The following is a 144,179-nucleotide window of genomic DNA, read 5'->3' on the forward strand; positions in this document are numbered from 1 at the left end:
TACCCATTGTGATTCATGTGACATTTAGGACAGATTAACTACATAATATCAAAGAATCGGGTGGTACTCAGCTTCTGTAAGTTATATATATATATCGGTATTCTATGCTAATTTATATGGATTATTCACATACAATGCGTATTTGTTTTTCTGTTCATGGAAACGAAAGTTAGTTTACATCTAGTCTTGAGTTAACACGGGAGTTTAGAAACGAAACCAAAAGCTCTGATCGGCCTGCGAGCATAGCGACATCGCGAACTTTCAGTTTTAGCTAGTTTAAGTAGATGCACTGTCTACCGGAAGCGGTAGACGGTACGTCTACTGCTGTTGTAGAAACGACACGATCCCGTCTGTCGATGGCAAAAATCGATTAAACACAATCTGTGGTGAACAAACAGTAGCGGACCAAGGGAGATAACCAGGGAGGGACAATCAGCACCCGTTTTTCCAGTTCGAGAAACCGGGTCAGCGAAGTACAACGGTGTTTTACGACTAACGCGATATTTACGAGCACTGACATCTGTTATCGCGGAGTAGGTTTGTGTGCAGGGTGATATCACCAGGACTCGATATATGCAAAAGGGCGTTACGTGTTATCTGATGAGCTGTAGGTGATTATGAATACATGCGTATTGTTGACCCACATCATAAACTCATCGGCATTGTTGGAGTTTACGATTGACTGGCTGAGTATGGGTTTACGCCACTTTTAGTAGCAATATTCCATCAATATCACAGCTTGTCTTTAGTCTGTCTATCCTGCCACTGCGTGTCCAGATTAAATATCTGCTCCAAACAATTTCCTTTCAATTTCTGCTTGATAATAAACATATAACTTATTTGATATGTCAGTCTGTTCTTCCAAACCGCAATCAGCGACTGTCAAGCTATCTGAAAACCTTGTTTCTAAATAATTGAGTCTGAACTAGAACTTCTAGTGGCCAATATCAATGAGTTGTATTTTACACAGACATGTACTTCACACATTATACCCATGTGGGGAATCGAACCCGGGTCTTCGGCGTGACGAGCTAACGCCTTAACCACTGGACTACCCAACCGGCCCCCGGAGTTTACGAGATTAAGTTTAAGGAAAGATTATTATATTAATTTTCTATCTCATTCTACAGTAATATTTTTCTGAACTTTGGGGTTTTTTTGTTTTTTTTTTGTTTGTTTGTGTTGTTGTTGTTGTTTTTTTGTTTTATTTTGGGTGGGGGTTTTTGGGGTATATATTGGGGGTTTGTTTTTAAAGTTGTTTTGTTTTGAGGGTTGTTTGTTTTGGGGGTGTTTGGAGTTTCTTGGTTTGTTGTTGTTTTTGGTTGGGGGTTGTTCTTTTTGTGGGGTGTGGGTGGGTGGTGGTGATCTTTGTTTCTTTTTGTTTGTTTGATTAAATTCTTTTTTTTATTAATGTTTAAACGTCAATAGTATATATGTGCCAGCTCACAAGTATGACAACGTAAAGTGCAAATATGCACAACACTAGAGAAAGCTATCACTATGTCCACGAGTCAAGATCTCAGGGAATTTTCCCTCTTCAGAGCAGGACATAGAATTTGAGTTTTTGTATCTATTCAGTAAATGTATTGCATGAACACATTGCTCTCACATAACCTGTCCAATAACAACAGTAATGTCAACCTACTCCCTCTTTATTGTATAACGATCCGTGAACATCCGGGTTAGAACTGGTCTTCAGCAAATGCATGCGTGCGTGACTTCCCAATCTTGTTTCTAACGAATGTTAGGGGCATGAAGCCTTTGGTATGTAAAAAAACATATCAGTTATTATCCATAATACTACACAATGCCATATTACATAACAGCGACTGGATCTGTTTAAAAACACCAAAACAGAACCGTTTTGTTTGCTAATCAATCAGGACATCTTCAGTATAAAGTGCATATTCCTAGGTGACGTTCTTGAAAACCCTCAAAACTGGCTTAGTATATGTTGGTTGGTAGTTTAACGCCCCACTCAGCAATATTCCAGCTATATAGCGGCAGTCTGTAAATAATCGAGTCTGGACCAGACCATCCAGTGATCAACAGCATGGGCATCGATCTACGCCATTAGGGAACGATGACATGTATCAACCCTATCAGCGAGCCTAACCACCCGATCCCGTTAGTCGCCTCTTACGACAACATGATTTGCTGAAGATCAATTCTAACCCGGACCTTCACGGGCTAGTATTTGTTGTTGCTGTGGCGGGAAGTTACCGACTAGATGCTCGAACACGTTCCTCTGTGAAGATAGATCAGTAATATATCTATTATATTGCTCGATGCTCATGTTGTTGATCACTGGATTGTCTGGTTACAGACCACCCCCATATAGCTGGAATATTGCTGGGTGCAGCGTCAAACAAACAACCATTTTATTTTCTGTGAGTGAGTATATTTTTACGCTGTTAGAAATATTCCATCCAACAATACCGCAGCAGGGAGCTCAGAAACTGACTTCACAAATTGTTCCCATGTGTGGAATCAGACCCAAGTCTTCGTCGGGACGAACTATCTCGTTAACCACTAGGCCACCCCACCATATAGTAATTTGAGGCACGGATGTCACGTGCACATGGGTTTGAACATCAGGCTCAAACACTGTGTTCACTTGAAATGTCGAAGTAGACCTTGCAATTTGCACCTACTATGAAACTGTTTTTATCACATAATTTCCGGATATCATTATTTTGTTTTATCGAATCGAACTCGGATCTTCGGCGTGACGAGCGACCGCTTGAACCACAAGGCTACCCCACCGCCCCTTTTTTGAATAGACGGGTGTATACACAACGGAGCTCACTCTCGGATAAGCTGATACATAATATTATTGTCCTTGCGATATATACTGAGTGGCCTTATTGTTCGTACCAGATGGGGCTGTGGGTGGCCTAATGGTTACAGCGGTCGCTCGTCACGCCGAAGGCCGGGTTCGTTTCCCCGTAAAATGTGTGAAGCCCATTTCTAGTATCTCCCGTCATGATATTGCTGGAATATTGCTAAAAGCGGGGTAGAAATAAACTCACTCACTCACTACCTTTTTATCTAGATCATTAAGGTGATTTGTTGCTTGAATTATATATATGTACATTTAATCAGATCAGGGCCGCCGTGATATTGCTGGAATATTGCTAAAAGCGGTAAAAAACATTACTCACTTAGCAGACCAGGGGCGTCCCATGAACCAACGCAGCCTACCTGTCTTAATAACACCACCACTTGCCGATTCAGCAATTTTCCTTCGGGAAACCTGTTTCATGGAAATAGAATCAGTCTGCGTGAGCGTGTATGCTTTTATGCCGTTTTCAGGAATATTCGGGAATTGGCTTCACACTGCGCCCATGTGGGGAATCGAAACCAGGTGTTTGGCGTCGCGAGCGAATGTATAGACAGACAGACAGACAGACATGCCAGTTTATCGACCTTGCTTGAGTCTAACGGGCCATAACTGCCGCCACATCAAGTGAAGACATCGCATGTACCCATTGAATTATCTAAAATATGTATGACAGTGAGTGGGATGGTAGGCCCTATCGACGCTGCCCGTGACGGGTGTATCAGGATGTATAGATAACGTACGTAGAACGCCGTGACTACACCGACCTCAAGACGCCCAAACAGGAAGTCTAGCTACGTATGTGTAGAAGAACACAACACGAGAATGTGCATGCACTAATTTTATTAAACGCGCGTTTGAAATGAGAGCAATGGTGATACACCCATTTTTACACAATCGGTGTGACAAAGAGATCCCTTTCGAGAAAAAAGTTGTTCATGACGTTTCGAATGACGTCGTTTTTTAGTGTGACGTCATTTCAAACTTACGTCACAAAAAGATTCGTATGGCGTCAACGATGCTGTCTTCAAGCACGTATAACTGCATACACTGACATAAACTAGTGCATAAACGATGTTTATGATGGAGTCGTTATCAAACTATGGGTTATACGCGAAGAGTGAGTGAGTGAGTTACGTTTTACGCCGCTTTTAGCAATATTCCAGCAATATCACGGCGGGGGACACCAGAAATGGGCTTCACACATTGTGCCCATGTGGGAAATAGAACCCGGGTCTTCGGCGTGACGAGCGAACGCATTAACAACTAGGCTAACACACACGCACGCACGCACGTACGCACGCGCGCGCTTTTAGCGATATTCCAGCAACATATCCCAATTGAGGCAATGTGTGGTGCCAGTCTCTCATGTCCCCCGGCAATAAATATAAAATAGTCGGTCTTTCATTCCGAAGCCGACCCACACTCTACGTGGATTTTTGTTGTTGTTGCTGTTGTTGTTTTTTTATCTTGTTTAACAGCGCACTCTGCCATGTTCCAGCTATGTAGCGTCGGTTGGAAAATAATCTGGACCAAACAATCCAGTGATCAACAGCATGAGCATCGATGACATGCGTCAACCAAGTCAGCGAATCTGTACTAACTATAGAGTAAATAGATAGTTCTTATAAAGCATATAAATGTACCCGCCAGGACAAAAATAACTGCCATGGACGCAGATTTGGTCTTTTAAATTACTGGATCCGTCAACACAAAAACAAACAACAACCAACAACAACAAAAACAACATAAAAATGTCTAACCTCTTGATGCCTCAACATAACTTGCTGATGAGCTATTCTAATCTAGGTATTTTGGGGTTTTTTTTTCACCGTGTTTTAAGTAGTAAATCTGCGTCTCATCAACAATACTGCAAAATTAATATCATATATAATCAAAATATTAAATAGCGTTTATGTCATCAAGATTTTAAAATAATGTTGATAATGTTTCCATCTCTTACATAAGCCGAGGCATTATAGGCACTTAATATATGCTTAAATATCCTACGTCTGTATGAATACATGAGAAACAGGATACGCTGTGTAATGGTGCTGTTCTGGTACATAATAGCGTATTAAGTATATGTGGGACCCAAGGTTGTTCCCGTTCGTTGTCATGGAATGTGAGGTAAACCGGCAACTGGTAACCCCAGACTGGGCTGCTACCACGCACCTGGGAGAATCATGTCCGAGCGTGCCTCCAAAATATATCCTCTACGAAAATAAATCTGTAATAGTACGTCATAAACCTAGTTCTGTGCATACTGGACGTTTAAGCGACCAGGATCGGTTCATTCGAAAATCTGAGCTCTGTTTTGCTTACTTGACAGGTGGATACACAAGTTAATCACATAGCTTGAATGAGTTTCATCGCTAACGCGTAGTAATACTTTCACCTCCGGTCTCGAGAACTATTTTCAGCATAGGCGGGCGCAGCCATTTTGTTTGTTCTACAGGGATATTATTGCTGTCAATCCTGTGTAATCAACGCTTTTAAAATGTCATCCAATGCCACAGAATCGTCCACCGAAAGGGAAGATTATGTTTATGAGGCTAAGCTAGCCGAACAAGCCGAAAGATATGATGGTTTGTATTACTGAATGAAATATATTTCACGAATAATGTGTAGACCTGTGTAATGGTTGATGCATATATGCTACATACATTCAAGGCCAAGATTCAGGGCCTGTGCATGGTTTGATTTGAGGTCATGTGTTGTGGATAGACATGGGAAATGTATAATGTATATTTCGCTATAATTTTGCCATGCATTCCTGTATCAGTAACCAGTGTAAATATAACTGAATCGACACATGCATGTTTGGTGCAGTGACCATGGTTATGAGGCTTGAGAGACGCCATTTTGTTATGACTCAGATATACAAGGATGGTATTGCATGTCGTGTACTCCTCCCTCTAGTGTTTCATATCTCCAATAAAGTCTTTCTTTCTGTCGCGTTATTCTTGGTAGATTGAATTTGCTTTGTTAGCGATGTGACATGTGTCTATATATGTAGTTATAACTGTCCCTTCTCGGCAGTTCCGGTTGGGGACACTCCTAAAACATCGAACCACGATAGGCTCTACATCTTAAGAATACTACACAAGATATTAGTTAATGCATTCTTTTATTTCCCCGATATCTTGTTATATTCAAAACCAAGCTTTTACGGATGTATTATCGTTTTTTGCGCTTTCGTTCTCCAAAACATTATGCACTCAACCTACCAGTTTAGACTTGACAGATCATAAATTAGAACCTGAGCTGAAGGTTCTCTCACAATTTTGCAATTTCTTGTTTAGCCTTCCTAGTTTGTGTTTCTTGTATTGCTTTTGCTATATTAATGGGGATTTTTCTTGTGAATTCTGCTTCTGAATTAAACAGTGCTCGACAAAAAATCTGGTTGTAATCCCTGCTTGAAATTTTAGACACGAAATGTAACCCCACACAGATGATTATTAAGACCTCTAGCTAGAAGTTATGATGTTTAAAAGTTATTGCGGAAGTAACCACTTGAGATCACTGCTTGACTATCCAAGACAGTAGGTTTTTGTATTTATTATATCAATCCTATTATCATGGATATTATCAACTGGTTAATCTGTACCGACACATAAGAAAACATGATTTTATGCTCAAATTGTGTACCTTTGCTCAAACGTTTTCTATGCTCTTAAATGTACCAACCACCCTTGGTCTTTGGATAGACCAAGTTTGATTCTGGATGTTTGAATGTTGAGACCATGGTTTGAAATGCCTTATCAAGTTTGGATCAGAAATTGTTATCACAGTAAATATCAAGTCTTCAGTGGATCAATGTCTGTTTTACTCAAAATATCATGAAGATGTTACTAGCTTATGTGATGTTGTGTATTTCAGTGAAGGGAGCACCATAGTACTGATATAAATATGCTAAAGCACTGTAAAACAAAGTGGTCAATTTGAACTAAATATTTCAGTCTGTGGCAAGTGTGGTACTAATTTCAAAGTTTAAGTTGCACATTATATTATTATGCTTGTCACAATACGTCCTTGTGCATTACAGAATACTGTCATGCTTCACACCAACTATGCCCAACACATAACAAACAATAGTGAAGAATGTGCTGATAAACCATAAAGTATTCTTAAAAAAAATAAGTCAAGGGCTATTTTGACAATATTATTAAGTTTTCTTTCCCAAACAGTGTCTTGGAAATGACATTTGAAGCCTTTATAGTAGAAAGAAAACTTGGAAAGGATTATTGGTGGAGGTGGTTAAATATTGTCTAAATTCCTCAAGTTTTGATGGCACTGTGATGGCAATGGTCGAAGCTCAGCACCATTTTTGAAGCTTTGCACGATAGTCTTAATTCCATCGGTCCTCGGGTTGGGGGTATCTTCCAGAATCTGCTGCACAGGAATTCAACTAGACATACTTAGAGACTGATACTAGTATTTGGCCCTTGGTTATAAGCAGATGTCCCTAAAATCCCAATTGGCATTGGTATTTTGCCAGTTCATACTGTTTTTGTTACTTGTAACAATTGATATTGCTTTGTAGAGACTTAATGTGACAGGGTGGTCAGGCTGTGCTAATCGATGCTCTAAATCTTATTGCTGGAATATTTTGTTCAGTTTCATTATCGACATGTTCAGCATGACCACACATTTCAAATGCTTTATGATACTCCAATCATGTTGACCATTGTAAAAAGTGATCTGGTCTGCAGCTATCCAGAGATGTGTATAATGCAAAGAGGTCTTGCTGCCCTATAATCTCTCGGATAGGTAGGATTTTGATGACCACCATGTTTAGCAACCCGTCTTTGGTCATCAGAATACAAGACCAATGTATTGTACCTGTACCTATCACAGTCAACCATTCATACAGTAACCTCTATACTGAACATTGCCATCGTGGTGTTTGTGCATTAGATATATGTATCGATGCAGTCTTCTCAAGAAGGTATGGGCGAGACATTGTCAAAACTCATGGCACAGTCTTAGTGCTCAGAATCATAGCATGTGACGGAATGGAGTCCATTTGAGTGTAAATATTGGGTGCAAATCAGTAAGCATTGCGAGAATCACTCGAACATTGCCTCATCAGCACACAGGAAAATACACGTGTTGGCCAATTAACCAGTTAAAGCTCAAGTCATATTTGCATTTTCTGACCACCATGAATATTTAATCTATAATTTTATCAACTGTATTTGCTAATTTTAGTCTAATATCGCCAATGAAACGGTGTGATAAATGTTCTCTGTATTCCATTATGTCCATATGAATAAATATTTTGCTAGTGCGGTTGCATAGATAAGTGCCATGATTTTGAATATCTGACTGATCGGGTCTTCACAATCTTCAATTGGTTATAGAATTCCTGACCTCGTATGCTTGGTACTTCTGTATTATTTAAAGAAGTATAATTGTCAGTTGCAGCAAAAGATTAGATTTGTTTTTCCACATACTCCAATTCTTCAAAAACTCTGTGAAAGAGCATTGTAATATCAAAGCAGTTGTACACATCAAGACATGGTTTGTTATTTAACTCTGATACTATTATAATGTTTACAACCTTTAATTGATCAGATGTATAACTGTCTTGTTTATTAAAGGGCCCATGTACTATTGTCTGATCAATGTATTTTCTTGGCAGAGATGGTGCTCTCCATGAAGAAGGTGGCCAAGATGAATTGTGAGCTGACAGTTGAAGAACGGAACCTTCTGTCAGTTGCCTACAAAAACGTCATTGGAGCTCGACGAGCATCATGGAGGATAATCAGCAGCATGGAGCAAAAGGAGAATCCTGATGGACAAAAGTCTGAAGACAAGAAAGTATTAATTACTGAATATAGGTCTGGGGTAAGTGCAAAATGAAGAGTATTTGATACGTTTATATGCATCTGTTATTTTGCATGCAATATATTTTGCATAGTATTCATGCACTGAAGTCTCCAACCCTGTAACAACTTGGGTTAGAATTGATCTTCAGTTGGCTGCATTGATCAATGTTCATGATATTGGCAGGCTGTGGGGTAGTCTCATGGTTGAAGCATTTCGCTCGTCATGCCGAAGACCATACTGCTGATTTAGGGTGAGGACAATCTTTGAAGGCACTTGTCCACCAATCATCTTCAATTTTTGTGACTAAAAGCATTAAAATCAAATATTGCCTAGTTTGCCACTTTAAATGAAAAATCTTGCACTTGTCTTTGCACTTCATCTGACTTAAAGCAGCATGTCTTTTGTGATTGAATGGCCATTCTTTGTATCATTCATCATAGTTTGTTTCCTGATATTTCTGATCAGACCGGATTGAAAATATTCCAAGACATTGCATGGAATTCCTCCTCATTCTATCATTTCAGTGGCATATTCCAATGCTGTTCTTACTGACTGAGCATGCTGATGTCATCATTTTTGAAGTTTCACCTTTTCATAACGTTTCAGATTGAGAAGGAGTTGAAAGACATTTGTAATGAAGTACTTCATGTATTGGAGAGTTTCCTGATACCATCAGCAAGTTCAGGAGAGTCAAAAGTTTTCTACTATAAAATGTAAGTGTTTTCTATAGAGCTTTACCATGCAGTTAAGTGTATAGCACCCTGGTGGCATGGGTGCTCCAGTTGTCGAACACACTAGTGTTTGCTGTTCCTGTCCTGGGAGTGACGTCCCTTGTTTTGCTAGAAACTTGTGAACGTAGGTTTGAATCCTGGTTCAACCTGATTGTTTGTCAGGAACATACCTGTGTTTGTGGATTTCACTGAAAGGGTGTATGTCTAGTGCATTACTTTCCATTACTCACTTTCCTCCCACACGAAGCTCGACTCGCGAAGGTCCGGGTTAGAACATTGATCTTCAGTAACCCATGCTTATCGTAAGAGACAACTAACGGGATCGGGTGGTCAGGCTCACTGACGGGTTGACACATGTCATCGGTTTCCAATTGCTCAGATCAATGCTCATGCTGTTGATCACTGGATTGTCTGGCCCAGACTCAATTATTTACAGACCACCGCCATATAGCTGGAATATTGCTGAGTGCGGCGTAAAACTAAACTCACTCACTCACGCTAAGCTTACGATATGATAACTGAAATAATATTCCAAGTGGATATATAACTACCTGAATCACTTTGGAGATTCCTGTCAATAATATCAAATGATTATATTTTTTCAAAAGTTTAAACAGAATCAATATTATCTCTGTTTATCCACTTTCATAGCGATACATGTAAACAAATAATTTGTACCATTTATGATATGGATGTAAACACACTGTATCAATAAGGATTGAACTCAACTCTCACAACACTGATTGGTATTGAGATCACTTAGTGTCTGATTTATGATCACCATGTTCACAAAATATTGTTGCATTTGCAGGAAGGGTGACTATTATAGGTACTTAGCAGAATTTGCCACAGGAAACGACAGGAAAGAAGCTGCTGAGAACAGTTTGGTGGCATACAAAGCTGCAAGTGATATTGCCATGACGGAGCTGGCACCAACACATCCCATACGACTTGGTCTGGCCCTTAACTTCTCAGTATTTTACTATGAGATCCTCAACTCACCTGATCGAGCATGTAGACTTGCAAAGGCTGCATTTGATGATGCCATTGCAGAGCTGGATACTTTGTCAGAAGAGAGCTATAAAGATTCAACATTGATAATGCAGTTACTGAGGGACAACCTTACTCTGTGGACATCGGATATGCAGACTGAAGGTACGTCTGAAGCTTTAAGTCATAGGGCAACTAATTGTGACAAATAGCTGATTCCCACTGGAACATGGAGGCTTTGGGAATTTGCTAGGATAACTTGTCATGGCTTTATGAAATTTGCTTGTCATTGCAATATATACTGTTGGACATGGGAATAATTTTACATGTGTCTTACACACAGATCAAATGTAAGCTTTTGTTATTTTTGGCCTTATATTAGGCTATTTTGCATGTGTGCTTATGAAATTCAATTTCCAGTACATCTGTACCTTAACTTTAAATCGTCTAACCGATCATATTTGGCATGTTATTTGCTCAAATCTTAAGACAAGTGGATCAAAATGCAGGTTTGATTGTAAAATATTTGTATTATATTTGTGCATCATACAGTATATTGGTATGGGGACTGTCTTAGAACAAGCCCTGGCCATTTCAGGCATTACATACTTTTTGGAATTCATGTGATCTAATCTTTAACTGCATTTTTGTGTGTTTTATTTGTAATGTTATATTTGTGCTTCAGGTGAAGAATCGCAGAAAGATCAGCTCCAGGATGTGGAGGGAGAGGATGGATCGTAAAGGCTGGTTGTACTTAGCACTCTGAAATTGACATTATTTGTAATTTTCCTATCGAAATGCTAAATGTTATGACCTGGCCCTTGAAATACAGTCTGCAGCATCCTCTTGTCACAGCCATTGGCCATGGCAAGCTGTTCTTGAGACTTCATCTACATTCAAGACAAACTACTTCACCCAGTTGACAGCCGTAGTCATTGTGTGCACAGTTGCACATAATTTATTTGTCTAGTTGCATGTAACATCAACTTTGATAAGTTGTATATTCCATCATCAGTAAGGTACTCAGCATTTCAGCTAACTCAGAAATGTAGATAGAAACTCTCATGTGATATGACATAGCTTATGCTAATCTGTTACCACCATTACCTTTATTTATCAGTACTGGACCTTATACCAAACATCAGTAATTGACAGGGTCCTGTGATATGTCAATGATCCTGTCGCCTTTTCGAAAACTTAAATGTGGAAAACAAACAAAAACCAAATTTCTTATTGACAGTGTGCCCACACTTTGTCTCCAAAGAGTTGTTCGGTATTATTTTTGTAAAGGTATATTATCAGGTGATGGATACTACCTAAGCTTTAAAGTTGAACCCTTGCCATTTCTCTCCTGCGTAATAGGTGTCATGGCCACTGAAGGTGACAAGGGGGGTGGAACATTCTACCCAATAAACATGTCTGCCTAAATCTGTGTTAAGTATCATGGATTTATTTGACTGAGTGTGGACTGACTCTTTGCCAGTGTGACATCCTGGACTTTCTCTGTGGACCAAGGTATGAGTCTTTCATTGGGAGTCGATAGAGTCAACTTACTCAAGTGTGGAATACTGCGATCAACCTGACCTTACAATTCCAGTGTTCTTGGATCTGATGGAAGATTTCCTATTGAATGTGATTTTAGCCAAAACAAAAAAAAACATAAACGGTAGAGCTGCAGAACTATTGTCATCTTTCTGATGGAGCACCACTTTTCAGTGATATAACAAGTTTTAATGCTGTTGTACAATGTGAGGATTTTCAGACATAATTGTGTAATCATGTTTTGTCTGTAATGTCCAACAATATGATGTAAGTATGGTACAGGTTGGATCCAATCTGTCAAGATTGTTTTGTAGTCATCAACTTGTGTAGTAAATGTTTGTTTTTCCTTTTTTTTATAATGTTAAGTTATGATTGAAGCAGTTATTTTGCACTCTTTAATGTAACTAGCAGTGTGAGCATCAAACTGTGTCTTTTTTTTTTTTTTTACTTAGAACGAAAATGATTCCTTTTTCTCGACTTAGCTTTTGCCTTCTGGCCGCCACGGCCGATGTGTCTGTATCTTTGTCCCCTTCTGTATGTTACTGAACACAACCACAGTTCAACTTTATATATGACTTAGGTAGCCGCCGCCTGTTGCTGCCGCAGCCAGCCCGTCTTGTGTTGTGATCACAGTTAGTTCTTGCTGTCACAATGATATCCATGTCTAGTGGGCAAGAAATATTCTAGGAAAAATGTAACAACTTTATAAACTGATGTCATGCTTTTATCATTAATTAAAGTATATTCAAGTGTAGATAATTGTTGTTGTTTATTGAGTGTAGAGCATACAGGCTCCTCAAATTGATGATCTTCGTTACACAAAGCTCTGGAACCATTCCAATACAGGTAATGTCAGAATCACCCTTTCACCCTTTAATTGACCAGTGAAATGCCCAACAGCCAACCTTAGCCAGTCAGAAAGCCGCTTTCTCTGGCTATGACGGCACAAATTTAGAATGTGCAAATTCCCATTCCAGACTGCTTTTGAAAATTGACGAACTTCTCAATTCCAAATTTGAAAATTGAACAATGACGATTCTGAAATATCTCGGGCGCCGAGATTATTGGAATTCTTTTGCTTCAAGTATTGTTCCCATTGGAGGGACACATTTGTGGTCCAACTTTTCCAAATCTGTCATACAGCCTGTCATTAAGCAACACTGGCTGGAGGAAAGGTAATTCTGACATGGAATGGGATCGAAGATCTTTGTGAGGCAATAGTGAGTACTAGAAAGGTGCATTTAAATAGATATTCTGAAAAATGTTAGGATTTCCTCTGACAATTGTGTGAAAACAGTCCGGAAATGAAAGCATATCTTTAGATTTCATCTGTGCGAAATGCATCCTAAGGCTAGCATTCAAGTGCCATCGTCATAGTACATAGTTTGAATAAGTCTGGTTTTCATGTCATTAACAGCCTTGCCTTTGGAGCTGACTGAGTTTTTTTGTTTGGACTTGAGTTGTAAACAATGGCTGAAACTAAGGTACTGAAACTATTAACAGTGGTAACTGTAATGAGATTTCCTGTTGGCTGTGACACTGTTTACTAGAAGAAAAAGTGCTTGTATGATTAGTTGACATTAAACACTTAAATGAAATTTCCAAACATTAAATAATTGGTACCTAGGGTGTGTCTTTTTCTTTCTTTTTAACTACCATAATAATGGAAGAAGTCATCAATTACAACATGCTGCAGCTATATTTATGAATAACCACAATCAACAACATTACAGCTTTACAGGAGTGTGGAAATAATGGGCTGGAACATGACTATTAGCATCAATCTGTGCAAATGGAGTTGATGGTCCAGACTTGATTGTATACAGACTGTCGGCATATAGCTGGAATAATGTTGAGTACAGCATTTAACAACAAACAAAACACAAATGGAATATGATGACGTGCTTCAAGCAAGTTATGGAGCCTGGTCTGATCCTGTAGGTCTCCTCTAATGACAAGTAGGTTGCTGAACCAACCAAGAGCCTTTTAACAAGCCTTGTCAAGTTGACCTTCAGGCATTTTCTCATAATTTTAATGTTTGTTTTGTAAGTTATTATTGTCAGTTTCTAGTGCAGGGTATGGGCAGACCAGTGGTTAAAGCGATAGCTTGCCACGCTGAAGACCAGGGTTCAATTCCCCACATGGGTACAATGTGTGAAGCCCATTTGTGGTGTGTCTCTTCTCTTCCCAACATAACGGGAACATTGGATGCTGCATTGCTGTGTGGAGATGTCACGAAACTCAGGTTTAGGTCTCTGTTCCTTTTCTTCCTATAAGTGGCAAATCAATATATTAATTAGGTCTTAAGATTGTATGTTCATATGTTATCTGTGAAATCCCAATCCAGTTTACTTGTATCATCTTTGTACACTGATAATGCTCAAGCATTCATCCTTTTGGTGCCAAGACAAATTAAGTCATTGACTGGATATCTTGAGGTTGGGGGTTGGCATCTCTACAAATTGCAATAAATAGGCTATTAATAAAAATATATGTGTAAAATTATGCAAGTATTGTGACAAAATGTCTGTTTTGTCAAACGCCAAAGTCATCACAAAAGTTTTGGTAATGTAGTAACTTCACTGTGTGATCCTGAGTTTGACTGTTGCATATTATAAGTTTGTGATTTAGATCAAGGTTACATCTCACGGAAGTGTTAAGTTTAATAAATCATACGTGTCTGTAGACAAGTTTCATGTGTGAGCTAATGAACTCGATTTACAGACACTGATGACCAACTGGTCATACGAATACTGGGTCAAATTATGAGTCACGCGTGTAATTATTGATGTCTTCTAAAACAGGAAATGACGTCACCAAATCTGCGTTCATTTTACTTCCCTATAAGGTGAGATGGAGCCATATGGGCCAATCTGAGTTGAAGATACAATTCAGTGAATATACATACCGGAAGTGCATTTATCTTCCTTCCTCATCTAGACAGACCCTTGCGACTTAATCGCCTACTACAACATGCATACGCACTCTAAAGTCAGAATTTTTTCAACATTGTTTTCAAATGGTGGTGAGGTATGATAGCTGACAAAAGTAAATGAAACGGACATAAAATACTCACACAAACGTTCCGTCAGACGTAGCAAGTTTCTAAAGTCGGTTACCTCCCATCGGGAAGAGGAACATTAGAGAGTTTGTTATTCAAGGCGAAATTCTGTTGATGTTTTGAATTATTAGAAAAAGGGAAGTTATTACTTTCAACTTAAAAGAAAAGAATGTGAGAAAAAAGTAAACGTAAGCGAAAATGAGGCTTGAGTCTATCAATCGGTCCATATCTGGTCAAACAAAATTTAGCATGGCAAAGGCACCGAATGTGGGGCACTGATCCAGACCGATTTGTTTTTCGCGTCAACAATAATTATTGCCCAGATGCCAGGCGGTCAGTCCCTGGTGCCTTGGCCGTGATGGACACGGGGACTGGGCAACTGTCCACCTTTGCAGACAGGGGCGGAGCTACCATTATAAATAAAAAGCCCAAGCTTACACATGATTGTTGCTAGATAGGATGGGCAAGTCCTCAATACCATCTAAATATATAGCTTTGTAACCTATCGGGCTTACACGAAATAATTGTCTTGCTACGCGCCTGGCAGAATTTCTTCAACCTAACAATGGGACAATATGAACGGTGGATCAATCGGACATCAGATGCCGTTATTAGAAAATGTCTTATCTGGGAACCGATGACATGTGTCAACCAAGCCAGCGAGCCTGACCACCCGATCCCGTTTAATAGTCGCCTCTTACGACAAGCATGGGTTACTAAAGATGAATACTAGTATTCTAACCCGGACCTTCACGGGTAGAGTGGTGTTTAGAAGCTGGTGCTGGTGGTGTTTAGAACAGAAACGAGTTTTTATAGATGCTAATCTACATCGAAACGTCGCATCGATTGCTATAAAAAAGTTGTCATCCATTAAAACTCGTGCGACTTGTAAATCAGCATCTACACCGAAACGTCGCATCGATTCCAATAAAGAAGTTGTCTATCCATAAAAAAGCGTTCCTGTGCATCACTAATTACAACGAGTTATACATTTTGCATATTAGACTGATAAAAGACACATGACATGGAACAGGTTTCTTTGTCAGCTGAAGATGAATGGCATATCGTTCCTCTATGTGGATATTGATGGATGCATTCCTCGAACAAGGTTATGGACTGATATTATTGCTCTAACTTGAGTCGGTTTTAATTTGATATTTGTATATCTTCGTAACATTCTTGAGGTCCTTCCTGGATTGCATCTAACGAGTTCAATTAATTGTTCATTAAGAAGTATCGATCCTTGGCATTTTGCAACTTGTGTGTGCAATGGAAACCACGTGACATTGGGAATCCCTATTTCCGGGACCGCCTCCGTGGTGTAGTGGTTAGAGCGTCCGCCCGGAGTGCGGAAGGTCGCGGGTTCGATCCCCGACTGTATCATACCAAAAGACGTTAAAATATGGTACTTGTTGGTCCCTGCCTGGCGCTCGGCATTAATGGGTACAACAAGGACTGGTCGGCTCGGAATCAGTATAATGTGTCTGAGTGGGGTATTCATGCTTCACTGCGGCATAGTATCTCAGTGGGCTAGCACTATAAAACCAGCTTCAGTCTGGGCTAGTACAAGCAGCCGCACATACACATACACACGCATGCACGTCGTCATATGAGCGAAATATTCTCAAGCACGACGTTAAACCCAATTCCACCACCACCACCCTATTTCCGGCCTCAGTATGGAGGCGTGAGGCGTATTCAGACACCTTTTGAGCGTATGCAAAATCACACACTACGCATCACGCGTGCATGGAAGCGGCTTTTACTATTTTAGTATAAAGTGTTGTTTACGCACTACGCGCACATGGAAACTCGGCTTAAGACAAAAATATAAAGACGTACATTGACTTCTTTTTTTTCAAAATTTTACCACTGACATTTGTTACCATAATAATGAGGAGGAGTGAAAAAGAATTCATCTTTGATGATCAATGTCAGGTTATACATATAATACTGATATTTACTACCGATTGCGCTTGCGGGTGGCGCAGCAGAGATCGCAATCCAGTCAATAATTCTGGGATATCATCCGGGTGCTCGCGGTTGGAAAACAATAACAAAAGCAACAACCAGTCCCTTTAATTCTTGCTCTATTCAAAACAGTAGGTGCTCACAGTAGCGAAAGACGCCGCACTTAGCTTTGTAGGGTTGTGTCCCTTAGGAGCTCCAGCGAGTGAGTGAGTTTTACGCCGCTTTTAGCAATATTCCAGCTAATTTCACGGCGGGGTACACCAGAAATGGGCTTCACACATTGTACCCATGTGGGGAATCGAACCCGGGTCTTCTGCGAGACGAGCAAACGCTTTAACAGATAGGCTACCCCACCGCCCTTGGGAGCCTCAGATACCAATGGTCGTGAGATCGAATTCCAGATAAGCCATCACGCTGACAGCCCCAGTCCGAGGATTTCACCAAAGAAGTGTAAACACTTTAGACCTCCATAAGGGGCGGTGGGGCAGCCTAGTGGTTAAAGCGTTTGCACGTCACGCCGAAGAACCGGGTTCGATTCCCCACATGGGTGCAATGTGTGAAGCCCATTTCAGATGTCCCCCTCCGTGATATCGGTGGAATGTTGTTAAAAACGGCATAAAATAATTTCACCCATCACTCATTAGACCTCCATAATTTTGGTCTTTGAGTGCAAATTAAGCTGACCTGGAGTGTTAAAACTGAAACACTGTTTGAAGCAGCATTATAGCCCAAAGGACACACGATGTGTATTCCGTGAAGAATTATGAGACCCGTAAAGGTCCAGGTTAAAATTTGAAACAGAAAAATAGCTATTGTTGACGCCGAACACGATTGTCTCCATATTTTGGGCGCAGAAGCAGTTCATACAGTCTTATAGCTAAAATACATGGAATTATCATGAAACGGCTCTCCCATTATCAGAAATTTGCGGGCCGCTGCAAATGATATTGCACCGCTCAACCTTAACGACGGGCCACTATCAGTTCTGTTGTCTAGTGACGTCATAGTGGGTGCGTGGGCTTACGGTTCATTCGACATTAATTGGCTTTCGACTGGCAGATATTCTGGGTCAAACAAGTCAAAGCAACCCGAATTCCCGCTTTTAATAGCGGTAATATTGGCTTTCTTGTTGGTGCTAACCTTAACAATTGCACTATTAAGGCTGTTGATGGACCAAAACCGAACACTGACATAGTTTGACATGTTGCAGGCTATGGTCTTGTCAAAGGCCAAGGTCGAATATCGTCACTTTCTGTTGTGACGTCACTTGAATTGTTCGATGACGTAATTGCATTCGGGCAGTCAACCCCGTCAGTAAGCTGGGCCCCGTCTCGCATATCGCAATATATATATATAGCTTTGGCGAACGTTAGCGCGCGCAAAGGGAGCCGGGGACCAGCTTCCCCCGTCAGAAGTTGACGGTAAACTTACAGTCATATTCCTTCATTGTTTCCTTTTTCCTTTCAACACAATTTCCATGTATTTTAGCAATAATAACGGTAATGCATTATCATTTGCAGAAGCCCTCGGTCTTTTTCTACTGCCCTCCGTCGGGCAGTTAATGGAAGACCTCGGGATTCTGCAAATGATAATGCCCTCAAAAATAGCATTACCCATATAATACCCAGTTCTTTTATACCTCGGGGCGGGCGCTCGTAACGCCCAACCCATGCTTATCGTAAGAGGCGACTATCGGGAACGCGTGGCCAGGCTCGCTGCCTTGGTTGACACACGTCATCGTATCCCAATTGCGTAGATCGATGCTCATGTTGTTGATCACTGGATTGTCTGGTCCAGACTCGATTATTTACAGACCAATGCCATATAGCTGGAATATTGCTGAGTGCGGCGTTAAACAACAAACCCAAACCAAACCGCCCAAGATGTTGTAGTGCTATTTGTAAACGGTTGCTATTAAATAAGATAATTTACCTTACAAATGAATGTCGGATTCTGATTGACTGAGACCGATTCCCAAGGCATTAAGTACGTTTATGTTTTGCCGAACCGTTGGAATTACATTTGCAACATACCAACCGCAATTTTGTGTCTCGACTTAATTATGCAAGATGCCGAATAAGATCACCGAATATGTACAATATATTCCGAATGTCGCCTGCTATTTTCGATGAACTTCACAAAATAACGAGGAAGTTAAATGCCTAACATTTGTATTCTTATCGACGCCCCTCTCCCACTTATGTCGGTAAGGACATAACATCTCTGGGACAGTTGGGTGTAAGTTGATAAGCGCTCTTAAAATCACCAGCCTATTGCAGAAACAAACAACATGCGGATTCTATACTAACGAGGCGTGTTCGCTCAGAGTGAGCAAGTGAGTTTAGTTTTACGCCGCACTCAGCAACAGCACGAGCATCGATCTATGCAACTGGGATAAGATGACACGTGTCAACCAAGTCAGTGAGCCTGACCACCTGATCCCGTTAGTCGCCTCTCACGTCCCAGTGGGATGGAAGATGGAGAACTGAGGAAATCTACACTTGCTGACATACTGACAGGTACCTATCGTCACATTCACTAAGACAGCTCTATAGGTGGATCATCTGGGGAGGCTCTGTTGCTGATCACGTCATGACTGAAATAATAACCTAATTTTTCACTCAGGATCACCCTTTTGTCAGGGATTTTCAGTTTTCTCATACACTACATGCAGACTGGTATGAAAGTGAGCTTTTCGTTTCTATATGAAAATATTTGAGAAATATTGATGCGAAATAATTAAAAGTGCGTACGGACCTCCAGACCCGGCGCTTATTAGAGGCCCGGCGCTTATTAAAATACCCTGTATTTTTATAAACGGGGATGAGTACATGAAGTTATGATTTAAGGGACCATTCCTTAATATATTTATTTTTAGACCAAAGGAGAATAAATTTGCGAAAAAATGCAAAGGTCTATACCCGGTGCTTATTAGAGACCCGGCGCTTATTTCTTAAAGCACAGCTTTATCCCCGGCGGTTATTAGAGGCCCGGCGCTTAATAGAGGAAATACGGTAACTTCTCTTCCCATAGGTGAGGTGAGGTGAAATTGGGTTTAACGCGTCGTGCTTGAGAATATTTCGCTCATATGACGACGTGCATGCGTGTGTATGTGTATGTGCGGCTGCTTGTACTAGCCCAGACTGAAGCTGGTTTTATAGTGCTAGCCCACTGAGATACCATGCCGCAGTGAAGCACGAATACCCCACTCAGACACATTATACTGACTCAGAGCCGACCAGTCCTTGTTGTACCCATTAATGCCGAGCGCCTGGCAGGGACCAACAAGTACCATATTTTAACGTCTTTTGGTATGACGCGGTCGGGGATCGAACCCGCGACCTTCCGCACTCCGGGCGGACGCTCTAACCACTACACCACGGAGGCGGTCCTCTTCCCATAGTAACTTATGAGGTGGTAGCCTGCTGAGTTTTGATAATTGAATTGTAACAATTACATTGTAACTTTTATAAACCTCACGTCATAATAAGCACTTAACCCAGTTTTCCCACAAAGCCGTATGGTATAATAGTCGAGAGTGATATGACTGACGAAAGGGGATCTGTCATATCATGACCTTTTCATCATATACCACATGTAAATATTGAAACAGTCAAATACGCCATGATTCTGTCGGCAAGAGCAGCCAAAACATCGTCGCCAAGATTAGAACTCAGACTTCCACCATTTCTTGGACAGCAACTCGAGCAGACGACGCAAGGGACGTAACTCTAAAATAGACTAGGCTCAGTCTATTGAAGGTTTCGAGCGTTTGCGTGTATTCATTCCGTACCAGTTTAGCAGTCGCGCTCTGCGGACGATATGGATTTTCGGCCCGTGTGGTCAATATGGACATATGCCGACAGCCAGTATTGCATGTGCAGAATGGTCCATATTATTGTTAGGTATATAAAGTGCGTTAGTATTTTATGTCATGGCTTCTGTGTGTATGCTTCACATCTTTTCTCTTCATTTCTCACACACTTTTATTAAATTCCTATTGCGACACATTACATTTTTCCTCCCAGTTTTTATTCTTTCGGATATGTTTTTCATTTAGACAGTTCATTCCTCAGATAAAGGGTTCATCCCAAGGTTTCGGTTGCAAATTCACAACATCAAGATCAGGAAAAGCCCTCATGGTTTCCCATCTGTTGGTTTTGCATTTTTAACATAACTCTGAGCACCAAGTTTTATCCTTCAGATAGTGCCCAGAAACCTTTTCAGTGTTTACACTTTCCATTACTAAATGCTACATAAACATTGATAATTTATTACATATCTCTTTATCTAATGGTTTAGCCCCTCCAAAGAATGCTAGTGTGTTTCGTGTTGTTAATCAGGCAGACAGGTTGGTTGTTGGTTTGTTGTTAAACGCCTCATTCAGCAATATTCCAGCTTATGTCGGCGGCCTGCGAGTAATTGAATCTGGACAAAGCAATCCAGTGATCAACATCATGAGCATCAATCTACGCAATTGGGATACCATGACATGAGTCAGCGAAGCTGACCACCTGATCCCGTTAGTCACCTTTTATGACAAGAATGGGTTGCTGGAGACCACCTTCATGGGATGCAAGCATGAGTTGCTCTGGACCAATTCGAACATGGATTATCATGGAGGACAGGACACTTGTAAGAAGGCACACATTTATTTACATCACTTGACAGCACATTCAGCATGAATATTTACAAACTCCAGTATACAGGGAACGAGAAGACATTTGATCAAATCTTCTTAATATGAATGACAATGAATTTGAGTATGTTAACAAAATGATCTTGTTTGTATCATTTACAAGAAATCCGGCACGTAGTCTCACAGGAACGACATGCAGCACTAAAACAACATTTGATAGCATGAACTAGATTTTGGCTGTCGCAGGTCCTGGTGATGGATTCACAATGTGTTGTTATATACAGATGCTTGGGTACGTGGAACATGTAGCCTCTTGTCAAGGCTGCAAGAGTTAACATTCACAGCTCATGATCAGAACACAGAGGCCTCAGTCTGAGTCGAACTCGGAACCTGAAGCTTGTTGAAAGAAGCATTGCTCAGACACAGGGTTAATATGATAGTCTTGGGCAGGTGCGTTCAGTCTGTCCTTGTCTCAGTCGGAGTCGGACTCGGAACCTGAAGCTTCAGATGCTGTGGGCGAACTGAGGATCTCCTCGTCTTCCGGCAGCTGAAACAATCAAACACTCATGAGCATACATAATTAACAAGTCTTGAATCAACAGTCGGTGAGAGTGGGCGAGGGAGTGAGTTTGGTTAACTCCACCTTGTTTTGTTTTTTTATGTTGTTTGTTGTTTAATGCCTCACTCAGCAATATTCCACCCATATTGCTATACAGTGGAAGCTGTCAAAACCGGCAGCTGTCCAATCCGGCAAGATGTCAACATCGGCATAAAATCTCAGTCCCATCCATGGCTAGTACATTTATCATCATTTAAAAGCTCTGCAATCCGGCAGCTGTCAATTCTGGATCTCGGCATGAAATGAGCCGCCCGAATATGTGTTTATACAGTAACCAGCGCTGTCTAATCCGGCGCATGGCAAGGAGTCAGTAATCTTGTGTTGAAACTACATGGTTGTCGACAAAGATAATTTAATCTTAGTTCAGTATGGGTGTACATGTAATTAGTGAGTTGAGAGAACCACCTTATACAACAATGCATATGAGAGTGATAAAACTGGTTTAGTTCTAGTCGTAGGTAACCATGTCAGCTCTACATTCCGGCACGCTGTCAAAACCGGATTATTTATTCAGTCCCGTCGTGTGCTGGTTTAGACAGCTTCCACTGTATACGGTGTGGACCAGACAATCCAGTCATCAACATCATGAGCATCTACACAACTGGGATACGATGACATGTGTCACCAAGTCAGCGGCGCTGACCACCAGATCCCGTTAGACGCCTCTTACGACAAGCTGAAGACCAATTCTACCTAGATCTTCACCGGTAAACTCCACCTTAACTCTTTCAACACCAGTCAACCAGAGGCATTTACTGCCATGACACCGAAGTTCCCAGAGACTCTGAGGTCATAGATGAAGCCTATGTTTATGAAGGAAATTATAAGCTTGTAAAACGTTATTGCTACTACATCCCATACACCATTTAAAAGATCTAATCCTACTGTTGATAAATATGAAGTTTATTTTTATAATATTATTCAAATAATACAACTACAACTTAAATAAAATTATTTTTGAATGAAAATGCAAGCTTACATTTATAACGTCCAGATAAATCACGAAAGAAGCAAAAACTATGGCGATTTTTTTCCATTTGTGACATGTCATAACAAGCCCGTGCCTTTTTCTTTTATATTTTCATTTTACGTCATCAGAAAATTATTATAAAAGATTTCTTAAATAATATGTATGGTCGCCTATTTCCCGATATCTGTGGCTTTCCGCCGGTAACATGACATAACAACGGAAAATACCTCCGTTTTCGAAGCTTCTTATGAATAACATGGGAGGCTTAATCGTTTGATGCTGGGTATCGCTTAAAGCTCTGAACATCAACAACATCACTGAACCCTTGCCGAGTATTTTCACAGTTGTAAGAAGCGATTTTATTGGATAAAATTGGTTTCTAATGGCGCTTTTTCGCTACAATCTGCTATAAGGGTCGTGATTGGTCAAAATCAGACACGCGTGACCTAAGGTAGCCAATCATATTACGGCAATGGATACCGTCCTCGTAAACGAAAACTTTTTAGATTTAGACGAAAGTTTTGGGTAAAATAATGCTATTCTGAACATATTAAGCAAGAAATCGCTGCATATCGTAAATTATGGGACTTATTGGATGTTCGTGCTAGGTTATGACCTGTGACAAAATGCTTCATGCATATATTTTCACATTAAACATCGTGGTCCGGAAAGCTGAAGATTGAGGCGAGAGCGAGAGATGTCACTTGTCAGTGACTTGACTTGCATTACATGATCTCACAAAAAGATGGAAATAGTAATTTTATATGTACAACTTTTATGAATGCTGTTGTTGATTTTATTCATTAGTTTATTCAATTTATTTAATAATTTCCTCGAAACATCGTTACTTTGCTCTTTGACAATGTTATTGTGGACCCGCTGCCGAAGCATGTGTACGAGAATCGTTGTTTTCAATTACATTGCGAAAAATAGTTTATAATTTTAATTCTGCCGATAATATATGATCAGTTGAAATTTAATAAGTGTTTCCAGACATTGTGAAATGTGATGGATTTAATATATGAATCATAAGTCAGGTAAGTTCCTAAAATTATGTCTCATTTTGACGTGACTACTGTCTGGCCGCTTAAGCGGCCTCCGGTGTCTGGGGACTCATAACGTTGTGGCCGCTTAAGCGGCCTGCGGGGTTGAATGGGTTAAGCAGTGTTCCAGTTATGTGACAGTATCAGTATATGTGAACAAAGCATGAAGTGATGCATGTCTCAGACATTTACCACTCGGTGAAACCCAAGAGCACAGGGTAACAAATAGGTTACACATTGGGTTGCAGAGATCGGATTAGGTTTATGTCGTACCAAAGAGAGACAACTCTGCACAGCTTATTGTATCTGCACAGCTTATTGTGGCATGTCATATAACTGGGACACCCATAACCTCTTTCCCCACGCCCAAAACAATCTTAGAAACTGAAGAGCAAATAATGCACAATGCAACAGTAGCTTATGTTTTTCACATAAAATTAGGCAGTATTTTTTTTTCATTTGGTAGACAGAATGTTCTTTTGTTCTTGAATTGTCAAGAAGAAATCAAATATAATTGGGACGAGGCAGAAGGCAAGGTCACCCTTTTCCATCAGATCTGAGGATGAGTGAGTGAGTGAGTGAGTATGGATTTACATCACTTTTAGCAATATTCCAGCAATATCACAGCAGGAGACACCAGAGTGAATGAGTGAGTGAGGTTTTATGCAACTTTTAGCAATAATCCAGCAATATCACGATGGGGCACACCAGAAATGGGCTTCACACATTGGGGAATCGAACCCAGGTCTTTAACCACTAGGCTACCCATGTGAGGATGAGCTTAAACCACTCAGCTGCATGGTCGCCCCATTACGACAATGAGGATGACAAAGTCAATCTGTCTCTCTCACCTCTGCTTCCTCGCTCTCACTCCCTGAGTTCCTCTTTGCTCCTCGCTTGCTTTTCCTCCCCTTGGGGGAGCTCACCGCTCGCTTCTCCTTGCGGCCCTCCTTCTTGGCCTTCTTCTTGAGAGGCTTGTCCTCGTCGGAACTGGAGGAGCTAGAGATGAACTCCTTGCTCTTGTAGTCACTTCCTGCACCGGCTCGAGACTCAGTCTGCTTCTTCGGGCTGGGGCTCACCTTTTCCTTTTTCTCCCTGAAAGATGAATATCGATCTCTACAAGTGAACACTCCAAGTTGATATGTATTGGATGCGGTTATGTATTCAGTCAGAATAATAGTCAAAACTCTCATATATTTAATTTTGACACCAATGTGGTCCTGTACATTGTCATGATAAATTACTGCTGTCAACATGGTAAACACATGTCCAACCAGAAGACATGGTCATCAACATCCCCTGCCACAGTGTTCTGTTCCTATGGTTACTGGTTTTCATCCTCATCATCACATTCATGTCCTGAAAACTAGTGGTGGTCCGATTAATTGAAATAATCAAAGACTGGTCGCAAGACTAAATGACCAAGCAATCGATCATAATTTCTCATAATCGAACACAAACAATTCTGGAACACTTGTTTTCATTAACATTATTTTTCACATGGTTGGTTTTGTTTGTTACATTTTGTAAGCACTGCAAGCTCATTTCAAGTCATGATTGAATTTATCTTAAAGATTCCAAGAAATGTATGTTCCTAACACACTAGTCATCCTTTAAAGATTTGAAATTTTGCCAAAAAACCCAAAAGAACTAAAAACTTTTCCCTTATATTTATATGATCAACAAATTTCATAAATGACGCTAACCAATTATTTTCAATGATAGATCGGTAGTAATGAACCAATCATCAATTATGAGATTTTAACCAAATCCCAACACTACTGAAAACACATGCCACATTTGGTTTCACTATCAATAACAGTTACTGAGAAAATCTGTTCCGATTGGGGATACTGTGCATAAAGTCAAGAAACGCATGACAAGGGCCATAACTCTGTAAAGAAGTATAACACGTTTTCCATTTTCAAACTCCACCACAACATTCATGTCCTAGAAACACATACCACATTTGGTTTCCCTATCTATAACGGTCTCTGAGAAAATCTGTCCCCATTGGAGATACCGTGCACTAAGTCAAGACATGCATGACAAGAACCATAAATCTGTAAAGAATCGTAACACGGTTTCTGTTTTGAACTCCATCAAGGCATTCATATCCTGAAAACACATATCAAATTTGGTTTCCCTATCTATAACAGTTTTTGAGAAAATCTGTCCCCATCATCTCAGACTGAAGGACAGACAGACGGTGCTCAAACCTCAAACTTCGTGGAAGGGTATAATAATTCTAAGTTGATGAGTATAGGAGACAGTTATGATGTTCTGCTGAAATTGCATGTAATGGGTAGTTTGTTTGGTTGTTAAAGTTTTATCCAACAATTGTAAATCATAACAGTTACCTAAAAATTACAAATGATAAAGTCTAACAATACAGAATGTGCTATGATGAATGTCCAAAGGTGTGTTGACATGAAATTAACCAAATCACCAAGACTGACAGTCTGATCCCTAAAGTCTTATGACTATCGTATATTGCTGCACAACGATAATCCCCAATCCCCATGGAGGTCTGTAGGTCATCACCCACGAAGATCCGGGTTAGAATTGGCCTTCAGTAACCCATGATTGTCGTCAGAGGCGACTAACAGGATCGGGTGGTCAGGCTCAGTGACTTGCTTGACATGTCATCGTATCCCAATTGAGTAGATCGATGCTCATGCTGTCGATCACTGGATTGTGTGGTCCAGACTTGATTATTTACACACTGTCGCCATATAGCTGGAATATTGCCGAGTGTGGCGGAAAACTAAACTCACTCACACAGGTCACAATCCCATTCAATTTGATGGATTGGCTAAAATTTCTTACTTCTTTGGACTTCCTCTACCTCCCTCTTCGTCATCGTCATCATCGTCACCACTGGGTTCTTCTTCCTTCTGTTTCTTGTACTCTTCCATGGCAGCCTGGTACTCCTTCTTCGCCTCCTCCGCCAACGCCTCCCACTTCTACAGCACACAAACACACTCTCTGAGGGGTCAGTGTTGAGATATTTTAACAGGCTTGGTTTGGATCTATGAGGGTTCAACACACATCTATTCCATCAGACTATTAAGACGTATATTATCAGACGTGTCGGGGACTAGGAGGCGTCAGTATGTAAAAGTATTCTATCAGACTTGTGTCGGGGACTAGGAGGCGTCAGTATGTAAAGGTATTCTATCAGACTTGTGTCGGGGACTAGGACGGGCCAGTATGTAAAGGTATTCTATCAGACTTGTGTCAGGGGTGTCACTATCAGACTTGTGTCAAGGACTAAAAAGGTTCAATATACACCAATTCTTGCACTAGGAGGCGTCAGTATGTAAAGGTATTCTATCAGACTTGTGTCGGGGACTAGGAGGCGTCAGTATGTAAAGGTATTCTATCAGACTTGTGTCGGGGACTAGGAGGTGTCAGTATGTAAAGGTATTCTATCAGACTTGTGTCGGGGACTAGGAAGCGTCAGTATGTAAAGGTATTCTATCAGACTTGTGTCGGGGACTAGGAGGCGTCAGTATGTAAAGGTATTCTATCAGACTTGTGTCGGGGACTAGGAGGTGTCAGTATGTAAAGGTATTCTATCAGACTTGTGTCAAGGACTAAAAAGGTTCAATATACACCAATTCTTGCACTAGGAGGCGTCAGTATGTAAAGGTATTCTATCAGACTTGTGTCGGGGACTAGGAGGTGTCAGTATGTAAAAGTATTCTATCAGACTTGTGTCGGGGACTAGGAGGCGTCAGTATGTAAAGGTATTCTATCAGACTTGTGTCGGGGACTAGGAGGCGTCAGTATGTAAAGGTATTCTATCAGACTTGTGTCGGGGACTAGGAGGCGTCAGTATGTAAAGGTATTCTATCAGGACTTGTGTCGGGTACTAGGAGGCCAGTATGTAAAGGTATTCTATCAGACTTGTGTCGGGGACTAGGAGGCGTCAGTATGTAAAGGTATTCTATCAGACTTGTGTCGGGGACTAGGAGGCGTCAGTATGTAAAGGTATTCTATCAGACTTGTGTCGGGGACTAGGAGGCGTCAGTATGTAAAGGTATTCTATCAGACTGTGTCGGGGACTAGGAGGCGTCAGTATGTAAAAGGTATTCTATCAGACTTGTGTCGGGGACTAGGAGTCAGTATGTAAAGGTATTCTATCAGACTTGTGTCGGGGACTAGGAGGCGTCAGTATGTAAAGGTATTCTATCAGACTTGTGTCAGGGACTAAGAAGGTTCAATATACACCAATTCTTGCACTAGGATGGGCCAGTATGTAAAGGTATTCTATCAGACTTGTGTCGGGGACTAGGAGGCGTCAGTATGTAAAGGTATTCTATCAGACTTGTGTCGGGGACTAGGAGGCGTCAGTATGTAAAGGTATTCTCATCAGACGTTATGTAAAAGGTATTCTATCAGACTTGTCGGGACTAGGATTCTATCGCTTGTCAGTATGTAAAGGTATTCTATCAGACTTGTCGGGGACTAGGACTCAGTATGTAAAGGTATTCTATCAGACTTGTGTCGGGGACTAGACTAGGTAAAGGCGACGTGTCGGGGACCAGTATGTAAAGGTATTCTATCAGACTTGTGTCGGGGACTAGGAGGCGTCAGTATGTAAAGGTATTCTATCAGACTTGTGTCAGGGACTAAGAAGGTTCAATATACACCAATTCTTGCACTAGGATGGGCCAGTATGTAAAGGTATTCTATCGGATTTGTGACAAGGGACTAGGAGGGATCAGTACAAAAACAGGCTAACTTACAGATTTGTCTGTCATGTCCCTCCACATCTCACCAGCCTTCTTTGACAATTCTGTGATGGACAGTCCTGGGAATTCTGTTTTGATGCTTTCTCTGCTTTCGTTGAGCCACAAGAAATATGCTGACTGAGCCCGTTTAGGCCTGTTGGGGTCCCTGTCCTTCTTGCTCCTTCTCTTCCTTCTTCCTTCCTTCTGCAGACAGAAAGATAAATGTTGAGTCTGAGTGCTCACATCAGGTCTACCTAAGAGTGACCTCCCTTTAAGCTTCAACATAACATATAGTTCCCTACATGAGGAAGGATGGTTATCCTCAGCTTGCAAGTTAAATGTTGGGGTGACTGTGTGAGTATGGTTTTATGCCGCTTTCAGCAATATTCCAGCAATACCATGGCAGTGGACACCAGAAATGGGCTTCACACATTGTACCCATGTAGGGAATCTAATCCAAGCCTTTGGCATGATGAGCGATGCTTAAACCACTAGGCAACCAAACCGCCCTTAATTTGGGAAGGAAGCCTGAAATTATAAGGTCTAACATCTTCACTCCTTTGGTGGAAATAGTCAGTACAGATATGGTGCTGACCAACTTAGATTTGGTTGGTTGTTGTGTAATGCCCGACTCAGTGAGTGAGTGAGTGAGTTTAGTTTTACGCCACACTCCGCAATATCCCAGCTATATGGCGGCGGTCTGTAAATAATCGAGTCTGGACCAGACAATCCAGTGATCAACAGCATGAGCATCGATCTGCGCATTTGGGAACCGATGACATGTGTCAACCAAGTCAGCGAAACTGACCACCCGATCCCGTTAGTCGCCTCTTACAACAAGCATAGTCGCCTTTTATGGCAAGCACATGGGTTGCTGAAGACCTATTCTATCCCTGATCTTCACGGGTCAATGCCCGACTCAGAAATATTCAAGTTATACGGCGTCAGCCTTTAAATAATCGAGTCTGAACCAGACAATCCAGCGACCAACAGCGTGAGTATCGATCTACACAATTGGGATGTACGATATGTGTCAACCTGATCCTGTTAGTCGCCTCTTACGACAAGCATGAGTTGCTGAAGATCAATTCTAACCCGGATCTTCAACTTAGAAAGATAACTGGAGCAAACTGGGAATGAAAGCCACAAACTGCACGGAATAAATTGCAACATAGTGACAATCAACCTGAAGCAAAAGCGCATACTTACAACTGTCTTAGCAGACTTGGACTTCTTCTTCTCCTTCTTTTCTCTCTTCTCCTTCTTCTTCTCCCTCCTTGCTTCAGCTTCTGAGTCTCCTCCACTCCCTGCGGAGCCGGCTGAATAGTCCGAGTCTGACGTCGACGACGTCGGCGGGTTGCTGTCATACCTACAGACACAAATGAGCCAAGTGCATTCTCCACAAACAAAACATATACATCTTCTAGAAACTTTCTACGATCAGTGACTAGTAGGGCGCGCTAAAAGATTATTCAGAAACATTGTCATTTGCAAGAATTGCTAGCCATAATTAAAATGAAAATTGCACTAACAATAATAGCTTACATAAATTATTCTGATGAACAAGTTTCAATTTACACACACCATACACATTATTCTTGGGTCACTTTGAGATTATTATCAGAAAGCATTTTGCGTGTGTGTGAGTGAGTGGAAATTTAAAATTCTATGCCACTTTCAGTGGCAATATTCCAGCAATACTTGCCCTGATAATTTTTCCACTATACCGCCATTTTCTTGTTGAGAAATCGACTTCATACATTGTACCTGTGTGGGGAATCAAACTTGTATCTTTGGCATGACAAGAAAACTCGCTTTTAACCACTTTCCACCCTGCTTCTCCCTTCACCTTCCCCATTCTAGCTATATCATACCTGTATCAGAGCTGACTGAAACCACAAGTACAAAATGTCAGCTAAGAGTATGACTCAAGTTTCCCAAGGCAACTAGATCAAAATGGCGGCACTAAGTCCCATATTTTATCACAGTCTTATAACAGTGTTGTCATTGCTTTGTGAAACCTGACCCTGGTTAGTTGTGAGATACTCACTCTTCAGCCACCTCACTTCCACTTCCTCCAGGATTGTAGGACTCATCTGAAGAAAAACAATCACAAAGTCAAATATCTCCTTATCACCATTTCAAACAGTATTGTCAGTTTTATGCCGCTTCTTGCAATATCACGGCAGGAGACACCAGGAAAGGGTTTTACACATTGTACCCATGTGGGGATTCGAACCCAGGTCTTCGGCGTGATAAGCAAACGCTTTAATCAGTAGGATACCCCCTGCCACCCAACATGTAGGAGTATGTTGCTGAAAATCTAGAAACATTCTCTACACAACCAGGAATTCAGCCAATGATGAAAGGTTTCTGGCATACCAAAGGGACACAACTCTGTGAATGTTGTTATCGTAACCACTGGACCACCTGTTCCCATAAATCTATACAAGAAAACTTCATGTGAAACATTTACCATCTTAATAAAAGACTTGCTTAAAACTTGTTATGGCATTAACCTGTGCAATGCAATCTGTTTAAAAGGTTGGTCCCTGACTCTCTCACCTGAGCTGTCACTGTCGTCATCCTCGTCGTCCACCTGGCGATTCTTGCCTTCCTCCTTCATACGCTCCAGGTAGGCATCGTGTTCGCCACCCTCATCACCACTGCCCCAGTCATCATCGTCCTGGGTCTGGAAACACGAACAATAAGTCTCACACACGAAGGTTGGGTTCGTAGGATCTTTCCCAATTAAGATTTGCTCATTACAACTCCTGACTAAAGATGACTAAAGATGGATATACTGGTCCTAAGAATATGCTGAGTAGAGAAGAAAAAGTTCTTTAGCCCTACTTATCTTTGGAATACTTAAAAAGAATTGAAAACTTAATTTGATCTCAACTTACTCGTTTTTTCCCCTTTCCACCGATGTTCTTGACTCTCAGTTTCTTCTGAGCAACAAAGTCATAGAGCTTCCCGTACTCATCTCTATAAAAACATGGAGTCATGAGGAACAATCCACAACACTGCAGACACACAAGATGAAAGAGGGTTTAATGTTCTGCTCCACAAAATTTCACTTACATAACGCATTTGCACATGTAAGGCTTCTTGTTCTAGTCAGGACTTGTTTAACAGCTTAGAGCCAAGCACTGACTGACTGAGTTTAGTTTTATGCCGCTTTCGGGAGACTTCATGGGCTTCAAACATTGTACCCACGTGGGGAATTGAACCCTGGTCTTCGGCGTGACAAGCAAACGCTTTAACCACTAGGCTACCCCATTTCCCCAAGAGCTAAGCACACAACAACAATGATCGTTATCAATAGTGCTGGAGCAATCGATCAATCGAAAATGTAATTTTCTGACTAAAATTGATATTTTATACTTATCCTGACTCATGCTAATTATGCTTGTCTCCTTCCTCTTGCGAATGATAGTGGAACACTTGAAATCCCTTGAAGTTCCCTTTAAAAAAGCGGACATAAAATCACTCACCCAAGAGTAGCGTCCCTTTCCTCCCTTTGGTGCCCAAATGGTCACATGATCGGCCATATTTGTCACTCTCTCCATATGTAAGCCCGACACCTGGATTAACAGGGAAATCCAGAGTGCTATAAGAAGGGAGGTTGGGAGGGCTAACCTCATGAGTCAGGATAAGTATAAAATCACAATTTTAGTCAGATAAGTATAAAATATCATGTTTTAGTCAGAATCCGTCAAAATTACATATTTTCACCTTATCCTGACTCATGCTAATTATGCTTTTTACAGAATCAATATTCGCAACATCGGTGGTGGGTCAAGCCACTTCTGGATTCACTGGTTGTCGTCTTTACGCCCTGTACTACCCCCCTTGGGAACTTATGACGGCACTGGTGAAGGTTCTTTCAACTTATCTCTGGTGAGTCTGGGGGGACCACAACTTGTCAGATTTCTTCCTGACATCTTCGTGTGGATTTTAGATATACTAATATTCCATTAGTTATCTATTGCAACTCCATCTCTTGATGCGCGCATCAAGTGGAGATGCGACCCTTCTTCATGTACGAGTATGTCCTATACAAGTACAGGGTCTATCACTCATGCTAGTCTGTCCTAGATGTGTGCATGGACTTATAGCCATTGCCATTCACAAGTCACGTGATAAAAGGGGTGAGATTTACTCAGCGCCCTTGTGGAACCGTTAGTTGTTGTGCAACAACAAGTGGCCCAAACTGGTGAATGCCTGAGACGTCTTCAGTGACAATGTCTCTGAGGTAGTGGTTGGCAAACACCAAAAGCAGCCCTCCATTATTGTTGTAATCGAGCAGTTTCCATGCAGAGCAAGTGTAGACGCCAAGGCTCTGACTTCATGTGGATTGGAGGCTTGTGGAGGCTCAAGTCCCGCTGCTTTATAGGCCCTTAGTATAACGGCTCTCATCCAGATCGATATCGTTGTCCGAGAGACTTCCGTGGGCGTCTCAGTGGATAAGGGGATGAATAGGTGCTTGAATTTTCGTCTCCTTGTTTTAGTTCTTTGTAAGTAGACTTTAAGTGCTCTGACTGGGCATAATGATAGATCCTGCGTATCCTGTGGCCCACGGACTGTAGATAGTGCTGGGATGTGGAACTGTCTGTCAGGCTGACCAGGCAGTTGGTTCTTGGCGATAAAATCCCATCTCAGTCCAAGATGTACGATGTCACGATGTCCTGATTCAAATAGTGTTCGTTCAAAGTCCAGAGCATGTATTTCTGACATCCTTGCAGCTGTTGCTAGGGCGATCAGGAACAGCATTTTCTGAGTTAGTAGTTCAAAGGATGTCCGTTCTAGAGGCTCGTAAGCATCTGTGGGGAGATGTTGTAAAACATGTTGAGATCCCAGGCAGGAGCCTTAAATTTCTTTTGTTGGTCTTCCAACTTAAACGAGCGTAGTAGTGCCAGAATCTCTGGTACTTTGGTCAGCTTGACATGGTGAAAACTGTACTGAGGGCAGCTAAGTAAGTGGAGAGTGTTGAACCTTTTAAGTGTCTCGTTTGTCGTAGATGACATAAGTATTCCGCCACTTGAAGATGTGTTGCTTTCACCGCTGTAAAGCCTTTCCTCTTTGCATATTGTTCAAATCTCTGCCACTTGTACAAGTTGCGAGTTGATCTGCATAGAGCTAGTGTTACTGCTTTCGCTGCTCTGGCGGAGTACCCTCTAGTCTTCAGGCAAGCTCTTCTGCATAAGTAGAGCGGAGTATATCATCCGGTCTTCTTCGGACGAGGAATTCTTGAACTTCGAGATGAGTGTTTTGTTGACAGCCCTCGATCTGGCTAATCCGAAGAAAGTACGTCTGGTGGTTGTATCCAGCTGCGCTAACTTCTTATCCTCAATCTTGTAAGTTCTTTGACGGGAGTCGGTGATAATCTTGTAGTCATCATCAACCTCTGAAGCCTTCAGGAAGGGTTCCACCCTATGTAGAGGGAATTCCTGGCGTTGAATGTCGGGATGTGCTGACTCTGCGACTTGGTGGCTTTATCAAAAGGTGTCTTGAGGTTGTCTGGTACTTGAGAGATCGGGTTGGTCGGTGGAAAGGTCAGTGTGTCGAAATCATCTTTGGACATCTTGTAGGTAAACACCTCATCTGTGTCCTTAGAAAGTGATGACAAGTCCAAGCCATTGGCGATCCAGGAGTTAATTTCCGTATCGGAGAATATGCCTTCACCTTCATCCTCTGATTTAGACATCTCTCGCTCTAAGGATGCACGATGACTTCAGTCTCTATAGGATGATCTATAAGATGAGCTTTGCGCAGGCGATCGATCCCGATGTGATCTTGAATACTTCCTGGAGGTTTGAGGTAATTCTCTAGGCCTTCGCGAAGGTGGATTCCTGGACGTAGCTTCCAGCGTCAGAGTCCGATGGAGATGACGACTCATATCTACGATGTCTGTACGACGAACGCCTTGATTCCTTCCTGCGTGAACACTTCTTAGCAGCACTCTCTGGGGTGTCTACTTCAGATTGGGAAGACCGTCGTGTCCAAGAGCCTTTGCGCAGGCTTCCCTCTTCATCCAGATGTGGTGGGGAGACTGTAGAGCCTTCACGCAGGCTAGTAGACGTTGTAGCGGTCTTCATAGCAGCCTTCTCTTGAGCGAAGCAACGTTCCATCATCGACATCATCTGGTCTGCAAACTGTTGCATGAACAGTCCCGGGTTGAAGTTCTGCGTTGTCTGAAGAGACTGCTGCAGGGATGATGCATCTGATACTGAAGAGACGTCATCAAAGGCTCGCTACACTTGTGAAGAGTTGACGCTGCTGCTATCTCTGGTACCCGATGTCTGCGTTGATAGTAGGTCTACTGTCAAAGTCTGCGCTGATACCAATGCCGATGTAGCTGTAGAAGCAGGCTTCGTCTTCTTACTGGCGATGGTGACTTCAGGTATGAGGATGGGTGGATCATCATAAACATCTGCTTCTTTGAAACATTCAGCAATTCACTAGAATTATGAATATCCGCAGCTGTGGTTAACACATGGTTATCAGCGCAATCACTCGATTTAGACATGGCTTGTGAATACCTACGTACCCAGTCCTTAGCACGTTTATGGATGGGAAAAAAGGTAATTATTAAATTCAACCGAATTTAAATTAACACAATACTTACAGCGAGAGCTGAAAGAACATGAAACAGTGCAATTAGGACATAATAAATGAGGGTCAGCCGCAAACACTCGGTACCTACAACGAATACAAGTTTTCATCAAATGTAAACATGAAGAAAACACATGTCAAACAATGGAAAATTTAGATCAAATTTCAAACCGTAATGTAGAATATAATCCTAAAAACTGTATACAGCAATAATTTTGATGTAAGGTCCGAAAATTTAAAAGGATATGTGCCGTATAGGGACTCAGGTGCTCTCACAACCATCCTCAAGGGCGAAGAAGGGGAGAGTGACAAATATTACCGTTCATGTGATTTTACGTCGGCTTTTTTAAAGGGAACTTCAAGGGATTTCAAGTGTTCCACTATCATTCTCGCAAGAGGAAGGAGACAAGCATAATTAGCATGAGTCAGGATAAGGAAAAATAATCACACTTCTGTCAGCGATTATTGATCAACTCGGACGAATAATCGATATTCACAAAAAGCGTAAGATCCAATTTAAATTTAGAAAGTGTTTGTTATAGTAATGTTTGTTAACTCAAGACATAAAACTGCACTGTAAACAACATACTCGCGTGCGTCTAAACAGGAAGTATCCTCTGTCATCTTGATCATGGTATTAATCAGTGCCTGTTTCATTTGCACAATGTTATGATTGTGTCCTGCTATTGCCCACATCAGTTTTGAGGAGGGGTTTATGATTATAATCGACTATAGACTAGTGGTGGTCCGATTTATTGAAATAATCGAAGATTGGTCGCAGTGACTAAACGACCAAGCAATCGATCATGTTTTCTCATAATCGAACACAAACAATTCTGGAACATTTGTTTTCATTAACAAAATATTTCACAAATCTGGTTTTGTCTGTTACATTTCATAAGCACTACAAACTCGTTCCAAGTCGTGATTGAATTTATCTTCAAGACTCCAACAAATTTATGACATACTTGTCATCCTTTAAAGATTTGAAATTTTGCCAACCCCCCAAAGAACTACATGTTTGTTCCTTATTTTTTGTGTGCATTAACAAATTTCATAAATAACACTAACCAATTATTTTCGATGATTCATCGGTTGTAATGAAGCAATCATCAATTATGAGACTTTAACCAATTCCCAAAACTACTATAGACAGATTACTCACCTCCAATAATGGATCTGCATATTGTGGACAACAACCAGAACTATTAAATATGGTATGAAGCAATCAGGAATCAAACACCAGTCACCCAGTACCGAAAAACTTAGCAATACAAGCAAGGAGACATACGTCTCATAAATAAGTTAATTATCAATGCAAGTTAGAACTACTCACTTTTCAAGACCGACAAAGTTGTAGACTGTTCCGGACTTGGACTCCACATCAAAGTCAAATGACCTTGTATTGCCGGAACTTCGAGCAAAATTGACCGCAGCAATCTCATCGAACCTGATGTGAATGGGAGGTTTGTGGACGAAGATGAAGCCCCTCTCCAGCGGGTACAACAGCCCTGTGGCTGCCTTGTAGGAGCAGCCGATTGCTTGAGTTCCAGAATGGCTGCAAATACAAACAGGTTTTAGTGTTAATTAGAGATAAGATGGAAGATCAAATTTCTTTAAGCCATCTGCTCCAAATCAAAACAAAAATGCACACATTTCAAAACAGATGCCAGTAATCGCAGAAGTAGGATATTCAAGTTGAAACTGGTTATATCTGAGTGGTTGGATGGCTGTTTAATGTAGCACTCAGCAATATTCCATCTACAGTCCGTTTGGCTCAAAAGCGGACCGATGAATTGCAATCTAACTCGAAAACTAATAAACATAACATACTCAATGAAACACTGATCATAATCAAAACAGGTGTTCGAGAACGGATGGAGACGGCACAGCACAGGTTAATGAATAAATAACTTTGTCTGTGAACGTGCTTCTCGAACACCTGGCTGTCCCTTTCTCTGCACTCCTCCCTCGTAACAAACAGTGAACTGTGTCAATATTTTAATGATAGTTTGTTAAACAACTTTATTATTTTTAGGACATAAATTCTGCAAAAACCTCACAGAGTTGGTATGATGTTTTGATTATGATCAGCGTTTCATTGAGTATGTTATGTTTATTAGTTTTCGAGTTAGATTGCAATTCATCGGTCCGCTTTTGAGCCAAACAAACTGTAAATAGTAGCGGTCTGTAAATAGTCAAGTCTGGGCCAGACAATCTTGGGATCAACAGCATAAGCATTGATCTACGCAGTTGGGTTACGATGACATGTGTCAACCAAGTCAGTGAGCCTGACCACCCGATCTCTTCTGATTAGTATGGGTTGTTGAAGACCAATTCTAACACAGATCTTCATGGGTTATATCTGACGGAGACTTTGTGTGCTCCAACTGGTTCATGGTTATTTTGACATGCCGTAATTTCGTACCCAACAAAGCCTCCTGGTACAGTGATCTTGCTTGTTGTGATGGCCTTGAATATTTTGCTGACCACTTCATAATCTGGTCCAGACATCTCCCTTGTCAGTTTGCCATCATACTTCTTCTCAATGTCCTCACTGGAAGTAAATTAATCAATAATAAAATAGTGAGTGAGTGAGTTTAGTTTAAAGCCGCACTCAGCAATATTCCAGCTATATGGCGGCGGTCCGTAAATAATCGAGTCTGGACCAGACAATCCAGTGATCAACAGCATGAGCACATGTGTCAACCAAGTCAGCGAACTGGCATTAAGAAAATTCAGTAAACAGTTCTTGAGATAGCTTAACATGCAGGTTTACATGCTGAAATCTTCAAAGTGTCCCCATGACCTTGAAAATTACGTGAAGGTCACCAAAATCGAAAGGGCCCTGCACCTTCTCTAGATAGTTTGGTATTGAATATGAAGAAAATCCAGTGAACGGTTCTTCGGATAGATTAACATGCAGGTAAAACGTTAAAGTTCCCTTGTGACCTTGAAATGAAGGTCAAGGTCACCATACCTAACTTGGACCTTCCTTATACTGTGATGAACCTAGGTACCAAATATGAAAAGAGTCTAGTGAATGGTTCTTAAGATATTCCAATTCATACGTACGGACGGAGCCAAATACTATATCCCCCGCTTCACACGCGGCGGGGGATAATGAAACAGCAGACATTAAACCAGTAACACCTACTCTGTTAGGTTCAGTTCGGCCGTCATTTCATCATCCTTGTTGAAGAGAAGAATAAGGAAGTGGTAACGTGTCTGTCCCTGTTTGATGGGCGGGTCGAGGCTCACCTGTAACATACAACCATATACACACAATCTCAATCAACTATAATATTTATCACATGCACATACACAATACACATGAGGGATATAATAAGTGCCTTGGATAGTAACGGTGTTTGGAAAATAGCATACCTTCTTTAAAGTAATGAATCTTTTCTTCTTGAAGGCAAATCTTTCATCAGTGGCAAGTTGAAATTCATCATGAAATTTAGAATTTAGCAACTGATACATGTGGTTAAAGAAACTGAATCTCTTCGCTACAAGCTGCCTGTACATAACACGTCTGTGAAACATACATTGTGAGTGAGTGACTTAAGTTTTATGCCACATCCAGCAATATTCAAGCTATATGGCCGCAGTCTGTAAATAATCGAGTCTTAACAAGACAATCCAGTGATCAACACCACAAGCATCGATCTATGCAGTTGGGATATGATGACATGTGTCAACCAAGTCAGCGAGCCTGACCACCCGTTCCCGTAAGTCGCCTCTAACGACACGCATGGGTTACTGAAGATCTTCACGGGCCAACATGCATTGTGACCCAATCAACATCCAATAAACTTATGGATGATTACGAAGAAGATATTGGGCTGTGGGCAGGCATAGATGAATCCCTGACAACAGCCATAGGAAATTATTCCCCTACACCAGTATACCTGAATCCTGAACAGAACAAGATTCCCTCATCAGTGCACATGACAAAAAGACTTAACCAAAACAACCAAGAATTTGGTGTGTGTGTGTGTGTGTGTGTGTGTGTGTGTTTTATTATCAAAGCGAGATATACAAAACGGAATATACCCCATTAGAATCAATTCTAACATTGAATCCACACAGGGACTAAAACACATGCTACTATTGCCTAGATCGATGCTCATGATCTTGATCACTGGTTTGTCTGGTTGAGACACGATTATTTACAGACTGCCGCAATATAGCTGGAATATTTCGTAGTGTGGCATTAAACAACAAACAAATATACAAGATTACAAATATTAGAGTTTGGAAAGAGTTAGAGGAGTGAGTGAGTGAGTGAGTGAGTGAGTGAGTGGGTTTGCACCGCTTTTAGCAGTATTCCAGCAATATCACGGCGGATGACACCAGAAAAAGGCTTCACACATTGTTCCCATTTGAGGAATTGAACCAAAGTCTACGACATGATGAGGGCACGCTTTAACCACTAGGCTACCCCACCGCCTCATGTATGTGAGTATTGCTACATCAGCTGCACCTGTATTCTTCTAGCAAGTCTAAGTGCTTCTACTTACCACAAAGAACATCTGTCTTCCATCCTTGTGAGGGAGCAAGAAGAGACGTAGAACTGTGGTGTAGGGTATCTTGTAGTCGAAGGTTTTACCATGCAACTGCAGGAACGTCGGGTACATCTTCAGGTCATAACGACCTCTGAAAACAGAAAACATATATTTTCACATGTGTACAGCAACTGATTTATTACCTCAAATACCAACTGAGGTGAAATGGCATTCAGTGTTGACAGCTGTGGCGAAATATAGCACCAAGCTTGCATATGAGTATGGCTGCTTGTACTAGTCTGGTTCATGTACTAGCCCATGAGATACCTTGCCTCAGTTAAACATGTACAAGCCATTCAGACACTGAAAACTGACTCCCTTCAAGCTAACAAGTCATTGCTGTATTCCCTTTGTGCTGACTGCCAGGGAATGTAACAATAAGCATCATAGTATAATGTCTTATGAGTGAGTGAGTGAGTTTAGTTTTACGCCGCTTTTAGCAATATTCCAGCTATATCACGGCGGGGGACACCAGAAATGGGCTTCAGATATTGTACCCATGTGGGGAATCGAACCCGGGTCTTCGGCATGACGAACGAACGCTTTAACCACTACGCTAGCCCACCCCCCTTAATGTCTTATGACAGAAATCAAGCCATTGACCTGCTCTCCAGGTGGACATTTTTACCCTGGAAATGTTACTGTTGTAACCTAATCATAAATGGACACCTTCAGATCAGCGATAGACATTAACATTGGTACTTTGGTCCAAAGCTGACTGAAACCACTTGGACCCACAGCTTTTGTTTTCTGCAGGTCCTTATGGCCGACAGCTTTTCCATCCCCAATAACTGGGATTCTGTCTGCTGACATATCCGTGTCCCGTTAAGCATTCTTTAACTCAGTTTGTTAGTTGTCACACGTTTTATTTGCTGGGAAGTACTTATATTGTAGCTAAAACAAAGGGCCTACACATTCTGATCAGGACCCACAACTGTTTATGGTTCTGGGTCCTCATGGCGAGCAGCTTGTCTGGGTTCATATACTGGTTTTCTGCTTCATATACTACAGCCTTCTCACCTTGGTGTAAGACACTGGATTTCTTGTAGGGTGACAATGGATTCTCCAGTTGCCTGGATGATGTCCGCACTCTCCATCACATTCTTGTAGAACTCCTGGAAACAACACCTGCGTATAACTACAACTGTTGCAGGAGATCGATATGAGTCAGCCTTTGCATACAACCACTTTGAACATTATTTTGTTTTATCATCCAAAACTGTGTTCCACAGGAGATATCGCTTGGTGTGAGATCAAACGATATCTCTCCAGATATCGCCTGACAGTAGATGTACCCCTGACAATGCTATGACGTCATGTACTTGATGACATCACAATGTTATGAACTCTGCAAGTCTAATGGCAGTACCATAACTTCAGAGATGTACATTTTTATTGAAAATTAATGAAGTGGGTGAGTCAGTAGGTTTCAAATGCATGCAACCACTTTGAACAGTATTTTGTTATCATCGTGGGTTCTCATCTTGTAGTTGCTGGAATATTGCTAAAAATGGCGTAAAACCATATTCGCAAACTCACTCAACCATACAGGCCTGTCTGTGAATGAGAAATTACAAGTGTTTCAAAGTACAAAAATTTCAGGTCCCTGAGACTGGTGCAATAGTTTTATTTCACTAAATTTTCAGTAATCAGGCTACAGGCCCAAGTTACAATACATCGTTTGACATTTAAAGATGGTCCGTGAGAAATGAATACATTGGCAGGACAAAGCCATTAATTGTAAGTCTTGATGGACCAGCCTAGATCTTCTAATGTTGGAAAACGTTCTGGATTTGGTCTGACATGCTGGATACTGAGTTAGTTAAGTTTTATGCCACTTTTAGCAATATCATGGCAGGGAACACCAGAAATAGGCTTCACTCATTGTGATGTAGGAAATCGAACCCGGACCTTCGGCGTGACGAGCAAAGCTTTAACCACTGGACTACCCCACTGCCCCAGAATACCTGTACAGGATCATTCTCGGAGTCCCGGTTGGCGTCAGCAGGTATGTGGAATCGCATCTCTGTAAGCGAGACGGCTGCGTCGTCATTCAAGTGAAATTCCAAAGTCACCTCATTCTTCGCCGTTGTTGAGTGCGATACGTTTGTCAGTGGGACCTCAAATGACATGGACTTGTCCACTTCAAACGTCAAGGCGTTACCTGAAAGTATATTCATATTCCACATTTATACCAACAATCTTTGATCTCTTTGAGAAAAAGGTTTATTGTTAAAAGGCATGGGTTACCAATCTGACACTGAATCCAATAAATTTGGAATCAGAAACCGTTAAATATGCAAATGAGGACATCAAGTTGGAACTATTTTCACACTACATACATCAAGGCAATGCCTTGAGATCTCAATTGCGTACATCGATGCTCATGCTGTTGTTCACTTGACTGTCTGGTCCAGACTCGATAATTTTCAAACAGCCACCATATTGCTGGAATATTGCTGAGTGCGGCGTTGAACAGCAAACAAACAATATGATACAGAAAGGCACTCAGCCCATATAGACGTCTATAGACTCACATACATCATGCACATGATCAGATTCAATAAAGCGACAATGTACACTTTTTGCATCATGTCCCACCGAGACCCATGAAGATCCTGGTTAGAACTGAGGGTGAAACAACTATTGCGATAGTGATAGTCTATTGCGACCAACTATTGCACTATTATTGCAATAGTTTTTCTCTCCTTGAATTGTCTGATTTGAAGTCATTTCCCAAATGAATGTATGGTTCATATGAACTAAAAACAAGCTGAATTAGTTGCAGTCTCTTTTAATCAAGTTTGTTTAAAAGGTAACAGGGGCGGATAATTCTAAATCAAAGTGAACGAATCTGGTACTTCCTGTATTTTGCGCTGCGCATTTATCAACGGAAGTCAATTACAGAACTACCGTTAGTCACACATACTATCGATGCATCAATAGTTTTCGTTTCTACCATCGATTAATTGCAATCGGAGACTCAACAACTGCAATCCACCAATAGCATTATTACAGCCCTATCAGCAATCCATGCTTGTTGTAAGAGACGACTAATGGGATCTGGGACAAGCCATTGTATTCCAATTGCGTTGATTGATGTTCATGCTATTGGTCACCGAATTGTCCAGGCTTGATTATTTACTGATGGCAGCCATATAGCTATAATACTGCTTAGTGTGGCATTATAAAATATAAAACATAAATATATAAAATCGTACCTAGAAAACGGGCTATGCCATAGTTCCAGCCTTTCAATGAGACATCCACCTTCTCCAATGACGTATTATAGAAGTTGGACACAAAACCAGACAGCTTCTCGAAATCCTACCAAAATAAGATAATGTTTAAAGTTTTGATGAATGACAATCAAGATTCCTTACAATCACTAGATACTGTGATATTTTTCATACTGTCGTCATTAACAACATAGTTGTTTCTTCAAAGCCCAGTCACTGGTCCATCAACCATTTGCTCATTATGATATTTTACGCATGAAAAATATGACAAATCGTGTACTTATGCAAAATCTATTATGACAGCAAGGTAATGGTTGCTATCTCTCCATACAACTGTTTCAGCTACATGTTCGATGAAACTTAATGAAATCATCATGAAGATAGATAATCTCCCCTTGAGCATGACCTTCACCTTGCACAACTCTTGTGGCAATATGTCATTGATGGGACTGAAAGCATCAACATCAATATACTGGATACTAGTTGTAGAAACATGTTTATGAGTTTGTTTGAAAACATCACACTGAACAATATTATACTTACATATAAATATTAGTGTCTTGAACGATCCACTGAATCCAGTGATTGATATTATGAGCATAGAGTCCAATGACACGCAATCAAACAAGAAATGGTGCCTTACAACTCTATCCCTTAATCTGCCCTTCTCTAACCATGAATTAAAACAGGGGGCACAATTGAAATCTTTAAACTGGCGATGTATATATGCTGACAGCAGGAATGTGGCAATGATCAATTATGACAGTATTCACTGCCCTCTATGCAAAGATGAAACTCACCGTTTCTTTGAAGCCATCATATCTGTGGATTGTATCATTGTTAAGCTTGATCTTCAGACAATAACCTCGAGCACGCTTCAGCCACTCTGCCTTGGTGATGTCACTGCTCTGGTACTGGTCCACCTTACCGGTCTTGGTGTTCTTGAAGATGACACTGTTACTCTGCAGTTTTAGACGACCAGGGTTCTGAAACATTCAGTCAAAGATAGTGAGTGAGTTTTAGTTTTACATCGCTTTAAGTAATATTCAGCAATAATAGGGCAGTGACACCAGGAATGGGCTTCACACATTGTAGTGGAGAATCGAACACAGGTTTTGCGTGACAAGATAACGCTTCAACCACTAGGCTATCGAAACTCATATCTAAAGTAAGAGTGAGGTCAGGTGAGGTGAAATTGGGTTTAACGTCGTGCTTGAGAATATTTCACTCATATGACGACGTGCATGCGTGTATGTGTATGTGCAGCTGCTTGTACTAGCCCAGACTTAAAGATGGTTTTATAGTGCTAGCCCACTGAGATACCATGCCACAGTGACGCATGAATACCCCACTCAGACACATTATACTGACTCCGAGCCGACCAGTCCTTGTTGTACCCATTAATACTGAGAGCCAGGCAGGGACCAAAAGTACCATATTTTAACGTCTTTTGGTATGACACGGTCGGGGATCGAACCTGCGACCTTCCGCTCTCCGGGCGGACGCTCTAACCACTACACCACGGAGGCGGTCAAAGTAAGAGTGAGTAAGTGGGTTGGTTTGGCTTAAGCCTGCTTTGAGCAAGTTCACTGAATTTCTTCATGAGTAACACGGACAGAAACATGCTGATGCTTGAATACCAACTGAAATATTTTAAAATCAAATTTGGAGTCATTATTTAACACAGGTTTCCTTCAAGCCAATTTTGTCATCGGACACAACCAAGCATAACCAGTCTATCAAATCTATGTGATAATCTGTCAAAATTGTTTAGTAATCTGGGAGTACAGCACTTGAGCAGCGTAGTGCGTGAGTATGGCTTTAGCAATATTCCAGCAATATCATGGCAGGGGATACCAGAAATGGGCTTCACACATTGCACCTATGTGGGGAATCAAACCCAGGTCTTCAGGGTGACGAGGAGATGCTTTATCCATTAAGCTACCACTCCGCCCCCCTTGAGTAGGGTAACGATCAGAGCTATCAAATGTACTCCACATAAGTAATAATGTTTTAAATTCCCTTAAAATACAATCAAATACCCAGTATTACTCAATGTTAACACAGGTAAATAATGGCTTAGGGCTTAAACACATATCTGGAGCCCTGCTGCCCTGGTGACTTACAAGATGTCCCCTGAATTCCTGGACAACATCTGGGTATTCTTGAATATCACTCATGTTGAGGGCAGAAATGTCACACTGTTCCAACTGCTAACAAATTATGCTTCTGGATGAACAGGATCAGCTCCAGCCTTCACTGCCTGCAAACAAAACACCAAAATGGCAATCCTCATGAGACCCCTCTAAACAGAAATTCCCATCTGTTTGTACGATCTCGAAAAGACAAAAACACTTCTGTTTGATGTAGACTCAGAGGCCCAGATAAGCTGCGTATCCGGGTAAAATCAAATATAAAATTTCCAATTACGCATTGAAAAATAAATGTTGCGTACCAATTAGGCATTTAAAATGTTGGATACGCAACAAGTTTAAAACAAATGCGTATGAATATACTTATAAACAGTGTTTGCGTAATGAAAAAGACATCGACTGCTATCAAGTTGTACTGTTAGTATAGGACTAGTGTTGTACTGTCAGTTTAGGGTGAGTGATTTTTTATGAAATCATTTCCATTGATTATATTTAAGTTGGTTTTGATTAGGTATGACATAAGGCAGAACATACCTGCTTAGTAAACTTACTCAATGACATAACACTTAGGTGAGTAAAATGACTGAAATATGCACATATTTGAAAGCAGTGGGTAACGGAAATACCCACTCAACATTCATAATACCCACTCAAAAATACAGTGGGTACAGTACCCACATGAGCTAAATCTTATCTGGAGCTCTGTAGAATCTTCAATGCTTCAGTTCTAGGACTGAGCAATGGGTGCTATAGAGATGTACCCATAGTATGTTTCTGTATACAGAAATGTACCCTAAACAAAATCATAATTTGTTCCCGTAACCATATTCCAAAACCCAAAACTGAAACTGTATGTAGTTTTTCCCGTTCAACTTCACTGCAAGTCGTATAGTGTATCGTGAAATATTTGTTACGGTAAACAACGTAAATGCTCATTTCTTATATAACTCCGTGAAATCAGGGGTAGAAATAACTCATTGCCCAACATCCCAGTCCAGTGTTTCTTTTTTGTCGGGCAAGCAAATTTGTATATCATGCTGTACCAGTGTCCAGTTGACTTCCAGTGTTAATTATGTTGCTTATTTAAAAATTCAACCAGAAAATCGTCCGGCATAGTGGAAAACTTATCAGGGCTAGTGATTTTACATGTGCCACAGTAACGGAGTACACTATCAATTTTAAAGTTATTTCCACGCCTGGAAATGTATCTAATACAACAGTATGACAGTTCCAATCAAGAAAGCGGCACAAAGAAGAATGAACCCGTCCTAGTGTATGTTTCTGTATACAGATTTGGGTTAGGGTATGTTTCTGTATACAGAAACGTACCTGGGGTACATGTCTGTAGTACCAGTGCCAACAACGACCCCTTCAGCGACAGTGATTACAGCTGAAGGGGTCGCGTCACAGGTACGTTCTTGTATACAGAAATGTACCCTAAACAAAGTCAAAATACTGAAACGTACCCGGTACCCTAAATGGAGGAAGAGTCCATATTCTGCAATCTAAAACTGACACCATATACAGTTGTTCCAGTTCAACTAATTGCTGTGTGCATTCCCGTTACTGTGTATTCCCATTACTTATATAACGCAATCAAATGTATATAATACAACAGTATGACAGTTCCGATCAAGAATACAACACAGTGGGAATTGAATCGACCTAGGGTACGTTTCTGTATTCTGAGTTTGGCCAGGTTACGTTTCTGTATATATCTGACATCATCTGTAGTGCCGACAACGACCCCTTCAGCATAAATACATAAAACAAAAAAAGCAAACCTAGGGGCATCTCTTAATCTGTGATGTTAGGTCTGTCGGCAAAGGTACTATAGAACTTAAACCAGGTACCTTTCTTAAATCATAAAAATGCACCATGGCATACCCATATCGTCGGCACAGGTCACAATGTCAATACATTCGGGGTAAACAACCCACAACAGACAGTCACATGATACGAGATAAAAAGATTAAATTCCGTCGAGACCCAATTTAGACAACATCTTAACATCATCACACATATTAAATTATGTCGCAATAACTATAAAACAAGCAATTGCGGTAACTTATATTTCTGTTGAATGAGCCTCATTCACAGAGAACATGGCGGGAAATCATACGAAGTTGAGAAAACGTGTAACGTTTCCAAACTTTTCTCATAACCAACAAAACAATATTACCTGTAATATGTGTATATTTACATGGTTTATGTTCCCTGTAACCTCCTTTAAAATGTCCCCCGTACAAAGTGCTACAATCTTCTTTTTGTCCTGTTTTGATGATCCAAGCACGTTTTTCGAAGGAAACAGATGGCGCTATGTGTTGTTGCTCCTCACAGCGACGTTCATCTAACACGACATCAGTACTAAGACCCCGTCAGTGATAGTATATGCCTTGATGGCAGTTTTTAGCGTTACAAGCCCCTGTGGTTTTGGCAACCTCTTGGAGTCAAAGAAGTGATAGCTTTAAATTAAATGTAAATATATCATTTTTTAAAAAATATGTGCTGATATTTATAGAATTAATAAAAGACATAAAAATGTTGTATGTGCACAATAAGTAAAGGGGAGTAACTGTCATCCACTCTGCAAGGAGTCGGCAAAATGACAAAAATGTATTCGATCTCTTGCCAAAAATATGGCAACGGCGTTATTAGAAATATTGACGTATCATCTTTCTGTGTATGTTATCGAAAATTCATTACTGATGCTCATGTGTCCTAATATGACAAATCTGATTTTTACGCATGTTATTATTATTTAATTATACTTTCTTCTTGATTGTGAGGGGCGGTGGGGTAGCCTAATGGTTGAAGCGTTGTCTCGTCACGCCGAAGACCCGGGTTCGAATCCCCACATGGGTACAATGTGTGAAGCCCATTTCTGGTGTCCCCCGCCGTGATGTTGCTGGAATATTGCTTAAAGCGGCGTAAAACCAAACTCAGTCAGTCAGTCAGTCTTGATTGTGAAAATAGTTGCTTGCTCTTTATAACAAATAATATATCTACATTTCAATGCCATACGTGGAAGGTTGAGGGATCAGGTTCTTTGTGACTATGATTGAAAACGGTGACACGGATAACACTCGATAAATACATCATATTTTTCATAATATACAGGAGTGAGTGAGTTTAGTTTTACGCCGCACTCAGCAATATTCCAGCTTTATGACGGCGGTCTGTAAATAATAGAGCCTGGACCGGACAATCCAGTGATCAACAGCATGAGCATCGATTTACGCAATTGGGAACCGATGACATGTGTCAACCAAGTCCGCGAGCCTGACCACCCGATCCCGTTAGTCGCCTCTTACGTCAAGCATGGGTTACTGAAGATCAATATTCTATCGCAGATCTTCACGGTTCTAATATACAGGAAATATACTAAAAGTAACAATTATGTCAATGACTCAGTTGATGGTATTTTACATGTATATTTCGTTTATTAACAGCAATGTAAATCTCTATAATGTGTTCATGTTTGAATATACATGTATAAAGCTAAATGATATCCATTTCGCATCTCTTTTATCTTGATTGTGAAAATAGTTGCTTGCTCTTTATAACAAATAAATATATCTACATTTCAATGCCATACGTGGAAGGTTGAGGGATCAGGTTCTTTGTGACTATGATTGAAAACGGTGACACGGATAACACTCGATAAATACATCATATTTTTCATAATATACAGGAGTGAGTGAGTTTAGTTTTACGCCGCACTCAGCAATATTCCAGCTTTATGGAGGCGGTCTGTAAATAATCCAGTCTGGACCGGCCAATCCAGTGATCAACAGCATGAGCATCGATCTGCGCAATTGGGAACCGATGACATGTGTCAACCAAGTCAGCGAGCCTGGCCACCCGATCCCGTTAGTCGCCTCTTACGTCAAGCATGGGTTACTGAAGATCAATATCGCAGATCTTCACGGGTCTAATATACAGGAAATATACTAAAAGTAACAATTATGTCAATGACCCAGTTGATGGTATTTTACATGTATATTTCGTTTATCAACAGCAATGTAAATCTCTATAATGTGTTCATGTTTGAATATACATGTATAAAGCTAAATGATATTCCATTTCGCATCTCTTTTTAATTCTTTTCTAATGTTTAATGGCGTGACAGGAATGTAGTGTGGGTTTATTTTTTAGCAATATTCCAGCAATATCACGGCGGGGGACACCATAATTGAGCTTCACACATTGTACCCATGTGGGGAATCGAACCCGGGCCTTCAGCGTGACGAGCGGAAGCTTTTAACCATCGGGCTACCCCGCCACCAGTAAGTTTTATTATACGTGCATATGTTTGCATACATCAGCACTAATGCAGGGCCATTTCTTGTGTCCCCCGCCGTGATATTGCTGGAACATTGCTAAAAGCGGCGTAAAACCATACTCACTCACTCACTCACTAATGCACGGCATTAATTCGTACATAACACATAGGGGGACAAGGTAGGCACATATTCAATTAACTACGGCAATAACGAAATCAGAAGGACCACTAATTTTAGTTCGTTTTAACTTAGTTCGTTCGTTCGATAAAAAGTATACCAAGTTGCGCGATAAAAAAACAACAGTTAGTTATAACCGTCAGCTCGTTATAAACGTGTTTGATATAGAGAATATTATATGAGTGTCCATGTCATACTATGTTTACGACACGAGTGCCTAAATGTTGGTAGCGAGAGCGAGGGATATACCGATATTTAGGCACGAGTGTCGTAAACATAGTATGATATGGACACGAATATAATATTCTGTTTATTACCAAAGTCGTCAAATTGAAAATTAACCCAAATCTGCTTTCAAACAGGCTGTCTACCCGCCGTCGCCGCATGTAGAACGCAACGTCACAGAAAAAAACGTGACGTCATAGCATTGTTCATGACGTCACGTCACTATGCCAGAGTGATATTTTGCCCTAGGGCATCGTATGAAAAATATTAACCCCGATATGTTCGCCTACTCGTAGGTAATAAATAAACATACTTTATACGGTATTCCATATCTGATGTGGGTTCGCATATTATACTCAACAACATCTTTTAATATCACAAACCATGAAACACTGGACTATATAAATATATGAAGTATGTGCGTACAGTGTATGAATTAATTTTGAAACACAGTGACCAGGAGGGCTAAGTAAAAATGTTGCTAGCCCACATCATACTTCATCGGTCCCGCAAAATATCAATATCAAAATGCACATCGGTCAGAATTGGTGTGATGTTGGTAACTGAAGATGGTAAGTTATTGTCGCCTCTTTTGCACAACGCTATTATCATTTTTTTATGTAACGATCTTTATGTGACAAAGATAAGAAATATCACGAAACATTTGCGGACGTATTTTTCACCTTAATAATTGACTTTATCATATTCATGTGCATTAAATAAAGAGCCAGTCGCAATATCTTTAACAATATATGTCTGTCTTAAATCACCTGAAGAAGGGGCAAGAAGTAGCCCAGAAACGTTGTCATTCATATACAATAAACAAGAAGCTGCCATCCATATACTCGTCTTATATATTCACCAACTTCTAAATGCCTAAATGCCTCTCAAGAATCTAATACATACACTACTGGCCTGATTCACAATCAGCTAGCTTGGCTAGCGGGCCAGTAGCTATTTCTCTCTCTCTCTCTCTCTCTCTCTCTCTCTCTCTCTCTCTCTCTCTCTCTCTCTCTCTCTCTCTCTCTCTCTCTCTCTCTCTCTCTCTCTCTCTCTCTCTCTCTCTCTCTCTCTCTCTCTCTCTCTCTCTCTCTGTGTTTTATTTCCCTGTTTGATGAAGGAAATAGCAAGGTATTCACTCAGGTATTCATGTATGTGTACACGTTTTATTGGGAAAACTGTTCAGTCATGCATAACCATTGTTACCAGAATTGCTCCATACGTAAATGGGATTTCTCAGTTCACCATAAATCATATAAGTATTGAGGTCTAAACGCTCCCTGTTTGGTCTGAATGGGTTTCACTCACAAAAACGTGTTGAATATTGCTTTCTATACTGGCCTTTTAAGGCAACGCATTTTCGAACCATTCATATGTACATTATGTTGTAAGAGGTGACTAACGGGATCGGGCGGTCAGGCTTGCTGATTTGGTTGACACGTCATCGTATCCCAATTTCGCAGATCGATTCTGATGATGTCAATCACTGGGTTTTGTGGTTCAGACTTGATTATTCGCAGACCGCTGTCATATAGCTGGGATATTGCTGAGTCTGGTATCAAACAGCGTGTGATATTTACATATGTGACACGTCCATATTGTCCATACAAAGGGTCACTAATTCCTACCAATACCAGAGGACATGAAATAACGGTAGTGACAATTTTAATAGTAGCCAGTTTTATATGTTTACTTTGAAAGATGATTGAATGAAATTTGTCAGTCAAATATTTCAGAATGTTTAAAGAATATGTAATAGGCAAAAGACTGCATGTTGCGGCAGAGACACTGTGGCGGTGTATAATTTCATCACCGTAACGGCCCTATCACAGTCGTGTTGACCATACTCTACAGAATACTCCACCATACTCTACAGAAAGCAGTACAGAATGACAGGGTTATGACCGTCAAATGTGAAATCTTGGACACTATAGGACGTAAGCTCTATAAATGTTCTACATAGACTGTTATATGTCACTAGAAAAGATATGTATTTTTGTTAATAACCCTGCCTTAATAAAATATATAATTTATTACTAAGTGATTGTTTGGGACAAGTTTTTATGGATAACAACTTCTTTATTTCGTGAGTGCGACGTTTCGATACAGATTCTTGTACCGTTGTCAAGCAAGAGTGATACATGAAGTGGAGGAGCTGCTTATTTATACTGTATATAACAATGAAACTACATACATTGTAATTGACAAAGGAAACAACATAATTGCCATAATGGTTAAGCAGTAAGCTGAAAGCTGATGAAGCCAGTGAGTACACAAAGGATAGTGAATGGAAGCCAGAGATGTATAAATACAGGAGTGGTACAATGAAGGAGATGTTTATACAATAGGTGCGATGTTTATACAATAGATTGGGCTTGGTGGAGGAGTGGATCATGAGCTGATGGAATGAAGTATCCTTGGTCACGGTTGTTATCCATAAAAACTTGTCCCGTATTGTACGTCTCAACTTCTAAAATGCCACCCGAATCATGTGAGTGAGTGAGTTTAGTTTTACGCCGCGCTTAGCAACAGTCCAGCTATATGCGGCGTGCAGAATATTACACCAAACAAATTATTTTAAAAAATTGAACACACACGTTCAAGTAAATAGGTATGGATGAGCTTAATTATCCCAACATGTTATTTTATAGCTAATTGAAGAAGCAGAGAGCGTTATGTTCTTGTTAAAACTTATTAACTATGAATGTCCAGATACTGTGTGTTCATGATGCCAATATTTTGTCACACGCGGAATCAGCTTTAAAACTCAACTCACTCACTTAACGGATTGTCGATTATCCAGTGTAACATATATAGTCCATCCTATTGCGTTATACGTTATCCCAGCAGTGCAGGCATTTTCAGATTTACAAATGTTTGGATGGTATAGTGACTGATCCAATTTGATCCTATTTCTGTGATTTTACCTTGATATTTAATCATGTAAAAATGTGATGTCTATTACGTATGCTATGATATAAAAAAAACACATTTGATATATTTGAATCCATAAACAACCCCACTTTGCCATTGCTATAAAAATCTGAAATTCTACTTAGGTATATAGGTATATATACAGTACACAGCAAATGTTTACATATATTTCTCATGTAACAATGAAGTTCGTTCCGTTCGTATCGTCAAAACAGTGTCTGCCCATAAGGGCTTTTTCAGACAATCAAACTTGCATGCAATATAGCGATTACTACTCTCTTGCTGTAACCCTTGTTTGGTTGTAAATCTACACATGTTATTTGTCATCATTCACTTGATGGTCAGTCAATGAATTTATAACAGGTATAATTAGTGATAACACCACTCAGATTACACGACAAAGGTTCCCATTTGGCATTTCTTGTGTCAGAAGTAAATACTCATCATTATAAATTTAGGTCTGATGTGGCAAATGTATTACATGTTATGTAATATGCGCATGGAAGTGCAGCAAGAGGAATTATCAGCTGAGTTTCAAAACAAACATCGTTCAAAGGATTAACCGATAACACGCTGATTGATTAATTGCTTTTATCCTGCACAGCGGATTTGTCAAAAGGTAGTGTTTATGTATGTAGATTCACTAATCTATATTGAATACACCCTGTCGTAAAGTTTCTTTGTAAAAACAACTTCCTTCCTTCAAAGGATTAACCGCCAAAACCTTGATTGGTAGCTCAATATTGGCTAACTAATGGCGGACATCATGCAATTACTTGCCAGGTGTGCTATCTTGGGTGACCAATGTGATACACCAATGTGAAAAACCTGAAACTATAGATAACTTTTTCGCATATTAGACCGTTAAAAGACACATGACATATGGAACAGGATTCTTTGTCAGCTGCAGATAAATGGCATCTCATTACTTTATGTGGATATTGATGGATACATTCCCCTAACAAGGTAATAGCCTGATATTGTTGCTATAACTTTAGTCTGTTTTAATTTTAATATTTGCATTTTGTTTTAATCAATTTGTTATGGCATTCAACAGAATCATTTTTTTGCCGTGAAAGGTAATGAGACAGACAATATACACTAGATCGCACTTAGGGCGTGTGTGTGAAATATGATACACTAGGTATTACAGCCATGTTATAAATTCACTAAGTATAAGCAGATCGTGTGCATTTTATTAAGTTTCAAAATGCATACAAATATGATAATAAACTAATTAGGATTATAAGACAAAATATACATGCGTACATTGACTTCGTTATTTCAGTCCTAACATTTTGTACCACTGGCAGATGGTTAATGTTTGAAACAACATCTAGGAACAACAGCCAATTAGGAAAACGTAAATGCTATCAAAACAATGCTTGCAATGCTTGAGAAAAACATCTTGATCAGGACACACTAAAACTTTTAACTACAGCAATTTGAGAAGGGTGGATTTTGTCCATTTTTCTGTTAAGAAGAGATGGATTCTGTCCGGGGTGGCAATTTTGGGGTGGATTTTGTCCGGGTGGAGTTTGTCCGGTTACCTTGGGATTGAGAGGGTTGGGGTGTCACCTCATTACTGTAAAGTTGGACAAAGCTAAACCATCTGACCCCATGTTGGGGCATTACTCAACGGACAATGCGTGTAGAGTGACAACATTTCTCGTGTAATGATAGATCTTCAACTACTACTGACCTGGTCAGCGGGATACATTATGACAGGTAATCTATTTCAGTGTCAACTTGTATAATGAAATGTGGACAGAATGCTTTGACATTAATAGAGTATATGGTCAGAATGCTTTGACATTTAAAGATTTAAATTTGTATAATTTATAATTCATGCACATTTTAGTTCATGCAACCCGACGCCCCCATCAGTTTGTCACATCTTTCGATCAAATCACCCCTCTCTCGATGGCTTGAAATACGCATTTTAGTCGGAAAACACACGTTAAATCCCCCAATCCCCATCACCACCATCATCATCATTTAAAGAGTCTTTTTTACTGATTATTTGTTGAATGACAGTTTCTAAATGTTGTCTTCTAGATACTCTCAGAAATGTTTTCGAAGGTTTCCAATAAAATGAATTTGGTGATAAATAATATCTTAACATGGACACTGTGGACAACCGCGCAGTTATGGAACTTTTTTATATTTACGGTGCAGTTCTAATATATTTATCCATTGTTGATTGTACCCAAGACGCTCTGATTGTACTAGCTGTTCTTATGCTGTAGAAACCATTTCTTTAACTACCCCCCTTAATGTATTAGAAAATGAACCTTCCCCAACTTGTCGCAGATCAGTATTTGCAACACTCCGCACGTACGTGCTAGAAGTGGAGCGAACGGGACGGGCAAAATGCTGTAAAACGACTCGGTGCTGGTCTAGTGACGTCATCAAGGTGACGTCAGGGCATGAAATAATAATTTTATTGTGATAAGATCAGATGACCCGTCCTAACCTTTGGGCTGCATACATCTTCTAATGTAATAATACCCCTTTTCAAATACTGACTCAAAGGGCAGCAATCACATTTCAAGATGCATATGCATTCTAACTTGCCCAGTCATGTCTTCGTCGTTTGAAACCTATAATACCATTGAAATCTCATGTTGATATCTGTATGATCTACACGGTATAGGACAAAACAATCGGAAACATCTACAGCAGACAGTTTGTTGTTAGATTGTTGGGACAGTGAATAATCGTATTGAGCGCGCCACATATAGAGCGTGTCGTCACACTAGTAGCACAGCGCTTGCAGGTAAGAGACAACGATCGTTGACAAATGACAACACATCAACTCCGGCCAACGTAATTTAGTTTGGGGAATTTACACAACAAGCAGCTACATATATCGCAGGGTCTCACACCACGCCATTTTAAACTTGTAAATATGCGGAGTTGACCGGACTATATTTTTAGTCGTCCAAGCCTGATGTCACCGCTTGTGACATCGCTTGACTGAGAGTTTCAAAGCTTGTTGACGGACTGAGTCTGAAAAGGAGGCGAAGAATTAGTCGAATTCCATCGCTGATATGTCAAAATCCTAGCCTAAGGTGTTTTTCGTTTGTGTTCATGTTTCCTATTTGAAGGTTTAAAGACTTAGATCGATGTTATCACCGACATAACGTTTCGCATGGACTTGGATCGGAGCCAAATTCACCCCTCCCATCACCTGAGATTGGCAAGCAATCACAATGACATCTCTGGTTATTGTTTTGCTCGTGAAACCTTATGATATATGACCAGTTATCGCTTATCTATTACGAAAATATTAGGATTGTTATCTCAATGAGAGTTGTTCGTGAGATGTTTTATTTGAATACAATGCAAAATCAGATATGTAGATCTTTTGAGAGTGTTTGCAAGTTTTTAATGTACACCTTAAACTCAGCTCAGCCTCTTTGTAATCTCGGCTATCTTACAACTAGAATTTATGTATGATGTCAACATTAGCCATGACACTTAATGTTGACATCACAGTTCAGTGAATTTGCTTTGTTCATTTCCAGCAGATCCATAGCAATCTATTTTTATTGTGGGTAGACTTCATTTCATTGGACATGTTTACATACACTGTACATATATTCTCACCTCTTGAATGGCAACCTAGATATGGATCTGTTACCAAATTAAGTAACATGCACTAAGAATGAACTTTTCTTTTACTAATAACTAGCTTCTTATACAGAATGCACATGACTTACAAGACGGGAGGCTTATAGTTATCGACATGTCTACACCGGTGCGAGACCCCTTCGAAGACCTCCTAGACATGGGGGAGGACGACATGGGGGTAGAGTCGCCACCACCACTACCTCCATCACAGCCCCCAAAGGTAAGTGTCGCATGCTTTGCATCAGAGGTAAGAGTTCCGCCCGTAACCCCCGCTTGAAATGTATTCTATTTATTAGGATTACTTCGAGGGTTTAGGGTTAGGTTTGGGGTTAGATTTTAGGGTTAGTGTTTAGGGCTAGGTATAGGTTGTTTATGAAAAACATAGGCATATATTCTTAGTCATATAATGATTAAAAAAATACGGGGGTTACAGGCGGAAATCTTTCCGCATCAGATACCCCCAGCCACCTCATGTAGGTCTAGGGCAGGGGGGTAGCCTCGCGGTAAAAGCGTTCACTCGTCAAGCCGAAGATCCAGGTTTGATTCCCCACATGGGTACAATGTGTGAAGCTTATTTTTGGTGTCACTTGCTGGAATATTGCTAAATTCAATTGTCAAGCCAAAGATCCAGGTTTGATTCCCCACATGGGTACAATGTGTGAAGCTTATTTTTGGTGTCACTCACTGTGGTATTGCTGGAATATTGCTAAATGTGGCGTAAAACCTACCTCTCTTTCTCCCCCTTCTCTCTCCTCTCTCTCTATGGAGTAATTAGGCAATTTGTTCAAAATTGCGCAAAGCTATTAAACTTGAGATAGATATATCTTATAAAAATATCCAGTCAATTTATAGATTTGAACAACTTCCTTATCCAAGTATCACTGCCATGACCACATGACCAAACCGGTTAATCATATTAGCATATTCAGATAGGGCATGTGATCTGCAGTATGGCAACCTCACTTACATAAAGATAACCTTTGTGGGTTGAGTGCTTGTACTTGGTGGATGCAAGCGGCAAACCGTTGACCAGCAAGACCAAAGCAAGTGCAGCTTTAATTATAACAGAAGGGGTACAGTTTGTGATTTTGCAAAATTTGTTCAGTAATTGTGTAATTTTGTGAAAACATTCGCCAGATACGATATACATAGCATTGTTTTACCTATACTCTAAGAGCAGTGGATCACTGACTAATTTGCTGAATGTTTTTATGTTAAGTATGCTTCAAAAATGGGAGTGTGCACACTACTCTCCTTGTCTGTAGATGTATATCTAAGGCAGTTTGTGTGTAGTAAAGTAATTCAAAATATAAATTTACAATCCTGAACATCCTTTTCAGTAGAGTTTGTTTTTAATGTTGTATAGAGTAAGCATTACCCAAGCTTCCTTGACCGAACAGAATATCACTAGCCTTTGACTTATGACCAGTGGATTACATATGGTATTGAATGGTAATTTAGCTTCAATGGTAATGTCCCAAGCTTTGAAGGAGAGTAGAAATGTGGAGATCACATCTTAGTGAATATAGGACTTTGAATGGCATTTAGAAGTGATACACAAAAGGAAGAGAATTTTATGTGTGTCAACTTCTTTATGGTGAGGATCACAATGTTTCAGAGTATATACTTTAATACACCTTCATCTCTGAAACATGTTCCTTATAATAAGAAGTTGAAGGGGAACACTTTTTACATATATTCAACTTCTTTTTTGCAATAGAAGCGACTTTCCAGTGTAGATCCTAACACCGTCATCAAGTAAATGATACAAACGTCACATATATTGCAATAAAGAAGTTGTCTCTCCATAAAAGTGTTCCTCTTCATCATACCAGCTTCTAAATGCCACTTAAAGAAAAAAAGAAAAAAGTTGACGTCCATAAAATGTTCTTCCTTAATCAGTATGTGATAAACCTTTGGTGAAAATAGGACAGTGTTATCAGAACTGATTGATAACCTACGATGTGATAACAGACAATCGTAGTACTAAGAGGCGATGAGTCCTGACATGAACAAGAGTGTCATCACGGCAGTGGGTGACTCAAGGGTCACTTGTATGTGTATGTAAGTATAATAAATAGGCAAGCACAACGGAGATATTCATGTATATATGACATTGAATCAGATAGGTAGGTGCACTTCCTGGTACTAAATCAGGTAAACCATGGGTGAACAGAAGCCTAGCGACTGTGTATAGTGAAGAGTTCCACAGCCTTCATGCATGGTATTTTAGCACCAGCATTTCAATATTCTTCTATTATCTCTCGTCAAAATTAAGTATGAAAGTTCCCTGTCATTATTTTAATGTTAAAAATAATAATTTAGATGGTTCTTAATTTGTTTTCTGTTATCCAGTCCTGATGGTGATTAATAGTTGCAGGAAATTAGCATATTTCAAGGATTCGAAGTAAAATGAGGCTTTCTTTCAGCCTAGATAGTGTGGTATCTGTAATTGCACTGTGGTAGTAGGTTCTGAGTGGGAGTGTATGTATAAGCTGCGTAAGGTTCAGTGATGTCATATATAGACGTTGAAATTTTTTAGTTGAATGTGTTTCCCTTTCAAAAATATTTGTAAGGAACTATAAGTTGTATTGTGCAAGAATAATATGTTTTCTGAATATGTTCATTCTGTGATTACCTGGACTTCTGTGATGTTACTGGATAATTACTGATAGCTGTGATATCACTGGATTTTTTTACCTGTCACTATGATGTCACTGGATTATTTACCTGTCACTATGATGTCTGGATTATTTAGAAATCGATGTGATATCACTGGTTTATTCACAGATCACTGTGATATCACAGGATTACCTCTGATTGTTGTGATGAAATGTGATTATTTATTGATCACTGTGATAACGCTATACTGTTTATGAATCACTGAGATATTGCTGGATTGTTTATAAATCACTGTGATATCACTGTACTATTTATGAATCACTGAGATATCGCTGGATTGTTTATAAATCACTGTGATATTACTATACCATTTATGAATCACTGAGATATTGCTGGATTGTTTATAAATCACTATGATATCACTGTACTATTTATGAATCACTGAGATATCCCTGGATTATTTATTAATCACTGTGATATCACTATACTATATATGAATCACTGAGATATCGCTGGATTATTTATGAATCACTGATATGATGCTAGATTATTGCCGATTGCTGTGATATCATTACACTATTTATGAATCACTGAGATATCGCTGGATTGTTTATACATCACTGTGATATTACTATACCATTTATGAATCACAGAGATATCGCTGAATTGTTTATAAATCACTATGATATCACTATACTATTTATGAATAACAGAGATGTCGCTGAATTGTTTATAAAATATAAATCACTGTGATATCACTGTACTATTTATGAATCACTGAGATATCCCTGGATTATTTATGAATCACTGATATGATGCTAGATTATTGCCGATTGCTGTGATATCACTGCAGTATTCTGACTGTGACATTCTCTTACTATTAACACCCACTTTTTTTTTCAGACTGAATCCTGGATGGTTTTGTCGAAGGATGCAGAAGACTTTAAGTCCATGAATGACTCAGATTTATTTGGTAGTGGTAGCTCCAGCATGAAGTCTTCCCACACAGACGACCTTGGCGACATATTCTCCAGCACCAGCAGCAAGAGTGGCACCAAAGCTCACGGCAGTACGTTCAACGACCTGTTCGATGGAGCACCCTCTGATAAAAAGACCAAGAAGAGTACATCCAGTCATGGATCTACCTTCGATGATTTATTCGAGGAATCAAAACCCAGTGGTTCATCTGGCAGTGCCATGGATGATTTGTTTGGCAGTGTAAAGTCAAGCACGGTTTCAGGGACCGATTCTTCTTTGGATGATCTGTTTGGAAGTGGAAGTGCCAAGCAGTCGACCCAGGCAGCAAGTAAAAGTAATGGATCTCAACTTGTGGATTTGTTTGGTGATTCTGAAAGTGGGAAATCGAACAGTATGTTTTCAAGCAAGAATACCGACGACCTTAACGAACTGTTTAAAAGTGACTTGAAAAAATCAGAGAAGGCGCTAGATAAGAAGGACGATGATCCCGGTGAGGATTTATTTGGGAGTTCGTATGGAAAGAAGTCTATAGCGGATACTTCCAGGAACAAAACCGACGACACACTTGATATTTTCAAGGAATCTGCTGTTACAACTCCCAGTTCAAAAACAGATTTTGATGACCTGTTTGGCAGTTCTTCTCAGATGACAAAGTCTACAGAAGTGGCTGCAGCTGTTTCATTTACAGATGATGCCTTGATGACCAACGGTAAAAGCAGCAGGACAAGCAGTGACCTTGATGACTTCTTCTCCACCAGCAAGCCAGCAGCAGCAGCAGCAGTGTCAACGGATACGAAGGACACTCCCGACACTGTGGATGGGAAGGCTGAGATACACGTCTCACCTGTGACAGAGCCAGCAAAGGTAAGCATCATGACTTCATGGCAGCAGTATGTAAATAATCAAGTCTAGACCAGACTATCCAGTGATCAACAGCATGAGCAGCAGTTGGGACACGTTGACTTGTGTCAGCATGCTTGACCATCTGATCCTGTTAGTTGCTTGTTATGACAAGCATGGGTTGCTGAAGACCAATTCTAACCTTGATCTTCATGGTTGGCAGATAAACATTCTAAAAGGATTAATCAATGTTCATTATGTCAGTCATTGGATACTTTGGTCCAGACTTGAATATTTACAGACTGATGTCATATAGCTTGAAAATTCCTGCGTGCAGTGGTAAACAAAAGAAGAAACAAACATTTACCAGTATTCATGTATGAACCACTATGTATTCTAAAAAAACTTTAGCAAAAGCTGTATAAACACATGGGCACAATGTGTTATTTCTGGTGTCACTAAAAGCCACAAACTCAGTCAGTCAGTCAGTAAAACCCTGTGCATTTCTCTTTCTCTCAATAATACTAACTATCAGCCCTCAGGGAAGCTACCATATAATTTATTCCTCTCCCCCCCCCGCCAATACATATTTAGATGACAATATTAAATTAAAAAGTTCTAATGAATTAATGCAATGTTGCATTAAATTGACTCTCAACATTATTTCAAGCGTAACCCCATAGAGTTATGTCCCTTGGAGCGCTCTTTACAAATATCCTACGCACCACTATGTGATTGAAACCAGTTCGACAAACACCAACAACAGTTTTCGATGTGAGGAGCAATTGTGTACATTCCATCTATGGCAAGTGTTCCCTGTTTGCTTTCAAACACATTGTTCTGTGATATACTTGTGTTTTTAAGCTGTAGGAATATAGGCATATAGCAGTGATGCCAACCACTCATATTTTGGCAGAGTTACTCGGATTTCAAATGCAAAATCCACTCTCAAATTTGTCTTTAAAAGACTCTGAATTTTTTTATGGTGTACAGTTTCGTAAGTCACCGGTCATTTTTTTTTAGTTGATACCGGTTAAAGCATTCGGAAGCTTAGAGTATGTTTTGGGGTCTCGATTGTGTATTTTGTGTGTTATTAACGACAAAGTTTCGTAAAATTTTACATGTCATATCCTGTATGTAAGTGAAGCAAAATGGCGGAGCCGACCACACCGCCGAAGAAAAGCAAGATTAAGTACACATCATCAAGCTTCCAAATGGAATATATCAATGTTTTACCTCATCAAATATGGGCAGAACATATGCTTTTTTTTGTGTATGTAAAACTGATATTCTCGTTTTGCATGCAGGCATTTGTTATCTCCATCACCATGTCGGCAGAAAAAAATAAATGTATTAAATGTGAATATTAGCAGAACATAACTCCAGATTCAAAGACAGGTGAACAGTTAGTATTTTGTGGAGCACCTTTAGAATACAGCACCAAAACTTCTCGTGAGGACGATCTCTGCCGTGGGTCACGTGTCATTAAGACAAGCAACCAGTTTGTGAGAACCCGTCGGACGCTAACCCGCTGACCTTCGGATTGTTAGCTTGACAGCTAACCGACTGAGCTTCGTCCACACTGTTGCACAATGTCCAAATTTATCGAGTCATTCCTGTGACGTCCACGAAATGAACGGAAAGAGTCGAATAGGTCATGGACAATTACGAATGCTACGGGTAGACTTGCATGGTGTCTCGTGATTTTATTCTACGGACAACCGCCGAATGGATCCGATGCCATTTGGCACACTCGTCCCCATTCCGTAATCTACAAATTAACGTGTGGCGTGGAATGAGAGCGATATGCCTCAAACTGAAAAGGGTTGTTGACGTCCAGGCGTCAGACGAGATTTCACGGTGCATGCATGAATGACGCTTTTATATAAATCAGTGATTTTGTGACAGAAAAGTGATGTAGGGAACACTGTTAGGATAATGTGGATCGCACTAAGGAACGAGGGAGACATGAGCATGTGTAGTGACGGCACGAGGGTGAGTTAGCCTTCGAATCATTACTTTACATAATTTATGTTGCGCGTGTGAAAGAGGCTTGAGTGCAAATTCCAGGCCAATTTCCATTAGCCCAAAATTTCTACATTAACCCATTTCATAATGTACTTTTCGACGCTTTTGGTTTCCGCGCTTGTGTGAAAAAAGTATTAAAATGCAAAAAGGAAAAACAACAAAATGGTACTCACGTGATTACACCGACATGCACCTACTATATTGGATTAGGTCCCTAACCCTAAACCCTAAACCCTAACCCTAACCCCTTGTAATAATCCTAATAAATAGAATGCATTGACCCGAACCACCGGACATGTACCTACTATATTGTATTAGGTCCCTAACCCTAACCCTAACCCTAACCCTAGTCCTAGTCCTAGTCCTAGTCCTAGTCCTAGTCCTAGTCCTAGTCCTATCCCTAACCCTAATCACTTGAATTAATCCTAATAAATAGAAAGCATTGACCTAACCTGCACAAACACGACGTGTCTAGTGTAATGCATTATTACCGCTCGAAAAATAAAATACTAATAAACACTTTTCTATGTACCGGTAATGGTGCAAATTACTGAATGACAAAATATATATGTAAATTTAAAAATTACAAAATACAAAATACACAAAACATAACTCCTCAGCAGCCCGTAATACAAATAAATATGAGCGTGATTAGTGAAAAAGAAAAATATTTCAAACTGGTGCTTGCAAAATATTAGCATCCGCCCGTATACAACTACTGGAAACTCTCAACATCGTTGGGCTCATGCAATGGCATAGCTAGAGTAGAGATGAAACACCAGTGAGGGGAGCTTATACGCGCACTTTCGGCTGAGCTAGACCACCGTGTTGCCATGCAGGCGTCATAGGGCATTGTTTCGAACGTGCTTTCGAACAAAATCACATTACATTACGTAAAGGGTATTATGGCGATTTTTTAAAGTTTGTGGTGCTGTATTCTAAAGGTAGGCCTATTTTGTCAAGTCACCATGGGCAGCAATGCAGGCTTCAATGCAGCGGGGCATACTACTGATCAAAGAAGTTAGAAAGTCGTGGTCCATGCTGTCCCAATATCGGACCACCTCTTCTTTCATTTCAGCAATATTTGTCAGATTTTTCTTATTGACACTTTCCTTCATAAGTCCCCAAACATTTTCTAAAGGAAACATTTCTCTTCAGTTTTTTAACCAGATGATGTTTTTATTTGTTTATGTTTGAATTGTGAAACACGTTCGGTTGCTACTTCCCCCTTAATTGAAAAGTTACATATATTACTCATAAATATTCTCTCATTAAATTTGTTTACACTTTTCATTTCTGCATCCCTGTCAATAGCCTGCACCTGCGGTTGTATTGATTCAACAACTGAAACCAGAATTTTAAATAAGCTGCATACTTGCGTCAAATATACTAACTAATTAACCGTTACCAATATCACTGGGAGTTGTTTGCATTCAAATAGTTATTAAAAAGTATATAAAACCCATACATGCTTTTTGTTACAGATCTGCTAAATGTACACTAATTCAACTGCAGTAAATAAAGCATAATGGCAGATCATCGTGCTCATGATGATACAGCAGCACATCAACCAATGCATTTTACACGATCACTTTGGCAGAATTATGATCTGAATAGGGTTTAAAAGTACTCCCAAGGACCCAATAGAATAAAACTTTACCCCGAAGAAAAATATTGATAGCTGGAGTGAAGAATAACATGTCACCGAATACTCAGTGACTCAAACATTCATCTGTAGCCCTCTCCAACATATATAGTCATGTGCTATATTAGTCAAATGGAGATTCCAGGTTAGAATATGTCCCCATCAACCTTCCAATACAATGCTTCCTGTAGAGATTCCAGGTTAGAATATGTCCCCACCAACCTTCCATACCATCCTTCCTGTAGAGATTCCAGGTTAGAATATGTCCCCACCAACCTTCCATACCATCCTTCCTGTAGAGATTCCAGGTTAGAATATGTCCCCATCAACCTTCCATACCATCCTTCCTGTAGAGATTCCAGGTTAGAATATGTCCCCACCAACCTTCCATACCATCCTTCCTGTAGAGATTCCAGGTTAGAATATGTCCCCATCAACCTTCCATACCATCCTTCCTGTAGAGATTCCAGGTTAGAATATGTCCCCATCAACCTTCCATACCATCCTTCCTGTAGAGATTCCAGGTTAGAATATGTCCCCATCAACCTTCCATACCATCCTTCCTGTAGAGATTCCAGGTTAGAATATGTCCCCACCAACCTTCCATACCATCCTTCCTGTAGAGATTCCAGGTTAGAATTATGTCCCCACCAACCTTCCATACCATCCTTCCTGTAGAGATTCCAGGTTAGAATATGTCCCCACCAACCTTCCATACCATCCTTGGTGTAGAGATTCCAGGTTAGAATATGTCCCCACCAACCTTCCATACCATCCTTCCTGTAGAGATTCCAGGTTAGAATATGTCCCCACCAACCTTCCATACCATCCTTCCTGTAGAGATTCCAGGTTAGAATATGTCCCCACCAACCTTCCATACCATCCTTGGTGTAGAGATTCCAGGTTAGAATATGTCCCCACCAACCTTCCATACCATCCTTCCTGTAGAGATTCCAGGTTAGAATAAGTCCCCACCAACCTTCCATACCATCCTTCCTGTAGAGATTCCAGGTTAGAATAAGTCCCCATCAACCTTCCATACCATCCTTCCTGTAGAGATTCAAGGTTAGAATATGTCCCCACCATCCTTCCTTACCATCCTTCCTGTAGAGATTCCAGGTTAGAATAAGTCCCTCACCAACCTTCCATACCATCCTTCCTGTAGAGATTCCAGGTTAGAATATGTCCCCACCAACCTTCCATACCATCCTTCCTGTAGAGATTCCAGGTTAGAATATGTCCCCACCAACCTTCCATACCATCCTTCCTGTAGAGATTCCAGGTTAGAATAAGTCCCCATCAACCTTCCATACCATCCTTCCTGTAGAGATTCCAGGTTAGAATATGTCCCCACCATCCTTCCATACCATCCTTCCTGTAGAGATTCCAGGTTAGAATAAGTCCCCCCACCAACCTTCCATACCATCCTTCCTGTAGAGATTCCAGGTTAGAATATGTCCCCATCAACCTTCCATACCATCCTTCCTGTAGAGATTCCAGGTTAGAATATGTCCCCATCAACCTTCCATACCATCCTTCCTGTAGAGATTCCAGGTTAGAATATGTCCCCACCAACCTTCCATACCATCCTTCCTGTAGAGATTCCAGGTTAGAATATGTCCCCACCAACCTTCCATACCATCCTTCCTGTAGAGATTCCAGGTTAGAATATGTCCCCATCAACCTTCCATACCATCCTTCCTGTAGAGATTCCAGGTTAGAATATGTCCCCACCAACCTTCCATACCATCCTTCCTGTAGAGATTCCAGGTTAGAATATGTCCCCATCAACCTTCCATACCATCCTTCCTGTAGAGATTCCAGGTTAGAATAAGTCCCCATCAACCTTCCATACCATCCTTCCTGTAGAGATTCCAGGTTAGAGATTCCAGGTTATAAGTCCCCATCAACCTTCCATACCATCCTTCCTGTAGAGATTCCAGGTTAGAATAAGTCCCCATCAACCTTCCATACCATCCTTCCTGTAGAGATTCCAGGTTAGAATATGTCCCCATCAACCTTCCATACCATCCTTCCTGTAGAGACTCCAGGTTAGAATACGTCCCCATCAACCTTCCATACCATCCTTCCTGTAGAGATTCCAGGTTAGAATAAGTCCCCATCAACCTTCCATACCATCCTTCCTGTAGAGATTCCAGGTTAGAATATGTCCCCATCAACCTTCCATACCATCCTTCCTGTAGAGATTCCAGGTTAGAATAAGTCCCCATCAACCTTCCATACCACCCTTCCTGTAGAGATTCTAGGTTAGAATATGTCCCCATCAACCTTCCATACCATCCTTCCTGTAGAGATTCCAGGTTAGAATAAGTCCCCATCAACCTTCCATACCACCTTTCCTGTAGAGATTCCAGGTTAGAATAAGTCCCCATCAACCTTCCATACCACCCTTCCTGTAGAGATTCTAGGTTAGAATATGTCCCCACCAACCTTCCATACCATCCTTCCTGTAGAGATTCCAGGTTAGAATAGGTCCCCATCAACCTTCCATACCATCCTTCCTGTAGAGATTCCAGGTTAGAATAAGCCCCATTCAACCTTCCATACCACCCTTCCTGTAGAGATTCCAGGTTAGAATATGTCCCCATCAACCTTCCATACCAACCTTCCTGTAGAGATTCCAGGTTAGAATATGTCCCCATCAACCTTCCATACCATCCTTCCTGTAGACATTCCAGGTTAGAATAAGTGAGGTGAAATTGGGTTTAACGTCGTGCTTGAGAATATTTCGCTCATATGACGACGTGCATGTGTATGTGCAGCTGCTTGTACTAGCCCAGACTGAAGCTGGTTTTATAGTGCTAGCCCACTGAGAAACCATGCCGCAGTGAAGCATGAATACCCCACTGACTCCGAGCCGACCAGTCCTTGTTGTACCCATTAATGCCGAACGCCAGGCAGGGACCAACAAGTACCATATTTTAACGTCTTTTGTTATGATGCGGTCGGGGATCGAACCCGCGACCTTCCGGTCTCTCCGGACGGACGCTCTAACCACTACACCACGGAGGCGATCGTTAGAATAAGTCCCCATCAACCTTCCATACCATCCTTCCTATAGAGATTCCAGGCTAGAATATGTTAGAAGTTGACTAAATGCGTGAGGTAGGTGGACGTATTGACTTTGTCAATGGCATGTCATTAAGCCTAACAGTGCTCATAATATCAACGGTTGATAGGGTAGCTAGCGTTGTTCGATTCCCTACATGGGTACAGAGTGTGCGCAGTGTGGTGCCCCCTGCCGTGATATTGCTGGAGTATTGCTAAAAGCAGCGTAAGAACAAACTCACTCTCTCACTCACTCATAATATCAACCACTGGTGAACAGATCTCCTCCACGGTGTAGTGGATGGAGCATTTGTCATCACGGGGTTGAAGCAGACTAATCCCGGGGCCCAATGATGTCAAAATAAGTTATCTGTTGGTACCCACCCTTTTGCTGGTCAGTATGAAGTCTTTGAGTGAAATGTCCATTTTACTTTTGATTTTTGTATCTCATTGCTGAAAAATTAATTTGGTCACTCTTGTAACGGACTACTGTTTCTAGATACGGTGTTAGCAAAACAGAGGGGGCTTGTGTTACGTTATGGTCAGAGCTGCAGATAACTTTTTGAGTCATTGAGTTATGTACTCGCTTGTGTTCATCTAAATGAGGTATCCTAACTTTTCTTTGAGTTACCAAATAAATTGTACCCACCTCACTCAAACACAATTGGGTATTTGCCATTTTCCATTAATTGTAAAAATATAATGAAGTTTAAATGTTGGATTACATGTTTGTTATTTGATCTGTAAATATGAGAAATGACAGCAAGTTGCCATGTCCATGTGCTGAAATAGAACCTCTATAATAATCATGAGTCAGGATAAGTATAAAAATAATAATTTTATCATAAAAATTACATTTTTGTGTCTACGTTTGTAAGATCAAATGTATTGAGTATTTACCAAAATTCAAGCGTACTTGTACCCAATAGACTTAATAGGTATTGAGTTTTCACATAAATATTTGCATAATTTACACAGATACACAGCTTATCTGTACTTCTGATTGTGCAGTACATTGTCACTCATTTTGAACTGTTGTCATCAGTTTTGTGTGTGTATAATTAGATAAATAGTTTGACGGTTTTATTGATTTCAATATGTTTTTGCATTTCTGGAACAATGTTGTTTGTAACCTAATGACAATCCCAAGAAGATGCATGGCAAATATTACACATTATGCTACTCTGTGCCTTGATATGTTCCATTTTGCGGGGCGTTGGGGTAGTCTAGTGGTTTAAGCGTTGGCTTGTCACGCCGAAGATCCGAGTTCGAATCCCCACATGGGTACAATGAGTGAAGCCCATTTCTGGTGTCCCCAGTGGTGATATTGCTGGAATATTGCTAAAAGCGGCGTACAACCAAACTCAGTCAGTCATTCAGTCAGTCCATTTTGCCCATCTCACTCTGATAAACAGCAAACTAGTTCTAAGTAAGAAAACTCCCTCAGAAGTATTCGTAAATTGTCATTTGTAATGACCATGAATATCATAGGCGGATCCAGAGGGTTGGTGCGGGGGTGCGCAGCCCCCCTATTGTGCTGAAAGTTTGTTAGATGACCATTGAAACTCAGGTTAAAATGAAGTGTGCACCCCTCCTTTTCTCAATAGTGTGCAAACCCCACCCCTTCTCCTTCTCAAAAAGCTGTATCCGCCTCTGAATATTGACTTTAACTTATGAAGGGATGCGGTTTGATTCTAGTGAATCGTAACAGGAATATGCTCACAACTTTACTTTATAGGCACAATGTCACACATTGTCGACAATATTTTGGCCAATATATTGTGTATTAGGGGCATATGCACTCACTTTAGCTTCCTGCTGATGCAATAAAATCATCCCTTATGACTTGCCTGAAATCTAAAATTGAAAGTTTGAGGCTTACAGCTTCCAAACAGATAACATTTGCCACATATGGAATGTAAACCATTGTTCCGTACATCGAACAATGTCGCACACAGTGTTGCTGGTGTTTGACGAACTGGTTTTCAGTGACAAGTTGTGCGTAGGATTCGTAAAGAGTGCTCCAAGGGACATAACTCGATGGGGTTCGCTTGAATTAATGTTCGTCCGGAGGAGGGTGCGATAGCCGACGTTGCATTAATTCATCAAATGTTTTTAATTTATTATTGTAATCAAAACCCGTAATTTTGTTTGAAATAGATTACATGTATATGGTAGCTTCCCTGAGGGCTGATAGTTAGTATTATTGAGAGAAATGCATTATCTATTTTTCGAGAAGTGGGGTGTGACATTGTGCCTTTAATGATTTTGAATGTTATATATTCAAATAATCACAATAATACTTTTGTTATTAGTTGTTGGACATATGTATGGTGTTCATATGTATGGCATGAACACTGGACGGTTATTGCCAACATAACTGATATATTTATATACAACTTGTCCTAATATCGATGAAAATATAGTGATATCATCATAAGAATTGTGTCAACTTTTCAGCCTAACAGCAGCAGTGATTTTGGAGACCCAGAACCAGACGAGTTGGACTTCTCTGTGATTGAGGTAATTTTTACATTTGTCATGCTTTTGTCATGAATCACAGGCAGTGGGAACAATTCAGTCAATTCAGATACACCGTAATAGGATTTGGAGATAGAATACGTTCCCTGCTGACTTGGTTGACACATGTCATCGTATCCCAATTGTGCCAAATTATGATTGTCTGGTAATATTGGGGTGTTAAAAAATCAACCAACCGAATCTCCCACATTTTTGTAAAACCCTGGTGGGCCCGTCGGGGCTGAATAGTTTGAATCCTAGGAGTTTGGGCAGACTGGCATTTTGAAAGAAATTCCTGGACTTATTACATTGTTATGATTATTTGATGTCAGTATCATGTCAGTATCAGTCAGTATCATGAATCTCACTCTGATTGTGCTTTATTTCCATGTAATAGTAAACAAGAAACAAATATTCAAGTCCACATACAATTTATCACAATAGACTATTTACTCTACAACTGATTTTATCAAATGTACAATATCTCTGTCATCGTCCTTTATAATTCGGAATAATGGACTTCCTACGGTTGATTGAGAATGTTTTGTACAAGTTTTTGCCCATTGTTTGTACAAGTAATGATTTCAGTTTGTGAAACAATACAAAGTGTGTGAAACAAATCAGAATGAACCATTTTGTACTGTTGTACTGTTGTGTACAGGTGTTCAGCTATCCTGATGAGAATCCAATAACTGATTTGTATTCAATGCAATGTTAAAATGCGAATAAAATACCAATGGAATATAAAAATAAGAACTGTTAAAAGTATATATGTTTTTATTGCAGTCCGCGTTGGTTTGATTCTTTATTTGTTTTTGTGTTAGATTGCAATTCATCGGTATCATTTTGTCTCAAACAGACTGTAGTCAGTGCTAGTCAATTTATTTGTTGTATATATTCTCGTCGCAAGGTGATGCTGGGCTAGCCTAGTGGTTAATGTGTTCGCTCATCGCTCCGAAGACCTGGGTTCGATTCCCCACATGTGTACAATGTGTAATACACTTGATGTATATATTGCTGTAATATTGCTAAAAGTGGCATAAAACCATACTCACTCACTGTCTTCACAATATGGCTGAAATTTTGCTGAAGTTGAACTTTAAGACACTCAGACTTCCCTTGAAATGTTTTTTATGATCTCTGTCTGAATGAATTTGTCCAGTATTCTGTGGCATGAATGACAGTCCTTGTTCTTGATTGTAATGATTATGCTTCCTCCACTCAGGATACATCATTACTGGATCCTAACATGAACAGAAGCAAGACATCGCTACGGAAACGGAGCTCTCTGGCACGGAGGAAGAAGCCCACTCGCAGCAGTATGAGACGAGTATTTCAGCAGACGGAGGACGGTCTCAGCGTCAGCCCCACAAGTGCAGGTAAGTTGTCAGAGGACTTAATTCATCTAACAGTCGGAGGACAGTCGCATTGTCAGCGCTACAAGTGAAGGTAGGTTGTCAGAGGGCTTACTTAGTCAAACAGGTGGCGCTACAAGTGAAGGTAGGTTGTCAGAGGGCTTACTTAGTCTAACAGTCAGAGGACGGTCGTATTGTCAGCTCTACAAGTACAGGTAGGTTGTCAGAGGGCTTACTTAGTCTAACAGTCAGAGGACTTACTTAGTTTAACAGTCAGAGGACGGTTGTATTGCCAGCTCTACAGGTATGGGGGTCAGAGGACTTACTTAGTCTATCAGTCAGAGGACGGTTGTATTGTCAGCCCTACAAGTACGGGTAGGGGGTCAGAGGACTTACTTAGACCAGCAGTCAGATCCACAAGTGCAGGTTGGTTGTGATAGGACTTACTTCATCTAGCAGTCAGGTGGCAGTCTTATTGTCAGCGCTACAAGTACAGGTAGATTGTCAGAGGACTTACTCAGTCCAGCTGTCAGAGGACTTTATACAGCAGTCGGAGGACTCCCTTGTGTCAGATCCATAATTGCAGGTAGGTTATAAGAGGACTTACCTACCTAATCTACAAGTCAGAGGACTTACTTCGTCAAGTCCTTACTTGTGTTGCCGTTGTCATGTGCCTTCATCATTAGTAGAAAGTATTGAAAGTCTCTGTACGTATTAGTCAAATTCAAAAGTTGAACCTTTTTCATGAGCTGTTGAATGTTCAGTGATCCATGACGAGCCATGCCCCGACTAGTGTACTTCTATATCAAGCACCATGCATATCACTATCCTCATGATCTCCAGGGTATACATTACAATAAATCTCCACTATACCCTGGATGCATCTACAGCTCGGCCCAATGATTTTATTGCTTCCCTTGACTGGCTTTTTGAGCGTACCAATCGCAACTCGCTTTCTCTTCTTAAATTATCTAACCGATTAAACGTGGCACCACAATTGATGCAGAGGTACTCTGAAAGAGGTAGAAGGAGTTCTTGCATATAATTTTTTTAAAGTTCAGACCTGTCAATTTGTCTGTATGATTTCCCCCAAAATCTGAGTCGCACCGCGAACAAACCTTCGCGGCTGCGGCTGCTATCTTTGTTGACGCTGGCAAGCATGATGTGAACTGCGGGCACGAATTGATTCCAGCTTTTTTGTTTTTGTTATAAATCATGCCAGGATTTCAGAATTGAAATGTTTTTATAGATGCAGACAAGGATGAGATGGAAGATCAGACCAAGCCAGAGGAAGAACCTGAGTCCAGTGCTGCCAAGGACGAGGACAAGAAGCCTGAAGTTGTCAAGAAGTGCCCCGTGCCTGGTGGGAAGCTGCTTCTGGGGCCCGATGTCCTGGCTCAGGCTCAGGTAACAACAGCGTTACTTACACTTGGAAGTTTACAAAATCATTTAGTGATCTGCTAGAGCTGTCATTGACCTGTTACGACTGTATAAAGATGATAATCTACAAAGGCTTGAGATTAGTGCTTCCTAACTTTTACTGACACAGCACAGATTGAAACTGTATATGGACCTTTACAAAATCATTTAGTGATCTGCTGCAGTTGCCATTGACCTGTATAAAGGTGATGATCTATAAAGATTTCAAGCTAGTCATTCCTGACTTTTATTTGTTTTCGAAAGCAGACGTATGTTAATTTTGACTATATATTTTGATAAAATTGATGCCGGTGTGTCTAGACATGATTGCTTATAAAGTGTATACCATGATGCAGTGTTCAAAATAGCCACTGGCCCACTTGCCCGTGGCTAGTAAAAATCCAGTCGGGCCAGTAAATCTCCACGGTCACTGGCCCGAATGGCTAGTGAATTTTCATGGGGTCATTTTGTAAATACATGTATATCATTCGCTCCAACTTCTTAAGTTATAATACACTTTTAAATCATGCAAGATTATGGCCTGATAAAAATGTTCATCATATTAGCAGCTTAATGATGAAACAGTGAATAATTTTGTGGGCTAGTAACTTTTAGGCATCGCTAGCTCGTCTGGCTAGAAAAATTTGGAAACTATTTCTCACACTGCCATGATGTACTTCCTCTGTTTACCTGTGAAGATCTGGGTTAGAATCGGTCTTCAGCAAACCATGATGCAGGCTTGCTGACTTGGTTGACACATATCCCAATATGTCATATCCCATATTTGTACTACAGCTGCTGAAGGGCATCGGCAGCAAGAGAGGTCAACCATCAGCCAAGGTTGACAAGGTTGACACAGGGGCTACAGCTAGGGCTTCCTCTGAGGTCAAGGCTGAGACCAAGCAGGAACAGCTTCCCCCTGAGAAGCCTGTGGAGAAGCCCTTGGAGAAGCCAGAAGAGAAAGCTGAGAAGGCAAAAGAGAAGGTCGAGGATAAGCCCAAGCCAGAGCTAAAGGAGAAGATTGAGGAGGTTGCTACCTCCAGTGCTAGCCCAGAGAAAGAAGAGCCAGTCGGGAAGAAGGGCCCTGTTGGTGGAAGGCTGGTGCTTGGACCTGATATGTTGGCTCAGTCTCAGGTACTGTTTTAAGCCTATTAAAAAGCTCATTTGTTGAGACATCCTTGGGACATCTTTTGATCAATTTCATGTATATGGTAAAATTTAACCAAACTCAATTTGCTGACATGTTATTGGTACATATGTTCATTTTCAAATCACCCAGCAGTTCTGGCTGATTTCTCATAGGTGTTAATGCTGTTTAAAGATCATGGCAGTATTGCACTTTCTCTTCTTAAAATTATCACTTGGTGCTGCTAGATCGTTTTGTGCAGTGTGTGAAGCCGTCTTTTGGTATCCCCTGCCATGATATTGTTGGAATATTGCTTTCTGTGGTCTAAAATCCACCACCCTCCTTCCCTCACTCACTCAACCACTCACTCACTCAACTGCTCAACCTCTCACTCAACCTCTCACTCAACCACTCAACCACTCATTCATCCCCTCACTCAACCACTCGCTCAACCATTCACTCAGTCACTGAACCTCTCACTCAACCACTCACTCACTCAACCACTCACTCACTCACCACTCACTCAACCACTCTCTCAACCATTCACTCAGTCACTGAACCTCTCACTCAACCACTCTCACTCAACCACTCACTCAACCACTTACTCAACCACTCACTCAACCACTTGCTCAACCATTCACTTCACCACTCAACCACTCACACACAACCACTCAACCACTTAACTCACTCAACCACTTAATCACACAACCTCTCACTCAACTCACTCAATCACTCTCTCACTCACTCACTCACTAAACCACTCACTAACCACTCACTCAACCACTCAATCACACAACCTCACTCACCACTCAACCACTCACTCACTCACTCACTAAACCACTCACTCGACCACTCACTCAACCACTCACTCAACCACTCACTCAATCGACCACTCATTCGACCACTCACTCGACCACTGACTCAACCACTCACTCACTAAACCACTTGGTCGACCACTCACTCAACCACTCACTCAACCTCTCACTCAACCTCTCACTCAACCTCTCTCACTCACCCACTCACTCAACCACTCACTCAACTTCTCACTCAACTCTCACTCAACCTCTCACTCAACCTCTCACTCTCAACCACTCAACCACTCAACCTCAACCTCTCACTCAACAACCTCTCACTTACTCAACCACTTACTCACTCCTCACTAAACCTCTCACTCGTTCAACCGCTCACTAACCCACTCACTCAACCACTCAATCACACAACCACTCACTCAACCACTCACTCAACCACTCACTCAACCTCTCACTCAACCACTCACTCAACCACTCAATCACTTACCCAACAACTTGAACCCAACAACTCGAACCCCAACTTACAATGAGCCATTTTGAAACCAATGTTTGTCGTGTTTTCCTTCAGCTGTTAAAGGGTATTGGGAACAAGCGAGGTCAGCCCTCCTCTTCAGCTGAATCTGTCCATGACCAAACAAATGGTGCTCCCTCTGTCAGTGACCTTGACTCAACGGAGGACAAACAGAAGCCAGTCATCAAATTGAGGAAACCACAACTCAGCCCCAGGCCTAAACTTTCCCCACCTTCCGATCTCAAAACCACAAGGTCTCGGCTGAAGGAGGCCCAGCCTGGAGAGACCAAGAAAGGTTCCTCTTCCATCTCTCAGGAGACTGGTAAGGGCAGTGTGTTTCCCACTGTGCTAAAGCCTGCCGTGCCTCAGGAGAGTACCAGTAACAAGACATCGTCTATGACCTTGGAGAAGGTCAACCTCCGGTCTACGCGAAGCAGCAGCATCGAGACGAAGGTCACCAGCCCCACGGTGGAGAATAATGTGATTCACGGGGAGCTGTCTGAGAGGAAGAACTCCCTGAGGAGAGTGTCGCCAGGGAAGAACAAAGAAGAAGAAAAGAAAGAAGAGAAGAAGGATCAGCCTGCCTGGCTAACTGGGATGAAGTTACGGAAGACTTCATCGGGAGTCAGTGACACCAGCAGCGCTGACTCCACCCCGTCTAAGGGCTTGGCAGAACGCACTCCTGTAAAGACATCCGAGGCTAAGGCAAGCACAACCAGGGTTGAGATAGCGGTCAGTCCGAAGGCCAGTACTAGTGTCCGCACAACTACTCCTCGGGTCCCTAGGGAGGACCGACCTCAGCCAAGCCTTAAGCCACTGGTGGACAGGCCCAAACCCAAGACTGAAGGTGAACTACTTTTTGTTTTGTCTTTGCCTGGCTTTATAGAAATTTTAGAATCAGTGGAAACAGAGTCGACTGATGGATTTTGGCTTCTGTATTCATTAAACAAATGCTTCCTTTTATTTTAGCACCTGTATCAAATTGTGGCTTAAAAAGATCGAAGTTAGAATCACTCCTCTTTTGAATACTTTAAAATCTTTATCCAGGTTAGCGACATGGTTGTCTTAGGTGTAGAGTTGCCTCCCTTGGGCATCTATGATCATGGGTTCTAATCCTGATGATGTTTGTAGGTTTGTCAGCATCTTACTGTTGCTCGAAGGTTTTACCAAAGTTGTAAACTTTTCAAACTTACATCACTTTGGGTGTTTCTTCAACATTAAGCTGACATGTTGTGATATTACAGTAAAATACCTTTATAACGAACTCCAAGGGACCACTGAAGTTACTTCGTTATATCCGTAGTTCGCTATTCACTTTTTTATATGATAATATAAGGTTTATTCGGGACTTTTGAAACAGTTCGCTAGAGCCGTCAGTTCATTATATCCGTGTTCGTTATAAAAGTATTCTCATGGGTACAACGTGTGAAGCCCATTTCTGGTGTCCCCCGCCGTGATGTTGCTGGAATATTGCTAAAAGCGGCATAAAACCAAACTCAGTCAGTCAGTATAAAAGTATTCTACTGTACTGGAATACTGTTCAAAGCAACATTAAGCCACTTGCTCACTTTATCCTTGTCTAGAAGACATGTTATCTCGTGACAATAACATTTTCACAATACAGTTACTGTCAGCATCAAATTTCAACAAATCATGCAACTTCTGCTTGCCTCCATTACTAAGAACCAATGACAAAATGTGAGACCATGAATTTGAAAATTCCAACAGTTTTGTGACGATGCACATATTCTTTGTGTATTTCAATTTAATATTTTTCTCCATGTTTACATGTTATAATTAGCCATGTGTTGATGATTTTGTTAGGAATGAAGATATCTTTAAAACTTGATTTTTAATCTGACTTTGTTGTATATCTTAGCCAAGCCCAGTAGTGTTAACGGACGCGGTGATGCATCTGTGAGCAAGTCTCCCCTCGGTGTACGAGACACCAACACGACTACTGAAGACCTGCCGCGTGGAAACGGGACCTGGCCGAGAGGAGGAAGAAGAAGAAAGAGGATCCAGGCACTGTAAGTTTCTCATCAACTTAGCAGGTTAACTGTCATTATCTTATAAAAATACCTGTGAAGATCCGTGTTAGAATTGGTCTTCAGCAACCCATTCTTGTTTTAAGAGATGACTAACGGGATCATGTCATTGTATCCCAATTGTGACAACTGATGCTCATGATGTTGATCACTGGATTGTCTGATCCAGACATGATTATTTACAGACCACCTCCATATAGCTGGAATATTGCTGAGTGCGCGTAAAAACAAACAAACAAAATTGTTAAAAACTCCAGCTGTCAGAATGGTTTCATGTTCAACCCTTGCTAGTCAGTCATCCATATATGGACAGTCTGACACCATCATGTTTTATAGGATATCATATTCTAGGCTTGTCATGATTTGGGCATGATTTTTCTCAGCACCATGCCTCTGCTCGTGTTTGCTTTCGACCAAGGGGTAAATGTCCGAGAACTGCTTCACTTCAAGCTTTCCTTCAAAATTATGTTTACATGCCGTGATATATCTTTGAATACTGTTAAGTTTTGTTTGTTTGTGGTTTAAAGCTGCATTCAGCAATATTCCAGCTGTATGGTGGCGGTCTGTAAGTATTCAAGTCTGGACCAGACAATCCAGTGATTGACATCATGAGCATGGATCTACGCAATTGGGATACGATGACATGTGTCAACCAAGTCAGAGAGCCAGACCATGCCTCTTATGATGACATCGGTTGTTGAAGACCAATTCCAACCCGGTTGGGATGTTGCGGAGTTCGGTTTTAAACAAAGAAGCAAACGAACTTATGTCCGAGCAACTAACTTGAAATGCACTTCATCAGTGAAATTTGTCTGGCATAATCTTCCTTAAAATATTAATAAATTTTTACTTATACAAAATTCTTAAAGATCTGAGAATACAGTCAGGCCGCGTTAATCCGAACGCTTCCGTTTTTCATAAAATGTGTTCGGATAGTGAAACGTATGGACTACTGAAACAAACCATTATGTACACCACTACAGTAGAGTTACTTCCCTTTGACATACCGAGACAAGAACATAAAAACGTATACATGTACATGTATCAATTAGGAGATAAACATACTGTGTTGGAAAATCAGAGGTATATGACGAAATTATAATAGCTCTAAATTTGATTTAATACCGAACGCGTAGCGTGAGGTTTTAAATATTTTTTTTAGAGCTATTATAATTTCGTTATATACCTCTGATTTTCCAACACAATCTCACGCTTATCTCCATTCTATAACCGCGTTATTAAGATTTTGCAAAATACATACTGTGTTGGAAAATCAGAGGTATATAACGTGATTATATACCTCTGAATGACTTTGATTAACCAATCACAATCCAGTATTTACTGAAGTCATGGTAGAATTGACTTTATTACAGTTTCAATCAAAACTCACTCGGGTTTAAAGAAATCGCCAATTACAGTGGTTACAGCTAGCTACCATTCGGATATCGCGGAAATCTGATTATCGTAGTCCGGACTAACGCGGCCTGACTGTATAATTTTCCATAAGTGTTCATCACCTGAAGTTTGGAACTGGTTTGATGCATTGATGGATGACAACTTCTTGTTATTTCACAGAGCGATGTTTCACTTTTAGCTTGATAACAGTGTTAGAATCTACACAACGAATTGAAATAAGCAATAAGCAAGAGGTTGTTATCATTAAAGTTGTCTGCTTTGTTAGTTTGATGCAACAAGACAAATGTCTTGACATGGCGTTGTTTGTTGTAGAGCACTCCGACAAAGTCTGACACACAAGATGTGGCGGCTAACTGGCGGTCTCAGCTGTCACAGAAGAAGAGGAGGTCCGTGGCATCACCTGCAGGTCAGACATTTCACTGTTCCCGCTCACCGGTCAGTAGTGCCGGTTAAATAGCAACCATCTGTCCACAAAATCCTCTAGACATGGTACTGTGAGCAGTTCTGGAGACATAAATGTTTCTTTCACTGTGGTGATAAGGAATAGTCTGTCGTCAGTGACAACGGTACAATTGTTGATATCATGGTGCAACTAATATTTTGATGGTGCACCCAATATATTGATGGTGCAAACTGATTATTCCATTTGGTTGCACCAAGTGCTGGTAGTGAAAAATAATGAAATTGTATCCTGTGGGTAATTACCATATACAGTGCTGCAGCCAGACTGTGTAATTGCGTGATTGTCTCTAATTGTACTTACCTTGGCGCTTTATTTATAAATGTCTGCACCAACAATGGCACAAATTTATTATTTATAACACATTTTTATATATCGGGCGCATAATTAATTTCAAAATACGACTATTTTCATTGAAAGCAATGTCAAACATTCGAAAACAAAATCAAAATTTTGAAACTTCCGGAATTCAAAACAATGCTTCCTAAGATCTGCACATTGCTAGTACGTCTATTTGTATACAAAACTGTAATATGAATCGCTGTAAGGAGCTTGTTTTGCTGTACGCAGCTCAACTTGATGTACAGAGTTTATCATCGAATCTTTTTGGCTGTCGGAATGTCAGAGAGAAGGATTACAGATTTGTCACTTTTGGTTATTGGCCCACATTTTCTAAAGGTAGGGGCTAACTGGCCCCTTCCAAGCAAATCCCTGGCTGCAGCACTGTATATATTTACTGTCAATATGTGTCACTGTCAGCACAGGAAAATGCGAGAATTGTATCTTGCAAATATGAAAAATATTTGTATATAAAAATATTTAAAAATTATGCTTAAAAAATATTGGAAGGGGAAGGGGGGGTCATTGATTTTTTACATGACATGCAGGGGGGCCACTTACTTTGTACATAAATTTTAGGGGTGGGGTCATTCACATTGTACATGCTTCTCCATAAAGATCATCATCACCCCCCCTTGCCATAAATTATGAACGGTCCCTAACAATGTTTGCTTTTGACCTGTCATCTAAGACTGTGGGGCTTCCCTAATTCATGTTAGCAATGTAGTCTGCAACAAAAATGTACATTACATTTCGCTTTGCCTCGACATTATGTCTCACAATCACATGCACTCTAACAGGCAAAAGACAACTCAGTCAGACATACAACCACTAGGTTAAACTGGCAGGCACAATCACTCAATCACTCACTCAATCACTCACTCAATCACTCAAGGCTAGTCAGACACACAGCCATGCACTTGGCCAGAGACAGGCAGTCTCACTCTCCTGTTCTACTTCATATGGATCTATAATTGTTATCCTCCTACAGGAACTATCAGGTGATCTTAGACGTAACTGCTCTGAAAGAAACAACCAAACTCTAAGCAAAATCATAGACGTGTTGTGGGTACAGTGAATGATATTATCATACCTCTGGATGCAGTGGAGTTTTTATCTGCGTCCATTCTCTACATTTGTGCGTACTGGACGCACATTTGTGTTGTGTAAAACCCCGTAAATCCTAACAAGAATCTACATGTGTTGTGCAGGAGATGCGAAGGCTAGCCCAGACAGCAAGCAGCCGGAGTGGGCCATGCAGGCAGAACAACGCAGAGCAAGGCTTGTCAGTGAGTACAACTATCACTTGTCTGTGCGTGATTGGTTGGGTTGTTGGTTGGTGTTTAATGTCCCACTCTGCAATATCATATAACTGGAATATTGCTGAGTGCGGCATAACAATAGATTCACTCACCTTAACCTTGTTGATTGGGCTGTAAAAGGCCACTAAAATTGCGTTACATTTGATCGCTAAAAATCTGTACAAACCCTGATTTAGTTCACGTCACTGACACGTTGCTCCTGCAGTATGTGCTCAGTTTGTGTTAGATACTATTCACCTCTCATGCAACTACTTCCTCCAGGAGACCCGTGAAGATCCGGGGTAGAATAGGTCTTCAGCAACCCATGTGCTTGCCATAAAAGGCGACTATGCTTGTCGTAAAAGCGACTAACGGGATCGGGTGGTCAGTTTCGCTGACTTGATTGACACATGTCATCGGTTCCCAATTGCGCAGAGCGATGCTTATGCTGTTGATCACTGGATTGTCTGGTCCAGACTCGATTATTTACAGACTGCCGCCATATAGCTGGGATATTGCTGAGTGCGGCGTAAAGCTAAACTCACTCACTCACTCACTCACTTCCTCCAGGAGCTTATCATCGGTGATATGTTTTCCAATTCCGCTGATTTTCATTTTCAGAATCTGGACTCATTGGACAGAAGTGATCCCAAGAATCTTCAGACAGCAAGTCTTATATATACTTCTTCATCCTTTCTGCTCAGCAGCTCCTAATGTGAAGCATTCAGCCGGACAGCCCCACCCCTAGGGCAGGGGCGCCCAGGGGAGGGACTACCCCCCAACAAGAGAGGGACTAATCCCTCTGTAGTGATCTCTGATCATTCCTCTGTGTTATTCACAACTCTTAAGCAATCTTATGTGTTAATGGTGCTCAAATTGTTGTTGATTAAGTCTTGTTAATTCTGGAGTAATGTCAATGTCGGAGACTCAACAATTGCAAGGCAAGGGTGTTGTTGTACAAAGCCATCCTAACGCTAAGGTGATCAGAATTCCTGTACCTTAACATAGACTTGCGACAACCTTAGCGCTGAGGTTGTTTTGAATAGCAGCACCCTGGGCCCAATTCCACAAAGCCATCTTATTACTAGAACTATCTGAAGCCTATGCTGAAGTATAGAAGTTGTGATCGCCTTAGCATTAAGATAGCTTTGTGCAGCAGGGCCCAGTGTTTGTGGTGTCCATGTGGTTTCCCTGGCAACGCAACATACAGAGTTTCTGTCTCCTGTGTCTTAAATACCTGTGACTGATTTACCTACAAGATATTATCTCAGTTTGTCATGAGACAATTTGGTCTAAATTTAATGACAGTGACAAATTACAGATTTCCAAATTCTGTTAATATCAGATGATTGGACCATTGAATAGGAAGAGGTTTCAAGCTTAGTGTTACATTATCCAATATTGCATTGAATAAACTCTCCATCCACAATGTTAAAATACCTCTGAATTTTAGAATTTAAGAATTGTTTGAAAAAATCCCAATTTTGAACCAATTAATGATTGTTTTTCCAATTTAGATGCAACAGGCACTTGGTTTGAAATCAAGTACTTTTATTAGTTCACCTGATACTGTATGTATTAGCTCACCTGGTCATCAACAACCATCTGATATTTGCTATCATGTGAATATTTCCAGGCACTGAAGAAGACAAGACCAAACAACGTTTTATGAAAATATCCTTAAAAGACAAAACGAAAATGCACTAATTTCAGCAAGTCGGATAAAGTCAAGGTCACATTGAAAGCCTGTATGTTGCATTGGAAAATAGGTCACGTGAAGAAAGGTCAAGGTGATATTGCAAAGTTCAAAATGCCAAGGTCACATGGTACTTGTGGCTCCACAAGCTCAAGTTGAGCTCAAATCGGAATCAATTAATGGTTGTGGAATTTCTGGTGTTAATTCAGAATCCAGTGAATTCATTTACGTGACATTTTCATTGTTCATTTAATGAACCTGTAATATACAGACACTGTGGTTAGTGACCAGTTGAGTTGCTGTTCATATTCTCGTAAATATTGGCATCCTTTGGTTGTGTAACATATTCTGAGCTTGATATACTTAGTGTGCCTTACCTACGCTAACATGTATAGTCTTTGACATTGTTTATATTTATTTCCTGGATATCCTTTATAGGTTCATAGTGATATCCTTTATAGATTCATAGTGATATCCTTTATAGATTCATAGGGATATCCTTTATAGATTCATATTGGTGTCCTCTGTAGTTCATATTGGTGTCCTTTGTAGTTCAACAGCAGGGTGACATTTACATGAATTTAGTATTAGATGTTTTAGTCGTTGAGACTGTGTGTTCTTTGTTGAATCATTGTAAAACAGTTTCAGAACGGATTCAATGCAATCTTCCTTTTTGAATTAATTCCATGCTGATACAATGGTATTGATACCTGACAACCCATCCTCGCTAATCCAGGGTGCAACATTGCCATTCAGTTACAGGGATTTACCTGGACCATTTCAGAGTCTGATATTCAGCCCTAAGTCTAAAGCAAATGTCAGTAGTAACTCACCTGCGGAATCAACCAGTCATGACTATGGATGGCGCTAGAGCTTTGGGCTTATACTTGACCGTAATAAACAGTCCCTCGGGGAGTCATGCAACGAGTTGGAGGGTTGCTAGGTGGTCGGTTTGGTTGTTGTTTTTGCCGCACTCAGCAATTTTCCAGCTATATGGCGGCGATCTGTAGATAATCGAGTCTGGACCAGACAAACCAGTGATCAACAGCATGAGCATCGATCTTCGCAATTGGGATACGATGATGTGTCAAATATATTTGACCGTAATAAACAGTCCCTCGGGAGTCATGCAACGAGTTGGAGGGTTGCTAGGTGGTCGGTTTGATTGTTGTTTTTGCCGCACTCAGCAATTTTCCAGCTATATGGCGGCGATCTGTAGATAATCGAGTCTGGACCAGACAAACCAGTGATCAACAGCATGAGCATCGATCTACGCAATTGGGATACGATGATGTGTCAAATATATTGAAAAATATTATGGACCAACTTTGTTTTGAAGTTATGTCATCCTCATCTCTTATCTCACAGATGTTCACATTTTTGACAGAATGGCTCTTTTACTATTGCATGTTTGAATCAGTCTCATAGAACAGGAATTTGTGTGAAAGGTTCGATGGTATGTACAAATGGAGTTGCTGCACGCTGGACGATCGATGAAGGTCAGGTTCCTTGGTAACAAATGGTATCTACTCAGTTTGTTAAAGCAAAGACTAAATGAAATACTCACTTGTAGATAGTGTTGTAGATTTCCAGTCCGTTAAAATCAGGTATTTTTCTGTGATACTGTTCATCTGTGGTGAAGATCTGAGAACACCTCCATAGTAAGGGTGCAGGATAAGTAAGTGTGCAAAATCAGAATAATGATCGGGATCAGAATAATGATCGGGATCAGAATCATGATCGGGATCAGAATCATGATCAGTATCAGAATTATGATCAGTATCAGAATTATGATCGGGATCAGAATCATGATCAGGATCAGAATAATGATCGGGATCAGAATAATGATCGGGATCAGAATCATGATCAGGATCAGAATCATGATCAGTATCAGAATTATGATCGGATCAGTATCAGAATCATGATCAGTATCAGAATCATGATCGGGATCAGAATAATGATCGGGATCAGAATCATGATCGGGATCAGAATCATGATCAGTATCAGAATGATGATCAGGATCAGAATTATGATCAGGATCAGAATTATGATCAGGATCAGAATTATGATAAGCCAATCAGCATTGTGTCTAAAGTCTCCATGCAAAGGTGGGATCTTTTTCTGCGTCTCTAGAACAAATGCAGTTGGGGGGTTAAAATGAAAAAAACTTGACTTGATGGTTAATGTTAATGAAGGTTGCCTTCATCGTCAGGCGTTTCGGCCGACCTATCCCGCCTCGGGATGCATGCCCGTCCTTGGATATTTTATTAATCTTGTTTGTGAGCACTGTTGCATATGGATCCATATGAATGAGTTGTTGTGAGACATTTGTGTTCTGTCTTTTCATGTATCTGAGATTTCAATTTCTCAATCAAGGGTATTGAAATGAAGCAAGATATTTGCTTAGTGCAGAGAATAATGCTCATCCATCATTTATTTTCGAGAATTAACCTGCTCATCCATCATTTACTGGCCCTGCCCTGCCCTGCCCTGCCCTGCCCTGCCCTGCCCCCTGCCCTGCCCGCCCGCCCACCCGCCTGTGTTGACAGATCTTCACACAGAGAGACAGAGACATATCAGGGTTAATGATCTGATTTTAATGTAATTGGTAGGTTTCCAGCTTTGACCTCCCTTGTGTGGTCTATCGCTTCATACTGACTGTGATTACCTTGTACATTTCTCTCATGTCTACACATCACCTCAATATATAACCAATTATTATGCAGTCTCCAGCAATATACATGGCTGTGTATTTCCGTTGCTCATACAATGTAGTCATTGGGTTGTTAGTTACTTGTGCTTCTTGCTTTACAGTGATATTATGTACGAGATTCGTAGTTTAGATCAAATGATCAAATTTTTGTCACTGAAAGTGACTGATTGCTCAAAAACAAAAGTTGTGAAATCCCTATATTGGTGAAATGCTTTAATGTTGTAATTTTGTTATTATTTTAACAGATTTAATGTTGCAAAAGATGTTTTTAGTGCTTGAGTGCATATCATCAAAGGGGAATAACTGCTGTGTTGCAAATCCTATCACTCGGCTTCCAGTCATTCAGCACTAACTGATCACAACATGGATGACTTGGATGGCAGTTGTCACTCTGGCTATAGAAGTGTTGATGTTTCATAATGGCTTACTTACTTTTGTTTTGTTTGTTTTTTAAATACTTTTCTTCCATCTAATTATCTCTTTGAGTGGGATATGTTGATGCTGACACTGAGGTGCTAATGATTGTCCATGTTCCGGTTTGCGAGACCCCCGCGATTCAGACTGTTGTTGCCACATGTCACAGGACGCTCTGGCGGTACTTCTGATACCGCTGGAATCCAATTGTTAGTCAGTAAGCAGACTGTTATCAAGAAATGTTGACGTCTTCCCATTGGGAGATCACAGTAACATACATTACTCTCAGTATGTATACATCTGGATCACGAGACAATGAATTGGACAGTAGCCATTTCTTATTTTAGAGTCTCCTTTTTCTTGTGATTATAAAATGGAATTGGCATCCAGGATTAAAACCAGCCATAGTGCAAACATTTTATCAATGCTTAACATTACTGTCGTTGCTATGTCACCTAATGGTGGTGATGGAATTGGGTTCAACGTCGTGCTTGAGAATATTTCACTCATATGACGCGTGCATGCGTGTGTATGTGGCTGCTTGTACTAGTCCAGACGTAAGCTGGTTTTATAGTGCTAGCCCACTGAGATACCATGCCACAGTGAAGCATGAATACCCCACTCAGACACATTATACTGACTCCGAGCCGACCAGTCCTTGTTGTACCCATTAATGCCGAGCGCCAGGCAGGGACCAACAAGTACCATATTTTAACGTCTTTTGGTATGACGCTGTCAGGGATCGAACCCAGCGACCTTCCGCACTCCGGGCGGACGCTCTAACCACTACACAACGGAGGCGGTCTTGTCACCTAATGTGGCATAGGGGGCGTGAGGGTAGCCTAGAGGTTAAAGTACTCGTTCGTCACACCGGGTATGAAGATCTTCAATGTGTATCAAATGCCTGGATCCAGTGGAGAGTATATAACCAATGAGCATTCAGCTTACATACACTCTCAGGATGTATACAGATGTCTCATGTCATTGGCTGACTGAAAATAGACACACCTACTTCTACATCATATATTGACTGAGTCCATTCATAACTGATGGAGAAACATAAGGTATACAGTGCGTAAATATTCAAAATTTATGTAAAAGGGGACTTACTGTATATATACAGTTAGAGATCATCCATTTTTTACATACCACTATTCTGTCATAAGACATGATGTTCTGTAATTCTCTTGATTAGTATATATACTCTTGGAAACAAATAAGGGAACACATGAAAGTACAAGTGTTCCTAAATTCTTTTCAAGGTTTCTTATTATGCTTTGTATTGCACTGTGGCTGAAAATCTGAAAATGTATAATAATAAGTAATTATAATAATAATTATAAATAATGATAGTACATTTATATGGTGCTATTTCCAATGTCTAAGTATGTAGATTCTAGAAAAGGATAAGTGGCTTGGAGTGGGAACTCAGTTTGACCTGATGGCTGACATGTCCGTGACATCGAGAACACAACCAATGGCGATCCTTGTCACTTTCCGCTGATGGTGCGCTCAATTCTGTGTCTGTACCATGTCCGCACCTCGACCCGCCATATTGTATATACCCTGTCCTATTCTGTCGGCCAATCTGTTTCGGCACGGTCAGTATTTTCCTGCTCTTTTACACAGTTTTAGTTTCTTGACCATTTCTTGTTTTTCTTTTATGTTTCTGTTTTTAGTTGGCAGACTGTATCACGTATGAAGTATTCCGTGTTTTGTTTTATCTGTTGGTTTCCCTGTACATTTAGATGTTGAGATTAGCATTTTGTGATAGATATGGGAGTATTGGTGATGTTAGCAGTTGTGTATGCACTAATCAGAAACTACTTTCCTTAAGATATACCTGTGTGTAGGGCTGGTTAAGATCGATAATCGGAAATATCGTTGATGGGATGAATTATTAATGCTTATCTATATTATGAAAATTGTCTCATCAATAATATCATCCTTAAATTATCATGATGAAATAACTTTATAATTTGCTTAACTTATACACAATAATATTAGATCAAAATTCAGGGGGGTTGGGAATGGGGGTTGTGGGCTTTTGAATTCTGTTTATTTTTGTTCGTAATCCAAACCTAAATATGCCACCATTCACCAGCAGTGTTAAATATTTTGATTCTCCCAGATTTTGGGCATTATTTTGCTCATTTACTTCTCCAATATTTATCATATTCAATAGATATTCAGTTAACGATTATCACTCTCTGTGATCTATATCGATAGCTAGCCCAACCTATGTGTGAATATTTCTGTATGGCCATAGTTAGCTAAAGTGTTGCTACAGAATTAAAAAATAACGACAAACGACAGCCTCTGTCTAAGGTGTGTTCTCTGGCCTTGCAGTGTTTGACACCGATGGGGACTATCAGTTTGAAATGCATATCAGGAGACGTTTTAAAAAAAAAATATTTCCATGAGTTATCTGAAGGAAAAATTAAAAAATATCTGATAAGAAAGAAGAATCAGTTTGTTAAATATCAAATTAATACTTGAATAGTTCAAAACTGTTTTGATTTGTGTTCATTGTGGTCACACTGTAAGTGTGCTGTATTAAGGGACTAGGTGTATCTTTCAAATACTTCCTGTGTGTTTTACATCTATAACATGGGTACCCGGAAGTATTGGAACACACTATCAATGTAATAGCAGTGTATCGTGCAACTGGAACTGGTGGTAGCCTTCATATACTCCCTGTATGTTTTACATCCTTAACATGGGTACCCGGAAGTATTGGAAAACACTGACACTGTTGTCTTCACATTCTTGTATGTTTTACATCGATAACATGGGTACCTGGAAGTACTGGAACACACTAACACTGTTGTTTTCACATATTTCTTGTATGTTTTAAATCCATAACAAGGGTACCAGGAAGTACTGGAACACACTATCACTGTTGTTTCTCACTGTTGATTTACCCATGAAATGGGTACCTGGAAGTATTGAGCTGGGGACATACAGCTCACTTTATGGTTAATGATAGTGCCATACTGTAACAATGCCATTGTTTGGAAATTTGAAGAAACCTGTTTAGTTTTTACCCTTCTTATTTTTCTCTGTATACAATAATTGTAAAATATTTGTCAGGGCATTGTGGGTCCAAGACATACAATCGAGATAGTTGATGCTAACAAGTCAGAATTTAGGAATAACATATGTAGGTAGGCATTTTATGTTTTATTTATACAGTTATATTCCTATAATTTCATAGATGTTTAATGTAATTGCATACATTTATGTAGTTAAATATATTTGTGTTTTGCAATAGCTGCTAAGTTGCCAGAGATCTTGTTAGTGGATCAGTCATATTCAGTTGTGTTTGTGAATGTTCTTGCCACATATCCAGCGTTTATGCAGCGTTTATCCTGTGTTTATTCAGTGTTTATTACAATACAATCAGAAGTTTGTATATAAGAATATTGTCAGCTGAAGTTCCATTGAAAATATCAGATCAAGAGGCAGTTTTAGGATTCTGAAAAGAGTGAGTATAGTTTTACACCGCTTTAAGCAATATTGCAGATATATCACAGTGGGGAACACCAGAAATGGGCTTCACACATTGTACCCATGTGGGGAGTCAAACCTGGGTCTTTGGCATGACAAGCCAACACTTTAACCACTTGACTACCCCACGGTCCCCATTCAAAAAGATTTTGTGAAGCCCATATCTGGTGTTCCCCGCCCTGATATTGCTGAAAGCAGCGTACAACCATCCTCACTCACTCAAGAGGAACAAACGCATGATTAGTGTATCTGAAGTAAGTGCAGCATGTGCTCCACTCCTGATCTGCCATTGAGATGGTTGGATGTCTTCACTTGCTTGTATTATGACTTCCACCTGTCTCCTGATATCTGTATGTTCATGTCATGATCACACTGGTAGTAACCATGTCTCAGAACTTGACCTGGCCTTCAGTTCCTGTATCTTGAAATTTGACCTTGACTTGAGTACCTGTATCTTGAAATTTGACCTTGACTTGAGTACTTGTATCTCGAAATTTGACCTTGACTTGAGTACTTGTATCTTGAAATTTGACCTTGACTTGAGTACTTGTATCTTGAAATTTGACCTTGACTTGAGTACTTGTATCTTGAAATTTGACCTTGACTTGAGTACTTGTATCTCGAAATTTGACCTTGACTTGAGTATCTGTATCTTGAAATTTGACCTTGACTTGAGTACTTGTATCTCGAAATTTGACCTTGACTTGAGTACTTGTATCTTGAAATTTGACCTTGACTTGAGTACTTGTATCTTGAAATTTGACCTTGACTTGAGTACCTGTGTCTTGAAATTTGACCTTGACTTGAGTACTTGTATCTTGAAATTTGACCTTGACTTGAGTACCTGTGTCTTGAAATTTGACCTTGACTTGAGTACTTGTATCTTGAAATTTGACCTTGACTTGAGTACCTGTATCTCGAAATTTGACCTTGACTTGAGTACTTGTATCTTGAAATTTGACCTTGACTTGAGTACCTGTATCTCGAAATTTGACCTTGACTTGAGTACTTGTATCTTGAAATTTGACCTTGACTTGAGTACCTGTGTCTCGAAATTTGACCTTGACTTGAGTACTTGTGTCTCAAACCCTGTACATCACTTGAGTACCCACATCTCAGAACCTACGTCTCAGAACCTACTCTACACACAGGTCGCTGTGTCTCAAAAACTGCCCTGCACTTCTGTACAAATGTCTCAAAACCTGACCTGGACACAAGTACCTGTGTCTCAAAACCTCGACTTCAATACCTGATGCCGTACAGTTAAATGTTTTTGTTTGTTCTCTTTACATCACGTTTGTCAAAACACATCCAGACACTGTCCTGTTTGCCTTCCATGTCTGTAGCACGCTTTAACAATTTGAAAATGTGAGTTATCTCCCCTGACTCGAGTCCACAACAAATGACCGAAATCTGACCCGTGATTGAATGCGTGGGAACTGAGTGTTTGCCTGTATAAATGTCTAACAGCACATCATGTTCTTGAACTCAGCCAAACTGTCTCATCTGTGTTTTATTTTCCAAGTTCTTAACCAAGGAAGAATTTGCTTGTATGTTTTTATATCCATGTACAATAATATTGTATTGTTATATTTTCCTAATTACAGCCTATTAATGATGAGATCCTTATCAAAACTGCAACAAATTTTTTTCACCTGGTTGGTGAGTAGGGCTGGCTGAAATGATCGATAATCAGAAATATCGTTGATAGGGAAATATAATTAATGATTATCGATAGGAAAATTGTGTTAACAATAATATCATACAACTTTTGTGATAGAAAGTAGTTTTAATTTTCTCACACAATATACAAAGTTAGGACTTTATATATGGTCTGCTTCTAAATTATGTTTGGGACACTGTTTTGTTAATAATCCAAGCAAAACATGTAATCTCACCAGTGTTGTGAAATATTTTCATTTCTTTCAGACATTTTTGGCATTTTGCTCAAAGCCACGTCTCTGATATTTATCGATAATCAATCAATATTTAGTTAACAATTATCGATCTCTGTGATCTATATCAATAGCCATCCCTATTGGTGAGGTCTTATTCTAATTTTGTATTTGTTTGTTTTTGTTAGTGAGTGATATGATCCTAATCAAAACTCTCAGAATTGAATTCCGTAGTTTGCAGAGCTGTATGTTGTTTGCAGACCAAAGTCTGTCTTATTCCGAACATGGCTGATACTGCACAAGGCAGTGAGATGGCATTGTGGGTAATTTTGAGAACATATTATCTGTATCAATATACATAGCCAATTATTTTTGTAAAAGTTTGAAGAAGACATTCCTGATTTTCTAGAACTTACAAGAGCTGTAGTGTAAGGGGATGGAAACTTGGTGGTTGAAGGTAGCACAGTAGAACCAGTTGGTATAAGCGACTGGATTATCAAACAATGTAGCTACTAACCAAATTTTCATTATCATATGAACCAAATACCCCCAATTTAAACACCAAAAGAAGTTCAAGAACATTCACATTTTTCACATGACTATAGTGATCCGAGCCATGACATAGTCATGTGAAGAAAGTGTGTTCTTTTAGTTCATTTAAGTGGTAATGCCAGACCAATTATATTTCTTGTTCTATGGATCCGCCGGTCATATTTTTTCAAGAATAAGAAAAGAAATAAAAGGTAATTTTCCCCACTCAAAAAATAAAATCCTAATGTTTTATTGGTCAAAAATGTAAATTTACAAGAAATGTGTTTTTTATATCGTGTTTTGCCTTCATAAATTGTCAAAAGTAAAATCCTTGTAGTATTTATTTATTTTTATTTCTATTCTTTTCCCCTCCTGCCTTTAGGTTTTCTGAGTACAAAAAACCGTAAAACAAGAAATAAAATTGGTCTGGCCTAAATACTAATTTTTGTCCAAGAAACAACATGGGTAATTTAAACAAGGTACGACCCATGTCACATTCACAATCCCTTATCACGTTTGAGGGGTGGTGGGGTAGCCTAGTGGTTAAAGCGTTGGCTAGTCACGCCGAAGACCCGGGTTCGAATCCCCACATGGGTACATTGTGTGAAGCCCATTTCTGGTGTTCCCTGCTGTGATGTTGCTGGAATATTGCTAAAAGCGGCGCAAAACCAAACTCAGTCAGTCAGTATCACGTTTGAGGTGAAAGGCCTACAGCTAATAGTGAGGGTTAGGGATACCTTTTGAGTTTTAAGATATAGTCGTAAAAATATTTCATAAATCATGGCAGACATTTTAAAGATGATTACTAAACAAATTGCTATTTTTCGTTGCTAATTATTTACCCTAGAATCCTAACTGTCCCATGTAGGGGCTGTCATGTAAGGCAGAACATTTCACTTATTTACTGCCAGCTTGCAGACTCATTAAACAGATACAGAATTGTGTGGGATACTTAACTACAATTACTAATACATCTTCATAGTTTGATAGCTTTTTCTTTTTTGTACATCATTTAAATCGTTAATGTTGAGGTCTGGATGTTGACATCAATGCTACAGCAGACTCTCATATTTAAGCACTTTTTAGAAAAGGTTGTGGTATTAGAATAAGTCACCAGGAGAGACTTAATGGATCGGGTAACTTGGGTTAACTGTATTTCATACTTTGACAACATGGATCGTTGCTCACAATATCGACCACTAGTTTGTCTACAAGGCTGTCATAGAGATGGAATATTGCTGAGTGTGGACCTGAACAACACACAACACAAATTAGAGGTTGTAGTGTGGGGTGTGAGACAGTGTATCCCAACCCATGTTGTCCGTGGGACATTTAGAAAATGTAACTACTCCCATTATCTGAGTTAGATAGCAGTAGATTGGGTATTTTTATATACGATATGTTTTATCGGTGCATGAACTATGTCAGCTTTTACAAGGGACCTTTGTTAACTACTGTCACATTCCCTGACGTTAATGGTCCATCAAAACACTGGAGGTTACAAGAATACTTTTTATTATCTGAAAATATGTTTTTCCAAAGTGTTGTTTTAGTTTTTCATTTTGCCATCTTTTTTACATTGCCTTTTGAGTGGTCTTTGATTTTACATTTTGAGAAGGAGTTTAATCAGAGGCTGTTATTGTCATTATGACATCTGCAATGTCTACAAGCTTGACAAGAACGACTATGCACATCCCTGTACATGTTAATTTACAACAAAATAAAGCTTTGCTGCTGGGGGCATGACCAGCATGACTACTCACTTGTCTTTGTTGAATTCATAAGGGTCAGTCTGGAAACGGGTTGTCCACTGACCTGAAGAAATTGTCAGACAGATAGACAGGCTATATTTGGGGAAGATACTGCAATAAGACACTCAGGCCATGCTACTGTGGTAAGAAAGTTTGGTTGTGCTGCTGCACTAAGACAATCATGTTATGCTGCTGCACTAAGACAAACAGGTTATTCTGCTGCACAAAGACAACCAGGTTATTCTGCTGCACAAAGACAACCAGGTTATGCTGCTGTACTAAGACAACCGTGTTATGCTGCTGCACTAAGACAAACGTGTTATGCTGCTGCACTAAGACAAACGTGTAATGCTGCTGCACTAAGACAACCAGGTTATGCTGCTGCACTAAGACAACCGCGTTATGCTGCTGCACTAAGACAACCATGTTATGCTGCTGCACTAAGACAACCATGTTATGCTGCTGCACTAAGACAACCAGGTTATGCTGCTGCACTAAGACAACCAGGTTATGCTGCTGCACTAAGACAACCAGGTTATGCTGCTGCACTAAGACAACCAGGTTATGCTGCTGCACTAAGACAACCAGGTTATGCTGCTGCACTAAGACAACCAGGTTATGCTGCTGCACTAAGACAACCGCGTTATGCTGCTGCACTAAGACAACCACGTTATGCTGCTGCACTAAGACAACCATGTTATGCTGCTGCACTAAGACAACCAGGTTATGCTGCTGCACTAAGACAACCACGTTATGCTGCTGCACTAAGACAGCCAGGTTATGCTGCTGCACTAAGACAACCACGTTATGCTGCTGCACTAAGACAACCACGTTATGCTGCTGCACTAAGACAACCGTGTTATGCTGCTGCACTAAGACAACCAGGTTATGCTGCTGCACTAAGACAACCAGGTTATGCTGCTGCACTAAAGACAACCAGGTTATGCTGCTGCACTAAGACAACCAGGTTATGCTGCTGCACTAAGACAACCGCGTTATGCTGCTGCACTAAGACAACCGTGTTATGCTGCTGCACTAAGACAACCAGGTTATGCTGCTGCACTAAGACAACCAGGTTATGCTGCTGCACTAAGACAACCAGGTTATGCTGCTGCACTAAGACAACCGTGTTATGCTGCTGCACTAAGACAACCAGTGTTATGCTGCTGCACTAAGACAAACGTGTTATGCTGCTGCACTAAGACAACCATATTATGCTGCTGCACTAAGACAACCAGGTTATGCTGCTGCACTAAGACAACCAGGTTATGCTGCTGCACTAAGACAACCAGGTTATGCTGCTGCACTAAGACAACCAGGTTATGCTGCTGCACTAAGACAAGACAATGCTGCTGCACCAAGACAACCACGTATGCTGCTGCAGACAACCAGGTTATGCTGCTGCACTAAGACAACCATGTTATGCTGCTGCACTAAGACAACCAGGTTATGCTGCTGCACTAAGACAACCGCTGTTTTCGAATAACCAGGTTATGCTGCTGCACTAAGACAACCAGCTGCTTAAGACAACCAGGTTATGCTGCTGCACTAAGACAACCAGGTTATTCTGCTGCACTAAGACAACCAGGTTATGCTGCTGTACTAAGACAACCGTGTTATGCTGCTGCACTAAGACAACCGTGTTATGCTGCTGCACTAAGACAACCGTGTTATGCTGCTGCACTAAGACAACCATGTTATGCTGCTGCACTAAGACAACCGTGTTATGCTGCTGCACTAAGACAACCAGGTTATGCTGCTGCACTAAGACAACCACGTTATGCTGCTGCACTAAGACAACCACGTTATGCTGCTGCACTAAGAGAAACGTGTTATGCTGCTGCACTAAGACAACCGTGTAATGCTGTTACACTAAGACAAACGTGTTATGCTGCTGCACTAAGACAACCATATTATGCTGCTGCACTAAGACAACCAGGTTATGCTGCTGCACTAAGACAACCAGGTTATGCTGCTGCACTAAGACAACCACGTTATGCTGCTGCACTAAGACAACCGTGTTATGCTGTTACACTAAGACAAACGTGTTATGCTGCTGCACTAAGACAACCATATTATGCTGCTGCACTAAGACAACCAGGTTATGCTGCTGCACTAAGACAACCACGTTATGCTGCTGCACTAAGACAACCAGGTTATGCTGCTGCACTAAGACAACCACGTTATGCTGCTACACTAAGACAACCGTGTTATGCTGCTGCACTAAGACAAACGTGTTATGCTGCTGCACTTAGACAAACGTGTTATGCTGCTGCACTTAGACAAACGTGTTATGCTGCTGCACTAAGACAACCACGTTATGCTGAGACAAACGTGTTATGCTGCTGCACTAAGACAACCACGTTATGCTGCTACACTAAGACAACCAGGTTATGCTGCTGCACTAAGACAACCAGGTTATGCTGCTGCACTAAAACAACCGTGTTATGTTGCTGCACTTAGACAACCGTGTTATGTTGCTGCACTAAGACAACCATGTTATGCTGCTGCACTAAGACAACCAGGTTGTGCTGCTGCACTTAGACAACCAGGTTATGCTGCTGCACTAAGACAACCATGTTATGCTGCTACACTAAGACAAACGTGTTATGCTGCTGCACTTAGACAACCGTGTTATGCTGCTGCACTAAGACAACCAGGTTATGCTGCTACACTAAGACAACCATGTTATGCTGCTGCACTAAGACAACCATGTTATGCTGCTCAGCTGAGTGAGTGTTATGACTCACGAGATAACAAATCACTAAATTGACCTTTTTAGCACAAAGCCATGCCCTCACACACGGAAATACCGGGCACCTGATGACTCCAGTTATGACGTAATATGTTAGTATATTCTTTTGATTTTAATGCCCAGTTGACGCTGTGGAGGTGGCTACTGTATCGTTCGCTCGTCTTACCGGTAGATGGGTTTGACAATTCACATGTGTACAATGTGTGAAGCCTGTATAGTGTTGGAATACTGCTTAAAACGGTGTACATCCGCCTCAGTCACTACTCAACCTGGCTGTTACACACTGAATAGACTGACTGACTGACTGAGTTTAGTTTTACGCCGCTTTTAGCAATATTCCAGCAATATCACGGCGGGGGACACCAGAAATGGGCTTAACACATTGTGCCTATGTGGGAATCGAACCCGGGTCACACTGAATAGAAACAATGGATGGGTTCCATCACCTCGAGGTCCCATAGGCCGTCTTGCGTCTTGAAGCGCTCGTAAAAGAAGACTAAAGAGCTCAGGGAGCATGCTGTGTCAACCTCTCATCTGCCCATTAAAGTGGTGGTCGCATTTGTTGCATCATCATCATCATCAGCAGCAGCAGCAGCAGCAGCAGCTTGCTGAGTTTCGATAATATTAAAAACAAATAGAGTTTGAGTGAGTGAGTGAGTTTAGGTTTACGCCGTACTCAGCAATATTCCAGTTATAAGGCGGCGGTCTGTAAATAATTGAGTCGGGACCAGGCAATCCAGTGATCAACAGCATGAGCATCGATCTGCGCAACTGGGAACCGATGACATGTGTCAACCAAGTCAGCGAGCCTGACCACCCGTTCCCGTTAGTCGCCTCATAGGACAAGCATGGGTTACTGAAGATCAATATTCTAACCCGGACCTCCACGGGTGAATAGAGTTTGAAATATCCTGGTACACAGTGATTCGGTAAAACGAAATGGACCTCAGTTTATTGATGAACGGAAGCAGGCATACACGATGTGCAAAAGGTTGATTGAAAAGTTGTGTTTAGGCTCATCGATAGAGATTATGATCAGAGAGCAACATGTGCCAGTGAGGATTGCAACTGTTGATATCACTAATACCCAAAAATGTCGTGTAACGACCCAGCGTAGGTCAGATACAAAGGAATGCCTTTGTCAGACGACAGTCATGGACACGATACCAGACGTCTGAGTCAGCTATAAGCAGCCTGCAGGTGGTCGATGGCGTTCTATAACAGACAGGTTTCTCCTGATCGCAGATAGACGTCATCACTTCGCGACTGCCACCAGATCAGAAATGAGCTGCAGAACGCCAGTAATTTCAACGTTTCTTCTCATTCAATACGTAATCGTCTTCGTTAGACTCGATTATTTACAGACCGCGGCCATATAGCTGGAATATTGCTGAGTGCGGCGTAAAACTAAACTTTATCACTCACTCACGCACTCGTTAGGGTGTTCTACGGTCACGGAGGGCATGCATCTGCATCTCACATGACTGACAAGCACCTGAGGGTTGTACTGATACCGTTCAATGGACATACCAATATTTTGCCCCAGTACTTTAAGGGACGGCTGGGTGGCCTAGTGGTTATCGCTCACTCGTGACGCCGAAGGCCCGAGTTCGATTCCCCATTAGGTACAATGTGTGAAGCCTATTTCTGGTGTCCTCAGCATCATCGTGATGGGTACTTTGTTTATATTGAATGGCCAGTCCGGTAACTTAACCTCAACTCTATCGCACACACGTGGAGGGAGCTGCAGGTCGTCCTTTATAGGAACTCAATTGCACCGTTATGGAAGAGAGGCAGTGGGTAGCCTACTGGTTAAAGCGCTCGCTCGTCACGACGAAGACCCGGATTCGATTCCCCACATGGATACAATGTGTTAAGTCCATTTCTGATGTTCCACGTCGTGATTTTGCTGTAACGTGTGTTGCTGAAAGCGGCGTAAAACTAAACTCACTCATTTCAACTTTCAGCGGGTGATCTGTCTGACGTTTGATCACATGTAGTCTGCCTGGTACAGCATGGCACATGACATGACACCGGCTCATTAAAGATTTCTTCGCGCAAAATTTCCTTTGGTTATTACTACAGCAGCAGCAGTAGTGGTTGTTGTAGTAGTTGTGGAATAGTAGCTGTAACACCCCCTTCTGTCGTTGATGACATATCAGATCAGATCTGTTTACTTCACAAGGGTCACCGACAGAAATGCACTTTCATGTTAGTGCATTTCTGACAGTGAGTGAGTGAGTGAGTTTTTGGTTTTACGCCGCTTTTAGCAATATTCCAGCAATATCACGGCGAGGGACACCAGAAACGGGCTTCACACAATGTACCCATGTGGGGATTCGAACCCGGGTCTTCGACGTGGCGAGCGAACGCTTTAACCACTAGGCTACCCCACCGCCCCTCTGACAGTGATCCTGGTCAGAGTAAATATATTTCAAAATATTTTGAGCAGGGCCTGTGATAGCTGTTACACAAATGTCCCGGTCGGAATATGGCAGTATAACAAACAGTGAGTGAATATGTCTCATTTAGCGTCTCATTTAGCAATATTCCCGCAATATCAGGGGAGGGATGTGTGGATTGCTGACGCCACCAGAAATGGGATTCAAAGAAATTGTACCAGTGTCGGGAATCGAGTGAGTTAAGTTTTGCGCCGCTCTTAGCAATATTCCAGCAATATCACGGCGGGGAACAGAAATAGGCTTCACACATTGTACCATTGTGAGGAATCGAACCCGGGTCTTAGCGTGACGAACGAACGCTTTAACCACTAGGCTACCACACCACCCGTTAGACCACCTCCGTTGTGTAGTGGTTAGAGCGTCCGCCCTGAGAGCGGAAGGTCGCGGGTTCGATCCCGACCGCGTCATACCAAAAGACGTTAAAATATGGTACTTGTTGGTCCCTGCCTGGCGCTCGGCATTAATGGGTACAACAAGGACTGGTCGGCTCGGAGTCAGTATAATGTGTCTGAGTGGGGTATTCATGCTTCACTGCGGCATGGTATCTCAGTGGGCAAGCACTATAAAACCAGCTTACGTCTGGGCTAGTACAAGCAGCCGCACATACACACACACGCATGCACGTCGTCATATGAGCGAAATATTCTCAAGCACGACGTTAAACCCAATTTCACCTCACCTAACACCACCCGTTACCTAAGAGAGACCCCCATTTAAGCTTCAACATAGTTCTTCCACATGAATTCATCTTCAATAACGCATGCTTGTCGTAAGAGGCGACTAACGGAATAGGGTGGTCAGGCTCGCTGACAAGATTGACACATGTCATCTTATCCTAATTGCGTAGATCGATGTTGATCACTGGGTTGTCTGGTCCAGATTCGATTATTTGCAGACCGCCGCCAGATGTTGATCACTGGGTTGTCTGGTCCAGACTCGATTATTTACAGTCCGCCACCATTTAGCTGTAATATTGCTGAATGCGGCGTAAAACTAAACTCACTCACTCTACCCCATCTCCTTCCCCTACTGCAGCTCTGACGCCTCGTGTCTCTTCTCAGCACGACATCAACAGCAAATTGCTCGCGCCGATGACCTTCACGTAGATACAAGATGGCAGCAGTATTTACACCATGTCAATTATAACATGGCAGCTGGTAACGAGACAGCACCAGCCAGATGAATATCACACCCATTTGTATCTCTGCAGGGAGACAATTCTGACCAGGCACCTGATAGTCAGTACATCCCATCAATTACCATCACTTCGCATTATCTGTTGACGGCCTTCTAATGATTATCACCCCGACCGCCCGCCAGCCAGGTATGCAATGCTTCCGTATCCCAAGATATGATAGATACCTCGTAAAGATTATAAGCCTGGGTTGATTTCCACCATTCTATAACAGGTGTAATTTGCACCAATTAGGCATCCGTAAGTAGGTTGTTTGATGGGTCTATAACCAGGTTCCGTAAAGTCAGTCTTCAGTTGCCTGTTACGTCTCATTGTTGACGCTATTTTCAGTTATCCAATATGTAATGTTTCAGTAATAATACCATTGATCACGTTATGGTGGAAACGAATATCATCATATGGCGATTTTGGATGCCGTGTATACGTTCAACTGATTTTTGAAACACGAACTAGGACATATGAGATGGACAGTGGTGGTCAGTGCACAGCTAGGACAAGAATATATCATAGATGCTAGGACAGGAGTATATATCATCGGTGTTAGGACAAGTGTATACATCATCGATGTTACTACAAAAGAGTGTATATCAGAGGGGCTAGGATAGGAGTATATATCAGAGGTGCTAGGACAAAAGTGTATATCACAGATGGTTGGACAAGAGTATATATCAGAGGTGCTAGAACAAGAGACCCGTGAAGGTCCGGGTTAGAATTAATCTTTAGTAACCCATGCTTGTCGTAAGAGGCGACTAACGGGATCGGGTGGCCAGGCTCGCTGGCTTGGTAGACACTCACTCACTCACTCACTAGAACAAGAGTATATATCATCGATGCTAGGATAGGAGAATATATATCATAGATGCTAGGACAGGAGTATATATCATGAATGCTAGGACAAGAGTATATATCAGAGGTGCTAGAACAAGAGACCCGTGAAGGTCCAGGTTAGAATTGATCTTCAGTAACCCATGCTTGTCGTAAGAGGCGACTAACGGGATCGGGTGGCCAGGCTCGCTTGCTTGGTTGACACTCACTCAGTCACTCACTCAATAGAACAAGAGTATATATCATCGATGCTAGGATAAGAGTATATATATCATCGATGCTAGGATAAGAGTATATATATCATAGATGCTAGGACAGGAGTATATATCATGAATGCTAGGACAAGAGTGTATATCATAGACATGAAGATGGCAGATGTATCAAAGATGCTAGGACGGGGTGTCATTGAGTATAGGATCTCCCAGTTCAATCTCCTACTGTTCTGCCTCTGAAGGTGTGTGATGGTCGGAATGCAGGATGTCTGCGGTATGCGGGGAAGGTTAGGTATGTGGCAGACAGTATCCACGAGCACACAGCTTGTTGTCTACCGACATATTGATCAATGCACATATTGATATCTGCTGGATGTCACGCATTCAGGCTATGCATGACCCGGCAAGCAGCAGCTGGTGGTCTGTCTCTATGTAGCGATGAAAACATTCACTAGCAACTGTATAGTGTGATGTGCTCAGGTAATTGTGGTGTATTGTGCTCAGGTAAGTATTGTGGGCATTGTTTGGGGAGTTAAACACAGCGATCCCAGTTTATGGTTGTTGGTCAAACCACGGCTGTTATGTTGGAGATTAAAACAGAAAATATCGTTGGCTGTATGATTGAGAGTCAAACAGGGAACCTTTTGCTGTTGTCTTGTTTTTCAGTTGAATAAGTTAAACTATTCACTCCTATAGTGTTATCGAGTCAAACAGAGAGCTATTCACTCCTGTAGTGTTATGGAGTCAAACAGAGAACTATTCACTCCTGTAGTGTTATGGAGTCAAACAGAGAACTATTCACTCCTGTAGTGTTGAGTCAAACAGAGAGATATTCACTCCTGTAGTGTTATGGAGTCAAACAGAGAACTATTCACTCCTATAGTGTTATGGAGTCAAACAGAGAACTATTCACTTCTGTTGTGTTGTCGAATCAAACAGAGAACTATTCACTCTTGTAGTGTTATGGTGTCAAACAGAGAGCTATTCACTCCTGTAGTGTTATGGTGTCAAACAGAGAACTATTCACTTCTGTAGTGTTGTGCAGTCAGAGAACTATTCACTCCTGTAGTGTTATGGATTCAAACAGAGAGCTATTCACTCCTATAGTGTTGTGGAGTCAAACACTATTCACTTTGGTGCTGTAAGTTTGGTTCAAACAGACTATGCCAGACTGATCGTAAACACGATACACGACTCAAAGACTTCATGACAGGGTGTTTATTACGTACACATCAGTGAATGCGACCAATGAGCATGACATGAATCGTCTCAAAATGTATCGTCATAAATATTACACATAGAATCAACAAAATAGCAACTTCTTGTTCCAACAGAATGTCCAGAATACCCTCCTCTGAAATGACCCACATTCTCCCTTAACAATACGTGTTTCCTGTCTTATTGACAAAAACATCACGTTGATATCCTCATCTAGAAGCTTCTTTATCGGACTACTGTCCTTGGTTATAAATCCAGATTAGAATTGGTCTTCAGCAACCCAACTTGTCGTAGAAGTGGTCAGACTCACTGACTTGGTCATCACATGTTATCGTATCCCAACTGCGTAAATCGATGGTCATGCTGTTGATCACTGGATTGTCTGGTCCAGACTCGATTATTCACAGACCACCGCCATATAGCTGGAAAATTGCTGAGTGCGGCGTTAAACAACAAACCAACCAACCTTGGTTATAATGCTGACGGGAGGAAGGAGAAATTGAATTTATGGCCACACTGGATAAAATGGCAGGTAAAAGTACTGGAAATGTGATACTGTGTTATTGCTACTTATACCTGAAAGGGAACACTGAGTAAGTTACCCGCCTGACCATTATCACCTTACCCTTTTATCAGTGACCCATCTGTTGTCATTATCCTGACCCACTATGGTGACACATTGACGCCAGTTTTAACTTGCTTACTCTGTTACTGCGTTCCGGCACAGACGCTTCAGGGTTACTATAACAAAACTACAAAAACAAGAACGTGGCGTCTATCCAATTATTTTGCTTACAAAACAAATCGATCCGATACACGAGCGTTATTCCACGATAACAGACACCTATAAACCCACGGGCGGATCCAGGGCCTAGATTTTCGAAGCTCTCTAAGCGCTAAGATAGGCGTAAGTTAATGTTAACGTATGGCACTTACGACTATCTTAGCGCTAAGAGAGCTTCGAAAATCTAGGCCCAGGATCATTGGGTGGGGGAATGGGGGTGTGCACATAGATTATGAAGTCCAAAGGTTAGGGGGAAATGTTCCTCAGGGAATTCTTTTCTCCCCCCTCTCTATATCCGCCCCTAAAACCCATGCCATCCTGAGTCATCGGGTTTTCATTATTCATTCTTTTATGATAAACTTTCTTGATCCGGGTTAGAATTGGTCTTCAGCAACCCATGCTTGTCGAAAGAGGCGGCTAACGGGATCGGGTGGTCAGGCTAGGTGACTTGGTTGACACGTATCATCGTGTACTAACTGCGTAAATGCGGTTGATCATTGGATTGTCTGGTCCAGATAGCCGTCATTCATTTAAACAACCCGTTCGGTGTCACAGCTTCGTGTAAAGCACGAATGGAACATAACGGTCCTTGAAATAGCCATCAGTCACATTCCTCTCATGAGTCAGAGAAATCTGTGCTGCATTATAGATAGGAAGTGAGGTGAGGTGAAATTGGGTTTAACGTCGTACTTAAGATTATTTCGCTCAAATGACGATGTGCATGCGTGTGTATGTGTGGCTGCTTGTACTAGCACAGACTGAAGCTGGTTTTATGGTGCTAGCTCACTGAGATACCATGCCGCACTCAGACACATTATACTGACTCCGAGCCGACCAGTCCTTGTTGTACCCATTAATGCCGAGCGCCAGGTAGGGACCAACAAGTACCATATTTTAACGTCTTTTGGTATGACGCGGTCGGGGATCCAACCCGCGACCTTCCGCTCTCCGGGCGTATAGATAGGAGCTACGGAAATGGCATAAGGTTATTGCAATGTTTGTTTGTGTTTCAACGCCGCACTCAGCAGTATTCTAAGTATATGGCGGCGGTCTGTAAATAATCGAGTCTGGACCAGACAATCTAGTGATTGACATAATGAGCATCGATCTAGGCAATTACGACAAGATGACATCCATTGACCGAATCACATAGCCTGAGTACCCGATCACGTTAGTCGTCGCTTACTGGTTGCTGAACGTCAGTTCTAACCCGGGCCTTCACGGGTATGTCGTACCATCTTCAGGTAGAGAGTGAGTGAGTAAAGTTTTACGCCGCACTCAGCAACATTCCAGCTATACGGCGGAGGTCTGTAAATATGTGAGCCTGGATCAGACAATCCAGTGATCAACAGCATGACCATCAGGTAGAAAGACTACCGTTGTATATAGCCCCTTAAAATTAGAACTGGATGTCATATTGTAAGGAGGGATTGGCACATACATATACTGAAATTCTGTGTTGATCATTACATCAAAATATTTTTGCTTTTTATTAACATTGTTTCTTGGAACAGGTCTACCAAACGTCACCGAAATAACGGTTATACTTTTCCAACTTGAAATCAACATGGTACAGACATTAATAGTCACAGTTGCGTCAATCCGTAATTGAGACATATATCGAACGAATGAGTAAGTATATCGTATGTCGCCTTGGACAATATTTCAGGAATATCACAAATTATACTTGTTTGAGAATCCAACGCGGGCCTTCGACGTGGCACAAACGCTTAACTAGTAGACTACCCATCCTTGCTTAGAAAAACTGCCACAAATTCAGATAATCTCCACATAAGGGACCGTTCATAATTTATGGCTTATTATGGGGGTGATGATTTTTATGGAGAAGCATGTACAATGTGAATGACCCCTCCCCCTAAAATCTATGTACAAAATAAGTGACCCCCTGCATGTCATGTACAAAAATCAATGACCCCCCTCCCAAAAGCATAATTTCAAAGCATAATTTTAAACATATTTTTATGTATAAAATTGCCCCACCCCCACCCCCACCCCTACGTGAGTACAAATTTGCTGACCCCCTCTAGCTCCCCAGAACAATATGGGTGACCCCCTTAAACTCATCATCATCCCCCCTAGCCATAAATTCTGAACGGTCCCTAAGATCATTAACCTCTTGAAAATCTCATATCGTTGACCGAACGGCACCACGGTTGTTTACGCCGTAGCCCTTAGTAGTGAATTCAAACACAGCTTCTATGTAATCCAGGCACAGGTTATCTGCCCATGATTTGGGAGGAAATCCTTCTAAGAATCCACAATGTCCTCCTTTCTCTGTCGCCACCAGTAAAAAGTTGGGATAATATTTAAAGAGATCATAAGGTATATTACTCTTGGCATAGAATGGATCGTCTAAACTGTTAATACACAGCACAGGCACGGATATGTCATCCACATCACGGATGGGATTATTCCTTTCCCAGAACTCATCCATACTCTCGTAGCCATATATTCGACAATACACATCCTCTTCGTATTTATGAAACGTCCAGGCTTTGAGAGCCTGTTTCACGTCCACAGTGCCTGACAAGGCCCGTGCGTGGCGACACAGGATGACCTTGAGGAACAGCAGGAACATGTAGTCATACATACTTCTCATCGACATTGAGAATCGTTCACATGCATCGTAACACGGAGACACGCATGCGCCCACGGATATGAGAGCCGAGGATCCGAACTCGCCTAGATAGGAAATCAGCAGACCACACCCCGTTCCGTATCCCACAGCTGCTAACTTACACCGCGGGAATTTTAACCTGATGTATTTTACGACTTGCCGTAAATCGGAAGGGTCGCCGGAACTTTGTAGTTTGGCTGTTGTTAGTACGCTTCCGCCGTGTCCCCTGCGGTTGAATACCACAGCTTTGAATCCACGTTGCGTGGCGTCGTAACACAGTGCTGAAACACCTAGCGCACTTCCTGTTATAGAGGGAATGATTAGCAAAATAGTCCTTTTCCTTTTGATCTTTGGCTGAACACTCACAACCCAATCAAGGGCGACAACTCCCTTGTCTCTCATTTGCAAGTACTCCCTGTCGAAATTGACATCAAATGAAGGGCATATTGCTGCAAGAACTGATTGCACGTGAGGATTGCGTATCCAAAACGAGGGCGAAAATACCCTCTCTCGCAGACGACACTTGCTGAGTAGGTGTCGCGTAAGCGTAGATTCCCTGTAGTGGAGCTTTGGGAGGTAGGCACGTGACCGGAAGAAGCTATGTATTCGGACGGCGAGACTCAGAAGCAGGGAGCCGATGACTGCCATCAGAAACGGGACGGCAATGATGGCGTATAGGGATAACATCGTCATAAGAGGAAAGGACCGTGTACCCTCGCTGCCATCTTTCTCCTGTTGTCTACATGGCGCTCTTTCTGGAAAAATAAGTATAGAACTATAGCAATTATACAACGTATATTGATGTTCAGACAAGATTCACCCAATGTAAAACGTCTCGATTATCCGACGAAATTGTAAATGGGGGACCGTTCCACACAGTGGTCTCCCATTCTTTAACAGACTTAAAACTGACAGTCTCAACTCAAGGATCTTAGTACTAAGATGAACCTAACTCCCATTCTTTAACAGACTTAAAACTGACAGTCTCAGCTCAAGGATCTTAGTACTAAGATGAACCTAACTCCCATTCTTTAACAGACTTAAAACTGACAGTCTCAGCTCAAGGATCTTAGTACTAAGATGAACCTAACTCCCATTCTTTAACACAGACTTAAAACTGACAGTCTCAGCTCAAGGATCTTAGTGCTAAGATAAACCCAATTCACATTCTTTAACACAAATTTAAAATTGACAGTCTCAGTCCTAAATATCGCTTTGAGGAACGAATCCCAGGGTTTTGTTGTACTAAAGTCACCTTAGCCGTACGTTTTTCGTAAGTCTGCGTTAAGGTATGAGAGTTACGAGTCCCCTCAGTCCCCACTTGCTCCCCTCTCCAAATTCCATTACCACAACTGAACATAATGTCATCCATAGCGCATATAGACCAAACTGAAAATATTTCACGCATATGGTACATGTCAAACACAAGGAGAGGTTCTGCAAGTGGAATTCTCGTAGTCTGGAGTATTTACCTACTTACTTTCAAGTGCCCGGTAATTGGATTTGTTCTGACACGTAAGTTCATGACCGTCTGTTCTAGTGACGTCATAACAGATACTTAGTGTCCGGCTGATATGACAAAGCAGCTGTCTCGTGGAACACAAGTGTGTGAAAGACCAGCACGAGATGTTGATTAAATAGACGGCCCCGGGACATGCTCGGTCCTTGAATCGATCCAGTTGTGAATGTGATTTCCGCAATGACAAAACATCAAGGCTGTTGACGAGATGTTTTTGGTCACTGAACATGTCGATTACATTAAGGAACAAGGACGTCTTCCTAGTGAACGAAGGGATCAGGATGGTTAGATCGTTAAGCCTTGTCTTAATCATGGTCTGTAGCAAATCTGTTGTTAATCAGGAATGAACATGTTGTCAGATACAATTGATGTATTACGTGGTTACTGTTACATGTATAGTCAAAGACCTCGGGATGGAATTGGTTACGTTGATGTTGATTTACAGAGCTAATCTAGAGGCGTCAGGTTTGTGGGGACATTCTTCAGAAACATGACGGGGCGGTGGGGTAGCCTAGTGGTTAAAGCGTTGGTTCGTCACGCCGAAGACCCGGGTTCGAATCCCCACATGGGTACAATGTGTGAAGCCCATTTCTGGTGTCCCCCGTCGTGATGTTGCTAGAATATTGCTAAAAGCGGCGTAAAACCAAACTCAGTCAGTCAGTCAGTCAGTCAGTCAGTCAGTACAATGTGTGAAGCCCATTTCTGGTGTCCCCCGCCGTGATGTTGCTAGAATATTGCTAAAAGCGGCGTAAAACCAAACTCAGTCAGTCAGAAACATGACACAATGAGGTTCATAGGGCAATGATAGCAATATACTAGCTTTGGTTCACCGGACTATACTCAGCATCGTGACCAACTGACGTTTATGGTCAATCTTCAGCAACATGACTAGATGAGGTTGACTGGTCAATCTTCAACAACATGGCCAGATGAGGTTGACTGGTCAGTCTTCAACAACATGGCCAGATGAGGTTGACTGGTCAGTCTTCAACAACATGTCCAGTTGAGGTTCACAGAACAACCGTCACCAACATGGCCAGATGAGGTTAATATGTCAATCTTCAGCAACATGACTAGATGAGGTTGACTGGTCAATCTTCAACAACATGGCCAGATGAGGTTCACAGAACAACCGTCACCAACATGTCCAGTTGAGGTTCACAGAACAACCGTCACCAACATGGCCAGATGAGGTTCACAGAACAACCGTCACCAACATGGCCAGATGAGGTTAATAGGTCAATCTTCAGCAACATGACTAGATGAGGTTGACTGGTCAGTCTTCAACAACATGTCCAGTTGAGGTTCACAGAACAACCGTCACCAACATGGCCAGATGAGGTTCACAGAACAATAGCAAATCCAGAACAACCGTGGCCAGATGAGGTTAATAGGTCAATCAGAACAACCGTCACCAACATGGCCAGAACAACCGTCACCAACATGGCCAGATGAGGTTAATAGGTCAATCTTCAGCAACATGACTAGATGAGGTTGACTGGTCAGTCTTCAACAACATGGCCAGATGAGGTTCACAGAACAACCGTCACCAACATGGCCAGATGAGGTTCACAGAACAACCGTCACCAACATGGCCAGATGAGGTTCACAGAACAACCGTCACCAACATGGCCAGATGAGGTTCACAGAACAACCGTCACCAACATGGCCAGATGAGGTTCACTTCAGCAACATGACCGAGGTTGACTGGTCAGTCTCAACAACATGGCAACAGATGAGGTTCACAGAACAACCGTCACCAACATGTTCAGAGGTTGACAGAACAACCGTCACCAACATGGCCAGATGAGGTTCAATCAGAAGGTTGACAACAGTCGTCAGTTGAGGTTCACAGAACAACCGTCACCAACATGGCCAGAACAACCGTCATGAGGTTCACAGAACAACTAGATGAGGTTGACGTCATAGGTCAATCTTCAGCAACATGACTAGATGAGGTTGACTGGTCAGTCTTCAACAACATGTCCAGTTGAGGTTCACAGAACAATGAGGTTAATAGGTCAATCTTCAACAACATGGCCAGATGAGGTTCACTGATCAGTCTTCAACAACATGTCCAGTTGAGGTTCACAGAACAACCGTCACCAACATGGCCAGATGAGGTTCACAGAACAACCGTCACCAACATGGCCAGATGAGGTTAATATGTCAATCTTCAACAACATGACTAGATGAGGTTGACTGGTCAGTCTTCAACAACATGGCCAGTTGAGGTTCACAGAACAACCGTCAACCACGCTGAGGCTGATAGGTCAAACTTCAGCAGCATGACCAGTTGAAAATCACCGGACAAAGTTAGCATCGTGACCGGATGTGGTTCATAGGACCGGACACCGCACTAATAGCAATCCCAGCAGATACATTGTCCAGACCGTAACTTAATCATATGATTGCCTGGCAGCAGGTGTTCGGAGCAGCATTAAAGTCCCAGCGGGTGTTCTGCGATGCATATGCGCATAACTACCCATACTTGTTGTGGAATTGATATCAATTACGTTTGCAGTCTTGGGCCTTGACTTAATGGAATCGCTGGTCAGAGAGACCAGTGGCTGATGGCGACGATGCACGCCGTCGGGAGGCAATGGGTCGCAATCAGACAAGACACTCAGAGTAATAACCTAATCTTCATGAATCGCCTACGACAAACATGATATAATGTTGACGCGGGATTCCAGCGGAATGGCAGAATTTGTATTTATCGTACTCCCAGTGACGTGGATTCATGCTGAACCGTTACTTCGTCTTGTTGTGATGTTTGTTTATTTGTTTTTATATAGCAGTAGACAGTAACACTCTAACACAGCTGGGTTTAAGAGGTAGCCGACCCAGGAACAGACAATCCAGTGATACAGACCGTGAATTAGGCTCTAGGGCGGCAAGTAATCTATTAGGTCTATTAGTAATCTAGTACAATGATAAGCATCGGACTATCTCGGGACGAACCTCGACCATCCAGTGAGTGAGTGAGTGAGTGAGTGAGTGAGTTAGTAATTGAGTAAGTGAGCCAGTGAGTGGGTGGGTTTGTGGATGAGTGAGTGAGTGAGTTGGGTTTATCACCGCGTGAAGTGATGAGGTCATAAATGTTTTCTGGTGAGTGAGTTTGAATGCAGTCACATCCACAGCGCTTCAGCCATACCATCACTGACCATGTTGTTGAGTGAGTGAGTGAGTGAGGGGGTTTAGTTGTACGCAACACTCAGCAATATTCCTGCTATATGGCGGCGATCTCTAAATAATCAAGTCTGGAGCAGACAATCAAGTGATCAACAGCATGAGCATCGTTCTACGCAATTGGGATACGATGGCCAGTGTCAACCAAATCAGCGAACCTGACCACTCGATCCCGTTAGGCGCCTCTTACGACAAGCATGGGTTACTGAAGATCAATTATAACCTGGATCTCCCCGATCACCATGTTGTTGAATCACTAGAGCACAAGTATGGATTTGATGAACAAAGAATCAGTATGAGGGCGAAAACGGAATTCGAAACAAAAGATTACTTCATCCTTGCACACAAAGGGGTGTAATTCTGCTCAACGAACTCAAACTATTGTGATTGGAAAACTAATGATGCACGCGATGCATCATTCGGGCATTTCTGCGTGGCCCCTGAGGCTTGCGTGACCTTGATGAGGCTGCTCTCAGGAGAATGATACTTGAGCATCTAAAAAGTGATTATAATCATGTTCCGTATTTTTTCTTTCACCAATTATACCAACAAACACAACTGTGTACACATCTAATTCAGTTTTAGATAAATGACAGTTGTCTCACATTGGTAACAGAGTCTGCGCTGGCTGAGTGGGTTAGATCGCTGACTTTGTACGGCGGCGATTAGGTGCCTGACTCTGAGTGGGATATGGAGAAAACGGACCCCAGCGAAAACGGACCCCAAAAATTTGGAAAACTGCCACCGAGCTGGAGAGAACGGCTTCCGAACCTAGAGAAAACGGCCTCCGAACCTAGAGAACACGGTATCTGTGCCTAGAGAAAAGGGCCAACATAGTTGCACCAAGATAAAAGGAGATAATATGATTATATATATCATAAATAATAGAGATTTACTTCATTGCGGATAAGCTTTAAAAAATTGATTGATGTGTTTTTTCGATATCCATAGAAGATTGACCTTTGAAGATTGATTTCTTGTTTCGATAGTTACGTGAACCAACCAGTGTGATTGATAGTAGATTTTACAGGTAAGATTAGTTGATGATAGAGAAAAAAGACGATACGGTAGTGTTTATATTGACGAGCGGTGTGGTTCGAATCCCGAATGGGACTCACCCTAACATAAGTACTAGAATAGGTACTTTACTGAGAAAATGTAAACCCAAATATAACCTTTATAACATTTGACCATCCCCGACCGCGTCATACCAAAAGACGTTGAAATATGGTACTTGTTGGTCCCTGCCTGGCGCTCGGCATTAATGGGTACAACAAGGACTGGTCGGCTCGGAGTCAGTATAATGTGTCTGAGTGGGGTATTCATGCTTCATTGCGGCCATGGTATCTCAGTGGGCTAGCACTATAAAACCAGCTTAAGTCTGGGCTAGTACAAGCAGCCACACATACACATACACACGCATGCACGTCGTCATATGAGCGAAATATTCTCAAGCACGACGTAAATACCAATTTCACCTCACCTCACATTTGATAAGTTTTAAATTGTCATCGTGTATTCACGCTCTGTAAATAAAGAAAAATATTTTGCATTGGCAATGAATGTGACGCGCAGGGTTAACGCTATGCGCAGACTTATCGCGACGCGCCGCGGCCGATGCCGATAAATGCATGTTTTTATCAGACTTAAGATTACACTTCTATACGTTTGGCAGTAGAAAAACAAAATGACGGCGAATTCCTCAGGCACAAACGTTTGCTGCAAATAGTGTACATTAATATACAGTTACAAGTTTTAGCTAACAACCAGTGCATCTGAGTGAAGCAACGAGCTTAATGCTGACATGCGCAATGCCCTGGAGCACCTGTCTGAAGGAACACGATACACCGTCTGTCTAGCTTGCGAAAAGATGTGTCTTTCGGGAAGGGTAATTGAGGGCCCGCTAGAACGTGTTCGGTGTTTTGATGTACAAGCACATTTTCTACTTCACAGATAATAAAAGAGTAATTTGAGTGCCTGAAGCCTCAACATGATTTGCTTGCTAATGCCCAGGTTGAAAGCAGCGTATCCTGCATCGAAGGGGGGAGATTATACCGCTGCGTCTTTGAAATGTATATTTTGGAAAAAACCCAACTGTATTTATATTGTAAGGGAGTGTTTAGGTGGTATCATTACAGTCGGGGCTAGGCGGAGGGTTAAATAATTCGGCTCCGGGTTTGTTTGTTTGTTTGTTCGTTGCCACTCTCAGCAATATTCCAGCTATTCTTCTTCAGTTATATGCTTTGGAGGTCGCCTTCGCCTGTTGGCATTTCGGCAGACCTATCCCGCCTTGGGATGCGTGGGGTGTCCCTCCTTGGGACTCGTGGGGAGGCTGTGGTGTCCTTCTTTGGGACGCTTGGGCCGGATAAGGGTGTCCCTCCTTGGGACGCGTGGGGCGGCGTTGGAGTGTCCCTCCTTGGGAAGACTAGGCTGCATCTGGGTGTCCGTCCTTGGGACGCTTGGGCCGGATAAGGGTGCCCCTCCTTGGGACGCGTGGGGCTGCATTGGAGTTTTCCTCCTTGAGACGCATGGGCTGCATCTGGGTGTCCCTCCTTGGGACGCATGGGCTGCATCTAGGTGTCCCTCCTTGGGACGCTTGGGCCGGGTAGGGGTGTCCCTCCTTGGGACGCGTGGGGCTGCGTTGGAGTGTCCCTCTTTGGGACGCATGGGCTGCGTCTGGGTGTCCCTCCTTGGGACACATGGGCTGCATCTGGGATTCCAGCTATATGGTGGCGGCCAATAAATAATCGAGTCAACCAACCCTGATCTTCATCGGGACAGTTATCTATTGAAGTATTGCTCTTGTTTAATAATATATTGGCAAACAAGGATAAGTTGGACAGGCGCAGAGAACGCGTTTACGAGAAGTAGGCGGTGCACGGCAATAAGCAAACCCATATGGCTTGTGAAAGGTGGAACAGATGTTGGCTAGAGCACGTGCATTGCATGACGATGAAATTGATTCCGCGCGTAGCTGTCGAACTCGGTGTTTGCTGAGACAGGCCACGGTTCACCCATCGCACTACATACACTTGATCCCGGACAACCTGGAGCCCCTTCAACAATGACAAGCGCCAGTGGGCGGCACTCATACACGCTAATACGGGTCAATTGTCAGGTCGGTGCTCCACTTATCCTTGTTTGCCAGTAGTTGTGTGAGTGAGTGAGTTGGGTTTGAATGCCGCCTTTAACAACATTCCAGTTACATCTAGGTAACGCTGGTCTAAATTATTAACTAAATTATCTAACTTTTATAAAACCCATGATCATAAGCAGGTGTATATAAACCAGAAATTAATCGGGCCTGCCAAGGGGATAAATTGTTTGGTTTGATGTTTTACGCCGCACTCAGCAATATTCCAGCTATATGGTGGTGGTCTGTAAATGGTGGTTGAGGCTGGATCAGACAATCCAGTGATCAACGTCATGAGCATCGATCTACGCAACTGGGATACGATGAAATGTGTCAAACCAAGTCAGCGATCCCGACCACCCGATCCCGTTAGTTGCCTATTACGACAAGCATTGGTTGCTGAAAACCAGTTCTAACCCGGATCTTCACGGGTGCAGTTCGGGGACTATGAGACCACGAAGAGGGGATGTAGTCACGCTCACGGTCTCTGAACCATATTTTTCCTTCTACCAAGTCATTTCTATATTGCGAAGGCCCCATCCGACCCCCACCACCCCCCCGCGCCCCAACCTGAGACTCTTTTTCAATTTCAATGGAGTCTATTGTTTCTATCAAACCCCATATTTATAGAAACTGAGGCTATGTTAGTTGAAGGGGAGGAGAGGTATCACACATTCCTCGCCGATTTGACCCAAATATCTGTGCGATGACGCTCTCGTCCTAAATGTCTATAATCGTCATTGCAGTTTAGGTTTGAAGCAAATATGTCATCGCTGAAAGGTCATGGATGTTCAAGACATAAACATTCCTGACAGTTATAATGTTTTTCATCAACATGAGCATCTGACTGCATAAACTGTAGGCTTTATAGTCCATGCCTGTTTGTAACAACGGCCTGTAAAACGTTCGATTAAAACCTGGCCATTATCACTCAGTGGCAGTCGTTAGTCCTGCAGACCTCCGCTTGTACATACCCGGTTAATCAGAAGGCTAATACTGAGTCTCTGGTTTTATAAATAGTTTTGACACAAACAAATGATTTCATTTGAATTAAGAAATCCCAGTAAGAATGGTCTAAACCTGAGGAAATCTAGACTTGCTTCAGTTACTGCTCTAGCAATGCAAACGCTTACTCTCCGAGAATAATTTTAATAGAAACAAATAATTAAATATATACTATCCCAAAAAAGAAACGCATAGGCGATTTGTATGTTTCAAAAATCTACTAATTACCTATTGTGTTCAAACAATCGTCAAAATATTTAACAAAAGTGTTGATAACATGATTTTACACAATTGAACAAGTAAAAAATCGACTTTACCTGAAAATGTTGATTTTGATGAGATTTCTTACAAAGATTAAAAAGGCATCGCCACAACGCAACAGAAATCACCTTCCAGTTGAAATTGTGCAGCAAAGGGCATGTACTGTCTGGCAATAAAAATCCAGATTAAAATTGGAATCGGAAATTGGCATTCGTTTTGAAGGAGTTTCAAGGTCAAATCACTACGCCACGTCTTTACTCTGCGACACGGAACATCGCCATTGACAGAATCACGCTGGACATTAGCAATCTTCTGTTGCCAGGCGTCTGAATGTTAGTCTGAGCACGATATATCACGGCTTGCAGCTCGTTATAACCAAACAGGTATAACAAATGACCGTCCCCGTAAGGGAGACCTCGAGTCACCACTGCAGCCCAAGATCGGTACATCCGGGTACTACATTTGCGTGATCGAACTGCCACGGGTGAGAGAACAGCAGCCAGGGTGCCTGGACTTCGGAGGATACCCGTCAAACTGTACGGAACAGGTTAAAAGAGATTGGTCTGAGAGCCAAGACACCCGATGTCGGGACCGTGATGCGTCGTCACCATCGCGCTCAATGTCTCCGTTATCTAAAAGTATCCACTTGGTTGTATAGACATTACTTTCTTCTAAACTGGTGTGAAAATTCATTTGCTAAAGTCTATTTGTGGACGAGTTAAACATTTTCGCACAAGATTTCTGGCCTATGCGTTTCTTTTTTGGGATAGTATATATTGAAAAGGAGCCCAAGTGAGACTGACCTGAACCTGAGGAAATCTTGACTTTCCTCACTGAGGGCTCTAACAATGCAAACGCTTAGTCTCTGAGTATATGCAATTTTGAAACAGAAATACTTTCATAAAATTTATAAGGAGTCCCATTGAGATTGGTCTGAGCCTGAGGAAATCTAGACTTGCTTCTTTAAGGAGTCTGGCATGACAAACACTTAGTTTCTGATAATAATACTTTAAAAGAAACAATTAATTAGATTTAAATTGCAAAGGAGTCCCCAAAAGATTGACTTGAACCTGAGGAAATTAAGACTTCATTAAGGGCTTTGGCATTGTACAAAGGGCTAGGTGGAAGGGAAAATATAGTGGTTCGAGGACTATGAGACAGAGAGGCTAATCAGACAGACACGTCTTTCTGCGGCCTGTGACTGCAGACTCCGTCCTATCAGAGAAAATGTGTGCTGGAAATTAAGTTCGAGGTAATTGTAACTTCGATAAAGAAACACCGTTGACTCGAAGTGGAAGGGATCTACGAAAACGCTTCGCGTTATCAAAGGTTCGACACAACAGCAAAAGGATGACTAAAATAAGGAATAATCATGAACAAAACCTTTACCTCGGGACAACCGTAACTTCGACTATTTTTAACTTTACATCTTTCCAACGAGTTAATTTCACTATACGTCCCGCTTGGTACCACAGAGGGTGTCCCGATAGTTTTGCAACAAAGTCTCATATCTTGAGATGTCATTGATCAAGTATTGAGTGAGTGAGGTTTTACGCCGATTTTAGTAATATTCCACCATAGGACACAGGTCTTTATGTGTCATTCCTATTACTTACACCTTCTAGAATGTCTCTCAAACAGTTCAATATTCCAGCAATATCACGGCGGGGGACACCAGATATGGGCTTCACACTGTATTAAGATGAGCTCAGACCAACTCAAGGCGATACAGCTGTCCCCGAAAATACCACATGCTCTCTAATCAAGTGGAGGCAATTGATCCAGTTAAATCCTTGTCCTGGGGTAAATGTGACATGTAGATATGTGTTAATCCCGGGATGAAACATCTAATCTCTTACTGTATATGGAGACACTGGTGACCTAGTCATCTATGGGTGATATCTGAGCAGAGTAACGTCCCTTGGGCGCGCCAGTAACCTGTGATTGTAGGTCAGGCTATATTTTTAGGTCGGTCAGCATCAAGCACAATCTCGTGGGTTTCACGGATGTGGTGCACGTGTGAGACCAGCATCAGATCGAACTTTCCTCCACATTAATCTGATAGAACTTGATGTTTACTGTTCAAAGCGACTCTGGGACGGTGGGGTAGCCTAATGGTTAAAGCGTTGGCTCGTCACGCCGAAGACCCGGGTTCGAATCCCCACATGGGTACAATGTGTGAAGCCCATTTCTGGTGTCCCCCGCCGTGATGTTGCTGGAATATTGCTAAAAGCGGCGTAAAAACCAAACTCAGTCAGTCAGTCAAAGCGACTCTAAACCAAACTCACTCATTCATACCTAATTTATACTGTCATGTAAAATATTTGATATGGTCATCTTTTTGGACGTTTGGGGATAGACCTTTTCCCTTGCCATTGATCAATACTTTTTTCTTCTCCTCAATCGGCTGTGGGATAGCCTAATGGTTCGATTCCCCACATGGGTACAATTTGTGAAGCCCATTGCTGGTGTCCCCTGCCGTGATGTTGCTGGAACAACAAACTAAACTCACTCACTCATTCCACGTAGCTGACCGTCACAAACCAGTAACTCTGATCTCGTAATATAAATGGGATTGTTTGTTACTTTCAAATAGATATATTCAGACCAGACACTATGCGTTAGTCTACGTAAAAGACTATAACGTATGGAATCCTGTAAGGGACATTGTCGCGTTGTCGCCCTCTCAAATACAAGCAAAATGAGGCAAAATTAACCAAAACGCGACACGCAAACATCGCGACAACGCGACATTTCGCCCATTTGTCACATTGTCGCGATGTCGCGTGTCGCGTTTTGAATAATTTTTTTTTTTATTCCTCCAAATGGCGACACGCGACATAGCGACAATTTTCAAGGTCAAAATATGTCGCGTTGTCGCGCGTCGCCCTATGTAAGATGTGTAAAAACAGCCTAAAAATTGACTAAAACGCGACATGCGACATCCCGACAATGCAACAAATGAGCGAAATGTCGCGTCGCGTGTCCCGTTTTGGTTTATTTTGCCTCATTTTATTTGTTTTTTGAGAGGGCGACAATGCGACAACGCGACAATGTCCCTTCTCGGATTCCATAATAACGGCATTTGTGATCACAACGGTTTATCTTACACGCCAATGGCCGCAAATAAAGACAGGGAGAAACAGGCAACAATCGAGAGTGAATCATGAATTGTATTTTAGGTAAAGTGTAAATTCAAAAGGAACAAATCACAACCTCTTAAACATAATACAAAACAGTTGTCCTGTCACTTTAACCTCTAAAACACAATTTACAATAAGAAATTTACCTGTCACTCTTAAAATGCGATTGTTTATTTTAAGAAACACTACATGTCATATAATGATACATTGTATGATTTCACCTTCTCTGAGTGGCATTTTAGACGTTGGGACGAACAATAATGACAAATCTTATGGATAACATATTCTTCTATTTCGTGAGTGCGACGTTTCGATACAGATTCAAGTACCGTTGTAAAGCAGTTCAACCAGATGGTTTGTTGTTTAACGCCGCACTCAGCAATATTCCAGCTATATGGCGGCGGTCTGTAAATAATCGAGTCTGGACCAGACAATCCAGTGATCAACAGCATGAGCATCAATCTACGCAATTGGGATACGATGTCAACCAAGTCAGCGAGCCTGACCATCCGGTTGCTGAAAACCAACTCTAACCATATCGTCACGGGTCGAATGGGTTGACACCGGGCATAGCAGTTTTTTCCATTCAGGTTTACATACTATAAATTGATAGGAAAAAGAGAAAGACAGAGTCAAAAAGAGAAAGAAATAATCCCTTTTCATCCCTTGTCATCACACCTAATTTGAGATTGCTGCTATGTCAACCGTAGCATGGGGTCTTAGTGTGAAGAAAGGATTATATGCATGTACAATTAATGTCACTCACTTTCAAACACTTTTGCTCCTAATATATTGCAATATAATGTCTCTGATGCACAGCAATAGCAGCTTCCTGGTACGTACAAGGGACACAACTCTACAGCAACTCCGAGTCCCAACTGTGAGGATACAGTTTGCGATGACGTATGGATCTTGTGATGTAGAGAAGACAAATATATTGCAATATAATTTCTCTGATGCACAGCAATAGCAGTTTCCTGGTACGTACAAGGGACGCAACTCTGCAGCAACCCCGAGCCCCCACTGTGAGGGTACAGTTTGTGATGACGTATGGATCACTTGTGATGTGGAGAAGACAAATATATTGCAATATAATTTCTCTGATGCACAGCAATAGCAGTTTCCTGGTACGTACAAGGGACGCAACTCTACAGCAACTCCGAGTCCCCACTGTGAGGGTACAGTTTTTGATGACGTATAGCACTTGTGATGTAGAGAAGACAAATATATTGCAATATAATTTCTCTGATACACATCAATGGCAGTTTCCTGGTACGTACAAGGGACGCAACTCTACAGCAACTCCGAGCCCCTACTGTGAGGGTACTGTTTGTGATGAAATGTAGCACTTGTGATGTAGAGAAGACAAATTGCAACTGTCAGAAGAACTAAGAATTAGGCTTAAAATCTTTTCTTGCTTATCGGGAATTCTCGATTGGACGAAACTTCCTCCCGCCCCGGGGCTTACCACACACCGAGCGCCATAACACAATGAACCGAACACAACAACAGGCACTGGTAAAGATGAACAGATTTGGCTGAAAAAGGCTTTGGAAAAATCTCATTTCAGCCAAATTAGATCTCAGGGAATCCAAATGTCAAATCTTGTTAATCAGGAGTAGAAAGTGATAAGCCAGAATCTGACGAAACATGTGGCGGCAATATTGCCATTAAGAAGCAGGTCTGGCGAACCCATTGGAAACGTCTTTCTAGGGACACATAAACAGCGCTGTGTTACAAACTACGTCATTCCCGTGCGCTGCCAGACAGGGGCTTAGGAACATGCGCAGATACATTCCATGGAGTCAAGTTACCTTTTAAAGACAACATATTTATACCAACTGCCCAAACTGTGAAGATCCGGGTTAGAATTGGCCTACAACAACCCATGTTTGTACCCCGTGAAGATCAGGGTTAGAATTGGCCTTCAGCAACCATGTTTGTACCCCGTGAAGATCCGGGTTAGAATTGGCCTACAACAACCCATGTTTGTACCCCGTGAAGATCCGGGTTAGAATTGGCCTACAACCCATGCTTGTACCCCGTGAAGATCCGGGTTAGAATTGATCTTCAGCAACCCATGCTTGTACCCCGTGAAGATCCGGGTTAGAATTGATCTTCAGCAACCAATGCTTGTACCCCGTGAAGATCCGGGTTAGAATTGATCTTCAGCAACCCATGCTTGTACCCCGTGAAGATCCGGGTTAGAATTGGCCTTCAGCAACCCATGCTTGTACCCCGTGAAGATCCGGGTTAGAATTGGCCTTCAGCAACCCATGCTTGTACCCCGTGAAGATCCGGGTTAGAATTGGTCTTCAGCAACCCATGCTTGTACCCCGTGAAGATCCGGGTTAGAATTGGCCTAGCAACAGCAACCCATGCTTGTACCCCGTGAAGATCCGGGTTAGAATTGATCTTCAGCAACCCATGCTTGTACCCCGTGAAGATCCGGGTTAGAATTGATCTTCAGCAACCCATGCTTGTACCCCGTGAAGATCCGGGTTAGAATTGGCCTACAGCAACCCATGCTTGTACCCCCGTGAAGATCCGGGTTAGAATTGGCCTTCAGCAACCCATGCTTGTACCCCGTGAAGATCCGGGTTAGAATTGGCCTTCAGCAACCCATGCTTGTACCCCGTGAAGATCCGGGTACCCCGTGAAGATCCGGGTTAGAATTGATCTTCAGCAACCCATGCTTGTACCCCGTGAAGATCCGGGTTAGAATTGATCTTCAGCAACCCATGCTTGTACCCCGTGAAGATCCGGGTTAGAATTGATCTTCAGCAACCCATGCTTGTACCCCGTGAAGATCCGGGTTAGAATTGATCTTCAGCAACCCATGCTTGTACCCCGTGAAGATCAGGGTTAGAATTGATCTTCAGTAACCCATGTTTGTCGTAAGAATTCTTCAAAGGAGCGACTAACAGGATCGGGTGGTCAGGCTCGCTGACTTGTTAAACACATGTCATTGTATCCCAGTTGCCTTGATCGATGCTCATGCTGTTGATCACTGGATTGTCTGGTCCAGACACGATTATTTACAGATCGACGACATTTAGCTCTAATATTGTTGAGTGCGGCGTTAAACAACAAACAAAAATAAACAAAATTGCCCAACTTGAATTAAATATTCCGCGTCAACATGTAAACGAACCCCAGGCTTGGCGTCATCCGTTGAGTAACAGCCTGGCTTGACATTTGGCGAAATAGCAACAGGGTTTCCATTGTTTGGTCAAGGAAATTACGTAGACATTTTCTGGGAGTCGAAATAAAATAGCCTGAGGTCAGTATATGTGGTTTTTAAAACATGCCAGAACCAGAGTCCAGATTTATCATAACGGCCTGAATCTAATTGATTCCAGTGTTACTCGTGACTGAAAACACTCCCAGCAATCCATTCCACAGAGTCCTAGCGAGCGTGTGTCCACGCGGAAGCTTGTATCTATCAACATAGCCATGGGGTCTTACACTGGGGATACGATCAATACAGCACAGATAGTTTCAACGGACAGTGTGTCACAATTCTGTTATGGCTTGCGTATTCAGTTGTGTTATGACGTAACGTCACATTTGTCAAATGACGTGCGTGTGTTATAGTTGTCTAATGACGCGTTTGCGTCAACGTTGTGTTTCATGACAATTGCGTATAATGTATATTCTAATTCAACTTAGTATGTAACACGAGTTCTGATTGGTCAATGCTATAAATTTCCGACCGTATAATCAGCATATACGGTCGCAATTTGAAAACCGATTCCCCAACACTTTTGAATTTATCCCTACACTATTGGGGTAACGCTGTTTCTCAGGACATTGTCATTTGCAGAAGCCATTGGTCAATTAACTCCCCTATCCAGCTAAAATGGGTGGAATATGTGTTAAAAAAGACAAAACAGTATCAAAAATTGAATTTTAAGTTCAAACAACTTACTCGCAACGGGCTGTTGACCCAACACTGTTAGATCATGAAACAAGGTTTATGACGTCATTATGGAGCGTGACGTCACCTGCTATGACGTCATTTGACAACAGAACTGATAATGGCCCATAGTTGAGGAATCAGCGGGCCGCTCATTTCTGTAACTAGAAGGCGGTTTCATTATAATACCGTCCATTTTATCTTTAATACTATGATCTATTCATCATTGTCAAATTTAGTCTGTGTGCACATAATAAACGTGTGTAGTTTGAAAAGGGAACTACTTTCTCTGGCGATGGTGTAAGTTGAAGGAGTGATATGATTAACCTTTGACCTAGAGGAACTTTGACCTGGTTTAAATAATGAATTTCTTTCACGAAAAAACAGCGTAAAACGAGTTGAATTAGAATGGGGATAACGCGGAGCCGATATAACGTTAAATTTGCGGCTATATAACCACCGGTATACGTCCCCAATTCGTCAAACACAGTACAGTTATCCCCTAATTTACTGTTATTTGATACAGCACAGCAATAGTCTGTTTGCAGTGAAAGCGTACCGATGAATTTCACTTTAAATAAAACAATAAATCAAACAAAGTGAAATTAAGATTGCGAATCCTCATAATTTTACCCTGCGATTTGAAATCTAAATTTCAGAATTTTATTCATCTAAGGATAAACGTTGTTTAACAAACGATCATAGATTCAAATAGCTGTTATCTGTTTGTATTACAAGGGGGTAAGCGCAGTAGTTGGAACAGTAAAACAAATGCACGTGCGGTACGTGATGAGCGTTAACTTAGACCAACCCTACTTGCTCTCGGTGTTTCATTTAATGTGCGTACCCCATTGTAATACAAACCAATAACAGCGATTTGAAACTATGATCGTTTGTTAAACAACTTTTATCCTAAGTTGTATAGAATTCAGACATTTAAATGTTGAATTGGCAAGGTAAAATTATGAGGATTCGAAATCTTAATTTCACTTTATTCGATTTACTTTTTTGTTTTCACTGCAAACAGACTATAGCTGGATGCGCTTATACGACACAGTTGTTTAATGACGTGCATACATGTAAGCAGTTGCATATGACGTGTATGCGTTGTTTATGACGTATGTGTGAGTGAGTAATGTTTTACGCCGTTGTTGGCAATATTCCAGCAATATCACGATGAGGGACACCAGAAATGAACTTCACACTTTGTACCCATGTGGGGAATCGAACCGGGGTCTTCAGTGTGACGAGCGGACGCTTTAACCATTAAGCTACCCTACCGCCCCTTACGACGTATGTACACAGTTGTTGAATAAAGTGTATACGGCACAATTGGCTAGTGGAGTGTATAAACAGTTGTTTTTAATTCATTGTATAACACGCACCACAGTAAGCTAACAACGAGAATACACAGCTCTTTTATGTGGGCTTGAACTCACAGTAATAATAATAATCAGAAACATGGCAACTATATGGCGTCAGTCTGAAACCAATCAGGACCAGACAACCCAGTGATTGTCATAATGAACATCGCCCTACACAAACGGGATACGACGACATGTGTCAACCAAATCAGCGAGTGTGACCACCCGATCCCGTTAGTCGCCTCTTACAATATGTTTTGGCTGCTGGAGACCAATTCTAGCCCGGATCTTCACAGTAACTGTTATCAGAGACCATATATTATATGGTCTCTGCTGTTATCTGAGTGAGTGAGTGAGTTTAGTTTTACGCCGCACTCAGCAATATTCCAGCTATATGGCGGCGGTCTGTAAATAATCGAGTCTGGACCAGACAATCCAGTGATCAACAGCATGGGCATCGATCTGCGCAATTGGGAACCGATGACATGTGTAAACCAAGTCAGCGAAACTGACCACCCGATCCCGTTAGTCGCCTCTTACGACAAGATAGTCGCCTTTTTTATGGCAAGCACATGGGTTGCTGAAGACCTATTCTACCCCGGATCTTCACGGGTCTGCTGTTATCTACTGAAGTATTGCTCTTGTTTTATAATACAGTTGTGTGAGTGAGGGAGTTGGGTTTCAACGCCGCTATTAACAAGATTCCGGTTACAGCAGAGTAATGCGAGTCTAAACATGTCACACCTTTTGTAAAAACGGGGTGTAAACGGGATTCGAACCCATGTTTTCCGGCCTGTCAAAGTAATAAATTGTTTTGTTTGTTATTTAAAGCCACACTCAGCAATATTCCAGCTATATGGTGGCGGTCTGTAAAATCTTTAATAATCAAGTCTGGACCAGACAATCAAGTGAACAACAGCATGAGCATCGATCTACGCAATTAGGGATACGATGACATGTGTCAACCAAGTCAGCGAACCTGACCACCTGATCCCGTTAGTCGCCTCTTACGACAAACATGGGTTACTGAAGATCAATTCTTACCCGGCTCTTCACGTGTCGTCAATGGGATAAAGATCTGCATGTGGTTTTAATGAGATCCCTAAACAAAGCGAGCGCAAGCACTAAGAGATAAATTTTATGAGTTTACAGTTGTAATACTTTCCACTAACCGTAAGGGCACACAGCTGAGCAACATCTGGCTACAGCTGACCGATAAATATCATCGACACATGATATATTATATCGCGATGATGACGTTCTCTCTACCGCGACAGTTGTCCTGAGCGTACAACACGCAAAAAGGTGACATTGATTATTGGACACATTATATAGCACATGTTGCACTATTTGCGATCCCTTTGCCGTGATATCAGAGGCTGCTGTCTACACAGGAGCTCCCCACCATGTAGATTACATCTGGCCTTACAACACATGTACAAAGCCTAATGCTTCCACTTTTGTAGCATAACATATTTTTTTAGCGAAAGTACTCGTTTCGCTTATTTTTTTCGTAGCTTCAAATATTTTCTCGTTGCTTCGAGTATTTTCTTGTTGCTTCGAATATTTTCTCGTTGCTTCGAATATTTTCTCGTTGCTTCGATTAATTTTGCGTTTCTTCAAGTTTCTGTCAAAAGTATGAAATTTCGAATATTTTCTCGTTGCTTCGAGTATTTTCTCGTTCCTTCAACTATTTCTCGTTGTTTCGATTAATTTCTAGTTGCTTCAAGTTTCTTTCGAAAACTTGAAATTTCAAGCATTATTCGTTGCTTCAAGTTTCTGTAAAAAACTTGAAATTTCGAGTATTTGCTGGTTGCTTCGAGTATTTTCTCGTTACTTCATGTTTCTTTGAAAAACTTGAAATTTCAAGTTTTTGAAAGAAACTTGAAGCAACTAAAAATTAATCGAAGCAACGAGAAATTAATTGAAGTAACGAGAAAATACTCGAACAACGAGTAAATACTCTAAATTTCAAGTTTTTGACAGAAACTTGAAGTAACGAGAAAATACTCGAAGCAACGAGAAAAATAATTGAAATAACAATAAAATATGCTTAAGCACCGTACAAATAATCGAAACAACGAGAAGTGTCGCTGACAAATATTTTATGCCACAAAACTGGCAGGATTAGGCTTTCGTACACATGTTGTTTCAAATCGCCCGTTCAACATCCATGACAGTGACGCGCTTGTTTGAGGCCCTGGTCTATTTCACGGTAGAGAGACAGGCGGAAGTGTTCATTACACACCTAGACTCACGATTACTAAACAGCGTACAGCGGTACATTGACTATACAGAAGTATCTATGATGAATCTACCTTATGTTATGAGGGCTGTTGGTAAAAGAAGTGGGCCCGTTACGCAAAGCGATCTTATCTCTAGGATGATGGGAGTAACGATCACCTGAGCGCTAAGATCGCTTAGTGAAATCTGGCCTTGGTTCGTACACAAATAGTCTTGCGCCATGGCTGTAGACCATACCTTTTTCTCAATCTTTTAATGAACGACCAAGCAAAGTCTAGATCAAACTAAATCAAGTATAGTTTTCAAGAATATCGCAGAGGAGGGAGGACAAGATCGTATGAAAAATTATTTTCCAATTATTTTAAATATTTAATATCAACCCAGTTTTGACTATCTTCAGAATTATAAACCATTTGCAGTAAAGGATAAAACAGCTGTGAAAATCATAAATGGACCAAAGAAAATCAGTGATTACAGCAGGTGTTCTAGAAATGTAGAAAGAGAAATGTTTTCATTTACGAGGCGTTAGCCTTGTTTTCAGCATTCTGTTTTGTGTCTTCTATTTTTTTCTAATAATAATTTCGCAGACAGTGTTTCATATACTAGTATTGTGCTCATTCCATACAAATACAATGTAATATACACAGTTCATTGTTCGTCACTTGCTAATATCATTACATCAAGTGTCAGAATGTGTATTTATGCAACTGAGTGAGTGAGTTTAATTTTACGCCGTTGTATTCCAGCAATATCACAGCGGGGGACATCAGAAATGGACTTCACACATTGTACCCATAAGGGGAATCGAACCCGGGTCTTCGGAGTGACAGGAGAGCGCTTTAACCAGTAGGCTACCCACTGCTCCTCTTCCATAAGGGCACAATTGAATTCCTGTAGAGGACGATCTGCAGCTCCCTACACGTGTGTTCGATGGGGTGACCGGACAAAATCCACCCCAAAATTGCCACCCCGGACAAAATCCACCTCTTCTTAACAATAAAATGGACAAAATCCACCCTTCTCAAATTGCTATTGTTAAAAGTTTTAGTGTGTCCTGATCTTTGATCAAGTTGTTTTTCTTAAGCATTGTTTTGATAGCATTTACGTTTTCCTAATTGGCTGTTGTTCCTAGATGTTGTTTCAAACATTAAAGGTTTCTCCATTTGTCACATTTTGATCACTACTTAAGTAGTCATTAAGTAGTCTCACACTTTGATCATTACGTAATCCCCTTAAAGAATTAAGATGTTTTTGCAAGCCTGATTGGAGCCCTTTATACTCATGTTTTGATATAACATACTTTTTAATGAGTTTGAGATCATCCTGTTTATGTCCTGGATTCGTTCGATAGAGCTGAGGTTAAGAGACACGTGATGTAATTGAAGATAGATTATGAAAAGTATTGAATTTAGCTGGAGTGGCCGATGCACAGTCTGATAACAGGACATTGCCCTGTGGTATCTACACACATGACGTACAAGCTGCAGTCATCATACCGCCACGTAATTAACTTCAGTTAGGGTTTTCTCAAGATATGTCTGGAGGGTTGATTTGTGACACAGTTATTATTAGTAAACTAAAGGAAAGTATTTTGTATTCCGCTTGTGAGACACGCTGACTGGTTATGTTTGCAGGAATATCGAACAGCAATTCTAACTTCCTCGTCCAGTGATGCGTTCACTGCATCAGCAGTGTTCAATGTTGCTGATGTTGTACATCAAAGGAGGATTGTCCGACACGCTTATTGAATTATGGAAATAGGATATTAACACTACATTTTATTTTTTTATCACTATTACTCCAAGTCTTTGTTTCGGGTTTGCTAACTCGGAGAGATCGGTTCATAAATTCGATTGCTATTTCCGTACATTTTTTCGAGCAAAATACACACGATGTTAATCCCTGCGTACAAATGTTATTGTTGAGTGAATGAGTGAATGAGATTAGTTTTACGCCGCTTTTAGCAATATTACAGCAATAACACGGTGGGGGACACCAGATATGGGCCTCACATACCAGACAAAGAACCAAAGAAGGTCGCACAACTATCAAAAGTCGAAATATCTCCAAACCGTTATTCCACAGTTCTCTTATCAATCTTTATAATAATCCCTTCAGATGTAGATATGGAAGTGTAATCGACATCAGCGATAACTTAATAATATCACTCTGTAAACACTTGTCAGTTAGTGATACTATAATCAGTATAGTGGCACCAAGTGTGTAGTTTCTTTTGTATGTCAGTATAGTTTGCATACCAATGTTCATAATTATTCTTACAGGTGCAGAAATGGAAGTGGAATCGACAGCAGTGATGACTTAATAATATCACTCTGTAATCACTTGTCAGTTAGTGATACTATAGCCAGCATCACTGGCCCATAGTTGGCATCAAGTGTGTAGTTTCTTTTGTACGTCAGTATAGTTTGCACCAAGGCTAGCTTCACAGGCCTCGGAGTTTCCCAGGTGAGCTTTAACAACCACTTTTGATGCTGATCGTTCATCACCATCAGACCAGAAGTGTCTCGAATTAAACATACGGTATACCGGTTCGAAACCCGACAGAGCTGGGTACTTTTAAATTAGAAATAAAAAGAAATCAACCAATTCAATAACCCAGCACCCCTGGTTTCGGAAGGTACAATTTCCTGTCGCTGTAGCCTCTTCCTGGAGGGGGCATCGCATACACACCCGCACTTACGCCACACGTAACCATGGCAACCAGACAAGAGAATGGTATCCTAGATGTGCATGATGACATGGCGACCTGTTCATGGAATATCTGTCCATGGCATACAAAGGGTCAAACACCAGGTTATGACATCGGTAGCTTGACCTTTGGTCTATATCTCACTGACGGATCAGGTTTATGATTGAAAGTGGCAGGTACATTTATTATATGGATTATATGGATTTGTAACATTCATCCTTCCATGGAGTTAAACAAATGACGACACGACAGACGGGCAAGGAGTGAGTGAGCGAGTGAGTGAGTTTAGTTTTACACCGCACTCAGTAATATTCCAGCTATATGGCGGCGGCCTATACATAATCGAGTCTGGACCAGACAATCTAGTGATCAAAAGCATGATCATCGATCTACGCAACTGGGAACCGATGACATGCGTCAACCAAGCCAGCGAGCCTGACCACCCGATCCCGTTAGATGCCTCATACGACAAGCATCTGTTACTGAAGATCAATTATAACCCGGATCTTCACGGGTTGACGGGCAAAGAGGAGAGGTGGGCTTAACGCAACTCTTCTGTTAATCACGATGTGTCAGCTTGATATAGAATGAAGCCTGAAATGGTGCAGGTCTTCCGCATCCTTGCTGAATCTCAACCCCACGTAAATAATAAATAGCGCACTGCTGAGACTCGAACTTAGAAGCATACGTTCCTGGTACGCCTAGGGGAGGTAACTCAGGACAGCGACATGCAGATCCATGGGTGTTTGGGCAAGCTAAAGCAATAATTATCAGTTTGAATCCAAATGTCTAGATTATATAAATACCACGAACAAGTTGTCCCGTAAAGACCGATGTCCTTAATTGTGCTGCCCACTGTACTAGACTTGCATAAGGATAGAATAACTAAACATCGTTGTATCATTCAGTCCAGCCTTGGGGCAGGATTAGAGCCATCCGTGCGAGAAACTACCTCATGAAATGATCAGCTGTCACTCACCGAGCTGAGATGCAAGCCTGTATACCAATGTAGCCAAGAGTCCATAGGCAATAGAGTAACACATCCTTGTGTCGAAGCCGAATGGGAGAACTTAAATAATTCGAGTTATTGGATGGATGCTCATTATATCACTCACTAGTTCAGGTTTGTTTGTTGGTTAATGCCGCACACCACTGGGCTAGAAGTATAGAATAGTATACCTATGTGGATAGAACCTTGTTTCGTTTGCTTGTTGTTTAACGCTGCATTCAGCAATATTCCAGCTATTTGGCGGCGGTCTGTAGATAATCGCGTCTGGACCAGACAATCCAGTGATCAACATCATGAACATCGATCTACGCAATTGGCATACGATAACATGTGATAACCAAGTCAGTGAGTCTGACCACTTCTACGACAAATTGGGTTGCTGAAGACCAATTCTAATCTGGATTTATAACCAAGGACAGTAGTCTGATAAAGGAGCTTCTAGATCAGGATATGGACCAGACAATCCAGTGATCAACATCATGAGCATCGATTTACGCAACTGGCATACGATGACATGCATAAACCACGTTAGCGAGTCTGATCACACGATCCCGTAATTCGCCTCTTACGACAAGCATGGGTTACTGAACATGAATTGAAACCCAGATCTTCTCGGGTCCGTTCAGGTAGGTACTGATGCAGTGAATAAACATTTGCTGCCCCATCAGCCTGGATGGAGATATCTGAAGATATCATACGTCCCAGTAACACTCAGAAATGAACAGCACCAAGGCTGATTCAGAAAGAATCACGATCAGTACAACTCGCTTTCCACTAGACACCCTTAATATTTAGAACAACAGATAAATAATTCGCATGCCACCGTGGCTAGGTTTTTGACATATATTACAGGTACTTAACTGTTGGATTCCCTTTCGAGGTTGGGTTGTGACACCAGCTTAGATTAAACTCTTACTGGTATCGAGGGCAAAGCCCCCATGAATCATAGAGGCCTTGTTATGTTCAGTATGTACGTTATCTGTAGCTGGAATATATGACACTCTGTGTTTGTTTGGGATTGTGTATTAAAGACCCTACATTGTCCATATGCGTGTGTTGTCCTGGGTGAACAAGTGGCTTGACGTTCTAGCTGGGCAGTCCAAATAGGGGTCATTGCAGACTGGCGTTTAGTATCAGGAATAAAGCTTATTTGAAAAAATAAAAAAATATATATATTTATCTACAAAACAAATGCAAATTGAACTCAGAACAATTCTTGGTTTCAGAAGGAGAGGCAATCTAGACTTGAGCTGGACTCGTTTTAATCTATTCTCTAGGGACTGAGTGAGTGAGTTTACGTCCCTTTTAGCAATGTCACCAGCTATATTCATCAGAAATGGGCTTCACTCATTGTAATCATGTGGGGAATCGAACCCGGGTCTTCGGCGTGACGAGCAAACGCTTTAACCATTAGGCTACCCGACGCCAGCTCAAGGGGATGGGAGACAGATTGAGGTAATTGTTATATGTTTGTTTGTTTGCTTGTTTGTGGGTTGACGTTATTAGCAGATTCCGAGGTGGTGAACATACAATGCCATGTAATCAAAACTCAGTCTCACTTACAACGATTATTATACTTACTGGAACATTTCTAGCTTGGCTCCCGAAATACCCCAAAGGGTGAGGTGAGGTGAAATTTGAGAATATTTCGTTCATATGACGACGTGCATGCGTCTGTATGTGTATGTGTGGCTGCTTGTCCAGACTTAAGCTGGTTTTATAGTGCTAGCCCAATGAGATACCATGCCGCAGTGAAGCATGACACATTATACTGACTCCGAGCCGACCAGTCCTTTTTGTACCCATTAATGCCGAGCGCCAGGCAGGGACCACCAAGTACCATATTTTAACGTCTTTTGGTATGACGCGGTCGGGGATCGAACCCGCGACCTTCCGTTCTCCGGGCGGACGCTCTAACCACTACACAACGGAGGCGGTCATACCCCAAAGGGTGTGATCTAGAGTTGGGGTATTGAACTATATAGATATATTTATTTATATTGGAGCTATAAAAAGTGGCACTATACATTGTAGGGTGTTTTAAGCATCTTTTATCACGTACAGTTGTATGCAAATATAAGACATATCTGGTGGCCGTGGGGTAGTCTAGTGGTTAAAGCGTTCGCTCGTCACGCCGAAGACCGGGTTCGATTCCCCCAGTGTGTGAAGCCCATTTCTGGTGTACCTTGCCGTGGTATTGCTGGAATATTTATAAAAGCATCGAAAAAGCAAACTCACTCACTAACTCACTAATGCACATCTGTCTACATTGTCCATAACAGCTGTGACAGAAATTGTAATATATGGACTGCATAATTCCGTGAGTCAGAGTATACCGTATCAGACCATATACATTACTCGTATGATAGAATCCACCTATATTTCATTTCGGTAATTGGATTTTTTATCTCAACTGTCATGGGATATATCTGTTGTCAGAATAACGGTATCACATTGGGCTCCTGGATTGCTCATTTAAGCAGACGCTAGAACTGGTACAACGTATCTTCACAGAGCTCCAGATAAGATTTAGCTCATGTGGGTACTGTATCTACTGTGTTTTTTTTTGGAGTGGGTATTATGAATGTTGAGTGGGTATTTCATTTTCCGTTACCCACTGCTTTCAAATATGTGGGTATGCATTGATTTTACTCACCTAAGCATTATGTCATTGAATGTTTACTAAGCAGGTATGTTCTGCCTTATGTCATACTTAATCAAAGCAAACTTAAATATAATGGAAATGATTTCATAAAAAATAACTCATCCTGTACTGACAGTACAACACTATTCCTGTACTAACAGTACAACTTGATAGCAATCGATGTCTTTTTCATTACGCAAGCGATTTTCATAAATATATTCCGTACGCATTTGTTATAAACTGTTTGCGTATCTAACATTTTAAATGCGTAATTGGTACGCAACGAAGATTTTTCATTGTGTAATTGGAAATTTTGTATGCGTATTTTACCCGGATACGCAGCTTATCTGGGCCTCTGAGTCTTCGACAACGAAGTGTTACCGTTTGCTTGACCACAACAGGCGGTCTGTTTCGCCGACGGTAACTTTAATTTAGCCCAGGAACTGAAAACCTTTCATGTCATAATTATGAGGACTGTCTTAATAAACAAAACTATATTAGTTTCCTGAATTTGACCAGCCTTAATGTTATTGTATTGGTCGAATGTTGTTGCATTATTATGTTTTACAAATTAAAGAATAGTAATAATAATAGTCCACTTGTAACGCGCTGAATCCATGCACAGCACATGCTCTAAGCGCCCATGTCCGAGATGAGATGACAGAGTGAGTGAGTGAGTGAGTGAGTTTAGTTTTACGCCACACTCAGCAATATTCCAGCTATATGGCGGCGGTCTGTAAATAATCGAGTCTGGACCAGACAATCCAGTGATCAACAGCATGAGCATCGATCTGCGCAATTGGTAACCGATGCCATTTGTCAACCAAGTCAGCGAGCCTGACCACCCGATCCCGTTAGTGGCCTCTTACGACAAGCATAGTCGCCTTTTGTAGCAAGCATGGGTTGCTGAAGACCTATTCTACCCCGGATCTTCACGGGTCGAGATGACAGAAGTTACACAGAGAAGGCAAGTCTGAACAGGAAGGTTTTGAGTTGGATCTTAAACGACGACAATGATTTACAGTCTTTCAGGTACTGGGGCCAGAGTTCCAGACTTTAGTGGCTGAATTTGCAAATGTTCTCTCCCCATAGTAAGCAGCAGAGAGAGCATTGCTATTACTATTATTATTATCATTATGAAGGAGTTTCTCCCCTCCTCCACACAAAATATAACTACGCTTGTATTTGCCTTGCCGACAAAGGCACGCACGAGAACACACACACATTTAGTTCACATACATTCATGTATCATACATAGAATTATTAATTTATGACAAGTGGAATATCTGTCTCATTTAAATGACTCACAGCTATCACATCTGATATGTATAGGATATTAAATTACATAGACACACTCCCGCTGTTTATCTATAGAAGATCTACACCTAGTGATGCTATGCAAAAGTTGTACAAGTCATATACAGTCATGTAATATAAGCGTTTTACAGGAGACCGACATATCCAATTATGCCATGTAAGAGCTGTATAGAAGACCGACATATCCAATTATACCATGTAAGTGCTGTACAGAAGATCGACATATCCACTTATACCATGTAACAGCTGTACAGAAGACCGATATATCCACTTGTACCATCAATGAGTGCTGTATAGAAGACCGACATATCCACTTATACCATGTAAGTGCTGTACAGAAGACCGACATATCCAGTAAGAGCTGTACAGAAGACCGACATATCCAGTTATTATCATGTAAGAGCTGTACAGAAGACCGTCATATCCACTTATTCAATGTAACAGCTGTATAGAAGACTCATATCCACTTATACCATGTAAGTGCTGTACAGAAGACCGTCATATCCACTTATACCATGTAAGAGCTGTACAGAAGACCGATATATCCACTTATACCATCTAAGTGCTGTACAGAAGACCGATATATCCACTTATGCCATGTAAGTGCTGTACAGAAGACCGATATATCAACTTATACCATGTAAGTGCTGTACAGAAGACCGATATATCCACTTGTACCATGTAAGTGCTGTACAGAAGACCGACGTATCGAGTTATTATCTGTAAGAGCTGTACAGAAGACAGTCATATCCGGTAGTTATTATCTGTACAAAGAACTGTATGCAGTTATTCAGAAGACAGTCATATCCAGTTATTCAATGTATATCCCACTACTATGTACAGCTGTATAGAAGACTCCGTCATATCTAGTTATTCAATGTAAGAGCTGTACTGAAGACCGACATATCCGGTTATTATCCGTAAGAGTTGTATAGAAGACAGTCATATCCAGTTATTCAATGTAAGAGCCGTATAGAAGATCGTAATATCCAGTTGTACTATATAAGAGCTGCACAGAAGACCGTCATATCCCACTATACTATGTAAGAACTGTACAGATGGAATCCTAGCCAGCCCAGATCAATGAATTGTCCATGGCATACTAACCGTGCCTTCACGAGATGATTGAGTGTTCAAACAAAACACATCAACCCAACAGTAGACTGACGGTAGGTTGTTACGGTGATCACCGAACATCTCCGGAATCACGCGATCATTGACCCACAATCACATGCACTCAGAATATACAAGCATGATATCCCAACCTCACTAAAATATCCCCGTGTTTTCGTCATGCTCTTTACCCCCGTGACTGGGGTGGCACGCAACGGTGAGGCCCAACCCTACTCTCAGATCCGGTTTGATTGCCGTAGGGGAGAGCGACTCAGCTCGACCCGCACTAACTTCATCCTTTCACGGTAATTGTATACGGTAAGTCGTGTTGGTTTATCACGGCATGTAGAAAAGCCGCAAACCAAACACACGTTACAAGACATCTGTTTGAGGCCGAACTCCCACGAACTGGAAGCACGTCGTCGTCGTCGTCATTATCATCATCATCGTCGTCGTCGTCAAAATCATTAACGCCTTCTTAAATTATCGACGCCCTAATCATCATCATCGTCGTCGTCATCATCATCATCATCATCATCACCATCACCATCATCATCATCATCACCATCCCAGAATCAGTATCATCATTATCACCATCACCACCACCATCATCATAATCACCGTCAAAATCATTATCGCCTTCTTAATTATCATCGCCGCCCTAATAATCATCATCGTCATCATCATTATTATAATCGCCGTCCAAATCGTCGTCGTCATCATCATAGCCGTCCTAATAATCATCATCATCGTTATCATCTCCACCTCCATCATCATCATCACAATCGCCCTCGTGAACATCATCAGTATGCAAATCATCTCAATCATCATCCCCATCACTAAACCTGATCATCATCCCCGTGGCGCTATTGGAACGGTAGTCATACCACATAACACTGCATAAAACATCCTCAAAGCGAATCTGCTGGTACATCGTCGGTGCTGTATACATGCTACTATGTCGTCACCGTCAATACCCAGCCGAGACCCTCTCTATCCCCGCTCCCCATGCACAGAGGGGGGTGAGGGGAGGAGGGGCGGGCGGTGTCAGTTACCATCTCTACGTAAACACGATAAGACGAAAGGCTAGCACCCAAACATTAAGTTGAGACAGAAATTTGATCCGGTCACGACCCAACACTGAACATAAACTAACTCCGGAGCTAAGGACGTATACAACCACATGGGTTTATTAAATACAATGATTTTGTGACAGTAAGATGGTAAAACTTACCCTGCACCGTTCCCCTCGTGGTAAGCCTTTCCATTAACCACGTGTGTAATCACAGACACGTTGGGCAAAACCAACTCTCTTAATACACCTACCACCCAATGTACAAAGATACACAATACATCCCAAACCCATCTTAATCAAGTGATATACTTACACGCTAGTGTTCCACTCCGAATATCCAACAGTGCCCCATCAGTGAGTTCCACACTGTCGTCTATAACATACAAGTATTGACATTCCGAAGTTACCGAGTCGCTCTCTGCCGCGGACTGTTCAACGTCCTCGTGAGGCGGCGACTGGCCCACCACAGCGCTCGATCCACATTGGCAGTTGCGGAGTTGTACAGCGCGTTCTGTGTGTGAGCGGAGGAGGAAGCAATCGAATTTCAATAAGAATAACCTATACTGCACACAATAGATCGATGTTTTGACATCGTTCTGAAGGAATCACGCGTTTTGGCCTTATTACTTCCTGTTTGAGCCCGCTTGATGTTCAGTGTAAGAAGTCAAGAGTATCATGTGACCGAGATGTGAGAGTTTAGCTCAATAGTCCGTGTCTTTATATATGGAAATACGCAGATTCGGCCTAGTGGGTTTTGTAGTGGGTTTCCCTGCTTATCCACAAATTCACGGTCCTGGGCTGTGTATGAATGGATCGCAGTGTGGTGGCTGTTCTACTCATTAGAACCCCAGGACGTGTTCAGCCGTGTTCGCACCTGCAGTCTCACCTTAGGCAAGTGAGTGTGTTCAAAATTGCATCTGTTCACCCAGCAGAAAATGGGTACCCGGTGGGATCAGTCATGTGACTATTAACCTTGTAGCGCCTCACAGGCAGCTAGGGTTGTCCGGGGTAATAATAATCATATTGTACTGAGCTTTGATTGTGAGTGAGTGAGTGAGTGAGTGAGTGAATGAGTGAGTGAATTTAGATTTACGCCGCTTCTAGCAATACAATTGATTGTTAGCACTATGATCATTCTTCTAGTGAATGGAGTTTAACATATTATATATGCACGTATTATTACCTACCGCCTCATACCCCACCCTGGTTCGACCGCCTCCGTGGTGTAGTGGTTAGAGCGTCCTCCCGGAGAGCGGAAGGTCGCGGTTTGATCCCCGACCGCGTCATACCAAAAGACGTTAAAATATGGTACTTGTTGGTCCCTGCCTGGCGCTCGGCATTAATGGGTACAACAAGGACTGGTCGGCTCGGAGTCAGTATAATGTGTCTGAGTGGGGTATTCATGCTTCACTGCGGCATGGTATCTCAGTGGGCTAGCACTATAAAACCAGCTTAAGTCTGGGCTAGTACAAGCAGCCGCACCTACACACACACATGCATGAACGTCGTCATATGAACGAAATATTCTCAAGAACGAGGTTAAACCCAATTTCACCTCACCTTCACCCCACCCTGGTTCTATCCAAACCGTGAAGATAAACTTAAGAATTGATCTTCAGCAACCCATACTTGTAAGAGGCGACTAACGGGATCGAGTGATCAGACTCGCTGACTTGGTTGACACATGACATCGTGTCCCAATTGCGTACATCGATGCCCATGCTGTTGATCACTGGATTGTCTGGTCCAGACTCGATTATTTACAGACCGCGGCCATATAGCTGGAATATTGCTGAGTGCGGCGTCAAACAACATACAAACACAACAAGGTTCTATCCACTTGGGAAACTCTTCTATACCTTTCTCGACACACAATGCCTGGTAGTTTCTAACCTAGTGCACCGCTGTTACACGGTGCAATCAGTTATGAAGACAGCTACAAAGGCTCTCCCAGAAGGTCACACATCTACAGTTATATAAACAATGCTTAATATTCCATCATCACGTTAGACGTCGTCAGGGTTCTGTGTTTTGTCCAAGTGCGTTGTGGTGCTACGGGTTGGTAAACAATCTGTTTCCTTTAGATAGCCATCTCTAAACAGAAGCATTGTGCTAAATAATTCACTGAGTGTTGAGAGCTGATCGATAGGTGCATAAGGGACGTAGAGCTACACGGGTCGGGTACTTAGAACCAAGTATGTCTTCATGTCTGGTAATTGTGTATATGTGTAATGAAATCAAGTGTATGTAAATATTATGGACTGAAATCATGTGTATGTGAAATATTGCGGACTGATATCTTGTGTATGTAAATATTGCGGACTGATATCTTGTGAATGTAAATATTGCGGACTGATATCTTGTGTGTGTAAATATTGTGGACTGATATCTTGTGTATGTAAATATTGTGGACTGATATCTTGTGTATGTAAATATTGTGGACTGATATCTTGTGTATGTAAATATTGTGGACTGATATCTTGTGTATGTAAATATTGCGGACTGATATATCTTGTAAATATTGTGGACTGATATCTGTCTATGTAAATATGTAAATATTGTGGACTGATATCTTGTGTATGTAAATATTGTGGACTGATATAATGTCAATGTAAATATTGTGGACTGATATAATGTCTATGTAAATATTGTGGACAGTTATCTTGTGAATGTAAATATTGCGGACTGATATTGTGTATGTAAATACTGATATCTTGTGTATGTAAATACTGTGGACTGATATCTTGTGTATGTAAATATTGTGGACTGATATCTTGTGTATGTAAATATTGCGGACTTGATATAATGTGTATGTAAATATTGTGTGTGTGATTGTGGACTGATATTGTGTATGTAAATATTGTGGACTGATATCTTGTGTATGTAAATATTGCGGACTGATATCTTGTGTATGTGAAATATTGTGGACTGATATCTTGTGTATGTAAATATTGTGGACTGATATCTTGTGTATGTAAATATTGTGGACAGATATCTTGTGTATGTGAAATATTGTGGACTGATATCTTGTGTATGTAAATATTGTGGACTGATATAATGTCAATGTAAATATTGTGGACTGATATAATGTCTATGTAAATATTGTGGACAATTATCTTGTTGTGGACAGATATCTTGTGTATGTAAACTTGTGTATAATGTGTATGTAAATATTGTGGACTGATATCTTGTGTATGTAAATATTGTGGACTGATATCTTGTGTATGTAAATATTGTGGACTGATATCTTGTGTATGTAAATATTGTGGACTGATATCTTGTGTATGTAAATATTGTGGACTGATATCTTGTAATCTTATGTATGTAAATATTGTGGACTGATATCTTGTGTATGTAAATATTGTGGACTGATATCTTGTGTATGTAAATATTGTGGACTGATATCTTGTGTATGTAAATATTGTGGACTGATGTAAATGTGTGGATATTGATATATAATGTGTATGTAAATATTGTGGACTGATATCTTGTGTATGTAAATATTGTGGACTGATATAATGTGTATGTAAATATTGTGGACTGATATCTTGTGTATGTAAATATTGTGGACTGATATATGTAAATATTGTGGACTGATATCTTGTGTATGTAAATATTGTGGACTGATATCTTGTATGTAAATATTGTGGACTGATATATTATGTATGTAAATATTGTGGACTGATATCTTGTGTATGTAAATATTGTGGACTGATATAATGTCAATGTAAATATTGTGGACTGATATAATGTCAATGTAAATATTGTGGACAGATATCTTGTGAATGTAAATATTGTGGACTGATATAATGTGTATGTAAATATTGTGGACTGATATCTTGTGTATGTAAATATTGCGGACTGATATAATATGTATGTAAATATTGTGGACTGATATCTTGTGTATGTAAATATTGCGGACTGATATAATGTCAATGTAAATATTGTGGACTGATATAATGTCTATCTAAATATTGTGGACTGATATCTTGTGTATATCAATATTGTGGACTGATACCATGTGTATGTAAATATTGCGGACTGATATAATGTGTAAATGTAAATATTGTGGACTTGTGTATGTAATATTGTGGACTGATATCTTGTGTATGTAAATATTGTGGACTGATATCTTGTGTATGTAAATATTGTGGACTGATATCTTGTGTATGTAAATATTGTGGACTGATATCTTGTGTATGTAAATATTGCGGACTGATATAATATGTATGTAAATGTTGTGGACTTGTGTATGTAATATTTTGGACTGATATCTTGTGTATGTAAATATTGTGGACTGATATCTTGTGAATGTAAATATTGTGGACTGATATAATATGTATGTAAATGTTGTGGACTTGTGTATGTAATATTGTGGACTGATATCTTGTGTATGTAAATATTGTGGACTGATATCTTGTGAATGTAAATATTGTGGACTGATATCTTGTGAATGTAAATATTGTGGACTGATATCTTGTGTGTAAATATTGTGGACTGATATCTTGTGAATGTAAATATTGTGGACTGTGTATGTAAATATTGTACTGATATCTTGTGAATGTAAATATTGTGGACTGATATCTTGTGTATGTAAATATTGTGGACTGATATCTTGTGTATGTAAATATTGTGGACTGATAGCTTGTGTATGTCAATATTGTGGACTGATTAATATTTTGTGGACGTTTTTTAGATGTACATATTGTGAACTGATATCTTGTGAAGGTGTATTTCGCGTACGTTTTTAATAAGTTTAATAAGTCCGTTTAGTTTTTACTGTTTTATTTATAACGTTTATACTTCAAAAACGTCCCCCCGTGAGCGCATATATTAGACATAGGTGTATGAATGTATAGATTGTGACCGCACATATAACTGATATCACCGACAACTCGTAAACGAACACTATTAAGATCTAACACAAGAGAACAACACTGTCAATAATATCTGTGTTCCAAGTTCAACACCCCGTGGTGCAATGTGGTTGACACATACGCTCAGTGGTCGTCAACCCGCGGTGAATTATGAGATAATAACTCCCAGGGTAAACATTATCATGGATAAATAATAACTATGAAGTCAGATTAATGTGTCATATCTTTCTCTTTAACATTCTTGTTTAGGAGACAGAGAGACAAGATGTCGCAATCCTGGCTAGGAGACCCAGCTTCTCAGGGAAATAATTCTCAATAATTTGGATTTAGTTGTGGCTTGGTTTGTCTTGACGCTTTTTACGACAACGGAGTTGCAGACCCGGTGTGTCAGACATATTGGTATGCTCAATCCATTCAGACAGACCAGGTGTGTCAGACATACTGGTATGCTCAATCCATTCAGACAGACCCGGTGTGTCAGACATACTGGTATGCTCAATCCATTCAGACAGACCAGTGTGTCAGACATACTGGTATGCTCAATCCATTCAGACAGACCCGGTGTGTCAGACATACTGGTATGCTCAATCCATTCAGACAGACCCGGTGTGTCAGACATACTGGTATGCTCAATCAATTCAGACAGACCCGGTGTGTCAGACATATTGGTATGCTCAATCCATTCAGACAGACCCGGTGTGTGTCAGACATACTGGTATGCTCAATCCATTCAGACAGACCCGGTGTGTCAGACATACTGGTATGCTCAATCCATTCAGACAGACCCGGTGTGTCAGACATACTGGTATGCTCAATCAATTCAGACAGACCGGTGTGTCAGACATACTGGTATGCTCAATCCATTCAGACAGACCCGGTGTGTCAGACATACTGGTATGTTCAATCCATTCAGACAGACCGGTGTGTCAGACATATTGGTATGCTCAATCCATTCAGACAGACCGGTGTGTCAGACATGTAATATTTTCAATCTTGACATCCATTGGTGGATCACTGACTGATGTTGGTGATTTAGTTTGGTGGATCATTGACAGAGATGTGGTGGTTTAGTCTGGTAGATCATTGACAGAGAGGGTGGTGGCTTAGTCTGGTAGATCATTGGCAGAGATGATGGTGGTTTAGTCTGGTTCACCACTGACAGAGAGGTGGTGGTTTAGTCTGGTAGATCATTGACAGAGAGGGTGGTGGCTTAGTCTGGTAGATCATTGACAGAGAGGATAGTGGTTTAGTCTGGTGGACCACTGACAGAGAGGGTGGTGGTTTAGTCTGGTAGGATCATTGGAGATTAGAGATGTGGTGGTTTAGTCTGGTGGATCATTGACAGAGAGGGTGGTGGTTTAGTCTGGTGGATCATTGACAGAGATGGTGGTGGTTTAGTCTGGTGGATCATTGACAGAGAGGGTGGGTGGTTTAGTTTGGTGGATCATTGACAGAGATGGTGGTGGTTTAGTCTGGTGGATCATTGACAGAGAGGGTGGTGGTTTAGTCTGGTGGATCATTGACAGAGATGATGGTGGTTTAGTCTGGTGGATCACTGACAGAGAGGGTGGTGGTTTAGTCTGGTGGATCATTGACAGAGATGGTGTGGTTTAGTCTGGTGGATCATTGACAGAGAGGGTAGTGGTTTAGTCTGGTAGATCACTGACAGAGATGTGGTAGTTTAGTCTTGTAGATCATTGACAGAGAGGATGGTGGCTTAGTCTGGTAGATCATTGGCAGAGATGATGGTGGTTTAGTCTGGTTGACCACTGACAGAGAGGGTGGTAGTTTAGTCTGGTAGATCATTGGCAGAGATGTGGTGGTTTAGTCTGGTTGACCACTGACAGAGAGGGTGGTGGTTTAGTCTGGTAGATCATTGACAGCAGAGATGTGGTGGTTTAGTCTGGTGGACCATTGACAAAGAGGGTAGTGGTTTAGTCTGGTAGATCATTGACAGAGATGATGGTGGTTTAGTCTGGTGGATCATTGACAGAGAGGGTGGTGGTTTAGTCTGGTAGATCATTGACAGAGATGATGGTGGTTTAGTCTGGTAGATCATTGACAGAGAGGGTGGTGGCTTAGTCTGGTAGATCATTGGCAGAGATGATGGTGGTTTAGTCTGACTGACCACTGACAGAGAGGGTGGTAGTTTAGTCTGGTAGATAACTGACAGAGATGTGGTGGTTTAGTCTGATGGACCATTGACAGAGAGGGTAGTGGTTTAGTCTGGTAGATCACTGACAGAGATGTGGTAGTTTAGTCTTGTAGATCATTGACAGAGAGGATGGTGGCTTAGTCTGGTAGATCATTGGCAGAGATGATGGTGGTTTAGTCTGGCTGACCACTGACAGAGAGGGTGGTAGTTTAGTCTGGTAGATCATTGGCAGAGATGTGGTGGTTTAGTCTGGTTGATCACTGACAGAGGGTGGTGATTTAGTCTGGTGGATCATTGACAGAGATGTGGTGGTTTAGTCTGATGGATCATTGACAGAGAGGGTAATGGTTTAGTCTGGTAGATCATTGACAGAGATGATGGTGGTTTAGTCTGGTAGATCATTGACAGAGAGGGTGGTGGTTTAGTCTGGTAGATCATTGACAGAGATGGTGGTGGTTTAGTCTGGTGGATCATTGACAGAGAGGGTGGTGGTTTAGTCTGGTGGATCATTGACAGAGATGGTGGTGGTTTAGTCTGATGGATCATTGACAGAGAGGGTGGTGGTTTAGTCTGGTAGATCACTGACAGAGATGTGGTGGTTTAGTCTGGTAGATCATTGACAGAGAGGGTGGTGGCTTAGTCTGGTAGATCATTGGCAGAGATGATGGTGGTTTAGTCTGGCTGACCACTGACAGAGAGGGTGGTAGTTTAGTCTGGTAGATCATTGGCAGAGATGTGGTGGTTTAGTCTGGTTGACCACTGACAGAGAGGGTGGTAGTTTAGTCTGGTAGATCATTGGCAGAGATGTGGTGGTTTAGTCTGGTTGACCACTGACAGAGGGTAGTGGTTTAGTCTGGTAGATCACTGACAGAGATGTGGTGGTTTAGTCTGATGGACCATTGACAGAGAGGGTAATGGTTTAGTCTGGTAGATCATTGACAGAGATGATGGTGGTTTAGTCTGGTAGATCATTGACAGAGAGGGTGGTGGCTTAGTCTGGTAGATCATTGGCAGAGATGATGGTGGTTTAGTCTGACTGACCACTGACAGAGAGGGTGGTAGTTTAGTCTGGTAGATAACTGACAGAGATGTGGTGGTTTAGTCTGATGGACCATTGACAGAGAGGGTAGTGGTTTAGTCTGGTAGATCACTGACAGAGATGTGGTAGTTTAGTCTTGTAGATCATTGACAGAGAGGATGGTGGCTTAGTCTGGTAGATCATTGGCAGAGATGATGGTGGTTTAGTCTGGCTGACCACTGACAGAGAGGGTGGTAGTTTAGTCTGGTAGATCATTGGCAGAGATGTGGTGGTTTAGTCTGGTTGACCACTGACAGAGAGGGTAGTGGTTTAGTCTGGTAGATCACTGACAGAGATGTGGTGGTTTAGTCTGATGGACCATTGACAGAGAGGGTAGTGGTTTAGTCTGGTAGATCATTGACAGAGATGATGGTGGTTTAGTCTGATGGACCATTGACAGAGAGGGTAGTGGTTTAGTCTGGTAGATCATTGGCAGAGATGATGGTGGTTTAAGTCTGGTGGACCATTGACAGAGAGGGTAGTGGTTTAGTCTGGTAGATCATTGACAGAGATGA

At 41.3% G+C, this 144,179-nt stretch overlaps 4 protein-coding genes and 3 long non-coding RNA genes across 7 annotated transcripts; 5 read left to right on the top strand and 2 right to left on the bottom strand.

Annotated features, from left to right (window-relative positions):
• Positions 1–5,246: 5,246 nt before the first annotated feature.
• On the top strand, positions 5,247–12,694 carry LOC124290307 (14-3-3 protein epsilon-like). Its single transcript, XM_046727019.1, has 5 exons — positions 5,247–5,430; positions 8,490–8,695; positions 9,284–9,390; positions 10,220–10,563; positions 11,084–12,694. The coding sequence occupies exons 1-5, from the start codon at positions 5,343–5,345 to the stop codon at positions 11,137–11,139; spliced, it is 801 nt and encodes a 266-aa protein (XP_046582975.1). The 5' UTR covers positions 5,247–5,342; the 3' UTR covers positions 11,140–12,694.
• Positions 12,695–21,608: 8,914 nt separating this feature from the next.
• Positions 21,609–47,899, bottom strand: LOC124290314 (FACT complex subunit SSRP1-like). Its single transcript, XM_046727027.1, has 18 exons — positions 47,746–47,899; positions 45,537–45,673; positions 44,211–44,396; positions 43,393–43,498; positions 42,139–42,335; positions 41,192–41,286; positions 40,127–40,262; positions 38,758–38,861; positions 38,029–38,157; positions 36,937–37,158; positions 31,889–31,970; positions 31,548–31,674; positions 31,033–31,078; positions 30,192–30,351; positions 28,998–29,186; positions 27,073–27,209; positions 25,095–25,338; positions 21,609–22,158 (listed from the first exon to the last, which is right to left on the bottom strand). Exons 2-18 carry the CDS (start codon positions 45,588–45,590, stop codon positions 22,084–22,086), a joined length of 2,289 nt encoding a protein of 762 aa, XP_046582983.1. The 5' UTR covers positions 45,591–45,673; positions 47,746–47,899; the 3' UTR covers positions 21,609–22,083.
• Positions 27,224–27,662, top strand: LOC124290316. The gene is made up of 2 exons (XR_006901892.1): positions 27,224–27,415; positions 27,572–27,662. It is a non-coding gene; the product is annotated as an uncharacterized LOC124290316 (long non-coding RNA).
• LOC124290318 lies at positions 27,752–28,086 on the top strand. Its single transcript, XR_006901893.1, has 2 exons — positions 27,752–27,800; positions 27,980–28,086. It is a non-coding gene; the product is annotated as an uncharacterized LOC124290318 (long non-coding RNA).
• On the top strand, positions 28,370–28,604 carry LOC124290315. The gene is made up of 2 exons (XR_006901891.1): positions 28,370–28,432; positions 28,514–28,604. It is a non-coding gene; the product is annotated as an uncharacterized LOC124290315 (long non-coding RNA).
• An 8,084-nt stretch (positions 47,900–55,983) lies between the features above and the next one.
• LOC124290321 (nucleolar protein dao-5-like) lies at positions 55,984–83,349 on the top strand. Its single transcript, XM_046727030.1, has 13 exons — positions 55,984–56,014; positions 56,895–57,041; positions 60,347–61,285; positions 70,464–70,526; positions 71,749–71,902; positions 73,128–73,285; positions 74,093–74,158; positions 74,195–74,431; positions 75,801–76,590; positions 77,623–77,773; positions 79,520–79,613; positions 81,218–81,295; positions 81,929–83,349. Exons 2-13 carry the CDS (start codon positions 56,937–56,939, stop codon positions 82,019–82,021), a joined length of 2,928 nt encoding a protein of 975 aa, XP_046582986.1. The 5' UTR covers positions 55,984–56,014; positions 56,895–56,936; the 3' UTR covers positions 82,022–83,349.
• A 21,989-nt stretch (positions 83,350–105,338) lies between these two features.
• LOC124290323 (protein ABHD15-like) lies at positions 105,339–136,047 on the bottom strand. Its single transcript, XM_046727031.1, has 2 exons — positions 135,868–136,047; positions 105,339–106,661 (listed from the first exon to the last, which is right to left on the bottom strand). The coding sequence occupies exon 2, from the start codon at positions 106,597–106,599 to the stop codon at positions 105,415–105,417; it is 1,185 nt and encodes a 394-aa protein (XP_046582987.1). The 5' UTR covers positions 106,600–106,661; positions 135,868–136,047; the 3' UTR covers positions 105,339–105,414.
• Positions 136,048–144,179: the final 8,132 nt, after the last annotated feature.

Source organism: Haliotis rubra, unplaced genomic scaffold (assembly GCF_003918875.1).
Source record: "Haliotis rubra isolate DU_JTF1 unplaced genomic scaffold, ASM391887v1 Scf461, whole genome shotgun sequence".
Lineage (NCBI taxonomy): Eukaryota > Metazoa > Mollusca > Gastropoda > Lepetellida > Haliotidae > Haliotis > Haliotis rubra.

Bases quoted from the DNA above. Each gene is read 5' to 3' on its own strand.
- LOC124290307 (XM_046727019.1), top strand. From the start codon at position 5,343: ATGTCATCCAATGCCACAGAATCGTCCACCGAAAGGGAAGATTATGTT. The intron at 5,431-8,489 runs GTTTGTATTACT...TTTTCTTGGCAG, and splicing joins ACAAGCCGAAAGATATGATG to AGATGGTGCTCTCCATGAAG. The intron at 8,696-9,283 runs GTAAGTGCAAAA...ATAACGTTTCAG, and splicing joins TTACTGAATATAGGTCTGGG to ATTGAGAAGGAGTTGAAAGA.
- LOC124290314 (XM_046727027.1), bottom strand. From the start codon at position 45,590: ATGAGTGATATTCAAGAATACCCAGATGTTGTCCAGGAATTCAGGGGA. The intron at 38,158-38,757 runs GTAGGTGTTACT...ATTTACTTCCAG, and splicing joins GCCGAACTGAACCTAACAGA to TGAGGACATTGAGAAGAAGT. The intron at 31,079-31,547 runs GTGAGAGAGTCA...GTTTTTCTTCAG, and splicing joins TGACGACAGTGACAGCTCAG to ATGAGTCCTACAATCCTGGA.
- LOC124290321 (XM_046727030.1), top strand. From the start codon at position 56,937: ATGTCTACACCGGTGCGAGACCCCTTCGAAGACCTCCTAGACATGGGG. The intron at 61,286-70,463 runs GTAAGCATCATG...TCAACTTTTCAG, and splicing joins CTGTGACAGAGCCAGCAAAG to CCTAACAGCAGCAGTGATTT. The intron at 70,527-71,748 runs GTAATTTTTACA...TCCTCCACTCAG, and splicing joins TGGACTTCTCTGTGATTGAG to GATACATCATTACTGGATCC.
- LOC124290323 (XM_046727031.1), bottom strand. From the start codon at position 106,599: ATGACGATGTTATCCCTATACGCCATCATTGCCGTCCCGTTTCTGATG.